This window comes from Solanum verrucosum, unplaced genomic scaffold (assembly GCF_900185275.1).
Source record: "Solanum verrucosum unplaced genomic scaffold, falcon-dt-bn FXZP01000060.1, whole genome shotgun sequence".
NCBI classification, from domain to species: domain Eukaryota; kingdom Viridiplantae; phylum Streptophyta; class Magnoliopsida; order Solanales; family Solanaceae; genus Solanum; species Solanum verrucosum.
In genome coordinates, this window is record NW_026020129.1 from 7,770,753 (window position 1) to 7,914,931 (window position 144,179).

The 144,179-nt window shown below is 31.0% G+C and overlaps 13 protein-coding genes and 1 non-coding gene across 17 annotated transcripts; 7 read left to right on the forward strand and 7 right to left on the reverse strand.

Moving 5' to 3' along the window:
- Positions 1–3,096: 3,096 nt before the first annotated feature.
- On the reverse strand, positions 3,097–3,928 carry LOC125826486 (probable lipid phosphate phosphatase beta). The gene has a single exon (XM_049505832.1). It carries the CDS (start codon positions 3,889–3,891, stop codon positions 3,244–3,246), a length of 648 nt encoding a protein of 215 aa, XP_049361789.1. The 5' UTR covers positions 3,892–3,928; the 3' UTR covers positions 3,097–3,243.
- Positions 3,929–14,563: 10,635 nt separating this feature from the next.
- On the forward strand, positions 14,564–15,527 carry LOC125826481 (uncharacterized). Its single transcript, XM_049505827.1, has one exon. The coding sequence runs from the start codon at positions 14,613–14,615 to the stop codon at positions 15,510–15,512; it is 900 nt and encodes a 299-aa protein (XP_049361784.1). The 5' UTR covers positions 14,564–14,612; the 3' UTR covers positions 15,513–15,527.
- Positions 15,528–18,441: 2,914 nt separating this feature from the next.
- LOC125826488 (adenine phosphoribosyltransferase 4) lies at positions 18,442–24,030 on the reverse strand. The gene is made up of 6 exons (XM_049505835.1): positions 23,771–24,030; positions 23,544–23,654; positions 20,528–20,620; positions 19,831–19,980; positions 18,963–19,021; positions 18,442–18,577 (listed from the first exon to the last, which is right to left on the reverse strand). Exons 1-6 carry the CDS (start codon positions 23,850–23,852, stop codon positions 18,524–18,526), a joined length of 549 nt encoding a protein of 182 aa, XP_049361792.1. The 5' UTR covers positions 23,853–24,030; the 3' UTR covers positions 18,442–18,523.
- An 11,454-nt stretch (positions 24,031–35,484) lies between these two features.
- LOC125826502 (uncharacterized) lies at positions 35,485–38,117 on the reverse strand. Its single transcript, XM_049505849.1, has 4 exons — positions 37,977–38,117; positions 37,579–37,758; positions 36,833–37,334; positions 35,485–36,728 (listed from the first exon to the last, which is right to left on the reverse strand). Exons 1-4 carry the CDS (start codon positions 38,085–38,087, stop codon positions 35,539–35,541), a joined length of 1,983 nt encoding a protein of 660 aa, XP_049361806.1. The 5' UTR covers positions 38,088–38,117; the 3' UTR covers positions 35,485–35,538.
- Positions 38,118–39,864: 1,747 nt separating this feature from the next.
- LOC125826477 (uncharacterized) lies at positions 39,865–77,707 on the forward strand. 2 transcript variants are annotated; one of them, XM_049505821.1, is made up of 14 exons: positions 39,865–39,876; positions 71,700–71,776; positions 71,858–71,972; positions 72,083–72,161; positions 72,256–72,331; positions 72,501–72,584; positions 72,671–72,775; positions 74,457–74,537; positions 74,683–74,747; positions 75,365–75,434; positions 75,516–75,593; positions 76,047–76,144; positions 76,236–76,371; positions 77,348–77,707. In XM_049505821.1, exons 2-14 carry the CDS (start codon positions 71,717–71,719, stop codon positions 77,492–77,494), a joined length of 1,194 nt encoding a protein of 397 aa, XP_049361778.1. In that variant the 5' UTR covers positions 39,865–39,876; positions 71,700–71,716; the 3' UTR covers positions 77,495–77,707. The 2 variants fall into 2 exon arrangements, with proteins under 2 accessions (XP_049361778.1, XP_049361776.1); XM_049505819.1 differs by having other exon boundaries at positions 39,865–39,872.
- On the reverse strand, positions 41,864–41,934 carry TRNAG-GCC (transfer RNA glycine (anticodon GCC)). Its single transcript has one exon. It is a non-coding gene; the product is annotated as a tRNA-Gly (tRNA).
- LOC125826475 (probable xyloglucan galactosyltransferase GT19) lies at positions 43,056–44,748 on the reverse strand. Its single transcript, XM_049505814.1, has one exon. It carries the CDS (start codon positions 44,460–44,462, stop codon positions 43,137–43,139), a length of 1,326 nt encoding a protein of 441 aa, XP_049361771.1. The 5' UTR covers positions 44,463–44,748; the 3' UTR covers positions 43,056–43,136.
- Positions 49,084–50,216, forward strand: LOC125826483 (protein INAPERTURATE POLLEN1). Its single transcript, XM_049505829.1, has 2 exons — positions 49,084–49,181; positions 49,273–50,216. Exons 1-2 carry the CDS (start codon positions 49,166–49,168, stop codon positions 50,043–50,045), a joined length of 789 nt encoding a protein of 262 aa, XP_049361786.1. The 5' UTR covers positions 49,084–49,165; the 3' UTR covers positions 50,046–50,216.
- Positions 63,217–70,006, forward strand: LOC125826479 (probable trehalose-phosphate phosphatase F). Of its 2 annotated transcripts, none has more exons than XM_049505822.1 (13): positions 63,217–63,290; positions 67,231–67,314; positions 67,399–67,878; positions 67,959–68,099; positions 68,171–68,242; positions 68,341–68,466; positions 68,581–68,637; positions 68,749–68,850; positions 68,950–69,027; positions 69,142–69,211; positions 69,366–69,436; positions 69,520–69,612; positions 69,706–70,006. In XM_049505822.1, the coding sequence occupies exons 3-13, from the start codon at positions 67,588–67,590 to the stop codon at positions 69,757–69,759; spliced, it is 1,155 nt and encodes a 384-aa protein (XP_049361779.1). In that variant the 5' UTR covers positions 63,217–63,290; positions 67,231–67,314; positions 67,399–67,587; the 3' UTR covers positions 69,760–70,006. The 2 variants fall into 2 exon arrangements, with proteins under 2 accessions (XP_049361779.1, XP_049361780.1); XM_049505823.1 differs by lacking the exon at positions 63,217–63,290 and adding an exon at positions 66,810–67,032.
- Positions 77,708–80,269: 2,562 nt separating the features above from the next.
- Positions 80,270–84,415, forward strand: LOC125826500 (acid beta-fructofuranosidase 2, vacuolar). Its single transcript, XM_049505848.1, has 7 exons — positions 80,270–80,693; positions 80,946–80,954; positions 81,862–82,718; positions 82,915–83,076; positions 83,166–83,401; positions 83,907–83,994; positions 84,071–84,415. The coding sequence occupies exons 1-7, from the start codon at positions 80,270–80,272 to the stop codon at positions 84,254–84,256; spliced, it is 1,962 nt and encodes a 653-aa protein (XP_049361805.1). The 3' UTR covers positions 84,257–84,415.
- Positions 84,416–91,206: 6,791 nt separating this feature from the next.
- On the forward strand, positions 91,207–95,006 carry LOC125826471 (monocopper oxidase-like protein SKU5). The gene is made up of 9 exons (XM_049505809.1): positions 91,207–91,727; positions 91,926–92,035; positions 92,217–92,487; positions 92,590–92,728; positions 93,098–93,464; positions 93,592–93,957; positions 94,055–94,133; positions 94,617–94,816; positions 94,897–95,006. The coding sequence occupies exons 1-9, from the start codon at positions 91,569–91,571 to the stop codon at positions 94,997–94,999; spliced, it is 1,794 nt and encodes a 597-aa protein (XP_049361766.1). The 5' UTR covers positions 91,207–91,568; the 3' UTR covers positions 95,000–95,006.
- Positions 95,007–99,459: 4,453 nt separating this feature from the next.
- Positions 99,460–102,586, reverse strand: LOC125826485 (protein YABBY 4-like). The gene is made up of 7 exons (XM_049505831.1): positions 102,264–102,586; positions 101,599–101,745; positions 101,201–101,327; positions 100,833–100,881; positions 100,359–100,434; positions 99,880–99,954; positions 99,460–99,713 (listed from the first exon to the last, which is right to left on the reverse strand). The coding sequence occupies exons 1-7, from the start codon at positions 102,375–102,377 to the stop codon at positions 99,642–99,644; spliced, it is 660 nt and encodes a 219-aa protein (XP_049361788.1). The 5' UTR covers positions 102,378–102,586; the 3' UTR covers positions 99,460–99,641.
- An 8,340-nt stretch (positions 102,587–110,926) lies between these two features.
- Positions 110,927–116,064, forward strand: LOC125826700 (thylakoid lumenal protein TL20.3, chloroplastic). The gene is made up of 6 exons (XM_049506050.1): positions 110,927–111,318; positions 111,410–111,439; positions 111,898–112,004; positions 114,922–114,956; positions 115,092–115,269; positions 115,639–116,064. The coding sequence occupies exons 1-6, from the start codon at positions 111,017–111,019 to the stop codon at positions 115,827–115,829; spliced, it is 843 nt and encodes a 280-aa protein (XP_049362007.1). The 5' UTR covers positions 110,927–111,016; the 3' UTR covers positions 115,830–116,064.
- Positions 116,065–123,053: 6,989 nt separating this feature from the next.
- LOC125826480 (NAC domain-containing protein 7-like) lies at positions 123,054–126,794 on the reverse strand. Of its 2 annotated transcripts, none has more exons than XM_049505824.1 (4): positions 126,607–126,794; positions 125,157–125,344; positions 124,441–124,715; positions 123,054–123,608 (listed from the first exon to the last, which is right to left on the reverse strand). In XM_049505824.1, the coding sequence occupies exons 2-4, from the start codon at positions 125,314–125,316 to the stop codon at positions 123,054–123,056; spliced, it is 990 nt and encodes a 329-aa protein (XP_049361781.1). In that variant the 5' UTR covers positions 125,317–125,344; positions 126,607–126,794. The 2 variants fall into 2 exon arrangements, with proteins under 2 accessions (XP_049361781.1, XP_049361783.1); XM_049505826.1 differs by having other exon boundaries at positions 123,054–123,604; positions 124,437–124,715.
- Between the last annotated feature and the right edge of the window lie 17,385 nt (positions 126,795–144,179).

A 144,179-nucleotide genomic window follows, 5' to 3' on the forward strand; every position in this document is an offset into this window, starting at 1 on the left:
AAAATATGTACTATATAAAATAAAAATTCCCTAAAATTTATAGGGAATCACTACATAGGTCATAGCCTATGGAATATTGTCATAGTTTATGTGTTTTATTATGATCATTGGAAAACAATTAGGTTAAATTTAATAAATATTATAAGGATAATTTTATTTGTATATTTGATTAACAGGTAGTAACACTAACACCATGTAATATTGTCTTGTTGATATTTATGATAATATTTTTAAATTATACTTTAATTTAAAAAATTATAAAAAAATATATTTTTAAGAAAAGAGGGCTGGCCCGGCAAAGCCCGTAGCCCACATACTTATGGGCTGGGCCGACCATTTTCTGGCCCACGTAAAAAATGGGCTTGCCCGGCCTGACCCGTCAAATTTCAAAGCCTGTATGGATTGGCCCAGATGGGGTGGGCCTGCCCATATTGACAGCTCTAATCCTGAGTTGATTATTTATAACCAAACATCTCCAATAATCAAGACAATTTGACATATCCATACAAGTGAATAGACAAATGTTTCATGTCTCGTAGCATAGCATCATAAACTTAAGTCCATTGATAATTGTCAATCAGAAATGACCTTCTGTCTCCATAAAACTCATTGCTATTGGGGCGATGACGTAGCTAGTGATGTTCTAATCAAGGGACGTCTATAGCTGGTTGAAAACTATTTCCAGTCTACATAAAGGTCAGACATCATTACTCTTTAATTCAAACATGTGAACCGTTGATCCTAATAGAGAATTTGGGGCCAACATAAGATAAAGTACTTGAGCTAAGAAAATTTCTGCATTCAAGGAGAAATATACTCCCTCTGTTCCAGTTTATATGACTGTATTTCCTTTTTAATTTGTTCCAAAAATTTGACTCTTTCTAAATTTGAAAATAATTTAACTTGAACTTCTTATTTTATCCTTAATGACAGGCTTTTATAGCCACACAAATGTTATGGTATGTTAATAACCACAAGTTTCAAATGTTTTATAGTCACACAAATGATATAGAGTTATAGACTTATGGTATGTTTAAATCCAAAGTTTCAAAAGTCTTCCTTTCTTTAGTAAAATCCTTCGCAGTCAAATAGGTTCACAGAGATTAAAATGTGGTTGTAATTTTTAATACGTAGGAAAAAAAAAATATTTACACCTTTCCTTGTCATCAGAGGATATGCAAATTCCATGAGCTTTAGGTCTATCTCATCCCTTTTCAGCACCTTCAATCAGCCTATATCATACCAACTGTCAATGGGGATCGAAACATTACCATGAAGCTAAGCTGACTTTCTATCACCCTTATAATTTCCTAAAGTCTTATGCTCTTATCACTTGTTCCGAAACTTTCATAATGTGATTTATATGTTTTATACCACAACATTTATTATTGATTATCTCCTTTATACTTACTTATATATCAGAACTAAATCACTCTTTTTCCAATGATTTATTGTACCACACCACCTCCTCCAATGAACTTTCAATTTGTTTTTACAGGAATACCAGCAGGCTTTTCTAACCATCATAATTTTGACAGCATTTCTTTACTTCAATAAGATTATCTGTAGTTTGAGCAGAAGTGCCCTTACTATACCACTTACATAATTTTTCACAATTGATTTAATAAAAAGAAGAGAAAAAATGATATGCCAGTAACTTAGCTTTTTTAAAAGAGAAAGGGAACTACTTGACTAATGGAAGTTCAGCTTTTTGTAACTCCTTCTTTGGGTATAAATGCAAGTGAAATTCCTTTCAGCAAAATTTGTTAGAATTGCCATAAGTCCACTCGGATCGACTTCAATCTGGGAACATAAGTCTAGACCTTTCTACTTGCTGCCTCTCCTTGAATGGACAACCTTCCATTCACCATTTCTCAATCAGAACGTACCACAAAATAGAGGCAAAACAGTTAACAATATAACTAGAAGATACCCCAGGATATAACAAAGTATTAAAGTGACAGGTTTAATAGGTTTATACAAGCCCTTACAATCTTACATTTTGTTTTAAGACTTTAAGTTGACAATAACTTGTCAATACCAACAGGCAAGCACAAATGAAAAAGGAAGAGAAGTTCCTTACTCCCGCTAATCAATATTTTTTTTTCAATGATAGCTAAAAGCCTAAAACCTACGAGAACTACATTTAGTTACTAGAACTTGTTTTCCTAACCTTAACCAGTCACAGAGTTTTATTAGATGGGCAGCTTAATTTGTTGATTAAGTTTCTTTTTTATAAGATAAACAATTTTAATGATGTGGGAGAAGTCCCGCACACAATCCATATACCAAAAAGTAGAGAAACTAATTTGGCACTGCTATCCAGAAAATATATGCATCACATACTCGCAGATAATAAATTTTCTGAAAGCATATTTCTAGAACATATTAATATCAGGTGGTGGAGTAATTAATTTGACAAAACAAACAAATCAAGAGATAAGCTATTACCAACTAGTTTATCATCTACAAATGTCAATCCAAAATCTTTCATCTTGTGCTTTCGTAAAACAAAAGTATAATGAAGTTATGTAGATATCAGCAAACTAAAAATAGAGAGCAATAACAATCATAATTCATGATTCATAAATAGATTCCAGCTCCTTTCATCCATATCTAGAATTCCGATAAGTTAGGATTGCAAGAACACATGCATGATGTGCACTATTTGAATGCAATTGCATTGATTCAAACAAGCATGAATAAATAACACTATTGAAGCTAATTGTCTTCATGATAGTTCCACACAACTCAGTAAAACTTAACATAACACGAAAAATGAAACAAATTGCTAAAATTTATCTTAATTTTTACGTCCAAAATCACGAACCAGAAAGGAATAAAGCTTACAACTTTGCCAACTCAAGAATGAGGTCAGTGTCATTGGTAGTTCTAGAAACCAGAGCAAAGCAATATACAACAAAATCCATTTCGCCTCAATCCCTAACTAGTCAGGGCCATCTATATTAATTCTCAACATCCATTTCAATCTTTGAATCTGTTTTATTCTAATACTCAATAATTTATCTTTTAACAAAGCAAAGCACAATAAGAGACACAAAAACTTGCTCCCGAAACTAATTAGAGCTGGCTATATGAATCCAAAGTATCATTTTATACTCAATAATTTGTCTTTTTTTAACACATTAAAGCATTAAAAGAGATAGATATCAAAACAAATTTCATTCATATCAATTCTACATCAACAATCACAACCAATAAGGAATAAAGCTTACAACTTTGTCATTTGAAGAATGAGGTCAGTGTCACATAATTGAAAATCTGAAACACAAATAATCCTTCGAGAATACCCAACAGTACACCAGCAATGACATCAAATACGAAATGCCGTCCAAGAAGTACCCTGGAACACGACGTGGTTGCGGCCCATCCGATCACAATAAGCATCAAATAATCCACAATTAAATCATATTGAAGCTGAATCAAAACATCCCGAATGAAATCGGATGATAGATAAAAGAGAGTAGCAATCATGGAAACTCTGGATGAATGTCCACTGGGAAAGGACCAATGGTCGACGGCAAAGGAGAGAAACATGTTTTTGTTGTAAACGGGTCGGGGCCTCCGAATAAGGTGTTTTAGGGGTCCGATTACGATAAGGTCAAGGATGCCACCGAGGAGTAAATTGATTAAGAAGATGTTGGAATTTTTGCTATCGGAGAAAGCGAGAGGGTAAAGGAGTAGTGAGAGGACTAAAGGGAAGAAGAGGAAACCGTCGCCGGAGATCTCTAGGGTTTTGAGGAAATAGTAAGGGAGAATAGGGTGAGTTAGAGTGTAAAGACGGAGGGAGATGGCGGTATCAAAATCGACTATGCGGCGGAGCAAAGACGGCGCCGGCGCCGGCGACGGAGGTGATGACTTGGATACCATTGTTCCAATTTGTGTGAGTAGAAACCAACTGATTTGTGGAAATGACAGAAATTCGTTAAAATTAAAGCCCAACAGTGAGTACTAACACAATGGAATAAGATTCACAAAATAGCCATTTTTCGATCTTTATAATTGTAAACCACTCTCTCTCCGTACATTTTTACTTACCTTATTTCGCTTTACGTAAATTTAACTAATTTTTAAAGTTATGTTATATTAGTTTAATTTAATATTTTAAATTTAAATATTTGAAAGCAATATAAAAAATATTATAGTATAAGTTGTAATTCCTCTCGTATTATTATAATGGAAAAATATATCCTATAATATAGGTCAAATCATACAATTTAACTCATGAAAAAACAAAATTACGAGAGTAGTCATTACTATAGAGTTTAACGATTGAAAGTGGTTATCCCATGCTATTACTACAAGAATAATAGAGTTTATAAGTAGGAAAATTAGTAAGTGTAGAATGGGTTTTATTTGGTGAGTATAAATATCTATTAAAAAGGTTGAAGTGGACATAAATCAACCAAATAGTTTGGGTTCATCTCATATCAACTCACAAGAGAGTTTCGTAAATTAAAAAGAAAAATGATTTTTTAATGCATGATATAATTTGCTTACTTTATATTGTTCAAAACTTTACTTTTTAGCAACTTATGTATATCACTAAATTGAGCTAGAAATTAAATAATTTTGAGTTGGACAAATTTGATTATAACTAATTCCTCAATTTATTTAAGATCAAAGCAATTCTAGCTCAAAATTTAGGTGGGATAGAATGGTTTGTTGGGTCTAAGATTGGGTCATGACCCAAACAACATGACCAAACCAGTCCATTTAACACTTGATATGAAGTTGGAACAATATGGGCTGATCCATAATCAGGCAAAGAAGTCATGGAAAGCCCAAAATTTTCCAAGAAAACTCATATATATATATAAGGATCAGATACAAATTCGATCGAACTCAATAGTTTGATTCAAATTATGTATTTATCTTCAATATCACTTGAAGTCTTGAATGTGTACAAAACTACAATTTATTTAATATAGAACCCAATAACTTAAGAATATTAGAATTCAGAACCCATAAACTTCAAATCCTGACTTCAACTCTGTTTAAAATGGTGAGTAAAATACTTACGCACTAACGGTGTAATACTTAAAACATTTTTTCAAAAGTTATATGAGCTTAAAATTCTCAGGTTTATGGTCAAAATCAAAATGATTAGAGATGATCATTAAGCTGTCCAAAAAAAACAAAGTTTAAATCTCCCACTAAGAGAAAAAATAAAATAGTTAAAGAAATTAAACCATAGTTATAATGATTGTTGACCATAAAATAAGAAACAAATACATCACACATGGTATCAATAATTCTTCTTATAACTTTAGAAGGTGGAAACATTTAATCGTGCCAACAAAAAGTTCCCAAAGATGGAAAAAATAAATATTCGAAACGGCTTAAGTGATGATTTGTTTCTGATTATAGGCAAATGACACTCACTTTTTCTTTGATCCAAAATGACCAAATCTAACAAATTCTGCAAAGTTTTCAAACTTGTAGATACTATAATCATATTGTTGAAAATAGTAATACTAGCATTATATTCTGAGATATCTTTATTTATTTTTGGACACGATTGTATAGCAAGTTTCCAAAGGTTTCAAACGTTTGGACACTATAATCATGTTGTCGAAAATAATTCCATAAATAGCTATAGTTTAGAGCGTAATTATAAAATGTTACTATAGTTATTGTATCTTTGTTAGGTAATGCTTGTCCAGTTGGATATGATGTTGTCTTTGTTAGGTAACGCTTGTCCAAATAATTTACCTTCAATGTGAGACTTTTTTATGCTAGTCCAGATTTAATTGGACCTCCGATATAACTATCATACACTAAGTCCGGAAAAAAAAGAAGTTTGAACTTTTTTTCACTATTCCTTTCTTGAAGATGATCAAAAAGTATTGGCAAGTTAGTAATGAGAAAATCAGGTAGCTAGCTAGCTGCTTTGATGTTGAGTTAATTTTTGTGACAGTGAAAATTAAATTTTTGCTGCCAATTAATTTTTTTTAAAATATAAGTTGTCTGGCATACTGCCCAATTTATTAATGAAGGCACAATTAAAATAATACAAGCATTTAATAGACAAAGATGGTAAGTATTTGGTAACATTTAAGTTCACATTTGAATAATAACTATTCCAAAAAAATGCAATGACAACACCGTGGCTCTTAGGTTGTCTACAAATTTGAATTTGAATTATATTAAATTATCATTAATAAACTAATCATAAGTCCATACACATATAATTAAATAAGTTATCAACAATTTGATCATCTTTTAAAATTTCAAGTAGCCCTTTTCTCAACCAAATAATATTGAACTGCATTCGATATTTATACTAAACTAAGTTAAAACTTAATGTGATGATATATATTATTGAACCATGATTAAACAATGAAATATGTATATGAAAGAAAAATATCATACATTCATTGAATTAGCGTAAACACCAGACAAATAATTAGGTTTTGGATTGGTGTTAAGATAAATTAGTATCATGTTCATACCACTAATTAACCATTAGGCTTCAACTACAAATAACTTTCCCACCTCGAAAACAATGCAAAATTTCAAAAGATATTGATATATTATCTTTGATATAATATGCACGTCCATTTAATTCAATTTGGACTGGTAATTATTTTTTATTATTTATATAAAAACAAGCTACACAGCTATCATTGTTCTGTACTTCTGTTATATACATTTGTCTCAAATAAATACTCTATATATAAAACAGAAATAATTAAATGAAGGACATAATTCACTAGTCACAAGTTACAAATCAGATAAATTTCTGCAATATACGATCAATAATTATTAATTATTAATTATTGCATGTGTCTGGATTATTTTTTATTTTTTTGAAAAAATAGGGACCATAAAAATGATGACTTTGTAACATTTTTTGTGATACTGCCAAGGAACAATTGATGTATTTTGCATGTTATTTAAAAACATGAAGAAGGAAACAAATATCATAATTAAGAAAATACTGGGTCAGGGAGGTGGGGGTAAAACTAAAAAAAAACAAAAGGGAGAAAATAAATGAAATAAATGCATTGTTCTTTATAAAATATATGCATTAATTTGTTGTACTGAACTATAGTTTTGGAAGTTGTTGTTTAGTCAATTTCAACATGAAGGCTGGTTGAGGCTTAAAAATATCATATGATTATTACTCTACTTCTAGCTAGTTATAACCCTAGCTAGATCTATGAATTTAATCTGTTTATCACCCCCAATTAATATTCTGTGGATATGGTTGTTGTATCATACTCGATTCCAGCAAAGTTTGAATTTAAAGTTTATGAACTCATATTAGTAATCATGCATATGTAGTTCTGGCTTGCTCGCCCCTATTTTGTAAGATGTAATTTTATTTGTGGCTCAACTTGATTCGATAAGTTTATACATGTGATGAATGTCTTTTTTACTAATAATATTTTTTCGAAAATGAAAATGCAATGAACTATAGTAATTTCACTGCATGTTATTATCCAATGTATATATGGATGCATTTAGTTTATTGTGCTGGCCTTGTATATATATAGAGGTAGATGAGATTTAGAGAGCTGGCAATATATATGTAGCATTTAGCATGCAAAATGCAATGGTTGAATAATATTCAAAGTACCATTATTTATTCACTAGTTGTGCTTGTGTAAAAAACCTGATAATCAAGAAGGAAAATAAAACATCAATTTATGTCGATTTGTCCCCTCCCTACCTCCCATATATACCCCTCCATGCTTTTTTCCCATCAATTTTACTACTCCCTTTATCCCAATTTATGTGACACTTTTCGAATTTTAAAATTCAAACAAGTCTATTTTTTATCATAATTTTTTCATATATCTTTTAAATATTTTGAATTGTCAATTATTGTGACTTATGGTACTTTTTACATAGTTAACAAATATATAAATTTCATTTCAAAAATTTGAAGATTCCGATGCATGAGCAAATTCCTAGTCAAACTTAAATTGTTTGACTCTCGAAAAATGAAAAGTACCACATAAATTGGGACAGGGGAATAGTATTTTACATTTGTTGTTTCCTCTCCGTCATAAGTAATGGGAAACGAGACAAATTTATTTTTGAACTTATCTCAAAAAGTCAGTTACACATTTAAACTATATATATATCATGACGACCTATTAAACATCTTTACCATTCAAAAGTAAATTTATTTGCCCACTTTCTTTACTCTCCTCGCATTTTTATTCCCCCACTTCCATTTTTACTAAATGTGTGAATAAAGTATCACATGAGGCAACAATATCGAATTTTAGGAAAATTTTGTTGATTTGGCTCAAAGCAAAAAAATATAACATATGATAAGAGTATTTTTAGGCTGATTTAACCAAAAAAATTTTAGATATCCCTGACTACGTACTCTGCCTCACCATATCGTATTTGCGTATGTTAAGCATAAATGCATTTGCAATACTTTCTACTTATTCGTCAAACAAACAAAAAAAGTAAGAAAATCAATTATTTTTCGAAACAATATCTTTCAAACCATATACACCCTTAAAAGTTTTTTCCATCCACTCTCTACACAACTTATCGCGTGTTTTCACTAATCTTATTTTATTTTATTGATTAAAGTGTCTACGTACGTTTAAATTTTGAATTAGGCTTGATCCTAGCATAACTTTAATAAATAAAAAAGGAAACTTTATCTTATATTCCTTCTACTTACTTTCTTGGTAAAAATGTTAGTCATTTGAACGTAATCATATATATGTACTACTAACTGCCTTTTGCTATTAAATAAAAACTATAGAATATACCCAACAAAGTTATGGGGGTTCCAAAAATAAATGCATTGGTGATTGAAGAGTACTCAGAAATGTTGAACAAAATGGGAAAAAAAGATGAAAGTAAAGGTTAAAAAAGGTAAAAAGTGAAAGTATAGGGGGTCGAAATTGAAGCACGCCAAGTTTCATTTTAGTAATTTAACACCATTCCCGGGGATCCAATGGATTCTACAGGCGTGAGTCCAAAGACCCTTATCTCAGATAGGGACGTCGGGGCGGATCTAGAGTATCGTCTATGTACTATAAATTCACGTAAATTTAATGTTCAAATTATAGCTTGAGATTGTTGTAGAAATTCATAAATTTTGAGAGAATATATGATTGAAGTTGAAGAAAGTAATATCTACGTATCAGCTACTCCCTCCGTCAACTATATATATTAAAAATAAACGTTTACTTGTACTTATTCAGTTTGGAAAATTAAGAGATAATTTACCACTTTATACACATTTTACCCTTATTATTAACTATAGTCATATTCAACACATTTTCTAAAAAATTGAATTTATTATATTTAAAGATAATATAGTGAAATTATTATTATATTTATTGCTCCTTAAAGTTGTACTATTAAGGCAATATTGAACCAGTAAAAATAGACGAAGGTGTTCCAATCGTTATGGACTATGTTAAAAATAAATGTCTTAAGTTGAAATCAGAAAAAATATATTTTCAAATATTTAATTTAGTTGAATTTGTATTTTGAGCATTATCAAGTTGAACCAATTTTGTTCCCAATGGGGAATCATTTTCTCCTATTCATCTTGAAAATTTTCTTCAAAGACAAGAAACTTTTCTTTTATGAAATATAAAAGAAAAGTTCAAGATTCCATAAATTATAAAGATATATATTCTAACTTTTCAGAAAATTGCAAGAAACATGAGAATAAGATACATATAGAAAGAAAAGTCGTCTAAATGGTGAAAAAGAGAACACGATGCATTTTCCAACAATAGATAATAGCAAAATTTTCAATTTTCTTGTGGTTGTCATATTATTCTGGTGATTTATATTCATATATAACTAGCTCTATATGGTGTGTGAATTTGTTATATACATTATCTATTAGGGAAAAAAATGGTTGATATTGGCATTTGAGGAATTGTATAAATCAATGTTGTCCCCTTTTAAGTGAAAATATGGACCACTCTCCCAATTATAAAACACCAAACTTCGCGTATAGTGACATGTTACCTTACTGTTACTACCTCATGATTTACCAACGAATCAACTGAATTCAGTAACTTTAATCGGAATTATATATATTTAAAATTTAAAACTTAAAAACTCAATATTATGAATTTGAAATTTAAAACTTAAAAACTCAATATTATGAATTTGACTTCGACAGACTATATGTGAAATAATAACATAATTAATATAATTTTTTCCAGAAAAAATAGTGTACGCAGACTTTATCCTTATCTTACGCTGATAGATAAAATGTGTGGTGAATAGTTTAAAATTCAGAGCTTTTTGGAGGCTTTCTTTGACAGCTTCCATTCTCTTTCTATTCTTCTATTTTATCCCTTCTCTCACATGTTTCACTTCAAACTTCCATAAAAAAAGATTCCACCCTGCTTAATTCCATTTTATTTATTTTTAAACAAAACCCTCTCTTGTAATTTGTGAATGTAATTCAAAATTAGAGATAATGTAAAGTCAAGTATACCCTCTATCCTGCAGGGCTATTACAAAAATCCCAGGAGGGTTAAAAATTATTTGAACCCGTCTTTATAATATGAGTCATCCTCGGTAATAATATTTATTATAATAATGAAGATTCTTTTCAAAAAAATTGGACATTCATATTATGTTATTTATATATTATATTTATATTTGCATCTTGTTATAATAATAGAAAAGAATAGTGGAGCAAACGACATTGTTATAGAGAAATTTGATTGTAAATACAATATCATCATATCATATGTGCATATTTTAGTAAATCGTGGTTAAGAATTTCATATTTTCACTTCATTATAACGGTAAGATGATGTAATAGTATATCGTAAATATTCGGTGTAGATAAGTTTCTATCATTAAAAAAAAAAAAATCAAAAAATTACGGTATGTAACTTTACTACCCTCTATCCAGCAGGGTTATTACAAAAATCCCAGGAGTGTGAAAAATTATTTGAACCCGTCTTTATAATATGAGTCATCCTCGATAATAATATTTCATTATAATAATCAAGATTTTTTTAAAAAAAAATGGACATTCATATTATGTTATTTATATATTATATCTATATTTGCATCTTGTTATAATAATAATAGAAAAGAATAGTGGAACAAATGACATTGCTATAGAGAAATTTGATTGTAAATACAGTATCATCATATCATATGTGCATATTTTAGTAAATCGTGGTTAAGAATTGCATATTTTCACTTCATTAAAACGGTAAGATGATGTAATAGTATATCGTAAATATTCAGTGTAGATAAGTTTCTATCATTAAACTTTTTTTTCTGAAAAATTACGGTATGTAACTTTACTATCCTCTATCCAGCAGGATTATTACAAAAATCCCAGGAGTGTGAAAAATTATTTGAACCCGTCTTTATAATATGAATCATCCTCGATAATAATATTTTATTATAATAATTAATTAAGATTTTTTTTTTTATAAAATGGACATTCATATTATGTTATTTATATATTATATCTATATTTGCATCTTGTTTTAATAATAAAAAGGAATATTGAAACAAGCAACAAGTATTATAGAGAAATTTGATTATAAATACATTTTATATGTGCATATTTTACTAAATCATGATTAAGAATTGCATATTTTCACTTCATTAAAATGGTAAGATAATGTCATATATTGTAAATATTCGGTGTAGATAAGTTTTTATCATTTAATCTTTTTTTTATCGAAAAATTACGCTATGTAAAATTATAGATAAGTTAAATTTCTTAATATTTATGTATACATATTATATGTTAAATTCCTTTGGGATATCTGTGCGTGTGCTTTCTTATATTGCCTATTTCAAATTCATATCGTAAAAGTTGACACTTTGCTCTAGTTTGACCGTTGATTTTGAAGTTGAAATTTGTAAATTTTGAGTTGTTATAGTTTGAGATTATATTGTATTTTACTTAACGTAACTTTTGTTAGTGAAAATAAAATTTCTTCCAAAATTGGTCAAAAACTTGAAAATGTTTTAAAGACAAATTTTCAAAATCTGATCCAAAATCTTTGATCAACGTTAGTTTCACAACCCTGCTCATCCCTATTAAAGTGGACCGTTTATAACAAACAAGTGGAAATAACACACCCCACAGAATCATATTCTAACTATATAAAAAACAAATTTTCTTGATGAAGTTATCTTCAAAAATGAATCGAACTTTTCTAAAATATTCCAGAGGAAGAAAATGAGTTATATTTCCATTTTTAGTGAATTAGTTTATAGTTGAAACTTCAGTCTTACCAAATACCACATGATCAATAACAGAAAAATTCCTTATTGTTATTTTGCTTTGTTTACAAGGGAGAATAAAGATGAAAGGTAAAGCATTTAAAAGTTAACTACATTAAGACAATAATAATTTGTTTAAATAACTGTCTGCCTACTTTAGGCAAAACCACCATTACCATGTGGAAATTATAACAATTTACTTAAAAAGGGCAGTGTGATGCACAATAAAAATTCCGTGTTAATAGGGTTCAGGGAAGGACCGCGGTATAAAGAGTGTGATGTATATTGTTTATCCTAATGCAGATATTAATAATTATTTCCACAACTCAATCATTGACCTATAGGTCACATAGAGACACTTTTCCTATTGTTCTAACTAAAAAACATACGATTATATTAAAAATAAAAATAAAAATGAGGATCGTAAAATTTAATCATCGACTTAACTTGGCAAGAACAAACGAAAAAAAATAACATTCCCATTGATGTGCACAATAGATACTAAAGCTAGAGTATGGATCAATAAAGAATCACAATTTTCAGTTATCGCGTTCAGATATTTATCTTTACTACACATTGAATAAAGAATAAAATAAGTTTTTTTATTTAACAGAATCCACAAATTACATAATAATTACTGTTATAAAATGATTATCTTTGCGATATTATTAAATTCTTTCGATATCCTATTTCATTTTATAGTTAGTACGTTTTATGAACCGTTACAATTTTTATTTTATTTTTTTTCTAGGTAGATATATATTTACGACATTTATATGGTATCTTTATGTTTTTAGTCGTTGAACATTGCAACTAGACCTATATATATCAGAGAAAACAAATTTTGAGTTAAAATTTTGATTTGGAAAAAGAGGACCCAAAATATGATTACATTACAAGTAGTTTGAGAACATCAAAATCAAATGGATTTGAAAGATATCATATGATTACATATTAATAATTACTATTGGTAAATTAGTGTACAATGTATCATGATGATTAATGCGTGATTTTCGTGGCTCAAAATCTTTAATTTGGCGGTTTCAACAAATCATTTCTACTAATTATATTTCTATAGTTAGAAAAAAAGAGATTATCATTGTATTTTCAAAATATTGTGTATTAAAAAGTAGGAACGTTTTAAAATTAATGTATCATTAAATGGATCAAATTATTTTTCTGCTATATTTGGTCAACTGTACTGTTCAAATTCAGTAAAGAGTCTTGATCGGGTATAAAATACGATCTTTTTTTATGTATATTAAATATTACAATAATATTTAGTATAGTTCCACAAATGAGTAGAATATAAAGTGTATCAAATTTTGTAAAATAAAAATATTATTTCGAAACATTCTCAACTCGATTATTTCGCGATGGATAAAACCAAAACATAAAAATCATACATAGTAACTCTGGGTTTTTTCAAAAACCCAATTTTCAAGTACATTCATGAATATGGGATAGCGTTTTGTACATTTGACAATTGACATCATTGAAATAGAAGAAAAAAAAATGCTTCCATTTCAAGAGTGTTTTATTTATTTTTTTAAATGTAATGATACCTTTACTTAAAAATCAACAAGAATTTTTCTTTTTAAACTTATAGCTCAATTATCATGAAAACAAAACCATACAAAATCTATTGGGATTTATGAAAATCTTAATTTTATATTAAAATCTTTTATTCGCAAGTAAAAAAGAAATAATCGTCTACAATAACAACAAAATCAATGTAATCTCATGAGTGAGGTACAAAAGAGAAGAAAGATAGAATATAAGTAAATCTTATTATAGTATTATTCAACAAGTCAAACAATTAAAAAAAAGGATAAAAAGTACAAATTTATTTATTTTTTCAAACCAAAAATATAAAATAAAAATAACCCGACCAAAGAAACAATTTGACCGTATGACAAATAACAGAATATTTTGATTTATACACAAAAGTAGGACCCTATAAAAAGTTGCTACTTTTTATCAAATCTTTCTCAATATCACTACTCATTTATTAATTTTGTTCTTTCTCTTCATCTACCTTTATGAAATATAATTATATACAGACACAAAAATGTATCCCATTTATGTAATTACCTCTCCCTCACAAGGGTATTACCGTCATTTCACACCTCTCCCCCCCTTGACCGTCTTCATCACTCTCTCCTCTGTCATTTTTATATCGCGCCATGTCCCTTCCATTTCCATTTTCCTTCTCAGAACTCACTCAAAAAGAGAAAGAAAAAAAATTAGTATAAATTTTTACTAAAAATGCATTTTTATTTACATTTATAATATAGTTTCAAGATTGAACAGTGGAGATTGAGAACAGAGAAGGTGAATTTTTGTTTTGTTTTTTGATTTGAGCTTTGTCGTCGTTAATGGCGACTGGTTGGGTGAAATCATGGCAATGTAAGTCAAGAGCTTTAGACGACGTCGTTAACAATCACCACCATCAATATCACATCTTACCCAACTCAGCTAGTTGCAAAAATGGAGTCAAAAGCCTCAAAGATGTAGTGGAAAACACCAAAAATGGAAAACCCAGAAAGAAAAAACCGTCGCGGCAGCCGGAGCAGCAGTTAACGAAACGACCCGGACCCGGTTCGAGAGGAGGATCCGAACCCGGTTTGAATAGGGAGAAATCTCGAGCGAGTACCTCCACGAGACTATCACGTGCGGCGACGACGGATTCGTTCTTCCCGGCGTTAACTGAGTTACCGGAAGGTCACCCATCGCGAAATGTAGTCGGGATAATTTTTCAGACGAGTTGGTCTCCGAAGGTTTTTTCGGGTCGGGTTGAAATGGTTTTCAAAGTTCAGAATCTGCCCCGGACTGTGACCCGGTTTGAGGAGTATAGAGAGGTTGTGAAGTCTAGAGCCGGAAACGGCGGTGAATCGGCGGCGGAAAAGGGTGGCGAGGACCATGCACGTTGCGTTGCGGATGGGAATGAGGTGATGAGGTTTTACTGCCTGGGACCCACTAACGGCGGCGCGTACGAAACTGGAAACAGCGCGTGGACGTTTTCAGCGGGGAAAGGAGCGGCGCTGTGTACGTATTCCGGCAGCGGCGCGGCCCATGAGAATGCCGGCGGAGGGAGAGGGAGACGGGCTATGCTGGTTTGTCGGGTCATTGCGGGTCGGGTCTGTAAACAACTCGGATTCGATTCGTTGATTGAAGGCCGAGTTGGATATGACTCCGTTAGTGGAGATAACGGCGAGTTATTAGTATTTGATTCACGTGCCGTTTTACCATGTTTTCTTATTATCTATAAATTGTAAAAAAAAAAAATTAAAAAAAGTATTGGCTTTAAAAAATCTCCAATTTTTATTTCATTTTTCTGGTTTTCCACTAGTAGTTATATCTTTTTTATTTATATTTTTGGGCTTTGTAATTATGCAATATTGGGTATAAATACTTTCTTTGATCTTTTATTGTGCATGTCATCATATATTTCACACTTCGGAATTTCATTTTTGTACTAAACCTGAATTTATTGTCACAGAGGTGTACTTTCCATTCAAATTTGAAAAAACTTTTGCATGTAGTATCAAGTACTTAATATGCTCAATACGTCATAAGATTTCAGGCTCGGTGTATAGTAAAAGGAGATGTCATATTTTATCTGATTATACTCTTGATAGTACCTGCAAAAGTTTTTTCAATATTTGAGTCGAAAATGTCTAATAGAAATTCTTCATATGTGTGTACTAAGCCAATTTATATATTTAAACATGTGCTTAATCATAATGATTAGGACTTGGGTTAAATGGGGTCTAGTGTTAATTACACATGATTCCTTCCAAAATATTGGGTATAGAAAAGACAGAACTAAAATCCACACTCAGAGCTGTCGTTCAATTTCAACTAACACCATATAAACTTTTAAATTCCAAAATTAATTTTTTTAATAAAAAGGCAAATTGTAACAAAGTTTATGGCTTCTATAACTAATAAAAAAAGAGATGAAAGCAAGTGGTTATGATGTCAAGTAATTTTCAAGGAAAAAAGTTTGCTTGTTGATCAAAGTTGTTAATATTAGGAAATTGATTTGATTGCTTCTAAGGATGTTTGTTTGGTGGCCTTAATGAAAACAATGTTCAAATTGCTATTAATTAGACATTTCAACTACAAATCGATATGATTAAGTAAATTTTCTTATAAAATTTCGTTCTTTAGGGATGGATTTTTTAAGACCTATTTTATTGCAGTAATATTTCATTTTTTTAATGATTAACGATCAAAGAAATATATATATATATATATATATATATATATATATATATGTACGTGATATAATGTGAGGAGATTAAATGATAGTAAAAAATTACTTAAAAGACAAATATTACTTAAAAAATTTCAATGCATGTGTTTTCCATTGAAATTTCTTTTTTTAAGGCATCAAATGTGAATTCTTTCTAACTTGGCTTTGCTCATATATAATATATGATTCTTTGAGTCAATTACTAATAATATATATGATACTTGGAGTTAGTTGTCAACAAAGTAGAGAAGCAAAATATAAGATGTTATCTTCTCTTTTTTCCAACATGATGTTACCTAAATTTATTACATATTGTTGAATACCAAAATTGAGGTCAAAGGGTAGTTCAGTTGGTTAAGGCATTCCGTAATCCATATTTTACAGTGACGGATTCAAGATTTTCATTAACTGAATTTAAAATATAAAAAGCACATACATGAAAAAGTCAGGGGACGTCCAACTTCACCTATACATATAAAATAATTCTAATCATACATTAAAAAACGTAATTTTCCGCCGAATGAGACCCCGTTAATCTTACCTAGCTTCACCCATGATCCTTCACATGTGGTTGAAGGACAGAATCTCATTCCCCTTCCTTCTACAAGTAAAGTTAACGGAGGATATTATGTACACAAATCTTACCCCTACAAATTCTCTGAACTAACGACATAATATATATATATATATATATATATATATATATATATATATATATATATATGTGTGTGTGTGTGTGTTGCGCCAGTTACGCCTTGATCATAACGGAGGCATGAAATGAAAGCTACAACTTAACTTAAGAATGGTCGTTTTCTCTCCTTCCTACTTTGACCAGTTTCCCAGTCTTTGTTTAATTTTCAAAATTTAAGAAAATAATAAAATAAATGTAGGCGGCATAAATTCTTAATTTGACTAATGTAATTGTTTAGTTGATAGTTTGCTCATTAAATTGCCTTATTATTTTAAAAAGTTTTTAAATTATATATATACCGTAGGCCGTAGCTATCAAATCATTCAAAAAAACATCTATATGTAAACTCTATTTACAGTGTGAAATTTGTAATCTTAAATAGTTACGTGCTACAATACCTCAAAATGACATGATGGTGTAAGACAGTTGTCGCATAATTTAAACATTTTGCAAGTGTTAAAATATGCACTTGTCTTCACTTGACAAAAGCATGCAACACAACTATTGGGGAACAAAATGGGTTCTAGGATTACCTAATCACAAAAACTTGCTTTTGTACCATTTTTTATTTGATTTCAAGATTCATCAATTGCCAAAATTCCAATTTCTCGTTTGATTATAAATTTTGGGAGTAGATTTTTCAAGAAAATAAACTAGAAAACATTATTTGTCAATGAAATTTGATTAATTTTTGAAAATCTATTCACCAGACCGGTTTGTGGGTGAATTTTCACTTCAACTCGCAAAGCTTTAAATTTTTTTCCTAGTAAAAAGCATGTCAACACAAGTACACAACTTCAAATTCTAAAAACTACTAGTTTTCAAAAGCTTTATTTTTTCAGAGTTTCAACTAAATCTAGCTTATGCATTTGCTTAAAGAGAACCAAATTGAAGAGAGAACAGAAAAAGGAATTTCAACAACAATTCTCAAATATAAACCATAGGCTCTACTTTTGTGCTTCCATTACTATCTAATAATTTCAATATTGAACGGAGGATCTATCGAAAGCCATCTCTCTGCGTCTAAAGGGGGTATGGTATGTGTACATTGTACCCTCCCCAAACCCCACTTTGTGCGATTACACGGGATATGTTGTTGAAACCAGAGGCTCTATTTCATAGAATAAGATGATAAATTTCTAATGAACAATCCGTTTTGCATAATTTTTCTTCACTTAAGCTCATGAATGAGTTCTCCACATAACCAAAAGGCCTTTTTTCAAAATTCACTACACATAATCAAGAATGAAAAGATAATAACCCAGACAAGTTGGCCAATAATAGCGCCCTCTAATGTACAGTTTGTTATGACAATAAACATAATTCGTCTGCAGATACTACCGATACTCCACCAGCACGTACAATGGCTTGCCATTCAACTTCTCCTTACCCTGCAACAACAACAAAGTTATCTTAGAGAAGAACACAAGGCAGAAATATGCTTCTTTAGCTTTCCAGGTATAAGAAAATGAGAGGACGAATCATTGCATCAGGAGGACGCTACCATAACTTTGGTTTTCCATGTGTAAAAAGATAGGTTTTGGTACTAAAGTTTAACTATTCACCAACTTGCTAAGGAATGTGGAAAGACGGGCAGTTAGTTCACGAGTAATTCTGATCAAGTCTTTGCCAAGATCTTTCCTTAAAAGCATTTTTGGCAAGAAAATTTATGTTTTAATTACATAGTCCTGAATATTTCACATTGTAACCTGATGACCAAGCAAGTTAACCATACATTGCGGATCAGAAGAAGAGCAGTAAGAGCGTAAGATGCACCTTTAATTCTGGTATTTCAATCACACATGCACATTCAACCACTTCTGCACCAGCACGCTCTGCGAAAGAACAATTTTATTCAACAAATTGCAAAAAAAAATGCAAGAAATAGGGCATTATTGGATGTGATGATATGAATTTCGGAGACTACTTATCATGAGAAGACAAACACATTATATGACATTGAACCATCAAAAGTGCGCTTGTGGTTTGGGGTTAGTAGACACATACCTATACCACAGGTTGTGCCAGAACAGCTAGTATTAAAATTTAAAGAGAAAGCGGAGCTGGGGATGTCATAGTGTAGTTATACAGAAGCTTGGGAGAAATTATTATATTATATAATGTCACATCCTAACATCAAAATCACATATTCCTCAATGCAAATCCTAACTGAAAATACAATCCTAAATTTGATATACAAAGTATTAAAACCAATGCCAAATTTCATAGGAATTTAAACTTATATTTCTACAACAGTTTTGAGACATGCTATGAGATATACCATCAACTACTTGCATACTCTATGCCTCTCTTAAGGAATACAGAACAAAAACTGACCACAAAGTTAACCTAGTGTCCTCCTAGCTATGATGCCATTAATTGATGCAAATTCCAGACCATAGTATAGGATGTTACTGTCACCTTACCCCACCCCGGAATTAAGCAACTGAAGCTCCTTTTAGATCCTATTGAAAATTGCCTAGCAATATCTTTGCTCTAGTGCTACAGCATTATTCAATTGCGTATTCCGCAGCATATGTACATGTTGTTCTATTGTGCACATTCATTCGAATTAGTTGAAAGCCATTGGAAGTTTCCTGGACTAGAGTTCTATCCACATGAAGAGAATCATAAAAATGTTTACCAAGTAAATTCATAGCTGCAGAAACAGTGCCACCAGTAGCAATCAGATCATCAACCACCAAAGCTCGCTCTCCAGCTTCTACTGCTTCAATATGCATCTCAAGACAATCACTTCCATATTCCAAGTCATACTCTTGTTTGAAAACTTTACCTGCAGTCATTTAAAGTCACAGTAACATTGAGAAAGTGAGATGATAATGAGTATTTAGTGGTGTCATAGAATGCACTCATACTAAACGAACATGATGAGCTCACAGTTTTCAAAAGCATTCCTCAGTATATATTTATATATATATATGAGAGAGAGAAAGAGGAACAATGGATTATCTACTTCAAGTTAAAATGTGTACTATGTCAAAATTGGAATTCTTCCTCCTTTTACCCCGTAGATGGGACATCATATGAATCAAACATCAGGATTTAAATACTTTCATAGCAGAATTCCAATTCTCAGAAATGTGTCGAGTAACATCGTTTACAGGGAAGGAAAATCAGATATCAATGTGTTTCCAGAAACTGGTCCTTCTGAGGAGCCATAGTAGACAAAAGGTCAACCTTTATAGTTTCACCCTAATGGACTGATCAATGTGACTAACACACTTGGCCATCCAACCCAACCAACTCATTTAACTAAAAAGGCGCATGTGACAAAGAGATGTCATTATTCCAAGAAGGTTGTTGCACGGATGAAAATATACCTGGCAATTTGTTTGGTTTTCTCAAAGGGACAAATTTTGCCCCTATCGCCAAAGCAATTGGTGGACCAAATATAAATCCTCGAGCCTCTATTCCTGGAGATATTGAAGCGATAAAGTTGAGATCAAGTCAGCTAAAAGATGATAAAGAAATAATATTTGCAAGTTACTCACTACAGCAGTATTGATTAAAAATTTATAATAGTATGGGAATACAACATGGAAAAGGGCTACAGCATTAGGCCACTCCAAGATAAACAACATATTAAAAGAAATGCTTCATATTGAGGAATAGAATCCCGCAAAGAGAGGACACAACAATAAATCAATAATATGACAAAAGCAATTAAACATATGAACGATAGTCAGAATCCTCTATGCAAGTTGAGAATAAACAACTGATAGACCTTTTAAGATAAGAAGTACAAAAGGTCATAAAGCAGGCATATGACCATTGCTAGTCGTTATCATCTCCAGATCTGATTTTATTTTCCCACGTGCTGGATAAAATTAAGGCACGTAAGATAACATCAGGACCTTACCAGCAAGACTCTCTTCAAAAAAACAAGGATCAAGCCACTAAAGAAGCTTTTTTGCATGGAAAGCCCTTACAGTAATTTGATTACTATATCCCTGGTGAGAAGAGAAAACCATCAGGATGATCTCTGTTCTATTGTCTCTAACCCCCTCACAGGATCCTACATACTTCAAACATTACAATAAGCGGTCTGCATACCACTCACTATTCACAGCTAGTACTTGAATAGATATGAAAAACTTGTATGGCAGAAACTGCAAGAGGGGATGCTCATGTAAGTCATGAGGCTTTTCGTGTCCATAGAACGTGAAGGTATAGTCTTTGTATACCTTATACCTTCAGATCATTTCCTTGTTTTGTGCCAGCGAAATCACCCATTCACATCCCTAGTCTTTTTGGAAACAACAACTTTTTTTTGATGCAAGATGCTGCTTTAAACTCCTGTAATTTTATAATGTATAGATGCATAATTTCGACTTATAGGTACCTACTGCTTTATCTATAATCCATCTCTCATACTTCTTTTCTTCTTTTTCCAAGGCACTATATTGTTCTGAATAGGACACCAGCAGTTTTTACAAATTGCAGTTGCAGTCCACTATTTGTATCCACATGGAACTCCTGCTGACTATAGGCTAACATGTTCCTATCTCTTCAGTCTCTTTTAATCCTCTCTCTCATATGGCCATACACAACCAGAAAAAAAGAAAAGAAGAATGATGTTTCGAAGAGAATCTTAATACATGTAGTGGCGAGAAAAAAACAGCAAATGCAGAAAAATCAAATGCCAGGTTTTGGTCCGACAGAAGAAAATGGCAGGTCACAGGTGGAACCAGAAACAAGCCAGAACAAAGATTTCAAACTAGATGAGTAATAAATAGAAATAAATATCATTGGCCAGACATAAGATCTTCAGTTTGGACTACCACAACTGAGACATGGTTTGGTCCGACTTAAAAATTCCAGGAAACATTGACATGGCTTTACCTTATAGCCTGATACACTTAGTGGGATATATAGTGTAGCCAATGGTTGATAAAACACAAAATCACCAGATGCTCATAAACTATCTAACATAGTAAGTTTTGTATCTAAAATCATTATATCTAAAGAAAAAGAGAAGGCAAAGAAAGATGGTAGAATGATAGACTACTCCCATATAGTAACAGTATACTATAGTTACTAATTAGGGTGTATGCATAAAAAAACACTACAGCTTCATTGATTGATCCACTGCCAACTCCCTTGAATATACTATTTAAATAAAACCATCATGTTTGGTGAATCTCCTCACATTTTGTTCACTAGTCAGCACTCAGCAACCTATTAACTTGTCCAACAACTCTGATATTACTTTACAGTCTCGGAATCATTCATCAGATATTTCATAAAAATCATTTTTTAATACTAGTATAGGACAAGGTAGCCTGGAAACATATGACAGCGGAAAGTTATGAACAAGGCGCACACTGCTCATTTCCCACTTTATAATGTCCAAGAAGTCTCCCAAGTCATAGTATAGCTCAAACCAGCCACCATACATCATGCACCAATCAAACTAAAAAGGACAAAGAACCTACTCATAGTAGTGGACTCTATCCTCAATAAACAATTCCATCAAGCATTATCTCTAGTCATAATCAATCACACACAAATGAGAAAGTGTTATTGCATCATCCATTGAGAGGGAAAAACAATTCAACTAGGAGTGAATATCTCTGTACAAACACAAGGGGTGAAGAAAAAGGAACAGGAAACACCAAAAGCTAATGGGTCCGCGCCTATATTTCACCAACATTATTATCCATTACCAACCACCACCACCACCTAGGCAACCCCTAAACCCAAAATCCAAATGGGACTCCAGCACATGCCCCCATTGAACGCTCTGAATGATTGACATTTTGCTCTTCACACAAAGTCATCAATAACATTACCCACTAGCTACCTTTCATAGTTAAATAACTCAAACACTCAAATGACTTCAATAAAGAAAAGATTAAACAGTAACTCCCACATTGCCCACAAAAGCATTTCAGAGGCCCCCACATCACTGTAAACACCACCACCCTCCACCCCACCCAGTACGGTAGCGACATGTAGTATCCAGTGGTTAGTCAAACACCCTTCATAAAAAAATTATACTATATATATATAAAAATTAAAAATTATTTTTCATATGCATATATTAATTCTTGAACACACTTGACTAAATTTCTAGCTTCACCACTACCCCACCCCACCACCACCTCCAGACACAAACAAGACTAACTAATAAAAAAGTAAACTTTGCAAAAGACAACATATATACATATATAAATACATGCATTACAAGTTCTTGAGTTATATGGGGGGTCACAAGAAATGCATATAATATATTTATTTTTTTTAAAAAGGATGGGGCTTTTTTTTTCCTATTTTTATAATCCCATTTTTCTGGTAGTTGGAAGCAGTCTGCAGCTAAGAATGCGGAGTGCTTACCAGCAACAACTGAGATGCTTTTGTCTTTGTACCGTTCCACAAATAAATCAATTGTATCTTTGAAGGCTTTTGGATCCAGTAACAGAGTAGTGATATCTTGAAACATTATCCCTGTATAAATTTCAAAACCCACAAAAGTTAACAACAAAGATTAAAACTTTACCTAATTTAGGGTCGACCCATGATCCCAACTCAGTTAAAGAAAAGGGAAAAGATAGAGAAAACACCTGGTTTGGGGAAATTAGGGACAACACGAATTCTAGACTGTATAGCATGGATACGTGGATCTTGATCTTTGCAAGCTGACATTGCCCTTTTGGATACAAATAAATTCACTGAAAAAAATGAAAAAGCTTTTCTCCTCTGTTTCTAGCTCCGGCAACTGAAGATTTTTTAGTTTTCGCCGAAAACAACAGTGAAAATGAAGTAAAGAGGACAGGGGAGGGGAATGAATAAAGAAGAAGGGTTTTTATAGGAGGTGCCTTTTCAGTTCTTTTGGGGGTTAAAAAGAATTGAAATAAAAAAGCTGGGTCTTTTTCCTTCTTCTTTTTTTTTTAAAAAAAATAAAAATCTATTTCTGCTACTTGTTTTTGGATTCGATTAATTCCACGTGTCGAACTCAGAAAAAACACTATTTTTGAGGATTTTTTTTGTTTGTTTTTGGAATAGCTTAATTGAGAATGAAGAACTTAAAATTTAAAAGTTTGGTTCTTTTCCTTTTCTTTTTTTTTAAATCCATTTTTGTTGCCTGTTTTTAGGTCCGACTAATTCCACTTTTCGAACCTAGAAAAACACTCTTTTTGAGGATTCTTTTTTGTTTGTTTTTGGATCAGACTAATTGCATGTCTCAAACCGCTAATCAAAAAGTACTCTTTTAAGGGACTTCTTTTTGTTTTTGGAAGATCTAGTTAAGGACAAAGAAATTAAAATAAAAAATATTTGGTTTTTTTCCTTTTTTTAAAAAAAAAAAATCAATTTCTGCTGCTTGTTTTTGAATCCGACTAATTCCACGTTTCGAACCAAGAAAAACACCCTTTTTGAGGATTCTTTTTTGTTTGTTTTTGGATCAGACTAATTTCATGTCTCGAACCGCTAATCAAAAAGTACTCGTTTAAGGAACTTCTTTTTGTTTTTGGAATATCTAGTTAAGGACGAAGAAATTAAAATAAAAAAGTTGGCTATTTTTCCTTCCTTCTTTTTTTTAATCCATTTCCACTATTTGTTTTTGGATCCGATTAATTTCACGTCTCGAACCACTTATAGGAAAACACTCTTTCTAAGGATTTTTTTTGTTTTTTCTTGGAATATCTAATTAAGGATGAAGGAATTAAAATAAAAATATTGGGTTTTCTTTATATTTATTTTCGATGCTTGTTTTTGAATTCGATTAATTCCACGTCTCGACTTGTTAATCAAAAAACACTCATTTTAATGATTTTTCTTATGTTTTTGAGATATCTTATTAAGGACAGTGGAATATTATTCATCTACTGAAATGTTTTTAAGGTAGAAAGTTAGGATTAATAATTTTATGTTAAACTAATTGATGATAATGTATAAAATGTATCAACAACTTTAATATCATACTACAATACTTTTTATTTATTTTTAAGCAATATTCAAACTTATGATATTGAGATTTTATTAATAATAATATAATGACAATTGAAGTGTCCCAATTGAAGACTTTGACACCACAATAATGATGATATTATTTGATTAGTTTGTAAATTAATTTAAGTAAACAAGTATAAGTTTTAATTTAATACAAAAAATTCTTTGTTTCATAGTAGAATTTCAACTATCATCTAATTTGTGTTGAAATTTGATTTTGAAGTCCCATTTCAAAATAAAATTTAGTGGAGATTTGACGAAAACTTATGAATTGACTTTGCATATTTCTTAAAAATATAATAAATAAAATAATAATTTTATTATATTATATTAAGTCATTACAAGTCATTTCTCACTCATTAGAGAATGAATTAGAAATAATTAGTACTTGGTAATAAAGATAAAATTAATAAATATAAAGTAATATAATTGTCTATTATTTTTCAATCTAAACAAGTAAATTTGGACGAAGGGAATAATTAATATACTTATTAGCTTGTGCATATATGAAGTTATTTGTGCAGAAATAGTAAGTATTTTGCATATATGGAAAAATCTTTTCATACCGATCGTTTGGATATATTTTGATTATTATAGCAAAATATTGTTATAATGTAATATGAACATTCGATTTCAATTTTTTGAGTTTTAAATATAGAATCAGTTTTATTAAAGAGCACTTAACTTATAATGTAGAACTTTACTGCGTGAATTCAAATTTAATAACGTGGAAACCAAAAAAAATAGTTACTCTTCAAGCAAGGGTAATTAAGAACATTTTCTAATGTATTTAATTTTAAAGAAATAATTGTATCCCACTTCCAATCCCTACTTAAATCTTATAAATTGAAAACAAGTAGACCCCTTAAGCAATAGTTTAGATAATAATAATAGTAATAATTCAATTTATAAGCGTAACTATCATTTTGGCACTCACAAGAGCAATCGACTAAATTTTAGGTTCACACTTAGGATATCTAAAATAATTGATGAATAATCATTGCACAAACTTGTAGTGGTAATACTATTTGTTTTGTTTAAGTAATTTTATAAATGTGAAATTAAGATGAAAGTACAAAAGCATCAATAAATTATTTAAAGTAATTCCTCGTATCACAAAAAAAAAAATAGAAGGATAAACACAAAACTTAAGCAAATACTAGATATCAACATTGGCAATTCTTTTAGATGATGTGAGGAATTTAAAAAATAAAATAAAATTGGTTAATGTTTTGTGGTTTTTTTTATGTTATCATTATCCTTGTCTTTTTAGATACAATATGCATAAAGAACCAAGAGGGATCCAATTTTGTGACATTAGATTTTGAAAGATCTACATCTTTGTATGTTATTGTCGAAACTAATTTTGTATGTCAATTTGCTCTACAAATTTTATAACTTTCTTTGTTAGAACATTATCATGATATTATTTACACTTGTAAACGAGGGGAAATTAATATATAAATTAGCACGGCTTATCCATTGTTATAATGATATATATGTAACGCTGATGATGGGTCAATGAGGAGGACTTGCAAGCTTTTAGTTTGGACAGTTTTTGAAGAAGGGGGCGCACATGTCAATTTATGTAAATTTAATATAGTTTGTTGAAAGGTGAAGAACTTTATTAGACGTAACACAAGCTCACATAGTGCACGAGCTTTTAAATTCGATGATAATGTAGCGCAAGAGACAAATATAGAGTCTATTTAGCTGAAATAGACAATACACATCATGGGTATAACAATTAAATATGATATCAAGCTGGACTCTCTCAGAAACAATTGTTGGGGAAATCTTAGTGAGAACAATGAGTCCTTAAAAAAGGATATATTTGACGACCGAGGACAGGCCAAGGGAGATTTTTAGGCGAAAAGTGCAGATGACATCTTAAGAGAAATCGAAAGAAAAATGAGAGGGAAGAATATTTTTTTATTATAATAAACACAAGTTCAGATAGTATACACGCTTTTAAATAATACTTTTAAGTAGTCTATACGTTTATAATTTTCTTTTCTCCTTTGGTTATCCAAAAAGCCGGTAGTAGAAACATTAGAAAAGACAAGAATTTGGCTAAGTTCAAATCCCATGATGTTCACTAAAAGATTTGTTAATATCATAATAATTACTTACAAAGACTTTAAAGATGAAAATAACCAGTAATAATAAGCCACTTGACTAGTTCCTAAAATCCCATGATGTCCTCCCACAAATAATTTATCACAATAATAATAAAAAGGAATTTAATAAAATTTGATTTATTAATATAATAATATATTTGATACGAGTATTTGAGTTGCAACCTTAATAGCATGTAAATCTAAGGTGGATAATTTAGGTGCGGTCACGATTCCTCACACAAATAGAAAAGAGTCAGAAATATCTCTTAATTTGTGATTTGTTTTATTCGATAATCTTTATTTTTGGTTTTAAATATATGTCTGAACAATTCAAAAAGTTCAAATATACCCTTTGTACTAATGATAAAAACCACGTAATTATGTATAATTGTTTAATAACGTAGGGGTAGTGATTGTAGTTAGGGAAATTCACTTTAAAATAAATTAAAACAAGAAAAGAGGACTGCACCATAACGTGTCTATCTCTTTCTTCATACATCATAAGTAGCTTTCAAATCTTTATAACTATATTCCGTGCACATGTTTTATTTTACAGCTTTTTTTTCCTTGTCAAAAATAAAATAAAATAATCCTACTTATGTATACAAATAATTAAAAATTAAAATAAATGTTCTAATGAAAAAGATTTAAGTAACTTCATCTTTAATCAGAAGTTTTGGGGCATGTAATCGCTTTTGTTAGAGAGCGTTGTACCCACAACATGGGACTTCCCGACGCAAATCTGAATTTAGTCAGCTCCAATGTGGATACCGAATATCCGATCTACCTAACATTTTATATGTAACTCTAATTAAGTGTATGATGCCTAACTCTTTTTACTTGCATAGTTGCATGGGCCTTTCAATTTGCCAAATCTATTGCAATTATTTAATTATTATAATTAAGGAAAAATTACACTTAAAAGGAAAGATTTGCTAATGCTTTAGCTTGGTTTTAAATAATAGCACCCATTTTATAGAAAGATTTAAAACATTTCTGATCCCTCATTAATTTCTTGTTTTCTTCTTGTTGTCTGTGATTATGATTCCAACTTTGCAACTTGTTGCTAAAGTACTTGGTGATATCCTGCCTAACTTTTAAATTTGTAATCTTAATCTAATTAATTAAAGCCGTTTAAGTGTTATACATTTCCAAAAAATAATTTAATTCTTGATTAGGAAATTAAGTGTGCACACACGAATTTAACCATTTGTAGATATGATCATCAATTTGAATTCATAAGATACGTGTATGTAATGGTTACTTTTTACCAAGTTTTAATTAATTTACTTCATAAAAATTATGTGTACGTAATATCCTGTGAGTAACGTAATTGTGTAAATATTAGTTATATTGACCGTGCACTAAACTTAATCCTAAACTTATTTTTGTAGATATGTTATATTAAAAGAAAGATTCTTATTGATCTTGTGTTCAAATTAGAGGACTATCCTTCTTAATTACTACTATAATTGTAGAGAACTCAGTATATATATATGTACGTGGTGATTTACATACCAAATGTGAGTGGAACACTTATTAAAATCTTGCTTTATTCTTCGTAAAGTTGTATGTTTTGTTTATCAAATGGATTGGTCGTTAATTTTTGCCCTATAACAATTAAATTTATGCATAGTAAGACATAAGTTTTTTAAAAATTGAAGTCACGTCATGACATTATAACTTGTAACTTGTAAGGGTATAATTATAATACATAAATATAAACTTATTTGTACGAAAAATTATTTATCATAAGAGACAAAAATTAAAGACCAATACATACAAGATAGAAGCAAAAGTGCAAATAACCCTGTATTTTCTCCTTGAAGCTGTTGCGTAGGCTTGATAAGGGAAATTGAGGAGTCCGGCACAAAAAAATGACACTTTTTGAACCCTAAACACCAAATGGACACTCTCTAAAAACACACATCAAAACGGACAGTTCACCCATTTATTACTGTCCATTTTGGTGTGTTTTTAGAGAGTGCGCATTTGATATTTAGGGTTTCAAAAATGTCTATTTTGATGTCGGGCATAAGGGAGTTGGCATGAGACATTGACAAATAATTGTGGGAATGAATAAGATCGATCTTTCTATCGATAACTAAGGTCTCAAATTTAAGCCTCGAGGTAAGGAAATTTTGAAAAGGTTAAATTAAAAGAAAGAAAGATTCTGATATAATTAAGGACCATAACTAATCAAATCTAATTGAGATATCCTAACTGTTTTTATTTGACCTTAACTTTACCCCCATCGTATTTGATAGAGATAGAACGTTTGTTTGTACGTCACCTCAAGCCAAAACACTATGCTAATTCATTTCAACAGTTAAAAAATCTTTAGAAAGCTACTTAAAAACCAACACTTTCCAAAGCCAAAATAAAGGTATGCTAGCTATATATTGTTTATGTTTTCTTTCCTTTTTACCATAATTATAATCAAGGTGATTCAATATAATTGATAACTAGAGCCACACCTTAATATCTAAGAGGCATTACATAGTATTTAATAGAATTAATGTGATGTGAGAGTTCTGATGAAAACATAAATGAGTTTTCGGATCTTATTTCAGTTTGATGTGATCGATATTAAATTATTATATTGAAAGATCACTTGATCGTGTCGATATGCTATTGGTGATGAAAAGTTAGATTAATACTTTCAATCTCAATCAATGTCTAACAAACTTGGAAGAATATATAATTATAGACAATCATGTCACCAAATTGAAACTAACTAAAAAAAAAACTCAACTAGTGTGAACGAGTAAAGGACAAGAGTCAAGTGGTATGACAAATTAAATAGAATCGTGTAGGATTGGAATTATATTAATTTACCACCAAAAAAAATAATAATATATATATATATATAGAGGAGGACCATAAATAAGGTGATGTGACACTTCTCTATGGCCTCCATTTGCATTTAGCTTTTTTCTTCTTTTTTTTTGGCTTTTTTAAAAAAATAAATTAATTATTATATTATAAAAATAAATTACTTATATTTATTACAAATAAATATTTTATTGATGGAGGAACATTTATAACAAAAACTCTTCATATTCTTTTTTTATTTATTTGTCTCACTTATAATAAAAGGAGAAACATAATTTATCTTTTTTTTAATTCAAATTAATTATTGTATTGTAAAAATATATTACTTAATTTATACAAATAAATATTTTATTAATGTAGGAACATTTACAACAAAAAACTCTCCACATTCTTTTTCCTATTTTTTTTTTTTATCTCACTTCAAATCATGAAATGATAATAATTTTTTTTACATTTTAAGTATTTTTATCTTTATTTTTTAATTTATACACAAGGAGTTATTACCCATGACTTGTCCCTCTTTAATTTTTACTTTTAATAATATTCATAACTCTCATAATTTTTATGTCCATAATCTCCAAACTTAAATTTGTAAGTTTATGATGTCTTATGGTATTCCTTTATTTTGCCTATAAATTCATATTAGTTTAATGAAGATTCACATTCACAATTATCCTTTCTCTTTTCATCATATTGGTTTGGTTTGTAACAAAAAAGAAGTACATGAAGGTAAGAAATATTTCATTGCAAATTTTTATTTTTTATTTTCTCTATTTTTGTCTATATAAATTCTTATTTGGTTTGTGAATGAAACTAACATGTAACCAAAAAAAAGTACATGAAGTTGATAAATATATCATTCTCAAGTCCTTATTTTTTCATTTCCTCTATTTTGTCTATATATTCATATTTATTTTCATGAAGATTCACATACAAAGTCATTCTCAAGTCTTTCTTTTTATTTTTATGTACTTAGACATGCTTTCTTAATATTTTTTAATGTTTGTATTATCATTCATCAAGCAAGTATGATTAAAAAGAATTTATGTAATTCTTAACAATGTTTTGTTTGTATGCAATTGCTCTTTCTAATAGTTAGTTTTCCGGATATAATATAGTTTGATTGTAATTTTTGTTGGATTTCAAGAAATAATTATTATTTAGTATTGTTAGTACTATTGAAAAGATAATACACATATACATTACATATAGTTTAAATTTCGTTCTTTCTTTTGACATAATTATTTTTAATTGGTATATAATATTTTTTTTTATTCAGTTGGTTGCATATAATGAAGAGTTTGACATATGGATCAAAACATGACGGCGGATCTACTTGCAAAGGAAGATGATAGAAGGAAAAAAAATGAAGCATAATTAGAAATTATTTTTTTACTTTGAATTGTATTAGCAACTTTGTTACTTTTGCTAGAATTTTCTAAATTTTGATTTGTATAAATAATTTAGTTAAATGTATTATATTGTCAATGCTAATCATTTGATCCTTTATTATTCTACTTTTTCTTTGTTATGAAGCAAAATTAATATAATTATCTAATTTTAACAACAACAAAAAAAATTATGATGATTAGGAGTTTCATTTTTATTATAATTATAAAAAAGTAATTGAAAAATAAAATATTATTTTCATGATGCCATTTTTTGCGTATGTAACAATCTGTTTTCGTCACCGTTCTTTTTGCTTTGAAATGTATTTATAATTAGTCACCAATTTTTATATTTTCTCTGTTCATTTTTTTGTATTTTCACCCCTTATTTTTATTTATTTATTTTACAAATAAAATCAATGCATAATTAGTAATACATTTAATGTCTAATAAAATTATACATTTGAATTATTTATAACTCATGTCTCTTCATCTTACTTGTAACTTTTAATATTAAATATTATTCATAACTTTTGTATGTTTCATTTTTCATAAATCTTATAAATATTTAATTAATGTTTAAAAAATTAGAATAAGCAAATATAATAATAAGGACATAATAAAAAAATCAATTTTGTTTTGACGAAATCAGAGTTTGAATAGAAAATTAGTACTCCTACAAAAGATAGAGAAAATTAAAACATATAAAATATTTTCAACGCAATACAATATATTGTTATTTTAACATATTATCTCTTATTCCATTTACTTCACCACGGTGAATATTTTGTTCTACTATATACATATATATACAAAAATTTTATATGTTTTAAAAAATGAAAAATCCTATGATATCGCAGATGAAGAGAAATATTAATATTATCTATATATTCGATACTAACCTAAATATTACATATTTCATATTATTATCTTATAAGTATTTTATATTGCCACGCGAAGCGCGGATAGTTTCACTAGTAGAAGATAAAGCAGGAATTAAGAAAGGGAAGTAATGTGTGAAGTAGAGGTGGATTTAGAGTTTTGGATCATGAATTGAACTTTGGATTTTATTTTTAAAAGTTATGGATTTCGAATTAGATATTGGATTTAGTACAATGGATTTTTGGATATATTTAAAATTTTGGAATTTTCATGTCTTATATTCAGCTTTGTCCATATCTCATGTGTCTAATATGAAATTATACAGTATGGGAGACACAATGACCTCAATCTTTATTAATAGTAGAAAGTTATTCAACAAACTATTAAATGAAGTGAGGTTGTTAATTATTATGATCTGTCTTAAAGGCTCAAAAGTTAAAATTAAAATTTTAAAATACCCAAACTAATAAATTCAAAATCGAACCTAAAAAATTCAATCCAAACATTATTTGAATTGAATTTAGATTACAATTTCTTCAACTTGTAAATAAAAAAATCTACACCAAAATTTTCATATTCAATTCAAACGTCAGAAGTGATAAAATAGAAGTGGCCGCCGTTGGCGAGTAAACATTGTCAATTTTTGAGTAAAATTAACTCTCCGTTTCCAAAATTATAAATCATAATTTTAACATTTTTTTAATAGTAACATAGAAAATATCTTCGATATAGTTCCTTGGACACATCTTGAGATTGAGATCAGATATCAATGACCACATTAAACTATTTATATGATTAAGACTCTTCATAACCTAAATATACTTTCTATTGTTTTACATGAAAAGTCAGTACAAATATAATCTACATCTTGAGACATGACTACAAACTATTGAATATTCACGCGCAATCAAGACTCCTTACATTCTAGACACAACAACACACAGAATTATCATATGGTTGGCCATTTGATTTAACCAAATTTGGCACGTTAATTATTTTATTTTGTAGAACAATATATTTTGGACACATAAATATCCATAATAGGCCTCCCTAACCCTAGGTGTACAAGCCATTCTTATTTGTCTTGTAGCAGCTAGCTAGTTTACACTAATAACTAGGGGACAAACAAATCTTTGATGTAAGATAACTACTTAGATTTTCTTTGTCCCCATCCATTTTTTGTACTCCTCGATCTTGTCATCAATTGTCCTTAGTTCATAGGGGCCTTCAATAGTGAAAAAAATCACAAGTAGTCAGTCACCTTTTACTCCTAGTAATTGAAAAAAAAGAAAAAAAAAAGTCATGGAGTTTCAAATTTCACGATTATCATGGATTCGAAACGTCATGACAAATGATAATGAGTGTTTTCAATTATAGAGATGAAAAGTAGCTAACGCATAATGTTACTATCTTTTAATTATATTGTATATCCTTTCTTAGAGTGATTGATTTTGGGAGTGAATGGATTTTCTTGAAACTTTGTATATCATATATGTGTTATATGGTTATCGTCAACTCATGTCATGAGATATTTGAATTCTAAGATCAAAATAGATGATTCTCTTTTTTCATTTTTGCTAAATTGTAGGACAAGGGTTGGTCCATGAACTACGTAGGGAAGGAGAAAAAAAGACCGGCCCAAGAAATTTAAACCGGTGCGAAGTAACACTGTATACATTTTTTCTAGCTAATATACATTGATTATACAATGTTATACACATATTATATAGACATTATATGTATGTTATACATCTGTTAGCTTTTGGTTTAGATGGTCTCGTGGGAAGCTATTTAGGTTAACTCTTTTATTTAATTAATTTATTAATTAATGACATTGAAATTCTGAATTTAAGTGATTGGTTTAAGTTGCAACCCTTAGGTAAAAATAAAAATAAGAAAATCGTCTACTAGTGTTTACCTACAAACTAATTTTTTGTAATTATTTTTGAAAATTACAAACACATCAATCATGACACACAAGTAAATTCAAGTAAATATTCAATAAAGAAATCATATCTTACTACATAAATAAATATAAAACAGTTAAAGAACTTGTATTAATATTTTTTTAAGGAACGTGTAAATAAAAAACACGACAAGCCACATTAAATGCTCTTTAAATCCAAAAATTTATCTCTAAAAGTACACAATCTCATAAAATATGGTATTTAATTTATAACTTAGTAAGATTATCCAAGTCTACTAATATATGGTATTAAGAGATTATAACTTTTTAAAACTATTTCATCAACCTTCTTTTATGAAGAAAAAATTCTAGAAATGATTATAAATTTTTTGCTAATGTTAAAGTAAATGCATGATTTCCAATTGAGTTGCTCACATCTTGAACTAAAATGATATGTTTAATTAATAATAGCGCGACATAATGATTTAATCTAGAAGGCAATCATCACTTGAGTCTTCCAATTAAAAAATCATCCAAGATTTCAATCCAATAAGCTATTTTTTTTTTACTCAAGTCATACGAAAATAAATTTTTTATATATATTACTTAGTGGTCTCGTAACAATCCAATTACCTAATTTTTCTCTCTCAAGCAATTAAGATATAACAGATAAATACTAAAAGCATCTAAGTAGTAAGCTCACTCCAAGATGAGTGTTCTCCTATTCTGACTAGACAACGTATAGTTGGTCCCTTGTAGGGTTGAGTGACAAAAGTTAACTTTTAGAATTCAAGAAAAGATTACGGTGAGACAACAGATTATTACAAGGATAGGAGTCCAGTAGTTGAGACATATCCCAACAGACAAAAATGTAATGATAAGGAACAAGTTGAATGATTGTTTAGCAAAACTAAGTGTGGAAATGAAAATGATCCACTGTTCTCTGTCTTAGATATTGCAAGCATGACAATCTTTTCATTTAACAAAATTATCCTCCTAGAAGCCTTAAGATTAAATAGTTGCTTAGGAGAATAAAGTTAGAGACAAAACATAGACAACAACTACGCCTCAGTCCCAAGCAAAACACAGACGCTGCACAAATTAAGTATGGTTTGAAATTGAACTCTTAACATAGATATCAAAAAGTAGTATCATGGTCAAGAGTCAAAACTTCCATAACAACTCTTTGATCCTATCTTCTTTGCTAAATTTGTCACAATTTCCTCAATATCAATGATGAAATCAACAATTCATGAAGAATACTTGCGGCCTACATAGTTGAGTCTGGATCTTCTATTTCTTACAGGATTGAACCACTTGTTTCCATCAGTCATTTTGGACCTATGTCTCTTGTATTCTCTTGATCTAAGTGCTGTCTCCATAATCTTTATATCCTCACAAATCTCATGCCTAGAAAGTGTTGCCAAGCTTGGCATAATATCCCTTTGGAAATCTTTCATTCTTCGTCCTCTCTTTAATGTTATTCCGTAGTCTTTTCTCTCTGTGGCATTGAATTCAAATGCATTTGAGGTCACACAACAGTCGTCAATGGAGGTTTCGGGTTGTTTGAGCACCATTTCTTCAAAAGTGTCTGAAGAACATTGTGGTTGTTCTGTATTTTGATCACCTTCAATCTTGTTCATGCTAGTAACAACGCTTGGTTCAGAACATTCCAATGCAAGATAGATGAGGGACACTGCTCCTCTTCTGATTTGATCATTGACTTCTGATGTTTCTCCCATCTGGTGATCACTGTTACTGGAAGAGTCGACATCCTCCTGACGTGGAGATATATTTGTTTGAAGTGTTTCAGATTTTTTAGAACCTGAATTTTTCAATTGAGTTCCGGCTTGCAATGTCTCTATGCCACTTGAGATGTCCTCAAAACAAGAAGATTTGCATGACGAGAGCGATCTATCAGGACCGCTATCCTTGACAAATTCTTGAGTCTTATAGTCAGGAGAAGACATTGGATCATGCTTGGCTTTCTTGCTTTTGTTTTCTGGTGTACTAGAAACTTGATCATCGTTGTCAGTAGTGAGACTGCCAGGATTTTCACTACTGTCTGAAAGAGGATGATTGAGGTTTATCAACTGTTCAACTCCAACAATTTTTGTTCTTTTATAACAGTTGCTGCCAGTCACAGGACTAAGAATTCTTTGGGGAACAATAGCAGAAGTCTCATTTGGATTGTCATCATCTTGCTCTCTCCTTTTACAAGCAGTGGGAAAGGTGCTTTCACGAGGCTCACCAGACAGTCCGTGTGACTCTCTTGAGGAAGATTTACTTGAAGAACATGCCAAGCTAGGATCATCAAAGTGTAAAGAATCATCAAATATGGATTTGTTAAGGTCCAAAAAAGCTCGTTCATCGGAAAAAAGAACTTTGCTCTTTCCTGATATATCTCTAGAAAGGAGAGTCTTCTCACATTGTTCAACTCCTGCAGAATTTGTAGAAATCAGATAAACACAAAATGACATAATACTGATAGTATTTGGCATTTAAAGTTTGTAGCTATGAGTGAAGGATAAAGAACTATCAGACCTTCAGCTAAAGGGTTCTGCTCAAGACAACTCGTGCTGTCATTTGGAACAAAATAATTTCCTGTAGTCCCATCAAACCAATTATCTGTAGTGTTGTTTGTGAAGCTATGAGTGCATTGGTAATCACGCTTATATCCAGAATAAGAAACACGAGTAGAATCCATAGGAGACTGGAGATCTAGTCCTGCATTAGAATCACTAGTATCATCTGATTCTTCTAAATCAATGATATGATCAAAGGTCTTTGTACTGACAGTTGTTTTCATATTGTTCCTGCCAATGCTCAACGAGAGATTAACCTCCTCAGAATGATGTGCTACACCACCATGGTAATAATGATTTTCCGTGATTGAATTCTCTAAACTATTGAAGAAACCATGTCTCTTATTCAAGTTCCCCCTATCAATATGATCAAGATAATGAGTGGGACAAATTTGAGGATTTGAATGTTGTTGCTGGAACCCTGGAAACATGACTTGCTTCTCTTGTAACCAGTTGAACACCTGAAGAAATATAACAATAACATGAACAAACCATCAAGTAAAGCGTTTAAGAGATCTTTTAAAGTCCAAAACAACATGTTATCTCTCTATATCAAAGTAACAACTACTTGATTTAGCTTCTCTTTGATTTCTTCTTAAGCATGACATTTCTCTTTAAGCGATTCGTCAAAAAGTAGGGAAGACCAAAAATGAGGAAAACCTAGAAAGACTCTTGACACGTTTAAAAAATTCCCTGTTCAGTTACCTTGGGGATGCTGCAAATTCTCTTCTGATCAACAGACATAGGTGATCTGGTAAAATTTCCAAATGCAACTGGATTTCCTTGTTGGCCTCCTTTGCTAAAATAAGCTCTATCCAACTCTTTCCAGCTCAAATCCATCATCGTATCCTCTTGTGTGTAGCACAGGTGATGAGGTTCATAAACCTAAAGAAATAATAAAAAGTGGGTGAGAAGAAAAGAACACGAACATATTGTCCACTATTAAGCACACATCTTCTTTTCATTTTCTTAGATATATATGCTGCTTAATTTGACCTGCAGTCCATATATGATATTTGCAGGTAGTATATTCACGCCATTTTAATTATGTCAAAAATATTCTTAAACTGTACGAAATTGAACTAGTTGGTATCATTAAGTACCTGTGTCTTGAATGTATGATCATGCCCGAATATTGTCTCCTTGAAAACGGCTTTGACAGGTTCCTTATACTTCAATGATAAACTCAGATCATAGTCGCCGGTAACAAACATTATGCTCTCTCAACAAATGAAATCTTAAATCAATTGTCCTATTGAGTTTGACAAATTTATGGACTGTCAACTGTTGCTAGGACCTTATACATTGCAACCCAAGTCCCGTAGTTCCATGCTTTCACTGCTTAAAAAACAACAAAAAAGTAAAAGATAAAGCAAAAGAAATAACAAGTGGTAAGACAGATTCTCATCTATAGAGCATACAAAGAATGATCACACTGTTCAATCTCATACCAACTACACACAATGTGAGAAATTCCAGCAATAAAGAAGCTCAAGCATATGTTGTTGTCAAAATGACAAGGAACATATTATTTTGTTGTACAACATCAAATTCTCAAGATTAATATCATAGATCTCAGTCTATTAACCTAAGAATTCCATGTGAATAGCACTGTATGATCCTAAACTAGACAATTCCTGTTGGTTGAGTAGCCATCTTAGTTCAAGATCAGATAAGCAACACTTGCTTTAATAAGTAAACTTTCTCACTACATTTTCTGTGATCTGCTTCACTTAAAGACCTAATATAGAGAGGCAACCCAAAATACAATATCATGCCAAAATTGCTAATTCTCAATGTAATTTTGTTTACTCTCAATCTATAAAAGGGAAGAATATATAAACCTACAGTAGTCAAGTGAAGACACCATTAAGAAAGAAGACATTTTTTTCAGCAGGCCAAACAGTTCAATAATCAGCTAATGTAAACAAGCAGAACAACTCAGATGAACCAATGCATTATTGACCTAGTCTTGTGAGCTCAATCATTGTTTTCTCCTTCTGTCCTTAGATAAGTATTTATTTTTTTGCAACTGTAAGAATAAAATCAAACAAAGAAAACTAATTTATGAGACACAGAAATAATCACACACTACAAAACAGAAACTGATGAATTTAAACCACAAAAAGATTTCTTTTTTCTCTCAGAAAAACTTGTACAACAGAACCCATGGAAATATACTACATTGGAGCTTAATGCCAATGAAAAGAGACAATCTTCTCGGTAAAGATGAACTCTTTCGCACCATCTTAAAAGAGCCTAGTTCCACAAGAGCGTTATCACGAGCCTTTACACGCTATATTGACAAGGCAAGGAGAAAGCAGCCTAATGAGTATACCATTAAGAAACTGCATGCAAGCAATACACATAAACAACAACAACAGCTACACCTCAATAGCCAATCCAAAGAAAAAAACACATAAACAAAAAAAAAAAATGAAACAAGAAGAGAATACCCATAAGAAATCAATCAAAAGAAAACAATGCTCACAACAACAAACATTTGAATCTCAAGAACTCAATAGTGGAAAAGAGATCTCTTTCTCTCTCTCTCACACACACATACATATATAAAGGAAGAACTTACAACAAGGGAATGGAAGAAGAAAGAGTCCATCATAACCCCATTGAACAAAAACAACTTCTTTTCTACTATCCTTAAATGTTTGCACTTTATGAGAAGGTGAAAGAACAAGACATGTTTTTGTGGATCCAAGAAGACCAAATTAAATATTGCTGGATATACAGATATTACACATTACCCACCCACCATTAATAAACACACACAGAACTATCAGAAGCACAAAAGAAGAAAAATCAAGATTACAATTTACAGATAGTGAAGAAAAGATGGTATCTTTGGAAGCTTAAAGGTTGTGTCTTTGCGTGGGATTTACCACAAGAGATAGTGTGGGATCATCTTTCTTCATCATCCATAAATACCCCTCTTCTCTTTCATCTTTTCTTTTCTGTTTGCTTTTTGGACACACACACTCTCTCTCTATGTTCTGCTTAACCACTCCCTTCCCTTCTTTGGGCCCTCTGTTTTTTCTCCAGCCGAAACAAAACTAAAATTTACAAGGACAATAATTCTGTATTGGAGTATAACGGGTATATATGCTCTAATTTTTGGACGGCAGAAGTATTAATATCCAAAAATATGATGAAAGATATTTTCATATCATTTACGATAGTTCGGAGATATATGTATTAACTTTCCCTTTATTTTATATTGAGGTTGGAATAATAATAAAAATGCTCTTTTCCGAGGCTCTTTCTTCAAAGTCCTTTAAAGAATTCCAAGCTTAAAATTGATATGCACAAGTAAAATAAAATATTTATTTTTGATTGAAACATCAAATAAATTAAATCGAAGAGGATAGTAAATAATAAGATTGAAATAGAAAGTAGTACTAATGACAAAAAAAAAAAATACTAATAGTAAAATTTAATTTATGAAGCTCAGACTTTATGATGCTAAATAAAACGCTCTAACTCATACCCGTAATTTAAAGGAATCATAGTAATAACAAAAAATATATATATTAGAGTATCTGTGGATGTCTGCAAACTGCAAAATATGCACTTGATAATGATTTCAGACCAACTTAGGGCCCTTCTGTCAAAAAGTGACCAATTGACTCACTGACTATATTATGTGATAGTGTTTGAGCAAAATAAGTTTAATAAAGTAATTAAGGAATTGAAATTGATAAATTAAATAAATTATAAATATTTGAATGATTATACATTATTTCATTTATTGAAAATAATCACTCTATCTCAAATACATAGGCATGTTATATGTTTTAATGACAAAAGTATATTATAGCTATAAAAGTTAGATTTGCGTATAACTTATCTTGTCGGATCTAACTTGTGGAATCATACTGATATATTATTATTGTTTTAGATTTGCGTATAACTTATCTTGTCGAATCTGACTATGAGAATATTGATATATTATTATTGTTGATTAAAATAAATAAATAAAAATGTTAGGGAATAACGGTAAATTGGTAATGTAGAACTTTGTATGCCAGTTGGTGCAATTATTAGTCTTCCTTCTATTATGCGATCTCCGTTTATTTGTCTATCTGTTATTTCAACAGTGTATCGAATAGTGTGCTTCTCATCTCCACATATTAATCTTCATCATATCGAATTGATATTACGAGATTGTGAAATAATAATTTTGGTATAACTTAAATTGAGATAATTAAAATGATAAAATATGTCCTCAGGCATTTCTTAATATCACTTTTCATATTCTTTACACAGACAAAGGGGACTTTTGTGAAACAAATAATTTGTCCTTAAAAATTATTCCGTGTTACTTATTATTTTTCAAATGCAACAAATTAAACATTCACTAAAATAATATCGTAATAAACTAATCTCGTCAAAACTTATCTTCGGAACAAACAAACCCTAAAATCTATTTTTCAAAATGACAAAATATGTACTGGTAATTAAAAGCATACATAAAGTTGGTAAGTCTTGCATTGGAATCCAATGCATTAAAAACCAGTGGTAGATATATAGTTTTTACACTTTTTTGATGCATATATATACAAGTTAAATAAATAAAATTAGCAATATAAGGTAAGTGGTCCTTAAAAAGTGTTAAAAGATATTCTTAAGTGAGAACTTTAATCAGTAACGCAATAATATATATAATCTTATTATATAGAAATGGTCCCCTAATAGTGTGGGGCTAGCTTTTTTCTTGGAGACCAAATGACCACGTAGGAAGTGGGAAAAAAATGAAATCCAAACTTAGGTTTAATTTGTATATGCCTAACAAATGACTAATGAAACATGACATTTTATTTGGTTGAAAATAAATGTTTCTCACTCCTTCAAGTTATATTATCCCTAAGATACTAACTAGTCATTTATAAAAAGAGTTATGGGATTTTTTAAAACAATTATTAATGACGTGTTTGATTTTAAAAAAATTGCGATTAAAATCTGAGAAAAAATATTATGCACCAGCCGGGAATCGAACCCGGGTCTGTACCGTGGCAGGGTACTATTCTACCACTAGACCACTGGTGCTTCATGTTAGTGAACGTTCCATAAAATTATATGTAGTTTTCAATATCATTTCACTAGGCTAGTCAAGGCTTGGCCTCTATCTCTTCTTGCTTCTACTTTTCATGTCACGAATACAAGTCTAGTTTAACTCAACAAAAGTAAAAATTCATCTAACTATGAAAGTCAAAGTCTTAATTTGATCTTCTGAGCCAATTGAATCCGCTAACCGTGAGGTCTTGTCTTACTAGTTGTTGAGAATATCATTAACTAATAAAAGTGTGCTCTCTCTAATAACTTAAGCTTTTAGATGAGATAACCACACACTTTAACATGACATCAGAGCAGATAGAGGTACTGAGATTGAATATCACTGCCACCCAAATTAAAAAAAGAATTTCCACGTGTTTGACCTCTTCCTCTAATGCCATTATGAGTAGAAATTTGTGTCTAGTTCACTTGATCTTCTAATTCTGAAAATGACTTACAATTCCCAGTTTCTGGTCTTCCTTAGTAAGTCTTTGTTGAGGAACTTCCAAGCCTTTCAGTTTGCATCTTTTATAAGCCCACTGTGTTATTTGGCCCAACTGTTACCATGAGTTAAGTGTCTTCATATGATGTTTTCTTTGAACTTTGAGTGTAAGCTTGGTGGAAATTACATTGAGGCAAATCTTACATCCACATGAGACTAGTTGAGCAGGTAGGCCAAGAGGTTCAGTTTGCAATAACACAGATTTATCAAAATGCTACTGAATCCCTTTTAGTATGGCCCAAAACTCTTGCTTCGTGGTGTACACAACCTACCCCTATATTGTGAAGGTAGATAGACTATTTTCAATAGACCCTCGACTCAAGTAAAGCATATAGTAGGTTGTTTCCTTTTTCATTAACATTTAGCTTTGTTCACTTAGTAGACCTCCTCTAAACCAGTTAGTTTCACCATTGTTAGATGGATTTTCTATTAGTACCTTCAGTTATATTCAGAATTCTGATGTTCATTTGCATGAAAAGCTAAGTTCTGGTACATGATCATTGTCTTACATCTTTTGGTTTTTGCTGTACAACTTAGCATTAGGGGTAAAGTAACCAAGAATTTCTGAATGATTGCCTGCCTTTACATTGATTCATTATCAGTGGAAATACTATCTCTACACCATTTGATGTGTTATAAATAATAGTAATAGTAATAGATAAACAAGAACAATAAGAGATAGAATAATAAATAATTATTGAGCTGCTACTTCTTGAAGCCTAGACTTGATTCTTTCCAAAGTGCCTTCAATTGCAATATCAAAGGCATCCTTTTTACTCCTCAAACCCAAAGAACTTCCCTGCTTTCTATACATAACTCTAGGCAACATTTCCAAAACCTTTTCTCTCATCCTTCTAACTTGAGCTCTTGGTATACTTGTTAAAACATCAACAATGCTCAACCCCTTAAACACAACGTCTTCTTTAGGTATCGACATTGAAAATTCTTCATACTTCTCCTCTGGTAAATGCCATCCATACTGTTTTTTCGCGGACAAATCTTCAAAGAACACAGGAATGCACCCTGCAAGAATCCCATCAAACGTGGAACGTCTAGTTGGTGTATCCCCTGGAGGCTGTAAACAAAAGCTAGCTTGCAACATTGGCTTCATAAACCTTATAGGATCATGTTGACAAATCCCATTAGAACAATCTACAAATTCGCACAATTTCTCGTACCCTGTGCCATTAGCACTCATACTAGTAGCATTCTCACACTCAAGTTTAATACTTCTCCTAACATTAGGATTAGCTGAAATTCCACCACCACCAGCAAACAACATCAATGTAGTCCTCCTAGACCTCCTCAACCTATTCACCCAAGATTCGAAAAAGGCTAAATTCGGAGGATGGAATGAAGTGGGATATGGAATAGCTTGTTCTTGCCAAGGATAAGCTCTACTTTCATGAGTCAATGCAGTCACATTGTAAAACTCAGGCAATTCAAGAAATGAAGTACCAAAATATAAAGGATCACTATTCAAAGGTTGATTAAAGTCCCAAGCAGGCCTTGCCATAACCATAAAATGATCATGACCATAATTTCTACTCCAAATATTAGGTGAATCAACATGGACAAGAAAATCATACAAATCTAAACCATGCTGAAAACTTGAATTAACTTCAGGACCATACAAGTACTTAAGACTATCAAGGCCACCATAATAAGGCACATAAATTGCATTGGCATGAGTAGGATCAGATGTAAGACAAGGGTATTCAAGCATTCTACGATGAAAAACAAGCTCAAGCATAAAAGGATCAGTACGATACCAGCTGTGTGATTTGTTGTGAGTCTTTTGACCAAGGCCATGGTTTGCTAAATAAGGACAGAAATTATCAAACAGAGGATATGCAGAGCAATTTGATAAAAGGTCAAGATTGAATTGAGGTGGTAGATGTCTGATATGGATCCATTTGTTTGAGCAATCAGATTCAAGATCGGAATCTTGACAAGTGGCAGAGAAGGTAAAGAGGAAAAACACAAGAAAGAAGAAATGAGTAATGAAATTTATCGCCATTAAAAGGGGGTCTGTGAAGAAACTGTCGGTGGAGGGTGAAATGAGTCAATCAAATCCAAAAAAAATCCAATCTTTACCCAAAAACTTCAAGAATTGAACACTGAATCTTGAATTAAAACGAAAAAAGAGAAGATGGGTTGAGTTCACATTCTCAAGAAACACCAAATCTAAATCAATAACCAAAACCAACCTTCTGCAGAACACAAAAATCTGCAAAAATGGTGAAATAGGAAATGGGGTTTTTGGAAGAATGAAGAAAATGGTGGCAAATACCCAAATGGCAGTTTGTTTAAGGAGGATAGACTGAGTCAGAGAAAATGGTGGACAGGACTCTGAGTGGGATACCGTTCTTTTTTTTTTTGCCTTCCTCTTTAACACTGCTGCGATAGAGTTGGAACAATCTGAACAGAAATAAATGGAATTTATCTCAAATGTAGAAAACTATTTGGCATGTAATATTGTAGAGCTAATATTGTACGTTCTTGTCCGTTCATTTTTACTTATCACTTGATATGAGTATCGATGGATAAGTAATTGAAGATTTTGGAAATACTAAATATCAAATTCTATGTATTTAATATTATGATAAGTTAGTTACAATCATGTCAATTATATTTTGGTAACGTGAGAGAATCGAAATGTCAAAACAAGGGCTTTTGGACTAGTTTTTTTTATTTCTTTTTAAGGATAGTTAGTATTTTTTTGAGTTTATTGGCTTTTGGATGTGCTACTTATAATTTTAAAAAAATGCAGTTTTGAATTGAGTAACCAATAATTTAGAGATTTGTTTATTGGTGACTTTATTTTTAGTGTAATTTCTTTTATGGAGTAACCACTTTATTTTAATAGGTAAATCTATAATGTTCACATGCATGGAGATTTTTTGACTCTCATCATGTTGTCGTTTTGTGAGTGTTACAAATTTAATTATTATTTTCTCAAAATTTCCACCGACAAGAGAATTTAATAGTTTGGGAAGTTTAGACATTTAACATGGGCTTCTTTTTTATGGATCCATTTTAGTTGACATTTAGTGCATTGAGTTGATTCTTTTTCTTCAAAATCCATGTAAACCTGAAATCAAGATTTAAGACATCGATTAATTTGGATTCGAATCGCTTAAGGTCAGTGACGGATTTAGAATTTTAAAGTTATGAGTTAGCTTAATAGTGGCGGAGAAAATAATCACAAAAGGAGTTCAAAAAATATATTTAAAAAAATGTTGAGATTGAGATTCAAACTCAGGCTCAACAACACTAAAACAACCTTAAGCTCCCACCATGAGCCGTACGGCTAATCAACCCACTTTTTTCTATTGGGTGCTCTATGTTAATTTTTTATACCAAAATTAATGGGTGCTCGAGCACCCAGCGAACTCTATGTGAATCCTCCCCTGCTTAAGTCATAAGTGCTCTGTAATAGAATGTCTTTTTATATTCAGAGTTTGAACCTAAAAAAAATTATTAAGAATTTAAATATCATATTCATTCCATTACCATCCTTATTGGTCTCTTATTTGTTACCTTTTTGTGCTTATAGTATTATATTAAAAAAAACCTTTAGAAAAATGAATTGGTAGAGTGCAATTTTGGAAGAGCAAAGGAGGAATTATTCATGATTTTCCTATTATAATATTCAATAAGTTGTAGCTGGATATGATTTCAGTATCTAAAAAATTTACGCCTCACTAAACATAAGTTCAATTACTAAAGGGTAAAAATATTTTTTAAAAAAAATTAGTTCATTTGAAAGACAAAAAACCAGTGACTTTAAAGGAAAAAAGACGTGCAATTTTAGGTTAAAATTTTCCTCTTTAATTTTATGTACAATAAGAATTAAGAAAGTTGTGTTCAATAATTTGGCGAGATTACTCCACCTTAATTAGAGGTCTCGGGGATTCGACCCTTGAGTATAAAGTAAGTTTTATTAGGAGTGCTACCCTCAGAATAGGTTGTGCAATGCACGATATGAAAGTTTATTCTGTTGATAGTCCTACCCTCAGAATAGGCAGTGCAATGCACGATATGAAAATTTATCTTGTTGGGAATCCTACCATCGGAAATTCGGTATAGACCTGCAATGCATGATATGAATTAGTTGGAGCTTCAATGTGGAGATCAAATGTCACGCCCCAAATTCGAGGGGCGCAACTGGCTCCTAATGCCAAAACTCAGGCCCGAGCCGACCCTGCTGAACCATTTGCTACTAGCGCATGGCAGCCACACGCAATCGAGAAAACAAACAAGTATATCTCGGTTTAAAACTAAGCCATCGGCCGGCAAGGCCCCTGTCAACTGATCTATAAAAGAAACGGCTACTCCAAAGAGATCATATAAATAAATAGCCAACTAGCACAGAAGTCCTAATTGGGCCTTCGAGACCACCATGATATATATACCAAAACAAAAAGCAAGTATATATCAATACAATATATCAAACAGCTCATAAGCTTCAACAAACCAACAACATAGGCCAGTATGGCCACAATGTAGCTATACACCCCACACACTAGTCTGCAAGCCTCTAAGAGTAGTAAAGATTAGTGGGACAGGGCCCCAGCCTACCCATAAAGATGTATACAACAAAAGGTAACAAACTTCCCAACTCTGGCAGCTCCGGAGGAAAAGGCTAACCAACCGGATAAAAGTCAATCATGCTGCTGAGGAAGTCTACTCGGTCGTCCGTCAGGACCTGCATGCATGAATGCAGCGCCTCCAAGTCAATGGGGCGTCAGTACAAAATAATATGAAAGACAATAGACTATGATGAGGTATCCTGATATATTGAAATAATTTGATAAATAAATGGATAAGATAAGTGTACTGACCTGCTCCTAAGTCTAAACTTATCAAAAATAATAAAACAACAACCTAACCAAGCCCCATAAGCTCGGTAGGTACAAATAACACACAAAACCACCTACTCAGGCCCCCATAAGCCCGGAAGGGGCCACTCAGCCTATATACCCCTATCGGTAGTCCCCTAGCCCCATAGGCAGTCACATAGCCCTCTTAGGCATTAATATAGCCCCGTAGGCAAAACATAACTCTCTTAGGCATTGACTTAGCTTATAGACAACTCATAGTCCTATTAGGCAACAACATGGCCCTGTAGGAAGCACATAGCCTTCTTAGGCATCAATATAGCCCTGTAGGCAACTCATAGCCTTTTTAGGCATCAATATAACCCCGTAGGTAACTCATAGCCCTTTTAGGCATCCATATAGCCTTGTAGGCAGAACATAGCCCTTCTAGGCATAAATCACATTCCTGCAACTAACCACAATAGCCCCAAAGGCAACAATAACAATCCAATCGCTAAAAGCAAGCAATTTAGTTATAAGCAACCTATACAAATAGCCTCTAAGTTGTGTCCAACATAGGGACGCTACTAACTGAATAAGAATCCCGACAAGGGATGATTATATCAACTCGAGCAGCCAACAATCAACAATCACGGCTACAAGTATATCAAGGATAACAACCCAAATACATTGCTTCTAAGCTTTAAGGAGCATGCCGTAAGTAGGGAATAGTCTTAACATACCTTTTTTGCTGAATTCACGTGTCCTAATAACTTTAATCACAACCCCCTTGATACTACAACAAGACAGGATCATAATCAACACAAAAGAATAGAGGATACAACGAAATTCCGATAAAAGATATGTATTTCCGTCGCAAATTGTTATTTGCGACTTATCAAAGCTAGAGTCGGTGAAAGAAGGGTCTTACCTTGATTATAAATTTGTAATACACTTCAAAACTTTAAAATATGCCCAAACCCCTGCTATCCACACACCAAAGTACAATATGCTAGAAAATCGATAAAACAAATTATACCATGTTGACGAGCTCAATGCGTAGAACAACTTTTGTCAAGGACTTAAGTCACGAAAATTAGTAACTTTGCTTGTCCTAGAAGTGGGTTTTGTAGGTTTTGTGAGTTTTCTAGTTCTTCACCAAGGAAAATGAAGGAAAAATAAAGAAAAGTCGAAGAAGATATATATAAAGTTTCACCGACCTAGAGGACCCACCTCACCTGCCGACTTGCGCAGTCTTGCAAAAACGTGAATATCTCTCCATTCTGAAGTCGTATGAACGAACGGGTTGATGCGTTGGAAACTAGACTCGTAGACCTTCGATTTCATAGGTCGCGGGGGACCATAACTTTTAAAAGATTGGGAGAAAACGTCCGAGACATTTGACCCAAATTTCAGATAAATCTTTAAAAAGGAATTTATGGTAACTTTCGCTAACTTTTATTTTGCCACTTACCTAACTTCAAAACTTGAGATACAACACTTGAACACTTAAAAATATCACATAACACATCATTCTTAATTTATTACCCACCCTCTTGGTCTTTCCACGAAGATACGAATCAATTTATACGTTTCAAAAAGTCGGGATGTTACATCAAATACCGACCGGAAACGAAAAAAATATACATTGGGCTCATTGTAAGCTTCGCAAACGTAATTGGCCCAATAGAATCCTCTTTTCTATAAAGTTGTAACTGGCCCAATAGAATCCTCTTTTCTATAAAGTTGTAATTGGCCCAATAGAATCCCATATAAAATCAGAGTAAATAAACCAATAATACTTCCCGCTAAGTTTGAACTCTGTTTCTTCTTCGCTTCATCATCTTCATTTTCTGCTAAAGAAGAAACGAAAACAGAGCCGATTCTTCTCTTTTCAAAGATGTTCAAAGCCATAGGTAACTACTTTTTTCTCTTCCATTAACACATAGTACACATTCAATCTCAAGAAACTAACAAGTGTTCGTTTTTTTTCTCATTTCAATTCAGCTCATTTTGGGTTCAAGAAATCTTCGAAGCCATTCAAAGATTACTACGATGGATGGTTCAAGACTCTCAAGAACGTTCTCCTCCCTCAGCTCCGTCACGCCATGTCATCATCCGCCACCTCCGGCCCAATTCTCCTAGCTTCGCACGTCGAGGTAATGCACCGTCACTTCCTTAAATACTACGAAGCCCTAGATCTTGCCGCCGCAAACGACGTCTCTCAGGTACTTTACCCAGATTGGCGAAACCCCTTTGAAAAACCCTTCCTCTGGGTCGGCGATCTTCACCCATACCTCTTCACAAATCTCCTCCGTTCATTTATCGGCGACTCGGAATCCGAAATTGACTCAGATATATTCGACAAACTGCAAAATTGGCATGTGGTAATGGCGTGGAAGAGCCCGTCGAGGAAATTAACTACTGGGGTCGATCAAATCGAGTGTGGATTGAGGCTAATGGTGCCTGCACTGGCGGCGCGTGCACGCGACGCGCAGGCGAAGTTCGTCGAAAAAATGGCGGTGGAATGGGGGAAATGTGAAGGGAGGAACCAGGAGATGAAAGGGGTTGTGGGAGAATCAGCGGCGGCGGAGATGGAAGAACTGGTCGGAGTATTTGTGGATGCGAACAGGCTACGGAGGAGTGTACTTTCCGATATACTGAACGTGACGGATGTTAATCAGGCGGCGGTTTTTCTCGAAGCTTTAGCTCAATTCCTTGTTGGGTTTCGAAATCGTGAATTGCTCAGTCAATTTGACAAGTGTTCTATGGAATTATAGTTGCAGAAGAAGAATCAGTGCACAGATTCTAATTTTGTGCACAGATTTCTAAATTAAGCCACTAATCTTTGACTAATCTCTACACAAATTAGTCACTAATTTGTGGTTCTTGAAAGGATTAAGACTGCAGTATTAACTAGCTAATGTTTCATTTCTGTATCTCTCTGTTTTTTCCCGCCAAATTTTTGTTCAGTTTGTAATGCAATTGTGTATGGAGATGAAATTTGTAGATTTTGAAATAATACAATGGAGTTTGTTTTGTTAGCCCTTTTAACATTAATAAGGTAGTTTTTAGCATTATCAATTTGAAAGCACTCTTCACAACTTCTTATGGTGTGCTTGTGTCAAATGGGTCAGGTCAAATTCAAATATATTTTTTCTTCAATAAAAGGAAAAAAATATTGATTCAGTTGACCCTCATGACAGAGGGCGGGTCAGAAGGGTGAGTTGAAGAGAATGAATGAGAGGTTTCTATGTTAGTAAACTTTGTAAGAAGGGTAAATTGTAGATTCGAATGATAGAGGATAATGAGAACTTTTAGGTTTGATGAAGGTGTAGCTCAAAGAATAAATCTGTAAATTGGTTAAGCACTAAGAGAACAATATATGTCATGGGCTTGGACTATAACACTCGGGTACGAACCAATCTCTCCTCTCTCAATATAGCATTTTTAACACCTTATTCATTAAAATGTCCATGGACACAACCAATTTGTGGGGTTGTTGATTAGGCCTTTTAGTAACTAGTTGTCCTAAACTAGTTATAAACTTTTAAGGGATAAATTGTAATTTTGTCTTAAAAGTATGTGATTTCTGTAATTTGTCCATTCCTCAATGTGTCCAAGGTCCATCACATGGTGTATACCCTTCAACTGTTAAGCCCAATCCATGGCCCATTGGGCTAATAATTAAATCCATAATTTACTATGAAAAGATTGTCCTCTCCTCAAGGTATTGTTACCCTGGGCCTAGAATCTCAGAAGCCCACATTGAAAGTGTAAATCGAAAATAGTATTTCTAACTTTACAAGATATCGGTAAAGTCGCACATACACCACCTTCTTTAGACTCTATCAGATATGTTGTTATTGTTATCGTAGCGTACTACAAAGTATGTATATTAAATGTACAACTTGTTGTAAACAAATATAGAAAGAAAAGAACAGAAGGGCACATGGGCAAATGGTGTGTATTTATTATGAATAGAAACTTTGCCTTATGTCAGTAAATATCTCTTGCAGCTATATTTCCATATTAGTCCACTACGCCAATATAATGCAAAAAGGACAGTATAACATATTTTTAGCATTAATTATGTAATTCAACAAATGGTTTATTATTAATTAATCAAACTTGTTATCCAAATGTTTAAATTTGCTTAATTTAGCAACAAATGGAATCTTTTTCACATTCAGGTGTTCCCTAATTCTTAAAGCTGCTTTATTTGTACATCTCTTTTATATTCCATGAAATTTTCCGAGTAAAAAAGGATCAACAAGCTGGTACTATATATTTTCTCATTTTGATATGCGTTTATTTGAGTTGAGAATCTATTGAAATTGATATTTTCAGTTCGTATATAATCTTAATTAATGAACAAATCATAGTTTATAAATAAGATATCAAAATATTTTAAGGCGCAACAGTAATTAATCACATGTCTCCTTGTGCCTTTTATAGATAAATATTTATGATTTCTAATTTTTTAAAGATTCACTAGTCAATAGTAGTAGTAACTAGTTATTATATAATATAATATTTCCACGTGGCACAAACAATTTTATCAAGCAAGCATGAATATTCCTTTTAGCAAAATTTAAAGTAGGATATATTTTTTTTTACCACATATAAACTTATGGATCAAATTTTACACCTAAAATATTTTGAAATCACAATTTGGAATCGGAAATCCTATTTTTTTGGAAAATTTGAAATCATAATCTCAAATCACACATATTGAAACGTTTATTTAAAATCATAATTTCAAATCGCATGCACAAATACCTACTAAGTTTAATTAACTACAACATGTATGGTTCACCATTTTTTTTTTTAAAGTTTGATAAATGTACCTGAAAAACGTTACGTGTAATAACAATTTTTTAAATTCTTTTTGTACCAAACAAAATCAGGCACAAATTAACGTGAACAGTTTGCAGCATAGTCAGGTCAACTTGGAATAGACAAAAACTTTAATTAGGAAATTAAATTATATGCATATGCACGTGTTTTTTGTTGTTGTTATTTTTAGCAGAAAGATCAGAATTAATGCTGCACAAAATTATATTTAGCCATCATTGTTCATATTTGGTAAGTAGTTACCTTACCAAAAATGGCCCTTTGTGACTTTGAAAACGTTTAAAATACTCGAAGGGTCATATTAGAGCTAGGCTGCTAGGGGTACGAAGCAACTAGTGAATTATCAAGACATTTTTTTCTGCTCCAATTCGATACTATACATGTGAAATTTTATCTATACTTTGCTATTAATATTATACACTTATCTATAAAAATCTAAATAATTGTACTTTAGAGATGATCGTGAACATGATTTTTTGATAGAGGAAGGAGTTTAAGACTTAGGGGTGCAAAATGTAATGGACTCGAATTATGATATATCACAAAAAAGATTGAAATAAATGCAAATGAGTAAATTAATAATTTAATAACTCTAGGTAGTGGTGAAATCAAAAATTTTATTAAGGAGTGTCAAATTAGACAACATAATCAGTTGTCTAAAAATGAAAAAAATAGAATGTTGAAGTAAAAAAATGAGTTGGGATGAAACACTAGACCGTTGAGAGTTTTTGCAACCCCTCAACTCATGTTGTGTTAACTCTTTACCGTATGTCAAGAGGCGTCAAGTATACAATCAAAATATTTGACCTATCTATTGCAACATAATTTTTCGACGATTTACCGCGTTATAGTAAAACTTAATTACCCATTTTGTTAAGAATTTTCATTAATTGAAGGAAGCTTAAACAAACAAAATTGAGAGAGAAATTCATTGATGTCTAATTAATTATTTGTGCGTGGTTGTTCTGTTTGTTAGGGAACAAGAACATGTTGCACGAGAGGCTTAAACTAATTTATAATAATTGTTAATGTCCGTGATACTCGCATGAGCAATTAACCAATTACTGAATCAACATGAATTTTGATAAGATGATTGAGATTGATATTCGGATTTGAGATACCACCGATAGAAAATTTATGTTGAGAGCGTTGTAGGATTCACCTCTAGAAATAAACGCTCCAATATATACAAATTTTAATTTAGTTAAACTCTAATACTAATATCAGATATCAAATAAAAAGAAAAGAAAATGACAAGTTGTAGAGTGGCGGACAAAAGAGAAACTAGAATCTATTAGTAGTTAAAAAGGTCACAACTAATTAAAAACCATGATCAACCACTTGTACTGTCTATATCAAATGTTTTTAAATTTATTTATTAATCATTTTATTTTTTTAGTCTTAATATTGAAGGATCAATTATGAGGCAAGTTAGTTAAAAAATACTTTTAACATAATAGGATATTATCGATTTTGCTAGAACAGATCCACACACTATAAAAAATGAGTAATTAATTAACAGTAATAACTTAATTATTTTTAATTATATTTTCATAGAGGCAATTAACATTTTTTGTAAATGTCCATAAAATCTTAATAATATTAAATCCGATGACATTTAATTGATATTGATAAATTTTAGCACTCTGTTAATGAACATATTTATTACCATAAAAATATATCACACTATTACCAATCTTCGATACTCAAATTAAAAAATTTCATCACAAATATATGTGATAGTGATATGATAAGTTTTGTAAGTGTTAGTTAAAGCAGTAAAGTGACTTTAAATTAAGAAGTGAGATTATTGAGAAGGATTAAAATAGTAACACTTTTATTCTCAAAAAATTAAATAAATGTGGCAACCAAACACCAAGAAATGACTTAGTTTCTAAAATGTTTTGTGAAAATATTTTTTTATCAGTTAAAACGTAAGGAGTTATTTGGTAGGATGTATTAGCTATAATATTATTTGATATTTTGTTAGGGTAGAATTTTGAGTTTATATATAATTAATACATATATTAGTTATATATCATATTCAAAATTATAAATGTATAATTAATATAAAATAAACCATGATATTACCATACTAGCAATGCATGGACAATTAATACATGAATAAATATGAGTAAATAATAGTCTCAACATAACTAACTCCAACATTATATTACTAATACATTTTCTTCAATACTATTTTTATACACTCTAGCAAACGACTCTAAATGCGTTAATTAAAGTTGTCCTTTTTATATTATAAAATACTCGATGAAGTGTAGTAGTGAGCAAGACATTTACCCGATTCAATGGAACAATGGAGAGTCAAGAAAACAAAACCTAAAAGAAGGAAAATTTCAAGTCCATTTAATCATCTTTATGTCAACTTTTTCCTTCATAAATAATTGATGAACTTAAAAACAACAGTACAATTATTCCCCTTGAAATGTTGAAAATCAAACCAACTTAATAAACAATATATGTGTAGTCTGTAGACTACTAATAAAAGGAGGATAAAGTCCATCTAATTAACCAAAATATTTACTACGCACCGATTAATTGACCTATTCTATTAGGAGTCGTTTGGTATGAGGTATAAGTTATAATAGTCTCCGGAATAAAATGTTGGATTATTTTATCCTATATTTGATTGGAGGTATTAGGTATATATTACTTACACTACAACAAAAATAATTTATAGCGGCAATTAATATACACATTAATAAAAAGGGCTAAAGTCTTTACCAGCATTAGTTAAGTGTCATTATATCCAATGTCGCTAAAACTTTTAGAGACATATACGAAGAGTGTTATGTTTTAGCGGCAATTAAGCTATTGCCGTTAATTATTAATTGCCACTAAATATCATTTTTGATTTAGTGTTATTAGGCTGTCCTAGATTATTTATCCCATTATTTATACCTTAAGGGTCGTTTGGCGTGAGGGATGAGAATAAAAAAAAATTGAGATAAAATTTTGGTGTCGCGTTTGGTTGCCATATTTGGGATAATTTATCCCGTCATTTATAACATAGTGATGGGATAAGTTATCTCATATACATGCTATCCCATGATAACCAATCTCATGATAATTAATTCTGAGATAACTTGTTTCCAACTAAACGACCCTTTATTGATGGGATAAATTATCTCATATACATATTGAAATAACTTATTTCAGTACTATAATTTATCCCTCGATAATCTATTCCTAACTAAACAATCCCTTAGCTAATAGGCATGCTTAACAGAAGGGTATTATTATATAAAATGACAACTAATTAAGTGACTTTCTCTCAAAAGCAACATGCTATAGGCATGTAGCCCAGAAAAGTATACATTTTCACATTAACAAGAAACAATAAAGCTTGGCTTGCAAGAACTGACTAATGAGATCATAGATAATTCATTTAATTTCTCTTTGTTCTATAAACTAGGGCTACTATACAAATACACCTGCCAAACACCCGCCAATTTCAGCAGCTTTATAATTATAGGAAAAATTATCTAAACACACAACTTATTTTATCATATTTATTAAAATTTACTATCATTTAAAAAATTTACAAAAAATTCTACTCTCTTATTCTCAAATATATCACTTTACGAGATGTATCGGGACATTGAGTGATGTATCCTAAATCAAGACGCGATGTATCAGTAATCATATTATATAAAATGTATATAATATATAAGTTGAAATAGAGATGTATCGCCAATAATCACCGCCTCAACGCCGACCAAGGGAGTAGTTATCTCTTCCGTTGCACCGTCGCGGGAAACGTCTTTTATGGCGGTTTGTTTCGCCGACAACCACCGCATCAGCAGTGAGTCAGTACACGGCGGGGATGTGTCACTGCCACGTCACTATCTTGGCAGTTTGTTGAAAACTTAAATGGGGTCCACTAAGTTGGGTTAGTCCACGTCAATCAATCAAAATGATTTTATTTTGTCCTACACACAAATGACAACGTTTTACATCGTGTATCCGAGGTGGCTAAAATGAACCGGAGTTTTTGTATTTTTATACCCAACGTGAACCGGAGTTGAAATAATATATTTCTTAGCCACCAAGAAATTAATAGTCCTTTTGTGTTAGGAAATGGTCCCAACTAACTAATAAATTTAATTGGATTTTAAAATGCACAACATGTGTTTCCTCTTGTTTGTGAATCTGCTTGATTGAATGTTTGATATCTTATTGTCTTTCGGTAATAATTATATTCATTAATGTAAGCATGCTTTTTGGATCGTTTTTCTTAAGATGAAAATATTTTTTCTGTCTCACTTATTAAAACTAAATTGAATGTATATTGTTTTTATTGGAAAGTGGAAACAAGCTTTCTGAATTGCTCATTGTGATCTCTATATCGATTTTTTCATACGACATTGATAGTCTAAGTAATCTAGAATATAGAGGGAGTTTTCGGTTGGCGGATTCCGCCAATCATACAACCATCGTTCATCCAAGAACTCTAATTAGGAAGGCGTCTTTGTAGACATTGAAATTTAATTTGAATTTATAAAATAAAGACGGTACAAGATGAGTACATATAGTCCATCTTCTAATTCTAAGGTCCTTTAGGGTTTCTAAGAGGCTCATTTACCCTTAAAGTACTCTAAAAGCTCACACTTATAAAAATGGACATATGTTTCCTTGAAGAAACATCTCAAATATTTATAATTAAATTATTAGGTAGTCACAAACAAATCAAAATCTTGAATATCTTATAACTTTGGATATTCATAAAGAGATCAAGATTTCAAATATTTCAATCATGTAACAATAGGTATCATAGATTTATTTAATTTTCTTATTTTCAAATGCGCGTCAAGCAGATCGATTAATTACAACCATATTGAGCTCGTGGCCAATCTTTTTTCTGTTTCTAAATATTTCAACATTTCGAGCTGGATTGGTGGTTGGCAAGTACTATTTTATGACAAACATGGAAAATGTTAACAAGTTGTTTAATTTACATCAAAATATAAATATGTTCTAGTATCTTTTCGGTTGTAGCTTGCAAGTCACAATCACATAAATACACTAGTTATATAAAAAAGAACAAATAAATAAATAAAAGTTGGTGTCTTTTTAACTACCAAAACGTCAAACTCACCACTATAAGAAAAATATAATAATTAAAGAAAAATAAGATTCAGAATGCGAAATTTAGAAATAAATTTAGGTAGGAATAAGCATTATTATGGTATCTATTAAACTTTCGTTGGTATGCTATTTACGTTAAATAATTGGTTGGTAGGCAACTGTTAAAACTTTAATAGATACAACAAATATCAAACTATTCGTACTGTAAAAGAGTCACATCGCCACAAAGTGACAATCTTCTCAAATAAATATCATCAAAACTTGAAAGGAAATGAATATAACTTACGATAAAATTTTCACAAGTGAGGTTTGGAGAGGATGATGCGTTAGTAGTTTTGTGAAGATAGAGAAATTGTTTCTATTAGACCCACGGCTCAAGTAAGCCATAATAAAATTACATATGAAAATGAAAGGACGAAAATACAATAATGTAGAAGAAAATAGTAACAAAAATACGTAATACGAGAAATTTGTGAGCAAGATAGTATGTCAGTAATGATAACAGATGAGACAGATCGGGTAGATAAGCTCGGCTACCTACTAACATTCTACCCTAATTTTCGACCTTCATATCTTTCTATTTAGGGTTGATAGTAATTAAAATTATATCATATCTTGTCTAATCACATTACCTCGATAGTTTTTCGACCTACCTCTACATGCATGACAGTCAACCTCTCAATCCTGATCACTGAATCAACACAACACATGGCTACAATTTTGTAATACACATATAGGCTTGCAAAATCGTTGTTAGTCGAGAAGTCAAAAAAAGTAATTTGAACGATTAGACAAGTGGTTGAAAAATTAATAAAAGTTGTGTGTTGCTTTGTGCCCTAAAGAGAGGTGGTCCAGGAACCAATCAATTAAACAAAATCAAATATAATACCAAAACAATCAGTTTGCAACTATTCATAATCATGTGTGAAGCTTTTAATTAGTCGTAAGTTGCTGTAAGGTTCCCAGTTTTCATACCTAAACCTCCTTTCTAATTATAATTTTGTTGTACCCCTTATTATTATTATTATTATTATTATTATTATTATTGTTATTATTATTATTATTATTATTATGTAACTAATTAAAGTACTAGTACTATTATATATGGTGGGGACCCCTCTAAACTTAATGAATTGGCAATTTAGGTTTTGGCCACCATTTTGGAAACTGGCAAGCCATACTGTACAGTACTAAACTCTTTTAAATTTTGTTGCATGTCACGATCAGTGGCAGATTCAGGATTTTCATTAAGGGGGTTTGAAAAGAAAAAGAGTATGTAGTGCTTAAGATTTGAGGTTTGAACCTCTCAATCACTAAGCCAACCTCTAATCTTATATTCAAGAGATTCAAAATCAATATATAAACATAAAAATTCTTAAAATACCTTAAATATAGAACGCAATTTTTTGCCGAGGGGATTCGGGTGAATCCCCTTGGCAAACTCTAGGTCCGCCCCTGGACTCACGATCTATTCTGACCAATCAAATGTTATATATGGTACAAATTAATTAGGTTTAAGTTACTAATGCTTGCCAATTTTCAAAGATAGTTGAAAAAGTCATTTATAAGAACATTGAGAAAATGACTTTTCACATCAAATAATGTAGCCTATGTTAGAATTCAGAGTCTACCTTTTCACATCTTAAAACCTCGTTGGATTCTAGTGACGGCTCTTAGGTTGTGTGGACCTATATCTAGTAAAAGTGATGGTCGATCTGTTGTCCCTATACATATCTTATCATGCATGGAACAGTATGTGTTATCTTATGCAACAATTAAGAAGTATGATGATAAACTGGCAATATTGTTGTTAACCATCCAAAAAAAAAAAAAGACATTAGTTATGTAAGTAACCTTATTGTTAGCTTATAAACTTAGGAATTAAGGGTTATTTGGTTCATATAATTGTTAAAAGAGACTATATATAATGCGGGAATCGCTTAGGTGGGAATTAACAATAAAGGATTTTGTTATATCGTAACTATTAATGAGAAAATTGTGATTACTTCCTCCGTTCAATAATAATTGTTCACACTACTATTTTGGAATGTCCAACAATACTTTTTCACTTTATGAAATCAATGAATAAATTTACATATAGTTCCTAATTTACTATTATCATTGATTATAGTCATTTCTTCATTACAATTTTCAAGACATTTTATTTATTGTATTCAAAATGTGATATAGTAAAATTATTCTTCTATTTATAGCTTTTAAATAAGTATGGTTGGACATAGAGTATATATATGAGTCGCTTGCTACTTTGAAACACAAATACGACAACATTCAACTACTTACTACTCCGTTAATCCTCGACTTTGAAACCTTTAATAAAAAGTGTATTTAATTTGATGAGTAACTGAAATTGATGGAACCAAAACTCCATAAAATTAAATAATGATAGCCCTCGTTTGTAACGTTTTTGACTTTTGCATGGGAAAAGTAAAAGAAGAAACGGCGTTAGAAACGGAGGCGGTATTGCTCCCCGCAAGTCAAGCATTCGCCGTTAAAAGCAAACTTCTTTCTGATCATAGAAGATTCCACGTGATTCTCGGTAAACTCGCTACCTTTATGGTCCCAATATCTACCTTTTAGACAATATACTTGTAATTTTATATACTCCCTCCGTTTATAAAATAAATAAGTATTGTTCGACATTCTAAAATAGTACTTCTTCTGTTTCAATTTATGTGAGATAGTTTGATTCGGCACGAAATTTCAGAAAGAAAGAAAAACTTGTGATCCAAAATGAATGATAGAAATTTGTGTAACTGTAAATCATTTCATTAAGGGTAAACTAGACATTTTATAGTTAAATTGTTATTTAATATAAAAATGTGTCATTCTTTTTTAAATTGACTAAAAAAAAATAAAATTACATAAATTGAGACAGAGAAAATATATAACTATCGTTTAACAAAGGAAGTAGTATTTAGTAGTTAAAACATGGCAAGAGGCTTTAGATGTTTGAATGGGGTAAAAACTAAAATCCGCTCATCCCATATATTGTCTATCGACTACGCCTTTCAAATAGATCTTAATTACTATTTTCATTATCAACACACTCATCAAAATATAATACCTGATTAAATTGAAATCAGAGATATAATAATCACTCCTTTTGTTTTAGATGAAAAAATTACAAACTTCATTCTTTGGGGTTTCGATGAACGAGGTCTATAAGTGGTCGTATGATTGTTGAGTTCAATTAAATATTTTTGTCCACAAAATAATGAAATTGATCAAAGACTATTCATGTACGAGGATCAAATAATTATTTCTTTATTTTAGTTAGACAATATACATTCATTTTAAGATACATAAAGAAAAAAATTGATAATTTCAAGTATAATTAAAACAAACTCAAAAGTAGGTAGACAACGGACTAGTTGCTACAAACATATAAAATAAAATTAATTAATGCTAAAAAGAAACATTAGCAACTTGGAAATATTTTAAAACAAAAATACACTAAAAAGAGACTTGAATTTGGATGACACGTGACAGTCACACGTGTAAAGTAGCATACCTTTTTCCTTCTTTTTTTAAAAAAAAATTCTAATTTTTTAATGTTTTTTTTTGTTGCTAATCAAGCCAAAATATGGGAAAAGAATATCAATTACTATTATCAAAAGTAGTGAAATCTGACGGAGCGCCACATCATCAATTACCACGTGTCATACGTGCAGTACTGGATTGCCACGTGTCGTTGACAACTGTCCACGTGGCACTGCGTCTCATTTGGCCATTCGCAAGCACGCTGTTGTTGTGATCGTATGTCGACGTAGTTGCATATGTATTAAAATTGTTTTCACTTTTTTAAAAATACATTCATTTATTTAACTACTTTTTTTTAATTAAAAAAACATCTTTTATTATTGTCTTTCTGTTTTTTCTTTTTCCAAAATGATTAAAAAAGAAGAAGTCACGTATGAATTACGTACGTTAGAGTTAATAATGTATAAGAAGCTACAAAGAAAATACGATTCTACAACATATTCAATATAATTTTATGAGCAATATGAAAAAACAGTTTAAAAATATTAGTAGTATATAGTAAATATTTATATTCAAGATATGAAATTTGTTTAACTGTCTATACTTTATGATTTTGTATTAGAAAATTTGCTAAATGTATTAAAATGTGAAAAATTCATTAGAGCTACGAGATTTGAAAACTAGGAGAGGATATTTGAGTCAAAATTTAACAAATTTCGATTAATATGCATTTTTTATATTCAAATCAAAACATAATATAAGTTCAGGAAGTTGACCCTTCAAAAAATAATATAGATCATTATTCTAGAAGGTAAAATTTCGTCAATAATTAATTCGACTTAATCAAGTTTATATATTTAATCATCTTATTAAACTAAAAATTAAATATAAGTTTAAGAACTCAGCCGTTCGATGAACAGCCGCATTCACTATCTTTACACGGTAATTTTGGAAAAATTCAACAAAACATTAAGCTAGATATTCATGACGCAATCCTCTAACTAACAATTATATTTGTATTTCTCGATGATAAAATCAAATAAGAATTAACAAAGATCGACCTAGATATTCATAACTTAATCCTCTAACGAATAACTGTATTTGTATCTCTTGATGATAAAAGTGAAAAAAGAAGTAACCAAAAATAAAACTACATATTCATGACTAAACCCTCTAACGAATAATTATATTTGGATCTTCGGACGATAAAAGTCTAATAAAAATTAATAAGAAATCAAACTAGATATTAATTGATTACTCAATCCTCTAACGAACAACTGTATCCGTATCTCTTGACGATAAAATTAAAATAGATTTTTAAGAAACCCTCAAAGTAGATATTCATGACTCAACCCTCTCATGAACAACTGTATTTGTATCTCTTGACGACAAAAGTCAAATAACAATTCAAATAATCAAATTAGTTATTCACGACCCAACCCTCTAGCGAACATCTATATTTGTAATTCTCAATTATAAAAGTAAACAAGAATATTTAACGATAATTATATTTGTAATTCTCAAACTAGATATTCATGGTTACACCTTCTAATAAACATTTGTATTTGTATCTTTCAACGATAAGAGTCAAATAAAATTAACAAAAAATTAAATTAAATATTCATGACTCAACGTCTCAACCCTCTAACGAGTAACTATATTTGTATTTCTCGACGATAAAGTCAAATTTATTTATTTTTAAAAGTTAACAAAAAGCTAAACTACATATTCTTTACTCAAACCTCTAACAAATAACTATATTCATGTATTTCGACTATAAAAGTCAAACAAAAATAAATAATTTTATTACATGATTCAACCTCTCCGACAAACGATCGTATTTATATCTCAGTCCCGCATTTTAACCATTCAACGAACAACTACATTCATTGTATATAGATTTTAAACTACAACAAAATCAAATCATCTTTAACTATAAGAAGGGATTAACTCATCAAATCACATTTTAAAGAGAAATAAGGGAATTTTTCAGTATCTCCTTATTCTTCGTATTATTGGCGAAAAAGTGAGCCAAATGTTTTACTCCGACAATTTTTCCCCCGTGTAAAACCTTTATAACTTGCTTATTCATCGTATTATTTTACAAGATCTAATACTAAATATTAGTTGATCCGATATTAATGTATTATCGTAAATAAAATTCAAGATAAAAAGTTACTTTATCTACTAATTGTGCTGAAAGAAAAAGGTTTTCTTGTTTGGCACGTCTTTTTTTGGGTTTATCAAATTCGAAACTCTATATATACTTAGGTTTCTCCACCTTAATTTTCCTTCTTCTTCTTTTCATTTCTTTTATTTTCTCTCTCTATTTTCTATTACATTTTATTTTCTTAGGGTTTTTCTCTTTTAATTTTCTCTTCACCTCCTGCTGCCGTTTCTTTTTAAAGGTAGAATCTTTTTCCCTTTTATTTTTCTCTTCTTTCTATATCTTTTCGAATCTGATGTGAACTGAATTGAACTCTCTTTTTTAGGCATCTGAGAATTGGATATTCAAGATTGGTTCTTTCTGATTCAAAGGGGCATGATATAATTAACAGGTATTTTATTACACCTTTTTTTACTTGTGGGGTTTATTTTCTTGGTTAAAGATTACATTTTTAACTTGTGGGGTTTATTTTCTTGATTCAAGATTACATTTTTACTTGTGGGGTTTATTTTCTTAATTAAAGTTTACATTTTTAACTTGTGGGGTTTATTTTCTTAATTCAAGATTACATTTTTTTTAGCTCATCATGCAATGCTGTTTGAATTTTATATGTTTTTAGTACTTTTTATGGGTACCCTGTTTGATTCTATGGATGTTTTCCATAGTTGGGCATGCAAAAACTTTAGCCATTTTTTATTGTGGCTTTTCTGCAAAAGGAAAAAAAACAAACTCTGTTTTTAACCTTTTTGGTGTAAAATTTTCTTTTGGCCATGAAAGGTGTTTTATTTCTGGCTTTCTGCAGAGTTCTCTCCTTTTTTTTTTTTTGAGTGATTTGATTCGCTGCACTTGAGCCGAGTTTCTTTGCGTAAACAAGTTCCACGTGTGAGATTTTACTGAGTATGTTATTGTTGTTTGAGTGATTTGTTTATGAGTTCTGTACAATCATAAATTTAGTTGTTTGCTTTTATGGGTTAATAATAATGGATTTGACAGCACCAAATAGTGAAGGTGGTGTACTTAATTTAGTTTTTTGTCGTGTAATTTAAATTATTTTATTTTTTGTCGGTTGCTGTATGATGTTGAAATATTGATTATGCGTCATTATCAGTTTTTTTTGTGGTTTACCCGCGGAAAATGGAATTAAGCAGTAATTAAGCATAACATTTTTTTATTATAAGTCAGCTTATGATTCTTTAGTTAAGTAATTAATACACAGCCTTGTTTGAATTACTAACTGGTCACTGCCTTTTACTGACATCTTTTTCTTCTTTTTTTTGATTCAAGTGAATATTGCTTTTTGAGGTCCTTTAGGCCAGCTTATGAACAGTCCGAAAAACTACTACTCCTTCGTCTCGATCTACGTGACACTTTTTGGTTATCGAGAGGCTACTTTTCGAATCTAAAGTAGATTAGATCGACTCATTATATTAAAATTAAAATTTAGATAGTCAAAAAGTATTAGAAGTTAAAGTGTTGCTACATAAATTGGGACGGAGGTTGGCATTTTTTTCCTTCTTTTATTTATAATTTCATTGTCTTGTGAGGTTAAACTTGCTCTCTGATCTAATGTTTATATAGTGTAATTGGGAGTTATTAGTTTTTGATCAAGAATTGGTTTAAATATGTCTTAACAGAGATTTAATTAAGTTCAATAGGCTCATTAGCATTGAAGTTTTCCTTTCTTTTTTTCACTTTAATGGTGGGGTTAAAGTAGGTTGTCTTGACATGTAGGTTGGGAAGTCATATCATTTCAAGTACAAAAATGGCATTACTTGAATCAATAGTAATGTTTTTTCCTTTTTACATTTAATTTTGGTTTGGCTTTCAGATCTGAGTTTTTAGTTGGAAAAAGTAAAAAATCATGTAGGGTAAGTTGAGATGTCAAGTCTTTCAGCTTGACATTGATTACTTTTGAATTGTACTGCTGCTGATAAAAGGCTTTTGTTCTTTTCTGCTTTGATGGCAACCAAAAAACAAAAGTTTGGTCGTATTCAATAAACTATTCACTGATTTCGTCACCTTTGTATCTTACTCCTTAGAAGTATTTACCTCTTCAACGACACTAGAAAAGTTAGAATTAAAGAGTTATGGAAATAGGATTGAGACATTGTTTTAAACGGACTTAAAAAGATAGTAATACAAAGAAATTAGAACGGAAGTAGTACTAGTATATCACATTATGACCAGAAGCAAAATTTTGAACCCCCCTTACTATTGTACTAGAATCTTCGATTATGTTGAGGCGATTTAACAGCTTATACATAGCAAAAAAATCATTTTTGCTTTATTTGCACTGTACAATTTTATGGTGAAGGGGATTCAATTGATGAGAAACGACTTTAAGCTTAGTGATGTCTTCATAATTAAACCAGACCATAGTATTGTTTCGTGGCGGGATTCCAAATATAGTCAGTGTGACAAGATCTGATCTTCTTGATGCGTTTTCTGTATATCTTAGCATTTATTTTGAACTGAATAGTGACAGGGAAGTAAAAGAAGTCCATCTTCTAGCTGATGGAAAAGAGTTAATTAATAACTTTGGTAGTTTTCATTCGGTCGCTTTCCTTGAGGTACAATAGGAAAGTTGGAAATTTTTGTTTGTTCTGTATGTGAGCTGTAAGCTTAAAAAGTTTAGTGCACCTGGTCCTCTTCTGTATTAACCTTAACTTAGGTTGAAACGAGGAAATGGAATCTCTTGCCCTCTTACAATTTGAATGGAACAAAATGACATTTTCAAATTTCTTACGTGTAAACATGAAGATAACTAGTAGAAAAGACATAACAATAATAAATTATGAAAGGCTAGGAAATCATTTCTCCCTGGTGAAGCAGTAGGTCCTTTAGTGTGTACTCCTATATTCTTCCTAGAGGAAAATATGGATCTTGATTTTGTATAATTATATACCCAAATGCGGTGGTCGATATGGGATTTTAAAGTTAGTAGATTGAGATTTCCACTTTCCCCACTATGCAAACTTAATCAAAAAGACAAATTTTGGAAATTTTCTACTACACGTGTTCATTTGTAACTACACTTGTACATTTTCAACTAGATGTGTTTATTTTCAACTATACGGGTACATTTTTATGTGTTAAAAATAACTGTGCACCCACACTGACTTGTCCCTACATATCCGTCTTTGGCTAAATGAATATGTGGGGATAAGTTGGTGTAGGTGCACATTGTCTTTAACTCATGAAAATGTACACGTATAGTTGAAAATGTACATGCATAGTTGAATAATGTACACATGTAATTGAATAATGTACATGTGTACATTTTCACGAGTTTAGCGTAGCTGCTCATCTTCCATATTAACCTTAACTTAGGCTGAAATGAGGAAATGAGATTTCTTGCCCTCTTACAATTTGATTAGAAGAAAATGACCTTTTTAGATTTCTTATGTGTAATAGTAAAGATCTCTGATAAAAGGACATAAAATTAATTTTTGTTTGTAAAGGGCTAGAAAACCATTTCTCCCAACTGAAACTGTAGGCCCTTTAATGTGTACTCCTATATCCTTCCAAGAGGAAGACATGGATCTTGATTTTGTACTATTAATGTGGATATTGGATTTTCAAGTTGATAGATATAGATTACCACTTTTCCCACTATACAAACTTGATAATTTAAAAAGACAAATTTGAAAATTCTCAACTACACGTGTACTTTTTCAACTATACGTGTACATTTTCATGAGTTGAAGACAATTGTGCATCCACACCGACTTATTCCCCCATATCCATCTCTGGCAAAATGGATACCTTCCTGTTCACAGTGGTTTTCACTGCTTTTTTCCAAAGCAACGTCGAGATTGAAAATGTACACACATAGTTGAAAATGTACACGTGTACATTTTCATCAGTTGAAGACAACTGTGCACTCAGCCACCCACACCGACTTATCCCCACATATTCGTTTCTAGCTAAATGGATACCTTTCTGTTCACGGTTGTTTTCACTGTTTTCTTCCAAAAGCATTGTCGAGATCAAGATACTTGGAGAGGAACTTCAAAGATGAGTCCTGGTTGATTTTGGTTTCTGCAAAAAAGAGAACAGCTTAATCTTTATGTAGAACAGCTATTGTCCAACATTTTAGCATGAAATGGATTGTTATACTAGAGCAGAATAAGGTGTTACCTCAGTTTTCGAGTCTTCTGTTTCTTCAAATGGAATTGCATTTAGTAAAGATTCAAGTTTCTTCTATTTTTTGCCTTTTTTCTTGTTAACATGAAATGATTCCATTTTCTTTGTTTGCTCTGTGATGGTGATAATTTTTATAAGAGGTCGTATAATGTTTGTTCAGACACATAGCTAACTTGTTTTTCCAGGTAGGAAGACACGGTAGACTCAACTAATTTCGAGCCAAAATGTCCTGTTTCGTAGTGTAAATGCAGTGTGGCTCAGGAGATGAGGTACTGCTCAATGAATTTCTGTCCGTCTAATATCAGACAACTAATTTCAGAGTCGCATTGCTTGACATTTTGTGATTTCTCCAGATTGCAGGAAGCCCGTACTTAATGGAATCCATTCCCAGCAGTAGTGACAAGAAAACTTTGAAGAGGTGGTTTTTCATTGATAAAAGGGTTGGTTAAAGATTCGCTACTCCCAAACATCCACTACTATAAAGTGTCAACTGCATACCTATCAATTGCATAGTCAAAATCTGCCGAATCCATAGTGTTGCAATGGACTTGAATTCGGCACAAGCTTCTCCAGTTCTTACTGATCCTTCACCATTGAACAAGTCCAGATTGGGAATCCATTCTAGTTTATTTCCTTATTCACAATCTGGGCCTTCATTCTCCACTAGCGTGCTATCAATTCCTAGAAAGAAGCCAGCGAAGCTTGATGATGTTCGATCCAATGGTTGGCTTGACGCAATGAAGTCGTCTTCACCTCCTAGGAAGAAGATTCTGAAGGATGTAAACATTGATGTTTCTTCTGATGATGCTGATGTTACTTACCTTTCTTGGATGGTATGTTAAGACTTTTACCAAATGCACACTTGGCCTATTTATTTCTGTTTTCACCAAAGCTTCGTACTTCCTTTTTCCAGATAAAGTATCCATCAGCTCTCAATTGCTTTCAGCAAATTATGAGGCAAGCAAGGAATAAACAGATAGTGATTTTCTTAGATTATGATGGGACTCTTTCTCCTATCGTTGATGACCCTGACCGTGCTTTTATGTCCAATGAGGTACATCGAACTTTCATATGCGAATACAATGCTTATCTGTAGATGTTCACATAAAAACATATATTCTGCAGATGCGCTCTGTTGTCAGTAATGTTGCAAAGTATTTCCCAACAACAATCATCAGTGGGAGAAGACGTGATAAGGTAACTTTTATCTTAATTAGTAATTCAACTTGTTATCAATGTACATTTTAGATCTCTCTCTTCATTTGCAGAAGTGACTTATGTTCTTATTGTTACAGGTTTATGAGCTGGTAGGTCTAACGGAACTCTATTATGCCGGAAGTCATGGTATGGACATCATGCTGCCAATCAAGAATACGTTATCTGCTAACGATTCAAATTGTATCAAAGATACTGACCAGCAGGTATTACACTAGCTGCCTGCTTTATGAGACTCTCCTTTCATTCATTATTTGTAAACGTTGTATCTTGGTCGACTTCTTATAACTATTTCTGTCAACCCTTTTTTTTGTGAGCAGGGCAAGGAAGTCAATCTGTTCCAGCCTGCTCGTAAATTTTTATCAATGATTGATGAGGTGCTTTAAAAGTTCTCTCTAAAAGCATTTTTAACCAGTAGATGACTTCTTGGTTTGGCTAGAAAAGGTTAAGTTATTTTGCAGATGTTAACTTGCTTGACTACTTTGCAGGTTTTTAAAACACTTGTCGAGAAAACTAAAGACATTAAGGGTGCAAAGGTTGAGCACCATAAGTTTTGTGCCTCTGTACATTACCGTAATGTAGATGAGAATGTGAGTGCCAGCTTTATCAGCTGTTGTTCTATATTGAATGCTGAGGTTGCCTATGTTAAAAACAGAACAAATATTTAATGATCTTCATTTTGATCACAGAATTGGTCTCTCATTGCACAATATGTCCATGATGTCTTGAAAGACTACCCTCAGCTACGGCTAACTCATGGGCGAAAGGTAACTAACTTGGTGTCCCTACTGAAGTCTCCGTTTCAAATCTTTGTGATTGCAACATTATGTTGATGATTAAATCGATGCTATACCACCTTATGTTTTTTCCTTCTTGAATAGGTTTTAGAGGTCCGTCCTGATATTGACTGGGACAAAGGAAAAGCAGTTGAATTTCTACTGAAATCACTAGGTATGTAGCTCCTTCCCTCTCATCCCTCACCGAACCCCTAGGAGACTAAAGTAAATAGCTGCGGTGAACATAGAATTAGCAAAGTCAGGGTGTTCTCAGACTGTCCTTTTCAGATTTGTGCATTTGTTAAACAAATTCATACGGAACGATGCAGGTTTTAGTAACCCCAGAGACGTGCTCCCGATATATATTGGAGATGATAGAACAGACGAAGACGCATTCAAGGTGATTATGTGCCTGAGTCCGATAACGAAGAAACTGCTTTTCTGTTTGTTATCATAGTTTGCTGACTATATTTTTTTCCCCAGGTATTGAGGGGGAAATATAAAGGGTATGGAATTCTTGTTTCAACTACCCCAAAAGAGAGTAACGCATCCTTTTCTCTCAAGGATACTTCACAGGTCTGGCCAACTTTTCGTTTTTGGATGTTAAAAAACGTCTTTTCTCTCTGATAAATCGTATAATCTAAAGTCATGAAACTCGAATATATGCAGGTGAAGAAGTTCTTGGAATGTCTTGCGAAAACGATGGAAGTTGATGATATATGAAAAGCATGAGGAGAGCTAAATGGAAATAGTGTTAGGTTTATAGAAAATGGGTACTAGGTTTCAAGAATTTTTTATTTTATGAATAAGCCAAAGTCATCTCTCAATCTTTGTTTACTGTTTTGTTGAAGGTTCAAATTTTGCAAAGTTCCATTCTTTTGTTACTTTGGTTTTATATTCTTTAGTTTTTATCCTATTTTGGAAATGGAAGGTTTTCAAAGGAGGACCTTCTTCTCTCTTGAGTTGGTAGTAGTAACTAGTTCAATAGGTTGCCCATTATGTATTTCTCATGAACACATTTTGTTATTTGTGTGACTTTCTATGTGATTTTTAGTGTGAATTTGCATTGACAAAGTGAAGTCCTCTCCCCTTCAAGTATATTTCTAAACAAAATTTTGAATTTCTCATGTTTGGTTGGTCAATATTTTTCAAAAACATCAAGTTCCTTATAAAAATGAGAAAAATAACTTCTCATTGACAGTCTTTTTCACTTTTCAACACACCTCATCTTCACCTCCACCCCATATTTCCCGTCCTCGTCACCTCACATCCTCTACCCTCCTCTTTTCGTTTTTATAATATTTGTCTATATTATATACAATGCTTATAGGATAAATTTTTTTGCTTTGATCCTGAACACAGAGAAATAAGTAAGAAATGAAAATATTTTCTATGAAATACAATTTCCATCATATCGAACACACCCTTGATTTAGTGTTTGGGCTGTTTTGTCAGTACTGATCCAGGCCCATTCACAACAATTGGTCTACTTTGTATCAGAGTCATATATTTGCTGCTTTAGTGAAATTTTGATAAGTATTAAAATTCAACAATACAAGTAGTGAAATAGCTAGGCGGAGAATGCAAGGAAAACCATCACTTTCATCATCATACTTGTCAGATAGTCTATATTATATTATCCTTTCGATGTTCACAATATATTCCTATTTCTATTTCAATATTTCAGTTAATTCTAATAAATAAATAAAAACGGAATAGTTTAGTTTCATGTTACGTAAGATTCATGTTTGAGAAACACTTTCTATACTATGATTTTCATAAACTCGAAATTGAGATAATTGATTTGGGGAATTGTATGGTGATGGTGCTTTGATTGCAACATTTGTTTGCAAAATAATTTCTTTAGTGTCTCGATATTTCATTTTCAATTTTTTCCAAATAAGAATGTCATATTTTCTTATTTAACAGTTATTTAATGACACCATCTTTAGTAAGGATAACTTATTAAACTAAAAGTTAGTACTAAAGTAATTTTAATAAAGATAAGTTGTTAGATATATCCAACTGTTATTTTATTTGATAAATTCTGTATCAAGTTATGATGAGATAAGTTATGCTAAAATTATTTTTTATTGAGTGTTTGATTTGTTGTATTCAAAATAATAAATCTTAAGAACAATATATAAGTTTACAAAATTACCCTTCATGGATGTGAAATGTAATGTATAAAAAGTGTTTAAAGATACATTTTTGTCATTTAGTCATTTTATCCCGGGATTACTATACCACCCATGGGAAGGGATAACTTATTCCGGTATTAATTATTAATCCCGGGATAAGTTATCCCGGACTTGTCAACCAAACAACAAATTAAGCGACACTATAATTTAATCCCAAGACTATTTTAAGTTATCCTTCACACCAAACAACCCCTAATAGTATAAATTAAGACAGAGTAAACATGTGTCCTAATATTATCCACGAATATATCATATTAAAATTCTAATGTGATTAATATTTCCTTTATGGCTTTATCCATTTCGTTGTACCGAGACATTAGTCATTTTCCCACATTGAACTATACGTTGCGCATAAACAGTTGTACATCCTCAGTTTCTCTCCATTTGGACATTCGCCATTTTCAATATATAAAGCTCGGATTGATTCACTTTCCCTCAACTCAATCATCACTCACTCACACACTCTCTCTCAGTTGAAAATGTCATCCTCTTTGCATTCTCCGCTATACTCCTCTCTCTCATCTTCCTCGGCTCTCCAGGTATCGCTCTCTCTTTCTCTCTCTATATGTGTGTAATGTTCATATTTGAATGTTCAATGATTTGTTTATGTAATCAAACAGGACAGAAAGCTGATAAATGCAGTTAATTTTGCGAAGCCGAATTTGATTTTCAAGCCTCGCCGGTCGCTTCCTCTAATCCGAGCTTCCGCTGGCTTCTCTTCATCTCTCGATACAGGTACTGCTGATTTTTCAATTTGTATAATCAAATTGGTGAATTTTTCAGTAAATTTATGTTGATTGGATGAGAAATCAGTGAAATCGGTGGGTTTTTTGTAATGATTTTAGGTTTGAGTACTGAATTGGATGCTGTAGCAAGTCATAGTGAGATCGTTCCAGATACAGTCATTTTCGATGATTTCGAGAAGTTAGTTGTGTGCTTTTTGAATTGCTTTGTTTAATCTTATTTGAGCGATATTCATTTGATGTGTTTATTTATTTGTTGGTTTTCGGATTTATAGATTTCCTCCAACTGCTGGTACTGTAAGCTCTTCTCTGCTCTTAGGCATATGCGGTCTTCCTGATACAAAATTTAAGGTAATTATTAGGAGTTGTAACTATTAGAAATAATACGAAGTGTACACTTTTTTATACTTATAAATCAAGTAGATATCATGCAAAGACAGTGAAAAATTAAGAATATGATCCGAATAGATGCTGATTTGATTTGATGTTGTGCTGACCGAAGTGCATCTATTGGATGTAGAGTGCTGTAGACAGAGCTTTATCAGATTCTGAGTGTTATGGATTGGAGAGTTCTGATCTTCAAATGTCTTGTTTCTTCAACAAGGTTGGAGCCTTTATTATGTTAGCTAAGTGAACTATAGTGTGTTTGTAGTCAATGATTGTTTTAACTATTGCTTGTTGTGATAATAGGCTTTAGCACACGTTGGTGGTGATCTAGCAAAGCTTGTGCCTGGTCGAGTTTCTACTGAAGTGGATGCTCGCCTCGCATACGACACACATGGCATTGTGCGAAAGGTAGTAGTGTGAAAATCAGTATCAGTAATTCAGTATTCATTAGGAGGGGCTGATGGAACCTATGTTCAATGGGTTCAAATGAACCTAATATGTTCAATATGAAAAAACCACTAAAATTTTCAACAAATTCTAAATTCTAAACACATAGTATCAAAATTCCAATGAGTTCAGTACTAAGAATATAAAAGCTTGAACCCATCAAGTATAAATTTTTGATCTGCCTCAGCATTAGGATTCATCTGTTTAGGGCTAGTCTTTTCCCTGGCATTGACCTCTTCAATATGCAATCAAATAATGAGAATTTTGTACATATTTAACACAGTATGTAATTATAACAGTTCATATTAGTGTTTCCTTTTGTCTGTATCATAATACAACGAATATATATCCATAAGACTCTTGAAAAAAGTTTCAGTTTCTGATTTTTGTTGACAAACTAATACAAACTTCTATATGAGGGATTTTTTTCAAAAGAAGCTCTCAGTTTTTGGGTTCTACGAGCATAAAATTGTGAAGTTGAAAGAGACGACTTGATCGAAACTGATGAATTAATGGAAGAAATGGCAAGGATCCTCAACCTTCAACTATTAGGTTGAGGGTACATGTCACCAAGGGAGCAAATGTGGGAGCAACCACTATTGGCTGCTTGTTAGAGGGGCTTTGCGGACAGGGGTGGACTTTACAGTAGCTGGAAAAATAATGAAAAACATTACTTGTTGGAAAATTTGTTAGCCATGATATGGCCCTTGATTCCACTTTGTTCGACTTAGTCATTGATATAGAATCAACTACGTTTTTATCAGACGTTGATCTATTTAATATTTATATCTATATCATTTGATGGTTTAGAAATTGGTAACTACTATTCTCTCCATCCCATTGATGGTGGTAGAATTTTATTCTACTTTTTACTGATGTAGAGTGCTTGGAATATCCGATACATAGATGATAAACATGAAAAATTGAATCAATCCTTTTACTGCTTGCTAACCTGCAAATTGGTGGTTGTTTGAGAAATATGATAACTCTTATTTTCCTCTCTTTAGCTTAGAACTTTCCTTGTTAGTGGGAAGTTGTAAAATATACTAAATCCTGGGGTAGTTCTCTCTCTCTCACTATCTATGTGTTGCAGTACTAGTGTCGTCTTATTTTTATTTTTTATGTTTTTTTTAATCCAGTAAATGTATCAAACTATCGATTTTAAGTTCCCTCTTTTAATTTGAGCACAGTTATTAACATAGTAGTTAAAGTTTGTTGTGTTTGATATAAATGGTTCCTCAATAAAGTTGACCTTTTCAATTTTCTTTTTTTCTTAAGGAAACTGCGGCTTCTGAATTTTTCTCTCTTTTTTTTTTGCAAAAGATATTGAAGAGTGTAGTGAAAAAAGCTTCCTTTTCAAGAAAAATCAACCCAATTTTCAGACAATCAGAATTAGAGCCACTCTTATTCAGCTTTAACCTCGGCTTGAGGTTTTAATCCTAAAATACCACAAGATCAGAATCACCCAATGGCTGCATATACATTCCCGTTTGTGGGGAATTGTCTAAATGGTTAGCTATAAAAATGTTTTTGAAATGTAAAATCTCATCCTGTCACCACCATATCACATTCTTTATCTTTCTTGTGGCATAGCCTATTTTTTTTTGGGATAGTATTTGAGCGTTTCAACTTAACTTTGCAGGTGCATGACCTTTTGAAAGCCTATACCGAAATTGAAGTGCCTCCAGAAAGATTGTTGTTCAAAATTCCTGCAACTTGGCAAGTGAGTGCCATAAGATAATTATAATTGTTTCAGTCTCATGTTGAACAACTCATGTTGAATCTAACTGTGCCTCTGAAATTTCTGAATTCCGATTCTTCTGAAGGGTTATCCTTTCTCATTTGTCAGTGTTTTATCTTTCTTTTAGGGAATTGAGGCATCAAGGGTGCTCGAAGATGAGGGTATACAGACACATTTGACTTTTGTTTACAGGTATAAACTTTCACACGCGGATTGACAAGAGCTCATGTTCATATTCCGTGTATGGCACTAATATTTCATCACTTTCTTCCCCTGCCACCTCCTGCTTCCATAGCATGTCTATCAAATCAGACCATACATTATTCTTTATGGACAGTGAAAACCTATAATTATTTTGGTTTGCATTGTGCATACTCCTTTGTTAGCATGTCATTTAATTCATTATTGATGATAGTTTTGTGCTGGTCATTAATTCTATAGAGCTGTGAATTGAGATAATTCTCATGTGTGCTCTATATACTCTTCCAGTTATTTAGATTTTATTTTTAGACAAACTCTTTATAATTGTTGTTTTCCACTTTGTTCTGGTTCATGTAGCATATACTTTGTTGTGATCTTGAGTTTACATGAGAAAAAGGATAATTGGTTCAAGTGCTGATGCATGCCTAAGCTTTACCAAGTATATTGTTTTGATATACTGCTCCCTCATTCTTTCTTTAATATAGACATAGATCTTAAAATAGTTTCTCCTCCATTCAAAGTCAACATGCAATATATAATGTAGGTGAGTGCTTGGAATTTGCTTTTCTTATCTAAATCTATAAGAAACTTTTGTCATGACTTCTCAGCTTTTGTCAAGCTGCTGCTGCTGCTCAAGCTGGTGCTTCTGTCATTCAGATTTTTGTTGGTCGCCTGAGGGTAAATTTTTTTGTCTTATAAGAAGTTGTGTTGTTTGGATTTCTTTAATACTGTAGGCATAATATTTATCTCTATTTTCAGGATTGGTCTCGCAATCACACTGGTGACTCTGAAGTTGAAAGTGCTCTTAGAAGAGGAGAAGACCCAGGGTTGGCTTTGGTCAGTTTTACCACCGTCTTCCTCTTATTTTTTTCCTAAATGCATGATTATTCCTCTCGGATTTAAATATTACAGGGGGCTTGGACGCTTTTACTAAATTTGATTAGTTTTCAAATCTAGATGGTTTGAGAGTAACATATTTGTAGATAAAACCTAGGAGCTCGTAACCATCACAAAATATGGATGTGTATGTTCTTTTACCATAGCAACTGTAGAACCCAAGCTAGATATATCTCTGTTTTGCTCCTCATGGATATCTGAATGCCTCCTTGGATTTTGTTTTGTATTGATCAATTGTATTTTTGACGTTATTATGCCAAGTTGTCATTGGATTCCCATCTTTGAACGAAAATCCTGGAACTGAGATATTATGAGCTTTTCCTTGTATGACTTTTCCGCGGACATCTTGCAGCCAAATCATGTAAGTGCTGAGTGTTCTTTGCACCTTTTCAGGTAACAAAAGCTTATAACTACATCCACAAGTATGGGCACAAAACAAAGCTGATGGCTGCAGCAGTACGGAACAAGCAGGATGTCTTCAACCTTTTGGGGTAATTTTTTACTATACTTCGAACCTGTAAATGCTTTGTTGTGTCTGATCTGGTCCATATGTGGTGCTTATAACTTTTTTAACAACTTCAGGGTTGATTACATTATCACCCCACTGAAGGTATTGCAATCTCTTAAAGAATCTGTGACCCTACCTGATGAGAAGTACTCATTTACAAGAAGATTATCCCCACAGTCAGCGGCTGCCTTCAATTTCACTCAAGATGAGGTATGGTATTAAATCCATCTCTCATCTTTCATTCTCATGAGCCTTTTTCCAATTGACAAAAGGAAATTATGGGACATTATTTGATGGGAAAGCAAATGGTTCTGATACAAATCATGTTATGAAACTTGTTGAGGTTATAACTTATATCCCAAAGAGAAATAAGCTGCAGAATGGTCTTTGCTGCCTGTGAAATTTAAGAATTACTCCATCTATTTCATTTTATCTTTTTATGTGTCAAATTTGGCTGAGCACGAAGTTTAAGAATTTAAAGAAAACTTTAGTCTAATTTGAAGGTGTCCTACCAAATTTGAATCTTGTGGTTTAACATGACATGTTCTTATAAGGGAGTATCATTAACAGTAAAATGAGAATATTGGAATAAAAAACTTACAATGTGATTATTGTGTTTTGAAAGAAACTAAAGAAAGAAAGAAAGATACATAAATTAAAACGGAGGAGGTACATTTCTTTCACTCAGTCAAATTACAAATATGTTTGGTTGGTGTCATCGTGTTCATTTATAATATTATAAGAAAAACATGGAAGGATGTGATATTAAGATTTGAAGGAAAATTTAAATCAAGATAGGTGAAAAGAAGAGAAAGAGAAAGAAGAAGTTGGGGATTGAGGCAAGAGGCAGGAAAGGGCCTTAGTGCACGTTGGAAATGATGCTTTCATTGGGGTTGGGGGTTGGAGGGGCAAATATTGTGGTTACAAGGAGAGGTTACCAAACATAACTCTCTTGCCCTATAGCTTAAAATAAAAACAGAAAGGTTGAGGAGGAGGAATGTTTCTCCTCGTAAGTATTTTGAGGTGTTAACATTGTTTTATTTGAATTTGTATCTGCTTCTTCTCTGCAACTTCTTAGAAATGCTAAATTCTCAGTACATAGTTTGAATACAATCAGTTTCAAAAAAATTCGATTGAATAGAATCATGATATGATCTTCAGTAGCTGATAGCTTATTCTGTTTCAGCTTCAAAAGTGGGATCAGTATAGCTTTTCCTCGGCTATGGGTCCTGCATCGGTGGAGCTCCTCACTATTGGAATGGATGGGTATATTAATCAGGCTAAGCGGGTTGAGGAATTGTTTGGAAAGATATGGCCACCACCAAATGTATGAAAAGCACAACATGCAACTGCAGGATGTTTGTGTTTTCGTGAACTGATATATGTTAGCTTTTCTTAGTTTTAAATCTTGAACTCGGAGTCTTGAACCCACCTAGCATCAAGGCTTAAGTGAGAGTTTCATACACAATATGTGGGTTTACCTCTCACTGCCCTTCCGGCATCTTCACTGATTCCCTAATGTAATAAAAATAATTTTTTAAGAACTCATCTAGCTTTTCGGGTTCCTTTTCTTGTTTCTCTTCCAATATTAATGTTTGAATAGTGGCCAAGTACTACTTTGATGTTTAATAGTTTTGGCATTTTCATACATTCATTGGAAAATCACCTTATTTTTGCAACAGTCTTCCAAGTATTCATGTAATTAGTTCCCAAAATACCCAGTTTCCAATTTCTACTTAGCAACAGGAAAACAAGTATTGGAGGAATGGTTATCCACACGGATTACCCGAGATCGATCCTCCCTCAATGCCTTCTGAGTCGAGCTTGTCGCATAGGGCTTGCCTAGTGCGGTTTATATTTCCTGTGTGGTTTGTAGGCTATTACACAATGGGGGGTTTACCTAGTGCGCACAAAGTGCTCACCCGAAGGGCAGAGACTGTGGCAGAGGTTGTAGCGGCTATGGGTTATCCTAGGGTTCCAAAAAAAAGTATTGGAGGAATCTTGGTTTATGCTTACATTGAAGGGCAAAGACGTGACTACAAGAAATTGGGTAAAACTTTTACCCTCATCGGATGTTTACATCAAATCAATCATGGTTGCGTAAATTAACTAGAGGATTTAACTAACTTAATTATTTTGAGAAGGATGAACCTAGAGCTTCACCTTGGTGAAATCTAAATCCAACAACAGTAAAAGTGCAGGAGTGAAATTGTAACCATGAGCCACAACCTTCAACTCCCATAATCCAACTACAGTTGTTTCCATAATGATTGATACCATATGGATCAATGTCCATAATAATTGAGATTCCAAACTATGATCATAATTCATATCATATCACTAAAAAGCCCATATGGAAGTGTCCTAATAACAAGAAGATCAAATAATTTTTTTAAATCGAAAATCTATATCGATAGAAAAAAGAACTACATATAAAGAAAGATTGAAGGAATGCAAGAAAGCAGGTTGATTGCAGATTTTGCTTTTGGTGAAATTTGAACCCAGACATTCTCACAAATATAATAATTAATTGAGTTAATTATATCCATTTTACAAATTCGGTATCAATCTCATGAGTAAAACAAATCATAGAAAATACAAAAGAAAAATTAAAATAATTATCATCCACTGGAATATTGATCTAAATTAAGAACCAGACACCAAATCGATGTGGATTCAATTTTATTGCAGTAAATGCATGTGAAAAATCTCATTGTCACCATGTGAACTTGGTAAATAATTCCAAATTGGTTTCATGTGGAAGCATAGACAATTACATTATTATAATTAATCAATTCAATGTACCCAATGTATTGAAATTTTCATGTTTTTATTTCATCTCTCCTATAGCTATAGGCCAACACACACAAATATGATTGATTTTAAGATATGGTCCATCAGACAAAACAGCATTATTAACATTAGCCTATGGAATCTTGTTGCAACTCATTACATGTGGTCAAGCACATGTTTTTTTTCTGATTTTTGTTGTTGTTCCAGGATGTATTTTTTGTACACTTGGCCCAATTTCATTAGGAGAAGATGCAATTGGATCCTTTTATTTTTTAATTGTTGTTGTATTATTTCACAATGTGGAGATATGCTTGATACCAATGTAAGAAAAATGATTTTTTTTAAAAAAAGAATGAATTGCCTATGGGTTTGTAGTCCAATAACACCCTGATGGAAGTTTGAATCTTGAAGCATCATTATGTCGCCATTGTTAATTAGGTATTCTCTCTGTTCAGTTTTACGTGTTCACTATCTAAAAATAAATATTTATTTTTACTTGTTCAGTATGACTAATTTTACCCTTATTGTTAGTTAGTTGCACAGTATTTAGAGTATGCTTGATTGATTTTGATTATTTAGATGACTTATAATAATTAGAGATGATATAGTAAAAATTGTCATTTTATTTACTATTTTTTAAGAGCGTACCAAATGACAATGAGCGACTTGAAATCTAAATGAACAACAAGTAATAGTTTTTCTCAATCATTTTCATTTAAATTAAAAGTATAACATAATTGTTCTAGAGTTATGAATTATTATATTCATCAACTTAATATTAAAAAACTCCTTTTTAATCATAGTTTGTTTAATAATCATTATATTAAAGGTCTTGGTATTCCTATAGAAAACAAAGATAATTACGGAAACTCGATAATTAGCGTTTTTTGAACGTTGAAATTTCCAAAATTAAGAGCAGTCATTAAATATCTATGACGACGGCTCTTTGAAATTTTCAACTCATTTTAAAACACCAATATATTAAAGTAAATCATTTGAAATTTTATCTTTTAAAGAAACCTCCTATATTAAAAAAAATCATTTTTAATAATTTTATTTCCTAAATTACCTTGTCAACCTTTTAACCAAACCACTCCTATTCTTAGTAGCAAAAAAGGAAACCCAATATTACAACAAAATTAAGCAAATCTTAAAAAAGAAAAAACTTTAAAAACAGATTTTATTTCCCACCGTCAATTTTTCCGAAGTAAATTATTATTTTTTTTAAAAAGAAGGAAAATAGGGTTAGTTTTTTGTAGTGCTATAAAAGGTCGTAAAAGTAGATAGCGTCTACCATGCAAAATCAAAACTAAAAATGTCGATCCCTAATTCAGAAACAAACAACGGAGTTCCGTACACTCAATTACCGGAGTCGGATAACAACTCCGGTAATACTCCGGCATCATCTTGCCGGAGACCCAAAAAATCGACGTTCATGATATTAACCGGTTTAGTGGCATTTTTGTTATTTTTTGTCGCGGTGAAATACGGGAACAACGACGATAGTGATGATGTAAATCCGGGACCGGTACCACCGGAAGAGACGGTGTGCAACATGCTCGGTTCGAATCTAATGCCGTTAACCACCATGAGGACGTTGGCGCGTGGGGTGGCGAAAGGTGTTTCCGCCAAGTCACGCGGACATTTTTTGGGTGCACGGCCGTTTCCGTGGACCCAAAAAATGTTGGCTTGGCAAAGAACTTCGTTTCATTTTCAACCTAAGAAGAATTGGATGAATGGTTAGTAATCATTCTAGATTATTGTAAATAATGAATCGCGATCCTGATTTTTTGAGCTTGTTCTTTTCATGACCGAAAGGTGGACAGAGGATAGTTTTGTACCAATTCAAGCATCTTAGGCCTTTCTCCCCATTTAAAGAATTATAGGACAATATTATTTCTTTATTAATGATTTGTTCTTATTTTGTCATGTTTTGGATTCTTTGACTTGGATTGCGTTGATCACGGAAATTGCTTGATTTTGTTCCTCAGATCCCAATGGTAAGCTCATATTTTACTACTACTTATTTATGTCTGCCTTTACGAAATAGTAATAACGTCTGTATACATTGTATTCTCTTCAAACCTTTCTTTATCTTTATGGAGTTTTACGAAATATATTCTTCATGTTTTGATATATTGAAAATTATTGATGAAATCATGATCTGATTAGAATATAATACAGTAGTAATGTTTAAGTAGACGAATTTTGTCAAAATGATGAAAGACAGTTGTCTTTAGACAATTGCATGTGAATTTTCTAGGAGCAAAACACAAACTTCCCATCATGTCTGTCCATTTACAACCTTTTCTTGTTTTGATCCATGAAATCTTTTTTTTTTTTTTTGCTTCAATCAAGGGTGGATAACTTATTTAATTATATTTGACCTTAGTTTATTCATACATTTTTATATTAAAAACGCCTATAAAAAATGTAATGCCTTTTATTAGTTCTTTCGAGTTGAGATGGAACATTTATAAAAAGTTGTCACTCTTTATATAAGATGTAAAATATCTTAATTCTCTATTTCAAATTTGAAATTGATATAATGAATCAGAGAATACAACAAATACATAAATAGAGGCAGACTCATATGTATAGGTGAGTGCATTGGTTAACTTTGAAAAAAAAACAAGTATATTATGTATATCTATCATGAGAAACTGACAAAAATTAGCATATAATTAACAGTGCACCCCATGAGAAACATAGGAGTACCCTGTGCCACTGATACAAGCTAAAACAACCACCCGACAGACTAGGATTTGATTTTAGCTAGAGCCTTATTTCACCTAATACTACATTATCCGTTAATTGTATTTGCTATGATATATTCCATTTGAATGAAACAAAATATGTATTTTTCTACATTGTTCTAACTCCAATTTTTTTTAAAAATCTTTTTAGGTCCATTATACTACAAAGGATGGTATCATTTGTTCTATCAATATAATCCAGAGGCAGCTGTATGGGGAAATATTGTATGGGGCCATGCAGTCTCAAAAGACCTAATCCACTGGCAGCATCTGCCAGTGGCTATGGTAGCGGATCAATGGTATGACATTAATGGTGTATGGACTGGATCCGCTACTTTTTTACCTAATGGTGACCTTATCATGTTATATACCGGGTCAACCAATGAATTGGCCCAGGTCCAAAATCTCGCGTACCCGGCCGACCCATCGGACCCTCTATTAAGAAAATGGATCAAGTATGAGGGCAACCCGGTTCTCATCCCACCACCCGGAATTGGGCTCAAGGACTTCCGTGACCCCACCACCGCGTGGACCACACCGGAAGGCAAATGGCGTATTACTATTGGTTCAAAGATTAATAAAACCGGAATCTCATTGGTCTATGACACAATTGATTTTAAAAAATTTGAATTATTGAAGGGTGTGTTACATGGTGTACCGGGTACGGGTATGTGGGAATGTGTGGATTTTTACCCGGTTTCGAAAATTGTTGAAAATGGGCTTGACACTTCAGAAAATGGGCCTGCAGTAAAACATGTTTTGAAGTCCAGTCTTGACGATGATCGAAATGACTATTATGCCCTTGGAACTTATGATGCAGGGGCAGGAAAATGGGTACCTGATAATCCAATAATTGATGTTGGTATTGGGTTAAGATATGATTATGGTAATTTTTATGCATCAAAAACATTTTATGATCAAGAAAAAAAGAGAAGAGTTCTTTGGGCTTGGATTAAAGAAACTGATAGTGAAGCTGCTGATATTTGCAGGGGTTGGGCCTCACTTCAGGTACAAATTCATTGCGTATCATTTAGATTTTGTCCTTATTTTTAAAAATCGTGCAAATAGATACATAATTTAAAAGTATGACAAGTAATCAAAAATCAGACAATGACAGAACGACCTATGATTGAGTGATAGAACTTTTTCTATTCATTGAACATTTGGTAACGTGTGATTTTTTATTATTTTATTTTGAAAACAGTCAATTCCAAGAACTATAAAGTATGATAAGAAGACAGGTAGCAACATAATTACATGGCCAGTGGCTGAGGTAGAGAATTTGAGATCAAACAACAATGAATTCAACAAGGTTGTAGTTAAACCAGGTTCAATTGTCCCACTAGAAGTTGGTTCTGCCACTCAGGTTAGTACATTTTGCCGATTAAATTCAACTTATATACATTGACAGTATATATACTTATATCGTTGAATTATTATTAATTATTGTTACAGTTGGACATAATGGCTGAATTTGAAGTAGACCAAAATGTGTTGAAGAAAGTAGATGGAAGTAATGCTACATATGATTGTATAAAGAGTGGTGGATCTGCTGAACGTGGTGCATTAGGACCATTTGGTTTATTAGTTCTAACAGATAATAGCTTATCAGAACAAACTCCAATTTATTTCTACATTGCTAAAGATCTTACTGGCAATTTCAACACATTTTTCTGCAATGATCTCACAAGGTACTACTTATTTTCTCTCCCTCTTGCTTCATCATCTAAAAAACAAATCGCGATTTTTTCTTATTAGTCCAAAATTACTCTCTTTGTTTCAAAAAGTATGACGTCCTGCCCATTTTAGTCTGTTACAAAAAGAATGACCTCTTTCCTTTTTTTGTAACATTTTAATTTCAACTTTCCACGTGACATGTTAAATGCCACAAGATAAAATGACAGTTTAGAATATTTGACATAATTTTAATTTAGGACCACAAGATTTAAAAGTTTTTTTTATTTTCTAAAACTTTGTGTCAAGTCAAACTAGGTCACTCTTTTTGAAACGAAGAGAGTACTTGAACTTCCTATAAATGTTATGGTCCGCAAATACCCCTTTCTAACTCCAATAATATGTTTTTCTTACCTTGTGACGTGTCAAACCATGTCATAAAAATTGAGACGGTGAAATTATTGTTAATTAAGTAAAATAATGACGATTCTAATATTTTTTTATTTTTTTTTATGTTTATAGGTCATCTGAAGCAACAGATGTACGCAAATTAATCTATGGAAGCACAGTTCCAGTTCTCCAAGGAGAAAAACTTTCTCTAAGAGCACTGGTAATATTAATTTTCCTTAATCATTTTCTTAATTATTTTTTTGTAAAGAATAATTAATCAATTGCGTAATTAACAGGTTGATCATTCGATAGTAGAAAGTTTTGCACAAAATGGAAGGACAGCAATAACATCAAGGGTATATCCGACAAAAGCAATATATGAAAATGCTAAGATCTATTTATTCAATAATGCAACAGATATTAGCGTTACTGCAACAATCAAGATTTGGCAAATGAATTCTGCAAATATAAAATCTAATTAAATTTAATGTACCTAGATTACATTTTTTGATTTATAAGCATGTATTGTTTTGTGTCATTCTTTTATTTTTTGTAATTTTTATTTTCCCCCAATTTTCCTATTCTTCTCTCCATTTATGTAATGGAAATAATGAAGAAATCAGTGAAGAGTATGTTTTCTGTATTCGTCTATGTTTTATTTTGTGCAAACTCAAAGGTCAGTGAAATTTATAGTAATAATTAATAATATTGTTGTGAAAATAATAACTCCATAAAAAAATGTAACTGGATAAATGCATTGTGCAATTAATGACAATTATTCCATAAAAAAATGTAACTAACTATATACTTTGGACTCGTATGTAATATGAGTGGTTGGATCATATAATTTTTTTAGTATCTAGTAAAATTATTTTTTTACTATGCATAAATATTACATATGAAAAAAAAATTAAAAATATTTTTTGACAAAATTTCTCGTGTGTCAATCTGAATAATATATCAACTTAACTTTTATAGATTGAGCTTATAAATAAGTGGATCAATAGTCGACTCAAATTTAAACGAGTTGAACATATCAAATTTTCGTCAGCTCATTTTGTCACCCCTAATATAAACAAAATTAAAATCCCAGGTTAACAGTGGACCACTACACTATACAATGTGCATCATGGTCTAACTTTTATCCGTTGGGTTTCATGTATGGTCAATTTCTGCATTACAATACAGTATTTTAAATCCCACTATCCAATTTTTTACTACTACAATCCTTCTGTTTTTTTTTCTATTTTTGGGAGGCTGTGTGATGGGTTGGAGGATTGACGGAGTCAGAAATTTAAGCAAAAGACGTTAAAATCTCTTTTTAAAATGTGTTAAAAGAATATACAAAATTAAAATACACTTACAATAGTTATTGTTTAACATTAATACATTACATAATTTTTTAGCGAAGAATGTGCATTAAACCACGTCCCTTCACCTAATCATGGGGTGGAGGAGTTAAACATAAATTAGTGTTTTTCTTGAGGATGAAACTGTTTGTTTGAAGCATGTTCCCACAAGTTCATTGACTTTGACTATTATCTGCTGCATGCCCTCACATGCACAAATCACTATTGGATTGTTAAGCTTATAATATAAGTTATTAGTGTAATTTATCTACTATAGTTAGTGAATGAACAGAGTAATACTTAATAATAAGAATAAAATATGTATAAATTAATAAATTATCTCTTAAGTACTAAGTCGAATAAGTAAAACTAACATCGATTATAGCATTTTGAATAAAAAAAAGGACAAATTACTTAACTACACTCCTTTACTTACATTAATATCCATTTATCCCTATTTATTTAAAAAAATTCAAAAATCCTTTATTTTACCTATGTATCCCATGCACAACGCTATGTATTCCGCTATGTGGAATGTATCAAACGCTATGCATCCCGTGTACAATGCTATGTATCCCGCATGTATCCCGTGCACAATGATATGTATCCCGCTATGTAGAATGTATCAAACCTAATATATCCCGTGCACAACGCTATGTATCCCGCTATGTGGAATGTATCAAACCTAATGTATCCCGTGCACAACGCTATGTATCCCGCAAACATCATTTTTAAGAGATTTTTGATAAATAAAAAACTAGAAGGGATAAGATGTTATTTAGTACTTATAATATGTGATTCCTATAATTTATACTAAAAAAAATGGACAAGAGAGTGTTGGAATTTATTAGTTAAAACATAGGAGAACGAAAGTTGAATTTTTAATTTATAAAGCACTTCTAGTTGGTAAGTCCCTTTTTTCTATTTTTTTTATTTTTACGTGTAACCTAAAATAGAATTGAGCGGCACAATTACCGTAACTAGCCATTTAGTATAACATTATTGGACTGTCTAGAGACTTGTTTATTACAGTAGTAATAGCTTCTACTTTTTCTTTGTCTCTTTTTCATTAACTAATAAAATGTCCTCACTTTAATTCACCAGAAATTTCTGAGTCTACGTAAAATAAATAAAATATACTTTCGATGTTCATTTTTATTTGTTATTTATTTATAAAATAAATTTTCATTTTTTCTTGTAATTTTTGATATATTAAGAAAAGATAATAATTTTTTTTCCATGTTTTATCCTCAACATTAAATTCTTATTTTCCAAGACATAATTTAATAGTTGATAAATTTGATAAAATATTTATATCAATAATTATTTTTTAATGGATGTGCTAAGTCAAAATATGACAAGTCAAAGTGAACGAAGGGAGTATTCTGGACTCCTAGTTTTCAGTAGTAAAAGCTATGTTGGCAAATGGCAAATGTGTCCTTAGATCAACTAATTAATCATTTCTTATACACATTAACATAGTAGTAACTTGTTTCTTAATGATGATGAGCCGTTCAAGTTAAAATGACTTCCTCATTTTTTAATAATAATTTAATGGAATACCCTATTGTAATGTCGTTTTGTCACAAAAACTTTTTCTTTAAATCATAATTATATATATATATATATATATATAAAAAGAACTTTCCAAATAAGAAATAAATCATTTCGTGGGAGCAATGGGCTATGGATTCCTTTTTTTTAAAAAAAAAAACAAAAAACAAAAATATCACATGGGTTTGACTAAGAGCTGATGATTACATTCTAGAAATCATAGTGGTGAGAAGATAATATACGCCGCATCAAAAATAAATTTTAGCAATCGTTAAATATTTATTTGTTATAATAATTTTTTTTTAAATTCCGTGAAAAAAATTAAAGAAAAAATTATCTGATTTGATCATCTACGTAAGCCATAGCGCTAACATATATACTTTTTCTTTACGAGCCAAAGTTAATCCAAATTATATAAAACAATTATAAATTAATTAAAATTTCAATACGAATAATCGATTACGGTGAGAAAGTAGAAAATAGAAAGAGCCGCAAATAGGACCAACTATAGTCATTAATGGCTGAATCCACCGAAAAAATCCCCACACGTTGCCTCGATAACCTGCTGGCAATGATGTGGACATTTTTATTATATTGACATTTTTTTCTTTTTGAAATTATTTTATTTTTCACAAATGGAAATTTATTACTTTGTTTTAATCTAAATCCAATATCATTTTTAGTAATCTTATTTAAAATAGAGCCGTAGTTTTTCAAGAAAATAAAATAATAGTATTGCTTCTCTACAAGTTGTCATTCATGTTGGTATATATAATGTTTTCGATTGAATACAAACTTGAAAATATCAATTTTATTTGTACTGTACTATATTAGTATATTAGTATGATATATAAAATACCTAAATACTTAATTAGTTTAATCCGAAAATTTGAAAGAAATGAAGGTGGTTAGAATATTTAAATGGGGTAAATCATCTGGAGAGTTCGAATAGAAAATAGTATTAATACAAATTAAAACGGAAAGAGTATACTTTACGATTGTTCTAAAAACTTTTGTTTTTATTGAAATTAAGTAATGTTTGATTATCAGGAGAAGTAATAAAGAATCAACTAATTAAAGACGCAATCTAATTATATATAGAAGAAAAGAAAAAGGGAAAAGGTATACTCCCTCCGTTTCACAAAGAATGACCTGGTTTGACTTGACACGGAGTTTAAGTAAATAAAGAAGACTTTTGAATCTTGTGGTCCTAAATTAAAGTTATGTCAAATGTACAAAATTGCCCTTAATCTTGTGGTCTTAAACATGACACGTGGAAAGCAAAAAGTAAAATGTTACCAAAAAAGGAAAGAAGTCATTTTTTTTTTAAACTGACTAAAAACGAAAGGAGGTCATTCTTTGTGAAACGAAGGGAGTACTAGCTAGCTAATTACTAAAATTAATTTCAATACTAATGAAAAATATAAGAAGTTGGTAGCATTTCATTTACTTGATATCGAAGGAATTTAGGCGCGGAGCCATAATGATAATTACAAATTCAACAAAATCATGTAAATTGTAATTTTAGTTCAGACTTTATAAATTTTATCAAATATTTTATTTAAAATATAAAAAAATATATAATAATCATGATTCAAAACTCATAGACTTAATTTTTTTTTTGCTTTAAAGTATTTATATTATTGCTAGTAGACAAAGCACAATGTGAACTTTTTCTGGACAAATTTATAGTTTGAGATACGATAATTTGAAGTTAAGCTATAGTTGTAATTTATTACAACTGTCCTACAAATAGAAGCAAGCAATTAAGAGCTGTTATTTTGGATTCATTTAGAATTAACAACAAAAATAAGTGCTTATTTAGAAGTAGATTAATCATAAATGTAGTACTAATTAATAATAGGCTCTAGAAGGATCTAAAATATCCCCCCCGTAAAAATAATAACACAAGACATGATACAAATAAGGTACAACAGTTGGGCCAGCTGCTTCTTCTTTAAGTAAAATTCTCGAATTTGAGTCTTAAATATGTGAATTTTTTTAGGGTAGGGAGTACTTTCCCTGAATGAAATTCTATATAATACGAATTTAAATTAATTGGACTTTAATAAAACTATCGAACACCAAATAGGAAAAAAATGGAGGACCAAAATTGGTTATCAATTTTAAAGGATGAGTAGGCGTGATGCTACTATATGCCTCACTCTGAACTGTCCATTGGCTGTCAAACAACCCCCTTACCCCACCTCAAAAAAAAAAATCACATTTTTTAATTATGTTTTTGAAAAATTACTCAATAGGGTACAATTTTTGCAAATATAATATGTTGGGGCACATAAATCTAGATATACCAAATAGATAGCGCATAATGGTAAGACGAAATATTTTACAAGGTTATTGTGTTAGTAGAAGATTAATGATTGAAGCACGACTGAAATCACTAATTTGTAACGGTCTTTATGATGTATCAGTTGAGCCTCCTATACCACGAGCAAAATTCAAGTTAATTAATGTAGTTGAGAAAAAAATATGAATAATTGTTGAATCATTTTTCACATTTTCACTTTGTTTTTATGATAGTTGAGTCTGAATCCATGTGAAAGTTTAAAAGTACTTTCAAATATTATCTCCACATAGATTGATTGTTTCTATCGTGTCTTGATTGTCAAAAGGAGCACGAACAACTTAAAAGTAGTGTTTCATGTTCTAAAGGTCTTCAGGGTGACATTTTGAATCCAATTGAATGATTGTGGTTTCGAAGCTCAAGTCCATAGTCGCCAGGTGAGATATTCAGTTCACAAATAAAAAAATAACCTATCTCGATATCACGCTCCTCAATTTAACCTAATCCATCACACTTTGTACATTATCTTTCCAAATCGTATACTATATATACATACAATAAATATAAAGTAGAATTGACCATAAAAACAAAAAGTATTATATTTACCCTAATAATTTTTAGAACTCTCTTTATGAAATAACTTTTATTTCCAATAGGACATGCTAGACAGTAGACACTAAAATGTTAACTAAACTGAAAATATTTAATTTAATGCTAATCAATTAGACCTTTCCTCCTTTTTGAAAAATATATATACGTTATTAGACAAAAGTGATGATATTATTAAGGAAATGTTTAAATAATTTGTGGTACATCCATATTACTGTAAATTGTTGGGTTCTAGCTAGTACCTTTAATCCGTATTGTTTTTCTTTTTGGTCCATATTTTTTTTGGGTCCAAACTTTAATCCGTATTTCTTTCTCTTCTAAAGACAACTTTTTGTATTGTTTTAGTATTTTCATTTATAGGAGGAAAAATCACAAGTCATCGTTTACAAGTGTTTGTGTTGGACGGAGCTACTCTTAAGCCTAAAGATTTCGAGTTCAAATTCTGTATATGAAAAAATCTTTGGTAGGAAACACTTTTTTTCGAGGTCCTACACGATGCGAATCTGAAATAATTGGGCTTTAATACGAATATTGAATATCGAATGCGAATAAAAAAAATAATTTATTTGTATTATTGATTGGTACGTATGTGTTGAGGTACACTAACAAGTATATCAAGCTGAAATTAATGACTGAGCTAGAGCTTCCATAGGATCCAAAGTACATAAAATAAATAAACATTATCAAAAAATTAGAGAAATTTAACATATAATACGAAATATATAATATATGATTCTTTTACTTATATATAACAAAATATTTTTCTAATAAAAATTTAAAATTAACACCCTTCGATTGTCGAACCGAGGAGGCTCCGCCACTAGTTGAAAAAATTCATTATGGTGCATTCCACGTATAAATCAAACAAGGTTATAATATCCTTTTACTTTCTTCAAATAAAACCAATGACATATATATTTAAACTTTTTTTTTCTAATAATAAATTTATTATAATGATCATCAAATTTTTGAAACTAATTATCATATTATAGTAAGAGTTTTTGACTGATGCACATGCACCCTATATTTTCATTTTAGTAATTTCATTCCCTTGTGAAAGTTTTTTTTTTTATATATATATTTTAATATTTTTCTCCAATATATCTTATCTGTCATTGGCTAATTTCTGGTCTATCATCTCTCTCTCACACACATTACACACGAATACACGCTTTCCTTTTCTTGAATACACTCTGTTTTTCCCTCAATCCAAAGCTCTCCATGCACTGCTCTTGTTCATGTGCACCCTAATAATTATGCTACCTTTTATATTTATTATTTAGTTTGCCCATATTTGACTCGACACCTTCTTTAAAAATAATAATAATTTATTATATTACCTTTATTATTAGTATAAGGGCCTGACGGATTGATTTTTGGCTTATGACTATAAGTTAGGATTTCTAACTTATAGCTTTTGACTTATTTTTGTTATTTTGGCTTTAAAATAAGTGTTTATAAGCATTTTTTTTTAACTTTATCTAAACACTTTAAAACTGATTAAAAACTATTTAACTTAAAAATACCTAAAATAAGTCAATTCAATGAACACTAAATCATCTAATATTTCAAAAATAATTTATTTGTCTCCACGAAATAGTGTGTGTTAACCATTTGAACCGACAAAACTTTGATCTAAGCACCCTCTAAATTCCAAGCTAGCACCACCATTCCTTTTCTTTCTCTCTCACCACCATAGTCTATGGCCAACAAATCAGTACCCCAAATAAAGTAAATTGAACCGTTGCCCACTTTCCTATTATACTATTAATATGTAAAATAAACTACTAGAACTACTACTTGCATCTTTCTCTGTAAGCTGCTTTCTCTGTTTTTTGCTTTCTTGCTCTCTTTTCACCTCATTTTTTTCTTTGTTCTATCCATATAATGTAATTGCACACAAAAAAAGAACATTTTCTTGAATCTTTATTGTAAAAACATCTTCAAAGTTTTGATCTTTACTTACTTTGAACTTCAATGGCTTCTTCTTCTTCTTCTACTACTACTTGGTCTTTCTTAATTACCCTTATCTGCATTTTCTTGTTTATGGGGTTAAGTTATGCTGGAGATCCATTTAAGTTTTTTAACTTTGAGGTCTCTTACATTGATGCTTCTCCACTTGGGGTGTCTCAACAGGTATGTTTCTTCAGATCTCTTTGTTTTTTACCTTACATTGTTGCTTCCTAAGTAGCAGGGCAAGTGTTTGATGTTTTGTATAGTGTTTGGTTTCAGATCTATGGGATATTGATGTTAAAGTTTTGAACTTTAAGCTTATAGTGTTAGTGTATTTGTGGTTTCTTGAGTTACATTTTTAGCTTATAAATCTTTTTTCAGGTTATTGCTATTAATGGAAAGTTTCCTGGACCAACTATGAATGTAACTACTAATGACAATGTTGTTGTTAATGTGAGGAACAAATTAGATGAAGAACTTCTCTTACATTGGTAAGATACTTCCTGTTGAGCTAAGTTGTGCGGACTCTTCACTTTCGATGTCATACTCTACTAGAAATCTGACACGCATTGACATTTTTGAAGAGTCTGAGCAACAAAGCTGCTGAGTACATAATGGGTTTTTGTTCTTTCTATTTTTGGTGCATTTGAGCTGATTTTTGTGGTAAAATAGGTCTGGGGTTCAGCAGAAGAGGAGTACCTGGCAAGATGGTTTACCAGGAACAAACTGTCCTATTCCTTCAAAGTGGAACTGGACTTACCAATTTCAGGTCAAGGACCAAATTGGAAGTTTCTTTTATTTCCCTTCTCTGCATTTTCAGAGAGCATCAGGGGGTTTTGGTGGAATTACTATTAATAACAGGGAGGAAATCCCAATTCCTTTTGATTTACCATATGATGATATAACTATTATGATTGGTGATTGGTACACCAGAAATCACACGGTTAGTCTCTATGCTCGATGACATGATGAGTATATTGTTTAAAGCTTTTGCTCAAGTTTAAGTGTGTAATGTGTACCTTTGCTTGCTTGTTGTTGGATGTAGTCTTTGAGGAGCACTCTTCTTGCTGGCAAAGATCTAGGAAAACCAGATGGTGTTTTAATCAATGGAAAAGGTCCTTACAGATATAATGATACTATTGTGCCTGATGGCATTGACTATGAAACAATCACTGTCCATCCAGGTAAACTACATTGTGCTAGAAGTGGACTCATTGTTTGAAAGGAGTAAGATTTATGTAGTCATTAGCGATTAGATTAATTCATGCTATTTGTTGCACTTTCTCTAATCAAACAACACAAATCTTATGAAAATTCCCATTATTGCTGTTTAGACATCTATAAAACTTTCTCTAGAAACTTTAGAGTTTGATTCCACCTTCTTGTGAATGTTTATGCTTTTGTGTTTCATTAGTATCGAGAAGGAAAAAGATTCTCCAAAATAATGCATCCAAAGTTCTCATTAAGGCTGTTACTTTGTCTTGCTAATTATCTAAAATGTGATACACTTCTCTTCTTGGTTGTTTTATAATGTTAAAATTATGATTCTGCAGGCAAAACCTATCGAATTCGTGTAAGCAATGTAGGAATATCAACTAGCTTGAACTTCAGAATTCAGAATCATAACTTACTTTTGGCAGAAGCAGAGGGATCATACACTGTGCAGCAAAATTATACTAGCTTAGATATACATGTTGGACAATCTTACTCTTTTTTGGTATCCATGGATCAGAATGCAAGTTCTGATTACTACATTGTGGCAAGTGCCAGATTTGTGAACCAATCACAATGGCAAAGAGTCACTGGTGTAGGCATTTTGAAATATACAAACTCGAAAGGAAAGGCACACGGCCCTCTTCCTGAACCACCACAAGATGAATTCGACAAAACTTTCTCCATGAACCAGGCGAGATCTATTAGGTTTGTTTCTCTCCCCAATGCACTTATCAAATTGTATCAGAAAGATGTAGGTAGTTGGGAACAAATTTATCAGACTCTAAAGTTTTTCTGCCTCTTATCATTTGGTGTTATGGTGTATGCTATGTAGGTGGAATGTAACTGCCAGCGGAGCTCGCCCAAATCCTCAAGGTTCTTTCAGATATGGCTCAATTAATGTGACAGAGATATACGTGGTCCAAAATACGCCACCACAGATGGTAGATGGAAAAAGGAGAACAACACTTAATGGGATTTCATTTGTTAATCCTAAAACACCAATCAGACTTGCTGACCAGTACAAATTAAAGGGTGTGTATAAGCTAGATTTCCCTACGGCACCACTAACCGGACCTCCTAAGATGGAAACCTCTATTATCAATGGTACCTACAGGGGATTTATGGAAATAATATTACAGAACAATGATACCAAAATGCACACATACCATATGAGTGGATATGCCTTTTTTGTGGTCGGGTATGATCTGGCTTCCTCTCAATGTTCATCATATTCAAACATGAAACTGAAAACTTATTTCTCTGAACCTGACGTTTTCACTAATGCAAACTTGCAGGATGGATTTTGGCGTGTGGTCAAATAATAGTAGGGGTACTTACAACAAATGGGATGGAATAGCTCGCACCACAACACAGGTAATCCTTTTTCTATCTTGTGAATTTCTCAAGATTCGTGACTAGTACATGCTTATAATCCTTTATTCAACATAGCCATTAGTCTGCGATATTGCTCCAAAACCAAGCCAGTATGGACTTCCCCCCTTTCATTTTTGTGCCAAGAAAGTAATGAGTCTATTATAACGGTGAAATAAGGTTGATAGCAAGCATATGAAGTATGTATCAATGACACCACTTACAACTCGATGAGTTCAATTCTGTTCATACTTGTATATGCCAGTCATAAGTTGTTTGCCTTACATAATATCCCTGCTTACCTTAAACAAGAACTCAAAACTCAGTTTGCTTGTAGTTTGCCTCTCAAATGTAAACTATTGAACGCGTACTAAGCTTGTTCGACATGTTATATATGCCAATGAACAAATTCCTTTTACCAACTTTATTCGAAATGATGATTGAGAAACATTTTCTGTTGCCTAATATTTCCTATGCTGCTCGCAGGTTTTCCCCGGGGCATGGACAGCAATCTTGGTCTCCCTTGACAATGTTGGAGTTTGGAACCTGAGGACAGAAAACCTCGACTCGTGGTTTCTAGGACAAGAAACATACATCAGGGTTGTTAACTCTGAGCCTACTAACAAGACAGAGTTGCCAATGCCAGACAATGCTCTCTTCTGTGGCCAACTTGGCAAACTACAAAAGTAAGTAAACAACAAATATCTTTACACCTAAGTGTTTAAAAATTGTTGCTATTTTTCTAACATAGTTCATTACTATTCAGGCCACAAGATATATCATATGCAACATCCATGAGAGGCAACGAGTCGAAATTCTCTTTCATGATTATCATGCTGGTATCTGCGATATTCGTTGTGTTCCAGTAGAAACCTTTTCCAGTGAATGCTTTGTTTTTGTGTTAAAAATTGCGGGAGCCTGACTTTGTGACCGTCTGTTGATTTAGGTTGTCTTAGTTGTAGTTATGTTGATATCAAGAAGAAGAAGGCCATTAGTATTATTATTATTACTCCATTGTTTTTGACTTGTAATTTTCATTATTATTCCGGTTGTGTTATAAATGCTCCCCCGGATATGATGCTTGTTTAATTTATTGGTAATTCTACACATTCTTTCTATAATTCTATGTAATGGCTACTATTCATTCATTTTATTTCTACATTCCATTTTGTACCTTTCATTTACTTAATTACAAAATAAATGATTGTTTTTGTTGTTAAGAATGATTTATAATCTACTTAAGAGGTCTAATTTCATCGGTTTCGCATTTTTGGGAATGTTATTGATTGAACAATAATGGAGGTTGAGAATACAATTAAATAATAAAATGTGTTCTTTTTAATAACTTTTAGATGAAATGGTTGCACACACTTCAATATGATATCAGAGCGGGTAGAGGTCTTGAGATCGAATTTCATCGCCACCTATATCAAAAAGATTTTTCACATGCTTGATCCATGAAAAAAGAATCAGACTTGCACGTGAGAATAGAAGTTTGTTGAGATGGTAACACACAAGATAAAATTGGTTATTTTTCATTTGAGTTGGAGTAAACGTTAGTGGAGAGTGGAGACTAAAGATGGTATTTTTGAGCTACTCGAAGGTATTTTTGTGTCAAATCATGAAATGATAAACAAAGTTATCGCGTTGTAGAAACAAAGAAGCTACCTAACTAAGAAAGGTGCTTGTTGAATTTTTTTCAAAATTTCCTTTTAAAAAGGTTTGGCAATTGTTAATCCATACTTAGCAGGGTTACATTTAAAACATTTTGCCAATTATATTCTGAATTGAGCTAAATTACTTTCACAAGAAAAGATATTGGGGAAACAAAACCAGCCAAATACTTGAGAAATTTTGTCTTGAGACTAAAATGTAAGAAAAAGTTTGGATTTATTATAAGGCAGCATATATGCTTCTCTGGATAATAATAAGTGGTCCAAAATTCAGAATATTTGATTTCAAAGTACCAGCCTGGACTTATTTTGCAGTCACGAATCAAATCAAATTTGCATTGATTCTTTGCAGATAATTAAGCAATATAAAATGCATCTCCTTTCTTGTTATTTTTACTCCTATAACCCTGCTGATTACTTTGGGTTGATAAATGTACTCTTCGATCATCTAGTTTATCAACATGGATGAAACATACATCATCAGATATATTTTGGTTGTATATGTAGTGTATAAACTATGTATGCATTTGTTAAAGTAGATTTTCGAATAGTATCTGACGATAATTTTTTCTTATTTTTCTACTTACATTTACTCAGAAATATATTTTTTGGTCTTCCACTCGACGGAGGATATTCACCCGTGCGCAAAAGGCTCGTTCACAAAGAAAAAGTTCCTACTAATTTATTTTGGTAAATTTTATCCATCCCATCACAATCTTATAATCGGAAAAGAGTTGAATTCCCTTTTGATGCAAATGCACATTCAGCCTTTGAATTTTTGTACCCAAAAAAAGGTAAAATAATAATAATAATAATAATAATAATAATAAAATAAAAAAAAAAAAAATACTCTTTGTCTAATCGTAGTCAAACTTGGGGCCAAAACCGTCACATGAATTCACGTGAGCTGCCTAGGTTGTCATAACTCATAAATGAAATACAAATAATATAGTCCTCCATCCATTTTATCAAATTAACGTTATAAATAAAGTCTTGAAATTCTAAATTTAACTATGTAATTATTCAATCTTAAGGTTTAAGGCTAGGATAAAAATATAATAATCTAAAATAGATAGGTAAAATAAAAATATCTATTTTGATATAATTGCAAACTAAAATAAAATGAAGGAAAGAACTTACAAGTTACTACTCTCTTTGGTTCATAAAGGTTTTTGTACTCTCAATAAGACTTAATATTCAATAATTTTAATTAAATACTAATATTTATCTAAATTACCTTTTCCTTCTCTAAACATTGTCACTTAATTAACACTCAACGAACACGAAGCTTTTTCGAAACATCGAATATTTTAAAATTAGAGAGAGTAAAATCAAGAGCCATATTTATCAAAGATCGTTAATTATACGTTGAATTGTCTTGACTTATTTATATATTTTGTTATATGTATATTGACTTCACTATCGAATACAATGTGGCATGATTAAAAGTTCAAACTTCATTCCTTACTATAAAGATAAATTTGGTATAATATTATTACTATTATTATTATTATTATTCTTAGGATTTGTTTTTCTTATGGCACATTATTTTGTTGTGGGGATCAGCTCCTTCTTTTTCCATTTCTATTAAGGCAACAACCAACAGAATCATAAACCAGTCACTTCTATGACACAATGAAAAGATATATTGAACAGTAAAGAGAATAAGTTGAACTAATTAATAGCAAATCACATGACTTTTGAACATTATATTATAATAATTGTTGAAATGAATAACACAATCATATAAATGGTCCACATTTCTTTTCTTCTTCTTCATGTCTCCTGAATGTCATTATGAAGCTAACTAATGAAAGGAAAATGTAAAAGAGGCATTAAATACTTCATGTTTAGGAGAGAACTTATAACTTAAAAAGCTCTAATGGCATGTTCAAACAAAATTTCAATTTCAAATCAATGCCTAGTTTCAATTCATGATTTGATGTCCAAACAGGCTCTTAGACTGCTTTGGGCCCAGAGATTTGGTCCTACAATGTAGTGGATTTACTCAAAATTTGGTAAAAGATTGACTTGGGCTTGCCAAACACTTGGGCCAATATTTAATTTAGAGGAAATTTCACAAATAGCCAGTAAAAATAACTTAATTAGACTCCATAGCTATAGTTTGCTAATTACGATTCGTAATTACATGTTAGAGGGAGGAGAGAGGCGAGCGAGAGAGGGCAGAGAGTGGAGAGAAGTGAATTGTATTTGTATATATATATATATATATATCTGGCGAGCGAGATTGGGAGAGGGAAGAGAAAGGGCAGAGAGGCAAATTGTATTTGTATATTTGTCATATAATTGTATATGTATATGTATAATTTGTATTTGTATATGTATGAGAGATGAGAGAGGCGAGAGAAAGGAAGAGAGGCACGCGTAATTATAGCTAAAAAGAGGTTGTGAGTAACAATTAATTCAAACTATAGCTATGTTTGCTTATTAACTAGTATATATTTATTTATCCGCGTCATTTTCCCTTTAATTTATAAACCACTATTTGAATATACTTGAAAAATTATGACTTTAATAACACATTAATATAAGCGTGAAAGGACTTTTCTTTGTTGAGAATACGATTAACAAATTACGTGTGCTTTCTCTAATAGTTTAAGCACGTGTTGGGGCATGTTGGGACTACAATTAACTAATAAAGTGTATTATTTCTAACTACTTAAGATTTTAGATGAGATTAAAACTAAGTTCAATATTCTTCCCTTTGATAAAAATAATCACTTCCTCTCAATTTTTGAGTTGTATTTGCATATTGATATCATGATTCAATTGTATAGCGGAAGTTTATCAGATTAGGAAATTCATATTGTTTTTAAATGCTATTATAATTTTATAGCCCCCCCACACCCACCTACCCACCCCACACACGCACAAGCACACACCAAATCCAAAATGTAATGTTTAATTTTGCCTTAGTGTTTTTACCTCTGTCAAATAGTAAAACTTCAGATATTGTGCTGAAATTTTAAATGTAGATGTTTCAAATCCTATGACATTGTCTTGGAATCTTACTGATAAAAGTTGACTTGTGGTCAGTAGCGGTGGAGCCAAATTTTTTATTTAGGGGTTTAAAATATGAAGAAGCAAACACATGAAAAAGTTAAAAAAAAAAGGTTTAACATTTAATGTATATATGTGTAAAAAACAATATTACTATATATAAATATTATAATTAATTTTCCGCCAAAGGAGATTTGAATGAAACCTTGGGCGTACCTTGCCAGTAGGATAGTACTTGTGAAGTCTCGAACTGATCTAGTACATTGTCTATTCGTCTTAGAGTTTCACTTGCAAAGTCTTTTACTTAAATTGAAGAGTTTTTGTAATATTGTTGTAATTAACTTAAGATATCAACCTATAGATAGGGTTTCAAATAATCATGGTGTCAAGGTGAACCTTACACGCACCCACCTTGATTAATTCCACATAATTCTTGTTACCTCCCACCAACAACATATATATTGACGTTAAGGGTAATTCTATATAACCACTAGTATTTACCTATCTTTGTTGTTTCATCTGTGGTTAACTTTTAATACAACACAATATATAGTAGTAGTAGTAGTAGTAGTACAAAACTACAAATTATAGGCCATGAAAATGTAGTGCTAAAATGCAAAAAGTGAATATTGTTCAAGCAAAAGTTGAAACATTGAAGCCAAAAGTACACTTCAACACAAAGATAAAAAGAAAGAAAATTACACATTCAACATGCTAGAAAGAGTCACATTAATTGGTTAGACACTTAGACATTTAGCTACTAATATAGCTTCTGCATCCATCTAAAACTTGTTCACTTTTGATTCTCATCCCATCATCAGTAAGGAGACACACTAACATTGGCTGATGTATTAAACAAACCATCTTTCATAAGAACATCTTCTCCATCCTACCAACAAAACAAAAACATCTTAAATGTGTGATCATCTTATCAAAAAATTTAAACTGTTGAGCACACATCAAAATGTCCCTCACATGCCGACTTGATTTCTATTCAACGGTTTAACACATGATTTTCTTTTTTAATAATGGATAACAGTGAGACTCGAATGTACCTGCTGACGCACATTAGTCCTCTTAACAGTCTGATCAGGCATGAGACCAAATTGAATGTGTGGAAAGTGGGCCCACTGTGTCATCAACAAAAAGAAAAAAAGTATCACGTACGAAACTTAGCTTTAAATAAAAACATATGGTATAAACCCTAGTTCTCAGTTATCAAGATTTTGTAGTGGCACACAGAAATATTTCAGTTGTTTAGTTCGTGGGATAAGATGAAATATCTCATGATTAAGTTTTTGAAATAAATTTATATTTTAAACCAAATAAAGCATAATTTAATTTCAAACTTAATCCTGAACATTCCAGCTTATCCCATCAAGTTATTTTATCGCATCTCTCAGGAGGAATAAATTAGTCCAAAAATTATAATTTCATAACTATAATTCCGAGATAACTTAGTCTGCGAACCAAATAACCCCTATACGCTCTAAATGAAAGTTAAACGAAACCCTAATTAAGATAATACTCATACATTTTTTGCAGCGGCGCTGAAGGCTTCTCTGTGGCTAATATCAGGATTCCCTGCTTTTATGCGTTGGATTTCTTCCCTGCACAAAATTGTAAACACTAATATATAGTCTAATTTCATATAAAAATATAAATATATACTTACTAAATACCTTCATAAGATATTTGTAATTGTATTTTAATTATAGAAAAAGATGTCTGAATGTGTGCATTATACTCCCTTCATTTCAAGATTTTCAATTTGTTTGTCCAACTTTTTTTTTTTAATCCGTATTAAAAAGAAAATCTTTTTCCTTTTTAGCAACTCTTTAGTTCTAATTTTTTTACATGACATGTTTAAAAGTTAAAGTGCATTTTAGTACATTTGATATATCTTTAATATAAGACCACAAAATTCAAAATTTTCTTCACTCTCTTAAATTCATATCAAATCAAAATAAGACAAACAAATTGAAAGACAGTAACTTATAAGTCTTACTTGATGAATCGGTTGTAAGCAGAAGGGACTCGCTGTCTCTTCTCAGGAGCTGTACATACAAGAGAGCCAAAATTAAAAAAATAACTTCAGTTACGTTTATCGCAAACAATCTTTCTACTTACATACACAAAATACTTGATATCTTTTAGTTTCATCTTTCATCACAAAGTAAAGTCAGGGAAATTTAGAAAAAAACTCAGAGTTTGTATATGTTAAAGAAAAAAAAGATGTAGTACTACTTTATTTAATAAGAAGCATCACAAAAAATCAGTCTTTCTTTGAATTTAGAGTTAAATTTTTAGTATTTTATCGTGTCAGTACATATAACTTAAACTCTTAATATAAGATAATTTGTTAAGATTTCTCACGTCTGTTAATAACGGGTGGCGGTCTAGGAAGATCATCAAATCCAGGTCGAGCAGGCAGCTGCATAAATTCATGAGCTGAGTTACTCTGATTCATCAAGAAATTTGGGGTTGCATTGCTTATTTCTTCCTGCAAATTAAAAACAATTGTAATTTATCAAAATTTTCTGACAAATTAAAAAAAAGTATACTCTTATCTAGGGTTTGACCATAGATTTTGAAAATGTATTCTTCAAATATTTTCAAGTTCTCAAAAACTCGCTCACACTAAATCAACTGTGAGCCAGTTTTTGGGACTTCTACTCACACAACTTTAAAAACTTACATTTTCAAATTATAACTTCAAAATTTGTAGCCAAACGAGAGCGATGTATACATATAGCGAGAGAGTTAGTACATACCAGAAGATTGTGGGAAGGAGAGAAGTAAGTGTGACCAAAATGATGATGATGATTAGTGGAAGGCAAAAGCCATCCAGGCAAAAGATTAGTGCAGTGTCCACATCGAACCGTCACAGTTTTGAACAAACTTGTGCACGGTACACTTACCTAAAAATACAATCATAAACAAAAAAAAAAAAAAAAAAATTGTTAAAACCACAACTTTTTTGTTGGCTAATATAGATTAATTTCATATTTGAGGGGTTTAGTTTGTAGATATTAATCTCCTAACCCTCCTTTTATCGAGTTATTTATCCTCTTGTTGTATTTCGAGATAAGGTCAAACCCCCTTCTTGTATTCTTTCTTTTGGAATTTAACTCCTTTGATAATCCGGGAAATTTTTTCTTAAAAAAAAAAAAAAGAGTAAAAAACCACTCTAGGAAATTATTAACTAATAAAAACTATGATAAAGCTTACACAAATCCATCATGGGATTATTATTATAATATAGAAGATGAGATTATCAATCCTGATAAAATCAAGATTATAATCTTGGGATAACCTTGTTTTGAACCAAACGACCTAAAAGAAAAACTTAAGTTGGAAATCATCACAAGAAACCCTAATATATATTCTTGATTAAAAAACTAGTAAATATATATATGTATGTATATAGTGTATATACCGCGAGGACGGTGTCACAAACGTTGCAATGGACATAGCAGAGCTGCTCGGAAGGAGGTGGAGGCGGAGGAGGAGGAGGAAGGTGGTCCAATGACAAGCTATTTGAAGAGGACATTATATTATTTCTCTTATTCTTTTCCAAACTGATTGGTTCCTCCTGCTTTTGTGATTGATTTGATTTGATTTGATTTGATTGATGCCTTTTGACACTTCCTTGTATCTTATGATGATATGAGTTTGAGGAAAGAAGATAGAGTCAGAGAGGGCAAAACCCCTTTTTTTTTCTCCCTCACTATTAGCACTCTACTTAATGTCTTGGTCTTGTTTATTATAGATTGGTGATGGATGTTATGTATGAATGTATGGATGTTATGCATAGTGGACAATGCACATGCATGGATGTGTATGTATATTTTGTTTTTATAATATGGTTTTTAAAATTTATGAATTAATTAAGAGAGAAAAGATGAAACATATGTTGTGTGGTTGGCATTCCCAATGTTGTGTGTATGAATTGAAAGGCAGAATGCGGCAGATGTGGGGGAGAGGAGCTAGAAAATGACCTTTGCATGGGGCGTTATAAAGCTCCCAAATACACCCATTCACTTGTTATTTTCATTGTTTGTAGTTTTAGATTGTATGCTTTAACCTTTTTCATCGCAATTACTCTTAGTTTATGTGATACTCTTTTTTTTTTAGTCTGATCTAAAAAAAGAATATCAAAATTTTATTTTATCCTTAACGAAATGATTTATAGACACACTTCTTTTTTTCTAAAATTTAGTGTTAAGTCAAATGGTGTCAGATAAATTGAGATGAAGAGAGTAGTATATTCTTAGAAACACTCAACACATAATAGTAAGTAAATGAGTAAAACTAATGTCGAAGTGTATGATCATTTTATTTTAAAAGTTTTATTATAATTTGTTAGAGAAATCACACTTTTAGGTACTTAATTATTCTCAACACCTATCATCAAAAATGAATTTCAGATATGAATAAAGATAAATAAGACTCACATGTTATCGGATTGTATCAAATGCATAATTAAATAAATAAGAATATGTTTGATCTAACAACTAAAACATGTCAAAATACATTCATGTTGTAATACTTTACCACCCATAACCTTATACAAGTAATAACTATTGAAAAGATAAAAATAGAAAAACACAAAACCCTAGAAAAAGCCTTTTGAAGAACTTTCTTGTGACCCCAGGACAATAAGCCATATCCACATTAATTCCAAATTCCAAATATTAATATATCCATCCAAGAACCCTACTACCCCCTTTCGTCTCCGCCTCCCTAGGGTTTTGAAAATATAAATAATTGAATAATGATGGTGTTTTTTTAATACTCTAATAAACATACTAATTATATAGCCATGATTATGTGATAATATGTAAACAGTACAAAGGACTAGCTAAAACATTACTTTTGATGATTTGACCATTCATTCTCTTCTCACTTTGCAGAAAAAATGAATTCAAGTCAGTGAAAAATTAAAACATCTCAGTTGTGTCAATACTTTTACCGTCCTATTTTGTCCTTTCCTTTATTTTTTTTACTTTCTTTTTTGTCTAACCTTTTTTTATATCCATTCACTTATTTTGCACAAATCCCCACACACTTCTTTTTCACATATTTTCCCTATTATTAGATGAAATTTTAGAAATAGCCATTTGAGTTCTAATTAACAATCATATCGATAGATTGATCGATAACCAAACGTTATAATAGTTTAATTACAAAAACTCGTGACACATTGTGTTGATTTGCTAGCTCTATATTTGTATTGATTCACTTTATATTTGTTCGGTCTGTGTCAATGTATCACATTTCCGCTGCATCAAAGAGTACCTATGCACTATGATCCGGTTCACTGATAAGGAAGATAGTGTTGGGATAGGGGTCTACGATGTGATACTAAAGTATGACCGGGTCAATGTATCAGAGAGAATAGAAACAAAGCAAATTGATATAATGATACAAAGCAAATCGATGTAAAATTCTAATTTGAATAAATACAAGACATATATTTGATCGGGAAATAATTTTTCCTACTTATTTATATTCACTTAGAAGAACCCTAATGTTGCTTCGAAAAGATACTTGCTATTTCTTGCATTGTTGACTGATTTTCCCATTTTAAGGATCATCCATTTCCGTCATTCTTATTTTTAAGTTTTCTTCAATCATTGTTAGGAATTATTAAATGCTTATTAATTAAGTGAAAATAAAAGAAGTCTAAATACAATCAACTGGTTAGGAATTAGGTGTAACGTTTTTTATTTTTAGTCAAAACAACTCTTATTTAAGTGGAAATAAATAATCATTAGAGTGGTTATATGCTAAAGAGTTAGACAGTGTTAGCTAAATTTATTAGTTGGACAATCTGATGTAGAAGCATTTTAAATGTTTGGTAAACATCAAATTGTTTATAAGTAAATTGAAGTCAAAATCAGCTAAAACTCATGTCATTCAAAATTTGATCAACTATTTTACGTACTATTCTATCTTTCATGTTTTTTTCTAACATTAAATATCATTTTTTTTAAAAACATCTAACTTCCTAAATCCATAATCATCATTTCCTCTCTTGCTTACACGGATATTACGAATTTATAAAAAAAATAATCACAAATTTAAGGGCAATTTAGTCATTTTAACAAATGAAAAACTTATCAGATATATTTCACTGAACATCAACTATTTATTAAGCAATTTCAATACTTTTATTCAAATAGATAACTACAATATAACCTCACTAAATTAATATAAGTGGGACAATGAAATATTATTATTCTGTAGAGGTATTATTTAATGGATAAATTAATATCAAATTAATTAAAATAATATTTTGAGATTCATGTTCAGAGGTCTAGATTTTAGAAGAAATTGTAGATAACACCAAAAAACCAATGTTGATGATGCAGTTGAAGACAATACAATACCTTTGAAACCAGTTACATGCTCTATCTCTTTGCAATTTTATGGTGCAGTTCTAAAAGACAACACCATAACTTTAGGATGCAGTAAAAAAGTTAGAGATGAACTTTAATTAGATTTAAATTTTAACAAAAAAAAAACAATAGAATCACATTTCACTAAATTGTCTTAGATATATTTGTAATTTTAAAGAATTATTAATTTATAATATTAATAGGACCATATATTTATGTAGGGATCTTCTAAAAATATATTATCTTATTATATTATAGAAATAAATGATTTTTTCCATTGACCCAAGTTGAGATCAGAGAAAAATATTATCTTAAATAAATTATTATTTTATTGAATATTAATTTAGTGAGATTTTACTGTATTTAATTTTTATTTTTTCACTTAATATCTAATATTCGAATTGAAACCGACTTGCAAATGTTTATATCTATAATTAAAAAAAAACACCACTTAAAGCTTATTCACTATATGTCATCAACAAATTAAGACGTGCTCTAAGTCATAAAATTGATGGTACAATAACAATAACATATCTAGTATTGTAATTTTATAAATAATATTTAAAAAAAATAAAATATACGTAAATTTTATAACTCTATTTTTAATCGACTCTCGACTCAAATTAAATATATTGAATTGATCATATAACCCAAAAAGAGAAGATTCTAAGAGGTATCACTGACTAGCTTCCTCCACTCTACAATATCTATTATAGTAGCTCCCAAGATCCGTCAAATCATCCATGTGATCTATCATAGATATAATTTCTCCATTTTAAAAAAGAATAATTTCATTTAATGTGGCAAAAGATTTTTTAATATCGTAATTTTAAATTAAAGTTATATTAAATTTATTAAAATATCATTTAATTTTATAGCTTTTAATATGTCATGTGAAAAATTGAAATGAAAATATTGTTAAAAAAATATCATGCTTTTTAAAATGAATGGAGTATATTATTTTGCGTTAGTTTAGTTGGTTATAAAATTTAAGGATGTAAAGAAAATTCTTAATAAAACGAGTATTTTTCTAAAAAAACTAATATCCTACTCTTTTTTTTCTTCCTTGAATGCGTGACTATTTTTTATTTATTTTTTGGTTAGTGCCCTTAGAGTAAGTAGAATTTTATGAATAACCATAGCATAAATAGAGGAGGGGCTGTCGATATTCGAGCCTAACACAAAAGACAATTGCAAGAATGTGTAGGGGACTAGTCTAGAGGTTGAAAGAATTAATGCATAAAAGTGTGATATTTTCATATTCAGTTCCTCTAAAGTTTAGTTAAATATATAGTTTAAATTAATTAAAAAATTATTAAAATATTTGTTGTATTTTACTATTTGATGTGTTATATATCATAATAATTTCTTTTATATGAACTAGTTTTGTTTGATAGTTACACAAAAAAAATTAAATTTAATAACAGATTTTACGAATTGGACTATTACTCATCATTTTATCTTATCTTGACCCAACTAAATTTTGGTGGATATGGCCCTATTTATTAACCGGAGCTGTATTTGGACATAATTCATGAGATATTATAATATTCAAATATAAATTTATGCTACATGAAAAAATTATTGGTTATAAAGAGCATAAATATATTAGCAAGTGACCCGTTTATTTGACGATCTTTTTTTCATTTTTATATGTAATTAAGTTCTGAAAAAACAGTGAGGCTTCTCTTCCCATTGTTTTTTGCTTTCCACATCCATAAATATCGCTCTATATACTGTTTTTGAGGTGATTGATTTAGTGGCGAAGTGAGAAATGCTGTTAAAGATATCTAAATTTGAATATATATATATATATATATATATAAATAAATGAAAAATTATTTGTAACCTATATATTTTGTATGATTTTCTATATACATATTTATAGTTTTTCAACGAAGGATATCCAATTAACTATCTACGTTATACATAGCTACGCCACCGGATAGATTGTGTTTAAAAATTAGAATAGTGTTATAAAAAAGAGAAAACCCCACAAAGGATATCCATTGAGTTGTGTTTGTGTGGACAAATACAAAGAGACATTGGAGAGCCCCACAAAAGGTACGTTTTTTTTTTCTTATATAAAGATGGCACTTGATTGTTGGCCTATGCTTTAAAATCATAAGCTATAAATTGACTTCTTCAACGATTAACATACTCAGAATAATAAATATGATACAAATAGATGAAATGTACTCAGATTTTATCTTTATTTTTTATAATGTGTATTAGAAATAAATATGATTTAAATAGATAAAATGTATATAGATTTTATATTTATCTTATTTATAACGTGTATTAGAAAAATATATTGACCTTTTAGGGGTCGTTTTGTAAAGTTCATTAAAATAAAATAATGCACTCATTAACTTTGTATATCAATATCTTGTTTGACATACTTTTTAAACCTATGTATTAGTTATACAATATATTGAATTTGATATTAAGATATAAATATAACTAATACATGAAAATTCATAATATTAGGAATGCGAGGAGTTTTGATTAGCGCATTGCATTAGCATGATCAAAGTCACAACAACCTCTCAAAACCTTTTCCACCGACTTGCGAAGGGTACATCTGTAAAAATAAAAAGATAAAAATTCTGCAATACGTATTATTTTTAAGCACAATCATAAATATACTCTTTGACTTTGTTGTAGTTGGTATCTACACCCTCCAATGCTGAGTGTGCATAACTAAACACTTAAACTTGTATAAAATTAAACAAATAGACACATTCATTTTACTTGACAATTTTGTGTCCTATGTGGTGTCCTGTATATATTATGTCACATATAACATTTGTGTCTACTTGTTTGATTTTATACAAATTTAAGTATCTACTTGTACATATCCAAAACTAAAAAATATAGATATCAGCTAAAGTCAAGTTAAAAAATATATATATCTTCATTAGTTTTTAATACACCAAACGCTAGTATTATAGACCCTACCAAACGACCTCTTAATGAGATATTTGAAGGATGAATTAATGAGACAAAGGTTAGGCTGGTGAGAGGACTAAAGTATGGTGGTAGTGTACTAATTAGTTGTTGTACACAGCTAGGGTCCATTTCTCTTTACATTGATTCGTCCTTTTTAAACAGTAAAACACCTCTCTTTTATGTTTCAGAATCTTTATATAAGTTACTGTGCCTCTGTGGGCTATTAGTAAAACCATCATTTCAAGATTACTTTATATGGATAGTAATTAAATTTTATAGCCAGAGCCGTTAATATGGACTTAGCCTGTCAGCCTAACATCTTTGAAGCTCGTTTCAAAACGAGGTTTTTATGTAGTTCCTAAGGATGACAATTGAGACGGTGTGGGTGTGGTATGCTGGATTTAACCTTATGTAAGGTGACAAGATTTAATCTAATGCAATACAAAAGCTTTATTTTTTTTTAAATAAAGGGAAATGGGGAAGGGATTACAATGTGGGGAATCAAACCCTCACCAATAAGGTGAAAGTTCATATAACCAACCAACTAAGCTATTAAGATTCTCCAACAAAAGCTTTATTAGGTCTTTAATAAAAATCTATAATACTGTCAGTCCATATCAATACATGAAGTGATTCAGACTCATTTTATGAAGGGCAATAATTAAGTTAATATTGCTTTAACTTTTAATAAAAATTCCAACATTCGACTAATTGAACAATCATTATATATGCAAGAATGACACCACAAGGCTTACACCCGTTGTGCAAATACTACATTCTCCCTTGCACATCACATAAATGATCCATTTCATTAATGAGTATACCTACTTAGCTTGTGCAAAAATAAATGCTCTCTCTCCACTTCAAATACGATTTTCACCCAAAATTCAACATCCATTATATATGTACTTAAAAAAAACTTCTTTACATATTGTAATTTTTTTGTGAAGAAGATTCGTATGAACTTCTCCTGCCCCTTCTAACTCTGCCCACTCCTATCAATTTTCGGTATGTAGAAGAAAATCTTTCAATCAACTTTCAATTGTATCGATTACACTTGATAATATAGCCCTTTTTCTTATTTTTAGAGTAGACTATAAACTTTGGTCAAAAGGGGAAATTGAATCAATATCTCTCATTTTATATTAGGATCCATGAAGTAACAAAATGGATTTTTAGGTCTGGAAGCAAGTCCAACAGATTATGTTATATGGGCCTGCCTGTTAGGGATAAGATTGGCTCATTGGCCTATTTATGTTGTCCGATATCGGCCCATTTCAACTGCTAAATGTGAAAAACAGGCCCATCTTTATGTTTGTTTTAAGAGCAACTTTCACATATAACAAACAAAAAAAATCATATTTGTATGCTATAGCAAAGTTTGCATAATTGCGCTCCATAGCAAACATATATATGTATAATTCGCTATACATATACAATTGAAAGCTATGTCTATTTCGCTATACACATATACAAAAAGAAGCAATTGTATAATTCGTTGTCTCCTCTTCAGATTTGTATAATTTCGCTGGCAGGCCATTTGTATAAATTGTTGTTAGCCTCTTGTTTGTATAAATCGTTGACAAAAATATTTGTATATAAAAAATCGCTCTCTCTTTCGCTTAATACAAACATAAATTATACATTATATTTGTATAATCTGTGTTTGTATAAAACGAGAAAGAGAGAAAGGCAAAAGAAAACTGGACAGGGGAATATTTGTATTGTATAATTATAAGTGTATAAGATGAATATATATGTATTTGCATGTGTATATACAATTTTCTTTCGCTTTATACAAACAGAAACACAATTTATACAATTCTGTTGTATAAAGCGAGAGAGGCGAGCACAGAGGGAGCGAGCGAGAAAGGGAGAGAGGCGACTGACAAACGTTTGCTACGGGGTGCAATTAAATCAAATAGTAGCTACTCCATTTATTTTAGATTATAAGTTTGCCATTGTGTACAATTATCCCTTGTTTTAAAGTCAATTTTATTTGTACTCCCTCCTCTTAATTTAGACGTCTTAAATTAAATTTAGAATCACAATAACCTACTTGAGCGTGATATTTTATCTATTTGTTGAGAAATTGTGAAATAGTAAGGTACTTTTGATAATTTAGGATGAAGTTGCTCTCAAATAATTAAATATTGCTTACTAGGATAGTATAAAATGTAATTTAAATCTTAGGATTTAAAAAAATATCAAGTCATTCTACGAGAGAGTAATAAATCAATTTTCTTCTATCAAAACTAACTTAAATAATTGTCTATCCACTTCTTAAACTAAAAAAATCATCTTGTTTATAATTTGTGTGTAATAACTAGTGGATTCTGATTGTTATTTGGGTAAAAGATCCCAAAAATAAGTATACTTTTTGGTTTTTCATCTAGTGTCCGAACATTGGAGCTCACTATTTTGGATTTGCACTGCATAGGGCCCTATTCGGAGGTAAGCGTTTTTCATATTCAAAACTCGAACCTAAAACTTCTGATTAAAGAAGGAACAACTTCATCCACTGCACCACATCTCATGCCGGTCCAAAAATCTCTTATGTGAACCTCCCCTACAGTATTTAATGTCTAAAATTTGTGTAACAACAATGACCCCCTGTCATTGGATTCACAGCAGCTAACTATTCCTCACAATATAGAAATGTAAAAAAAAAAAAAAAAAAAAAAAAAAACTGGAGAGAGTACATGTGTACACTTTACAAAGCCTATCCAATTTGTTCAAAGAATTGGGGTTGAAAGAAGTGGACAAAAGGAAAAAAAAAAAAAATCCATCTAGAAATCTCTTTGTTCTTGACAGAAACAAATCAAAAAAAATAAAAATGGCACTCAATTCCATCTCATTACTTCCCATAAAATCCATTAACATCTCTTCCTCATCTACTTGTTATTATAAAATTTTTATTCCTAAAAAATCTTCCAAAATTGTTTGTCAAATGGAAAAGTCAAATTCAAATAGAGAAGTAAAGAAGTGGAAGGCCATAGTTTCCACTGCATTAGCAGCTGCAGTGATTACATTTAGCTCAAACATGACTGCTATGGCTGACTTGAATAAGTTTGAGGCAGAAACAAGGGGTGAATTTGGTATTGGTTCTGCTGCTCAATTTGGTTCTGCAGACCTAAAGTTAGTTCTTTTTTTAAATTGCAAGCTTTAATTTTTATGTTTTTATGAGGTGTCTGAAACAGTATTTTTGTTTGTTTCTTTTGATTTGCAGGAAGACAGTTCATACAAATGAGAACTTCAGGTAACCTTTCCTCTGCTCTAGCATGATACTGTTTTTTTCTTGTGTAGATAAGATGTTTGTTCGATAACAACAACATACCTAGTGTAATCCCATGAGTGTAGTCTGGAGAGGGTAGAGTGTGCTTAGACCTTACCCCTACCTCGTAGAGATAGAGAGACTGTTTCCGATAGGGTGAATCACTCTGATAAAGAACATAATTTCATTACTAATGATTTTGAATTCCCAAATAAGTAAATTGACATGGTAAATGTTATAGTATTTTGTCAAATAACCTGTAAGTTGGAATGAGGGAGCATTTTTTCTATTTTGTTGGAGTCGGTTTTACATAACCAGTAGTTTAGCTTGAAATATTGAAACCAGAAAATGTAAATTGTAAAGTCATTCAACAAGAACTGCAGAACAAGAAGTTTTGTCAGTGCAGACTAGTATTCATGTTCCCATTGGACTTGCTGATACAGAAGAGCCAATTTCACATCTGCTGATATGAGAGAATCGGATTTCAGTGGTTCAACGTTCAATGGTGCATACCTAGAGAAAGCTGTTGCGTATAAAGCGAACTTCTCAGGTACTTTTCCATAGCTAAAACATCACAATATACAAGATAGAACTCTAGATATATGAACAAACAAGTGTTATTTGTTGATGGGCAAACGTTTTATTCATTGTCAAAGAACGTCATATGAAGATACTGATAAATTCCCTTTAGCTGTTTTACCTCTTCCGCTCCATCAGAAAACTGTGCCAAGATTACACATTAGTTGCTGTAGCTTTTACTCTAGTAGGAGCCATCAATGCCAGAATAACAGTTATTGGCGCTGATCCTTTATTCTGTTTTCTCTTTAGAACTTTGCCTTTGCCTTTGCTTTGATTAGTTTTACTGTCTGATCGGTAACGTTGGGTTGGCATGCTGGGACATCTTGGTGTAGCCATTGAATCCTTGACAATAGTTTTGTTTTCGCATTTTACTCCTATTTTCTTTCCTCCAATCCGCTTGTTAAAGTTCGTAACTTCTGAACTACTCTGTGTGCTTAACGGCGTAGAATTAGCTCCACAATTTGACAGTTCTTGTTTATCTGCACCAGTACCATCATGCGCTACGCTTGTCAGTTTGTGAACAGTATTTGCACCAAAATTTAGAGTGTCTTCCTTAGGAGTGAGTAATGTCCTCAAACTGCGAGATAAGCCCTTCTCAGTAGGAGCTGAACTTTCTTGAGACTCAATCTCAGTTTCAATGTGTTCTACATCATCTTGGGAATCACATGTTGTTTCGTTTGCCCCGGCCAATTTGTTCGCTTCTCTGTGTTTCAGGTTTTTCTCTGATGCCTTGTTATGTGCTTTCAAGATCTTAAATGCATCCGGAAAATCACGAACTGCAGACACTTTACGTCTTTTTGGAAACCGACAAGGGTACACCAACGAACATAGCTTGTTTAGCAAATGAGGATTTTCCGCATCTTCTAATGCATTCTCTACAATTGGAACATTTTCAACCATTGGAAAACTGTTATTATCATGCTCCCCACATTCAAACTCGCCAATGGCTTCTTTATCCTTGTTAGCCTCATCATGGAACTCCAAATCTACATCAGATTGTAATACTGCCACTAGTTTGACCGTCACCACAGGCTCTTGTTTCTCAAATTCTTCTCCACTCGAGAATGCACCTACCACGGGATCAACTAAACCTCCTTGAGACATAAAATCAACCTTCAAATGTTCGTGACATTCATCATTTGTTTCTACATCACCAGATTTCCCCGTGCAATGCTCTTGATATTTTTTGTCAACAACTCCATAACTCTTAAGATCCTTTGGAAAATCACGAAGTGAGGAAACCATACGCCTCTTCGGCTTAATCCTATCACATTCTCTTGTTTTTAACTCATTTACCATATCAACACAATCTCCATCACCCACCTGAAAATTCCGTTTAAGCGTATCTACAACATTCATCATATCTATATGCTCAGTACTTCCACACTCATCAACACTTCCAATCTGAACAATTTGTTCACCATCCTTCTTATCCCTTGAAATCTCATAACCTAATGTCGAATCTGCATTTCGTTCACAAACGACAACCGGCTCACCATATACTAACTTTTCTCCAACTGCAACATTATCAAATCGCGTAAAACTCTCTGGAAAACTGCGTACCGCTGCTATCTTTAATCTCTTAAACTTGGACATAAAACAATTGGGAGAAATTTTAGCATCTCCTACTACTGATTTCAAATTCTCCATCTTCAGCTGCTTATTTCAAAACTCAATTAATTAATGCAAAAAATTATTACTACAACAAAAAAAAACAGCAAGACAAAATTATCAGCGTAATCCATGAGTCTAGAGAAGAACAATAATCAACAAAGGAGAACCCTAGAAAACACTCAGAAAAAATAGTAAATTAAAGAGGGAAAAAGAGATACAAAGTAATTAGTCCAAAACAAATTAGAATTTATCTGAAACCTAAAGAAAATCAAATTAATTATACGATAGTACCAATTTTTTTTAAAAAAATTAAAGAAAGAGCGTTACCTGTTCTTAGAAGGTTTTGTGGAAATTGTAATTTGGGATTTTGTAGCATTGAGGATTTTATGGTGAGCTCACCGATTTTTTCTGAGGTATCACTATATCCTGAATAAAATCCTTCAATTTTAATTATTTACTAATATTTTAGTAGCTCCAAATTGCACATAATTTAGCTACTATTGGGGTACGTTTTTGTAATATTCACATTTTGATAGTAAATTTGAATTGAAAAAGTAGATATTTTTTAATCTAATTGAAAATCCATTGGGGTACAAATATTATTTTGTGCAATGCTGCCTCGTCTCCCACCTGTTACACCAAATCCGTCCACCCAAGCTTTCAATTTCTGTGGTGATGGGAATTTGGCATATGCTCCTGCAATGTTTATTATAAAATACAGAAGTACAATGTCGCGGGATATGAACCAAAACCAAAACCTCCATGATGAAGAGAAGATTACAATTTACGACTAACATCCTTGAACTCGGTGAATAATAGTGAGTGAAAAAAGAGATCGATGTTAGAAAACTAACAAGAATCTTCTAGGAGGTGCTCTACTTAATTACACTTATAGGGATTTACCCTTAGCGAAAAATCTACAAAAACATGAGACTTTAAAGTGCAAGCCATGCTACCCGGACTCTTAATAAATGTCGACAGGTCCATGTCGGATACTCCAAAAGTATACTTCTACACGGGTGCAACAATAGTTTTGAAGAGTCTAAGCAACATAGTGTGCAAAGACTCTCATGTTCATTAAATTCATTCATTTGAACCAACATTTTGGGAGGTTTAATATACTATATTATCTCCTTGATGATTGAATGCTGAATCCGATTCAATTGATGCAGATCTGTTACTATTACTTGCAAAATTTTCTGTTTTTGATTAAAAAATGAAGGGTTGTTCAGACCGTAGATATTGCTAATTCCTATTTGCTTTGGTCTTTATAGGTGCAGATTTGAGTGACACATTGATGGATCGGATGGTATGCACATTGTAGCGTATGATTTAAGTCCAAGTCGATTTTTAATCATGACAATTACATCGGCTAAAGATTCTTGCGAAATGATGAGTTCACTTTCAGAATGTGAAGATAACTTTGTTTTTTCATTTAATGCAGGTACTTAATGAAGCTAATCTCACTAATGCTGTTCTTGTTCGATCTGTTTTGACTCGGAGTGACCTTGGGGGTGCCATCATTGAAGGTGCTGATTTCAGTGATGCTGTTATAGACCTCCTGCAGAAACAGGTAATCCTTGTAGCCGCTTCAGATGTAACTTGTCTCGGAGAAATGTGTCTTAATTAACGAGCAGAGATTCTCAGTTCCATATTAAACCACTCAATACTAACGAAAAGCCAAGAGTTAGCTGAAAGTTCACACCAAGGAAAATCCCTGGTTAATAGTTGCCCATTGATAGCTTTTGCGACTGTTGGGACATCGGCTAATATTTAAGAGTTTTACAATTTCCTAGACAGAGGAAATCGCATTTGGTGAGCTAAATTCCTAAAAATACACCGAGCATGTTGCTAGATAGTCTAACTCGATCTTGTGTCTTATATATTGTGATAAACAGGAGTTTCTTTTGTTATTTACTTCCACAACGTCTCGCTATTAGTTATAGTTGTCTCAATCCCACATGTTATGTATATGTCATGCTTATTTTCAGGCACTTGCAAGTATGCTAGTGGGACTAACCCTGTGACAGGGGTTAGCACCAGAAAGAGTCTAGGCTGTGGGAATAGCAGACGAAATGCATATGGAAGTCCATCGTCTCCTCTTCTTAGCGCTCCACCTCAGCAGTTGCTCGATCGTGATGGATTTTGTGATCCAGCCACTGGCCTCTGTGAAGCAAGCTGAAAAAAGCATCCATGTACATAAATATATGAAGAAAGCAAAGAGTTCTGGCATCTCCTTCAAATTATGTGCGCATAGTTTAACTCAGGCAGAAAACATAAGCTACATCTTGAGCATTGTTGGTTCAATTATGTTTCATGTGTGCAAAAATCTGAATACAAATTCTTGAAACATCAATATTTGTTGATGTCTTGATGATATATTTGTTTTGAACAATCTTATTAGTTTTTCTTGCAGCCATCAGTTTGTTCTTGTTAATTGTTTTTTTGTGTTAGGGCAGAGGAATTGGAACATTATTAAAACATGTTACCTTGATTATGTAGATGTGGTCCCAATTGTTTGGATGAAAATGAACATGAAATATTACAAAAAAGATACAATGTGACACTGATGATAACATTGAAGGAAGTAATGATTGTTCATCTTGCACTCTTCACATTTTGAATCTTTTGAAAGTTGTTATAGAAGGCTGTATATTTTGTTCGAACTTTTTTAAAATACCCACATGTATGTTTTGAATCTTTTGAAAGTAGTGCATTTTGGAGGATCCAACATCAGTGGTCTTTTTAACTGAGTCACTAAGATTATTCTCCGAGTGGTCTTAATTTTCAAGTTGTTGGTCAAGTCTTGTTCAATGATTGAGAAAAGATCAAATGACTTGCTTGTTTTTTACTTAATTCCTTGTTTGATTAGTGCATTAGCATGCCTTTTGTCAAATTAAAGGAATGTTAAAGTGAAACATTAATCACCAAGTAGAAAATTGATGTTTCCTTTTTGGGCATCACTTGCTCATCATTTTGACTGCCTCTATTTCTTGTCTTAATAATGAGGCAAAATGAATGGTCCATTCTCTACAATCAAAGGTTGAATGAATACAAAAGGCTTACAACAAAGGCAACAATACCAATGAATAGTATAATAGTCAATAGATGAATTGTAATTAAGTTATGTATTCTTCGACAAATTAAAATGAACTGAGTTAATAAATAAGAAATGTTATTCAGAACTCTACACTTTATATAGGACAAGATTTAAAGTATATGGGATTCATGTAAAGAAATACGAGTAATCAACGAAAGCATGCTCCAAGATCCTATGAATGCATCAAATAAACAGAGGATAAGCAGTAATTGTATTATAAATTAGTATAATTAATTAACAGAAATAAAATGTTAGTTGTTGTTAATTAAGTGAAAATTACAAAAGTATATTATTTAAGACTTTAATTAACAACATATACACATACTTATATTTAATTACAAATGAAGTTTCTAAATTACAGACATACATATTTAATTAATTTTTTTTTAATTATTATTTATTTTCGATTTTAGTATATCATTTTTTGGGGATTCTGTGCCTATTTTTGGGGAATGATTATCATGTATTAAATTTATCTCACCAATTAATGGTTATTACTAAGTTTTTAAATATTTTTTTTTATCTTTCCACCTCTTCATTTTCCAAGAAATTATTACTTCCTATGTTTTTTATTTTTTTGAAAATTTAAAAACTTCTCTCTTCCTTTTCTTCTTCATTCTTCTTTGTTCTATTCTCTCTCTCTGAATTATGTTCATCTGGATTTCACATTGTTATCTTTTACCTTTAAATTTTCAAACGTGAAAGCTGCTCAATAGATGCTGGAACAGTGCTAGAGATCATATAGACTAAGAATCAAAAGGTTTACGTAAGAAAGATTAAGATACTTCAAAGAATCCAAATCGTAAACCAATTAAAATCTTTGATCCAATTTCTTTCAACAGTATCGTACTCTAAATCCAATCTACCTTTGGGCAGCTGATCGTTCCTCAACTGGCGCTACTTCCTTTTCTATTAGAGAGCAGTTTCTATCGTATATGACCTTTTAAATGTATTTTGACCTGTAAAAGATGATACAATCGACTTCCATCTCTCAAAAAGGACTCAACAAGCAAATGACACAAAGCAAGTTAACAATATTGTATTGACCAAAATGATTGATAATGATATGTACTAACATCCATATGGAAGGTAGCAAGAGCAGTGCAGTATGCATTAGATTTCACAATTTTGATAGTATATATCGTAAGGATAGAATTACACACCAACCTTACAACGATAATTACACCAATATCATATTATAGATAATAACTTTTGAATACTACACCAATATTATAGAAATCATAGATTGTTAAAATTTACAATTATTTCATAACCATTTACGCAAATAGATTTGTGCATAAAAAGATAAGTTAATATCAAAAACTCGCAAACATGAATGTTTATGTCATTCCATACACCAATAATATGATTCATCCTACCAACATAAAACTAAAAGTTTCAACTACATAATGTTTTAAGTAAAAATAAAATAAAAACAACACACTACTGTTAAGCTTGAAAGTCTTCTTGTTATGCTTGGGTGTACCACATTTACTACAAGTGACTTTACTTCTCTTGCATCTTCCTTCATTGAATCCCTTCTTACGATCATTATTTGGTGATCTGCCTGGTTGCTTTCTTGCAATTGGTGGTTACATTACCGCTTCCAAAACATACGATGGAATATCCCAGTTTGGTACTCAATGGCTTCCATAGCGCTATCCACACATGTTACACATAAGAGATACTTTGAAAAGAAATCAGAATTGCATAACTTGGACACCCATAACTTTATGAATCTTCATTGATGGAGATGGACCACTCACGACATATTTGAGTTCTAAATGAAAATTGGTCGTGTACGTACACACTCAATTGAGAAGATATAGTATTAATTAAGTCTTCGTATTTGGTGTTTGCATCATACATCACTTCTTCAAAATTGTAATCCACGTAATTTCCTGTAAAATTACAAATTATTAATCAATTTCCAAAATTAGCAGAATAGTGCTCCTAAAGTAATTAAATTACCATCACAAATCAATAAGCTTTATAACCAATTTAATAATTCTTCAATTTTGTTAGCTATACCAAATCAGGCAACTTATGACACCAATAAATGTACCAAAATATTTACTGTTAATCATGTTGGTATTCAAAACGGCTGAAGACACATAAATTAGTGGTCTAGACAAACATTTTCACCAAACCAGTTATCAAAATATATACCATAATTTCGTTGTATAAACGTCAATTTAACATTTCTTCAATTTGTCATCTATACCAAGTCAGACACTAAAATATACCAATAGATGTACCAAAATAATAACTTGCAGTTGGTGTTTCTACAAGGTCTACAAGATACTAATTACACCAAATCACATACCATAAGTAATTTGAGAATTATGGTATAAAATTTGTTATCTATACCAACTCAGACAACTAAATACGCCAATAGATGTACCAGAATACTAACTTGAAGTTGTTCTTTGTATAAGGTCTAAAAAAATACCAATAACAACATATCACACACCAAAACAAATTATTGATTTATGGTGTTTATATAAGGAATGCAACATATCAATTACATTTTCACCAAATCAGTTACCAAAAAACATATCATAATTTCGTTGTATTTAAACAACACAAAACAAATTTTGTAATACAGTTTGCTATGACCTATGGTGTTTATAAAAACACAATAAATAATATCTATTACACCAAACTATCTACAGTATCAATATCACATAATAATCTATCATCACTTGCACAAAAAAAAACGATGATTAATGGTGTTTCTAAAAACATACTACAGAATACCACTAAGCCACATCATATCCACCATGTTCACTATCAATTAAACCTAATAACATACTAAAAACGATTAATAATTTTTACTGTTTATTAAAAAAATAAATCCAGCCAATCGTTGCACCAGACTATTTCCAAAGCATATCAATTTTATACTAAACCACAATAACATAGAATTTAAACCAACGACTAAATACATATTGTGAGAAAAAACACCAAATCAATCGTAAGTTGTTCAAATACCTGATGCGTCCCATCGTTCGTTGTGTTGTATTAGAATTTGAAAAATTATTGGTGTCCATCTTTGAACGGTAAATCAGAGTAGAAAGAGAGTTTTATTTTTGTTAAAGACCTTTCTTCATGGAGAGAATATATAACAAATCTGAGTAAATTAGGGAAGGTAAAATAATTGAAGAAAATCAAGGAAATAAACGTGGTTGACTATTTCTACGTTTTAAAAAAAAAATATAAATTCTAATTTTGAAATAAAACTATTGCTATATAAGTGGAAAAAAAATATTGCTATATAGGAGTAATTAAGGCACTTAAGTTGTATACTTAAAGTTTTTTACCCTTAATTAATTAAGACAACAGCTAGAATGAGGGCCAAATTTGTTTTTATTGGGACAGTGATGGTCTGGGATCTAGGGTGTGAAAAGATGAAGACCAATGATGGGACATCACATGGAATTTTAATAATTGGGTCAATGCTAATTTTGTTATTAATATTCCTTAGTCCTCAAAACAACACAAGTAGAGTGCAAAAATATTCCTAATAATAGATTCACACATGACTTGCATGAATGCGCATGGGCTCCTTAATTCCCTTCTAATTTCTAGTACTAAACAAATGGTGAATTAGTTTATTTTCCATCCCTACCCATTCAAGAAAGAAGAAAAAAAAGAAAAAAGAGGACTAAGGTCACCGAGTATATGACTTTAGATAAAAAGATTTTGGAGGTCACAAATTATATATGGTAGAATGTTAGTAGTTAGGGCGTAGGAGAGTGTTGTCTCACTTTTCAACGGGTTAGGCTTGGGGTAGTATATCATGCTCGTAAATGTTTCTCTTTTAGGATCAGTAGTAATATTATTCCTTCTGCCCCAATTTATATAGTACAATTTGAATTTTGAAAGTCAAATAGTTTAAGTTTGACCGTAAATTTGGGATATGGAATCTTCAAGATAAAATTTATATATTTGAAAACTACATGAAAAATACTATAGGTCGTAATATTGACGAATCAAATTAAACTACATAAATTGAAACAAATAAGGACAGTAGTTTTTGCAAAATTTCATGTATTGTGATTTATGTTGCTACCATTTGTGTCTTGTGTTTTAGTTATCACATGCCTTTGTTGTTACTAATCAAACATGGGTCATCACCCCCCCCCCCTAAAATTAAACATGAGTCATATTTTTATGAGCTAATTTTATCATCGTGTCCTGTAACTCTTTCTATCGGAGTGCTTTAGAATGGTTAATTATGAGAGCAACAAAGCACGCTCAATAATGATGTCTACTCTAAAATTGAGCATTGCTTGAAAGCGACTGTCAAGTTTGAGTTCAATTTCAACCACATCAAAGTAAAAAACCATGATTATTACTACTAAGTTCTATAATAATTAACTGCCTCAAAAAGTAAACAAGAAAAAAAACACTTTTTAGTTTCTTCTTATTGTTATTGCATAATTATGTTATCAAATTGTTCCGTCCTTTTTTCCCTCACTTATCCGCTAAGTTCTTTGAGTATTTAACACCAACTAAAATTTGAATTTCTACATATAAAAACTCCTACATATATATCACTTTATGTACAACTACCATCTTCTTCCATCTTATATATAGCCTATAGAATATACAAATTAAAACTCCTCTAGGTATTGAGCTTCTACGTACACGACAACAACATATATCCAGTGTAGTCCCACGTATTGAGGTCTGAGGAGGGTGGAGTGTAGGCTAGACCTTACCTCTACCTCAAAGCAACAAAATGGCTTTCAATATTATTCGAAGATAAATTAAGGTGAGCTGAATTATGAATCTTGAAGCGATGACTTACTGGGAATTTAAGTTTTAAATATAGTTATTTAGATTCATTATTCATTTGTATTAATTTATTTATTTAATATGAGGTATTCTTGAACTTCAAGGTAGGGCAAACAAGAAGGTTTGAGTGGTTTTGGTTAATCTAGTGGATTTGTTTTAACTACTTAGTTTTAATTATGCTTGCAGTTGGAAACTTTCTTATTAATTCACGATCCTGGTAATTAAAAACAATAGCAATGGTGCACTACTCTTTTACTTGGTGTGTAAATTTCTTTTTATAATATGTCGTAAGTCTAAAATATTCTCTGCTTTGATAACATATTGAATTGTGTGATCATCTGATGTACAAATAAATTTTTAAAAAATGTTAGAAAGTATATTTAAATAATTGTCTTTATCGTAATTTGGAAGTGTTAAGCAGTTTTGCTTCTTATTAAAGTGGAATTAACCGCGCATTATTGATATCTTCCATGAGAAGGCTATTCTTTGCATAATAATCATGTTTGCAACTCCATTACATTTATGATTTATTTACTTTATTGATATCTTCCATGAGAAGGCTATTATTTACGTTCAAAAAGTTCTCTCAAAAACCAATTTTTCTATCTTTATGAGATAGAATTAAGGTTGGTGTATACTTTACTGTTGTGTTGTATATAGTATATGACTAGCTAGCACAAGGGTAATTTAATATGCACACATACTAGTACATGTCAAATTAAATGCTTCTCTTTAATTAGTTGACACTTGACACTAACAATAGTTTTGCATTTTTAGATTTACAAGTTTGGATATAAAATTTAAATGTGATTATGAGACTTAAGTGCAGATAAGAGGCAGATACATAATTTAAATTTGATAAATTCAATTATATTATTGTTGAACCTAATCTGAATTGTATGAGTATTATAGGCCTAACCCCTAGCTTCCTACGACTTTTTTTTTCGCAATCAGTTTAATAAATTTTAAACTTCTTTTTAGTCTAATTAATTGGTTTCTTTTTGTTAAAAAAAGTTTCAACCTTTAGTTTAAAAAAAAAATGGAAAGTCAACTTATAAAAACATTTTGTAATTAGAGATCGAGAAGGCAGACTTAATTAATTACTTAAAAATTTATTTAGGTCACTCAAGGGAGATTCATAAGTAGTTTAATGTAGTCTCTTCAGAACATCGATAAATTGGAAAGATATCACAAATTAATAAATAAGACGTCATGCATGCACAAATCGAGAAATGATCCAAATAATTGTTTCTAAAATGTTAGATCTTTAGCCTTGAATAGTACTATATACATATATTAGAGCTCCTCCATATGTTTTTTTTTTGGATCCTTTTTTCTTTAAATATTAGTTTCATTCATTCTTATAGATGAATACAAATTTTTTAAACCTCTAATACATCACGTACCATATTTGAGTTTTATTATGTACATAAACTGAAACAATTTATAAGTACATATATCAAATCCAATCATCATCATATATTTTCTATATATGATTATATATTACTTCCATAAATTGTCAAATTGTGAACTTGAAGCAGATAATGAGGCAATTTCTGAACTCATTTCTTGTCCCTTAGTATCAGTTTGAAGCTGCATGTTCATTTTTTCAGATGCTGGGGAACTAGAGCAAGCAGCATTGTAGCCATCTTGTTGAGTACTTAATTGAGATGCAACAAATTTATCGAGTACTCGCCAATCGGTCACTTGATCATAGTTGTTGTTGTTATTGTAAATTGAGTTGTTGTTGATTGATCCATAGGATGGAGGGATTTTTGGAGACTCTAATTGAGGGAGTTGAAGAAATAATGCATCATTATTATGAGGGTGTTGATGCATATTGTTGTAGGGTAATTGATGATGGTATGAAGGTGTAACATTATATGGATTTGGAAAACTGTTACGTTGTGGAGAGTCAAAATTAGGCGTGAAATTGGAGACTAATTGGTCATCGTTATACCAACATAGTGACTCGTGTTGGTATAATTGATCTCCTTCTCTCCTTATTGATGTTGGTAGTTTTTTCTTGAATACCCTACACACTGCCCAACCTTCTTCCTGCTAGATCGATTTGAATAATGTTAGGATATACATAAAATTTATAATGTTTTATGCATTGACAGTATAAATTACGACTTATTAATGTATGTACTATTAGGTTAAGTTGATCTAGAATGTCGAGCTTAGTAATTTTCTGTATCAACATTGATATGGTAATAACCTCATCAAATTGCAAACAATAAAATAACATTTGACTAAACTTGTATATATGTTGGTCAAACTATTTTGTAATCACTTGTTAAGAACACAATCAGTTGGTCAAGCATCTTTTATAAGTCAGAATCAGTCAAAAGTAATAACTTGGTCAATCCTAACTAATGATTTTGCAGCTTATAAATATTTTTGATTTGATCAATTTTATTCCTAAATATCTTTTCGTGATATATATGCTTTTAAACAATTTATTTTAGAAAGCTCTAGGGATATTTCAGTTATTTCAACATAAAAAGTGTTTATCAACACATTTTTATAAAATGTACTGACTAGTTATAATCCGTTCCAGAACTTCTATCTAAACACATAACTTACTCAACAATTATCTACTATATATCAACAAATCAAGATAATTAGGAGCTAGGTTTATCAGACTTGGATAAAGTTAGATTTTTTTCTTCTATGCAATGGTAATTGATAACTACACATTTCTGTAATTACTCCAAGGAAAATATATTAAGGTATAGAAATCTTCACATGAAAAAGAATGTTTTAATTTGAGATAGTTCTTAATTATCGATTATAACTACAATCTTTACGATAACAACATAGCTCAATCAACTATAACAGATAACTCGTCTTATTTATTCAGATTATTTAAGTTTAGAAGACTTGCCTGAATAGTATTGGCATTCTCATTGGTTTCAAGTCTGTACTCATGCATTATATAATCTGATTTTTGTCCATTTGGTGCTCGACCTTTATAAAAAACCAATGTCTTTCTCATTCCAACTAAACATTGCTTACGATAAATAGCCTTATCTCTTCCAGTTGCTTTCCAAAATCCTGCTTTTGTAGCTCTATTTGTTCTAGTCCCTGTTGGATACTTCTTGTCTTTATGACTAAAAAAGTACCATTCACTTTGCTCCTCACTTCCAATCCTGCACAATTCTGAAAAATATAAACAAACAAAAAATCAGTACAATCACATCTCTCTATAACAATCATCATCTATAACAATATTTCACTATAACAATCAAGTTACATCTCTCTATAACAGTCATCATCTATAACAATATTTCACTATAACAATTAAGTTTGTTTTTGAAAACCGATTTTACATGTTGTGTTATATTATATGCTTTCTCTAACAACATCTAGCTATAACAACATGATGTCGTTATAGATGGTACTAATTAGTAGAAGATCATCTCTTTTCCTGGCTCTATCGGAAATAGCTTCTCTACATCCAATCCTTCCTAAATCCCACACGTGAAATTACACTGGATACATTGTTGTATTGAAGTTTTGTATATTTTCACATCTAGAATTAACATATACTACAACATATGTCATTGAAAATTAATGATGTTATAAATCAAAGCTATGTACCTTGAAGATCCCATGGCTCAATTTTATAAAGATCAATTTCCTTAATGACATCAAGGTCAATTCTTTTTGAAGCAATCTTTTTTCTGAGGTAATAATCAACTAATTCTTCATCCGTAGGGTGGAATCTAAAACCTGGAGGAACATGTGTAAAAGAATTCATGTCTTTTGTTGATCCACAAAATCAAAACCTGCATTCCAATTATCAAAAACATTAGTTATTAAAAACAAAAAGATTATAATATATAATTATGTCACATACTATAAGTTTCAAGAACATACAAATGTAAGGAAATTAGAGAACATTTCACCAATTTTCTTTAGTGATTTTTTTTTTGATATTGTACATGTGATCACATACTTTTAATCTGTACAAGTGATTAAAAATGTTAAACATCAGTTCACTTCATTGTTCAGAAAACATATATATCATGTTTCCTTTCTAAACTAAACCACTTGTCAAATTATTAATAATAATATTGAAAATAAGACTGGTTACCTGCTATAACTAATCAGACATGATTTAACATGAACATACACACTATTTTTGTATAATCTATGTAACACCTCAATTCAAAACCCTAATAAATAAAAAAGAAAATCAAATTCAACACTAGCTAGTTCAAATCATAAGGAAGAATTTATAATTCAGAATTAATTACCTAAATAAAAAAAAAAAAAAACCATGTATATATGTTAAAACAAATTAAAACACTAAAAGTAAATAATGTGTGTAGAATTTGTTTTGTCAACTTTGTGGGGATAAAAGCATGAGAGCCCTAATCACTTGAAGATATGGCTAAAAAAAACACTACTCAAGTTTGCTTTAGCCTTAGGCATGAAACTTGAATGAAACAAGTACGATAAGTATAATGTCTCCTCCACTCATAAAAAGTATAATAATATAATGTGTAATCAAAATTATATACTTTTACTTTAATTTGTTTAGATATAGCCAACATAATACATATTAAATTATCAAACAATTAAGTTCAAGAAGCATGCACCTAAATTAATATCTCACAAATGCATATAGTACACTCAAAATAAATTTAATTTGATATCACAAAAGAGGAAGGAGGAGGAGGAAGGTTACATATTCTATACTCATCCTTTAAGAAAATAAGATCTAAGTAGAGTGAATAAATTTATGATGAAAATTAACAAGAATATTCTAAATAATTTTGTAAAACATTTTGCAAGACCTTGAAAACACTTTCTTCATCCAATTAACTTATATTTTTCTTTGTCTAGGGTGATGACACATAAAATTCGAGATAGCAAGCTACCTTGATGGACTTTCTCGTTAAAAAAATGAATTAATATTTTCCAAAAAAATGACGACTCACATATCAGATATTAACGAACAGATACTACACTTGATCTTCTTCATCAAATTATCTAAAAATGAAATAAGAAAGAAGAGGAAGATACCTAGCTATATCAAGACAACCTTTGATGATAATTGTAATGATCCTCTAGAGTTTGTTGTTGATCCACAGATCTGCTTCTCTCTTGTAAAATATTCAGATCAATCAAAGCCACTGTGTAAAAAGATATATAGAATTATAAAACTCTCATTCAACTTTACAAAGCTAGCAGACAAAAAGAGAAGCTACCAATTCCTCCTCGGGAATCGAACTCTTTTAACTCACACCCAAAAAAAAAAAAAAAAAAAACTTGTCTCATGGTCCTCTCCACCCAAAAAAATAAAAAACTATGATCAGATCCCAAAGTATATATGAAAAGTAGAGAAGAAATTAATTTTCTTCCTTAAGAGGAAAAAAAATGAGGAGCTAGAAAAACATAGGGTTTCAAAAAAAATGCAAACTAGAATGTGTAACAAATTAAAACATTCTTTTTTTTCTTCTATAGAAAACAACTATGAGTACTATATATATATATATTGTCACCTTATCACTTGAGGAAGAAGATAAAGATCATTGTAAAAAAGATTTGGAGGCAGAAAAAATGGTGGCTGAGGGTGAAGCACACAAGTTAATTATTCCACCACCACCACCCCCACCAATTTTTGATGGAGACCTAAGTTGACGGTTTTTTTGTATATGAAAAAAAAATGTGATTTTAGTGTTTTTGTATGTTTTGTTTGATTAAAGAGATAGAGAACGAAGGTCAAGAAAAATGAGGGCACATATTAGCTAGGCCTTCTTAAAGAGGCAAACAACATCCATACATTATACGACAACACACCCGACCAAAAAGAGAATGTATTTGTTAATTATTAACTTGTTTGTTAGCTTATTAAATTGTTGTTGTTGGTGACATAATCATTTAATCAAATATTTAACATTTTCTTGGATCCATAATTTAAATATTATGAAGTTCGGATCGATGTCAATGGAGGAGGGTTGTCCAGACCTTATAATTAGTTTAATGCATATTTATGGAAGGGGTATTCCCAAACCTTTCAATCGGTAGTCTAATTCAACTACAAAAACTAGTTCAGAAAAAGGAGGATTATTCAAGTCTTATAAGTATTCCAAGGATCTCATCCCTTAACCAATATGGGCCCGGTTCGATTGTCCAGTCTAGTGTGTGCACATTTATGAACTAAGGTCCCTTTCAATAGGTTTGGGACCAAGGGTATTTCCACCCTCTTCCCTTCAACCGGTCCTTCGAGGGGCCCATATTGAAAGAGTCTGACTCTGATACTATGTCAAATTAGGCTTTGGACCTAACTTACATTTTTAGAAGATGGCTCAAGATAAATAGAAGAGAATCATCCGAGCCTTATAAGTAGTTCAGGGATCTCATTCTTTATAGAAAATTGAAGATTAAGCATGTGTGATTGGGATCCCTCCATCTTTCAATTAAAAGTTTTGAGTTCGGGACCCTAAATATGATAACTCTTATTCAGAGCGTCACCCTCCAAAATAGATATTGTAATACACACTCCAAATTTAGTTGGACTCTAATGAATATAAATCAACTACCGAAGGTGAAAAAAATAACTCAATCTGTGCGTATGCGACAACATTGGTAATGACATTGGACTTTCTCTTTTCCTTTTGGTACAATTGTAATCATTTGAAAGCTCTAGAGTTTTTTTTATTGTCTTCTTCTGTATAAATTTTACATGTTACTGTATTACCTACTGGAAATTAAATGATATTTTTATTTGGGTAGTTTCCTCTTGTTTTGATTTATACAAACAGTTTCTTGAGTATTTACACCATTACATAACTTAAAACATAACGAAAGGTAAATTATACTATATACAAATATTAGTTTGTAACCTTAAAAAATGAAAAACAATTTTCTATAGTGTCAATAAGAACACTGTTAGTGTAAAATATCTGTAGACATAACTCCTTTATTTCTTAGTTACACTACTAAAAATCGCTATTTTTCGATAAAACTGTTACTGATTATTTTCATAGATATTTGATTGAATTATCGAGAAAAGAAAAAATATTGAGTGTCACAACAATCGGAATTTGACCTCCTGTGAGAATATTTCAGTGAAAATTTGTTTCTTACCATGCATTTTTGCAGTGAGTTAATTCAATAAAAATAAAATAGAAAAATTAAGTTTTATATTATACAAAAAATTTTATTAATTCGCGATGGTAAAAATCTCTATTTCTAAATAGTGTTAGTTTACACAGCTAGCTTTTTGTAATGGTCTCCCATTACGGGCTCTATATTGTTCATTTCTCCTTAAGATAAACAAAAGGTGAACTAATCTTAACCAAAACAAAATATTTGAAGAAAAAAAAAACTCACTGAATTACAATATTCAGAACTTTTTCAGTGCCACAATAATTTAAACAGCATATGACAAAATTTATAAAAATAAATATATGAACAATTAAGCTTTTTGTGGGAATTCAGTATAATAAAATATTAAAACGTGAAATACTCATAAGTCAGCAGCAACCTCACGCGGCCTCTGGTTGGTTGGGTCTACAATTTAATAATATTTCTTTTTTTTTATTTACACAAAGGGATATACCCTACAAAAACCGACCCAATACATATTTGAAAATGACTCTTCTCCAAATAATATAAAAAGAAAATACTTTGTTTCCTCTAGTTCAATTTGTTTGACCTATTTTTCTTTATATAATCCATTTTCAAAAGAATTATTTTTTTCCTTTTTAGCAACTCTTTTATTCTAACTTTCTACCTGATTTATTTAAAACCATAAAATTAAAGGACATTTTAGTACATTTGACACATATTTAATTTAAGACTATATAGATTTAAAAATTTTCTTTATTTTCTTAAATTTTGTGCCTAGTCAAATTAAATAGATCAAACAAATGGAAACGAAGAGAGTACTAAATACGACTCTCTCTGTTCCTTTTTAGTTGTCATGTTGCATTTCTCGAGAATCAATTTGACTATTCTTCAAACTTAAATTAAATTACATTACTTCTATATTTTAAAATTAAATTTTAGATATTCAAAAACTATACGGGAATTTCTATAAATCGCAATTTTTTTTATATTAATATGACAAAAAATACATCTTTAAATGTTAGGTCAAAATTCATATCGTTTGACTCCAAAAAAAAAAACTAAGACAACTAAAAAGCCCCCCTCCCCCCCCACACCCCCACCACACACACATACACATACTTTTTATTTTTCAAAATTCAAACTACATAAATAATATTAATATATTACGGAGAAGCGAAAAGTGTTCCATAAATTAGAACGGATCAAATTACAATTTTTTTGTTAAATAAAAAAATAAAAAGAAGTTATACATCCAGTTAGGCTGAAAGAGCTTTAGGGAATGCGTGGGAAAAAAGGGTCCGTGGTAACGGTGGAGAGTGGGTCCCGTTGTAACGGAATGATGGCTACATAATAAAACTTACGTGGTGGCTGTTATTGTTAATGGCTCGGCGTGGCTTAATCCTTTATCATTAACCTCACAAACCTCCCTTTGTTTTTGTCCAACAATAACCCACAATCCCTTATCTTTCCACCACTATTTATTTATTGGATCGCAATGTTACGAGTTTGAATTTTATAATAAAAAATTATTAATTTTGATGAATTTTATTGAAAATTAGCTTGACTATAACATTTTTTATCATATTCTCGTCAAAAATACTTACTGACAAGCCAAATTTTATTAGAATGTTAGTAGAACACTAGTGATTTTCTTGGAGTGCGATTAATTTGTTTGTGCTTCTTTCTTAATTAAGTAAGTTTTAATTTGTTAATTTTTAATTATAATGAGTGTAGTTGGAGTTTTAGTTATAGGTTTGGTTATTACTCTGGTAAAACTATGGGCTTGTGTTTAGATATTCACTTTAACATATATACATAGCTTATAAGAATGCAGTAAGCTTCCTTTTTTCGAATTCAGACTCATATATAAATTCGAAAAGCCTCTAGTTTTTGCAATATAAACTTAAATCGACCTACAATGACAAGTAATTATTCATCTGCTATAACACGTTATATCACATCAATATATATAACTTAAATTCATTAGATAATTATAATGCTGCAATCTATCTGTTAACTTTGTGACAAGTGTACATATACATATTATGTTTTAAAAAGTTATGTAATGACAAGTGTAGTGCTTGTGCGTGCCGATTAGGTAACCCAAGCCTTCACTTTTGCAGAGAAAAATGCCTCTTCTCCGCCTATGGTTGTGGAGAAAAGGTCATTTTATTCATTTAAAAAATAACCCTTTTCCCTATACTTTGCTGCTGATGAGTCTCAATTAAAATAAGGTTTAAGTATAGAACCAACATGGTTGTGGTGCAGTGAGACTGGTTCATCCTTAATCAGAGGTGTCGGATTGGAGCCTTAAATATGGAGAAAATTCGGTTGAAAGTGTCACCTTCAAATGTGCCCTCTAATACGTGATTCGAATTTAATCAGAGTTTTAACGTGAGCTCCAAACACCGGGGTGAAAAAAAAAAGGTTAAGTATAGAAGTGAAGCAAAAGTTATAGACGTTATACAATGGTCACCAATCTGGCCCACTTACTATGCTTATGTGGCTGCCAAATTCCCAGGTTTAACTTCTACACTTGTAATGCCTTTCTCTCTCTACCTTTTTTATTTTTTATTTTTATTTTTTATGTTAGCTCGGATTTTTCAAAAAAGATAATGAATGTGTATTAGATTTAATAGTGTATATTTGAAGAATTTGATACAGATACAACATCAAAAGTGAAGAGTATGAGTAACTTGTCGTATAAGTGTGTCGAATGAGCGAATTAAGTTTAGTTTGACAAATTAAAACAAGTTGAACTAATAAATATGAGTATTGTTAATTCATTCAAAGATTATTTGAGCTTGGGTCATGTTGATATAAATAATGGATCAATGTCCAACTCGCGCAATTCTTACATATTTTTATAAAAAAATATTCTTATTGCAACTATTTATAACATGTCGAACGAAAAAAAAAAGGTATTTTTGAAAATATTTGAACAAGGTTTTCGATGGGTCACAAATCAGTCCAGCTTTTGGATTGACTGAATTGGGTTAGTCAAAATGAGCTAAATTAATAACTATGTAAATCATTTACTTGCCCATATTTAAATAGATTAAACAATCATACTTTTATAGGCTAATTTTTCATCCTAACAATAGAGATGATAGTGTCATTCGCACTTTGGCTCTCATTTTGTGTTAATCTTTAATCTTTGTCCCTCAAGAAAAACAACATTTTTGTAGAGCATAAATTTATATTTTTACATCAAAATTTCGTAAGTTATGTCCACTAATGGCGGAGTCAGAATTTTGACTAAGGTGTGTCAGAATATAAAGAAGTAAAATCGCGTAGAAGTCAAGGAATGTCAATATGTAATATATATACATTAAAAAATATTTTACCAAGCTACCCTGTGTATTTTTTTACGAAAGAATATCGCCGTGTCAATCAACACCCCTTGAATATATATGACTCTGCCACTAATTATGCCCTATTTCTTAAAAACTATATCCTGCTAGACATAAGTTCGATCGTGAAGAATAAACTATAAAGACTAAAAATCAGCTCAAAATAGGGGATATGAATAAGTTAGGCAGATTGATTTTCACTATATCATTTCTCCCCATGTAAAGTTAAAAAGTACCAGTAAATATATAGATAGCATTTGCCATGAAATGAAACAATGATTTTTACTTTTATGGGCACCACATACAAAGTATATATAATATATCCTCCCTTTTAATATATTTCTACTTTTTACTTTTGTAAGCAACCTGCATTATAATTTAAAGTATCCCTTTTTATTCTACTTTTTACGCCTTTTAATTAAATAGTGCAAATTGTTGTTAACTAGTATGAAGTAATTGTCTTAGATTGATTTATTTTTTCTTGACTATATCACACGTACATGCAGTAGTAAAATTATTGAACATCATTGTATTTATGTCATGGTGCACTATATGATCAAATAACACCATTTTGGCAAACTTTATTTGTTCTTCATGAAGAAAAAAGATGATAAGTGCATTTCACAAAGAGCTATTTTTAGTTTTTTTACTTTAATCATATTCTTGATTTCTATCATTGTATGTAATACGTAGTCATGTAACTTTAGCACCATGAAGATTGAAAAATGAATTTGATTATGTAAATATTGACTCTTTTCTTCTTTGGTACTATCATGAAACTCTATTTTTCAACACAAGCTAAATTATAAATATGCAGCAGCACATCATTTGAGGAGCATAAAATAACTAGGTGTATGATGCAAAAAGAGACAAAGAGTGAAGAGTCAAATGATATCATGGGCTAGCTAAAATGTAGCTATTCAAATCTCATTTGTATGGTAAATTAATTAAATGGCAGTATTTCATCAGGATGTTAAGTATGGTTAATAAATACGCGATTTGAGTTGAATTTGGACGAATCAAAATAGGTTAAATTAATACTATGAACAATTATATGTACAAGATGGATCAGAATAAACTAAACAACCAGATCATATGACATTTCAATTTGTTCTACTTTAACGAAGTTAAATTTTCTTTTTCGCTTGTTTTCTTGTAATTTGTTTAAAATTTAAATATCAAACAAAAAAATTTAATTTTAAACATTTTGAAAAAAAAAAGAATCTTATGCTGGATTAAGATGAATTTAGTTAATAAATGGGAGATAAGATCAGGGGGCATTAACTCACCCAAACTTAAACAGATTAATCAAGTAAATCATAATTTCATGGACTAATTTAGTCTCCCTAGTGAATAATTACTGTGAAAATACAAGTTTATTACCTCATGACTAATGTAACTTAATCTATCTTTTTTCCCCTTTTCTTTCATAAAAGTTTAATTAGCCTTTAATTAAGAACACTTCAAGGTGGAAAGGGAAGGGTTTAAAGTTAAGGCATGCTTCAAACTAACTAAGTAATCAGAATGATTTAATTGAGAAACATAGGGTTACTTGTGCAAATTTATCTAAAACAATAAACTTAAAATTACTTTTCCTTTTTTTAAACATTGTTATTGCGCACCTTGATTTTCAATCATCAAGATTATATATCTTGGTAAAAATAATGATGTAATGGGCATAATTGGATTACAAATTACTTAATAAGTTAATACAAATAATCTTAATTAATTAGAGGAAAGTGACGTGTCTAAAATGGTAGAGCTAGTGGAGCCATCTTTAATGATTGCATAAATAGACACATTATTGTTTTGGCTCCCCACGTTTCGACTTGGAAGAGACAAGTACAAATGTGCCAAAAAACAAAATACAAATTGCAAAGCAAAAAAGACTTTAAAAGTTCATTTTAATTTCGAACTATGCTTCACTTTTACTCTTTTCGACATAACAAAGTTTACACAAAATTTCGTTAGTTATTCCTTTTTAGGATAGTTGTTGTTTAATAAATATATTAAGTGGAACTAATTTGTCTTTCGTTAACCTCAATTATTAAGCAGATGACAAATTTATTTCATTTCGCATCATTCATAGCTAAATAGACTTTTTAAATTACAGTGTAAAAATCTCGCATGAGCTAATAAAAAGTTTTATTAGAAAACATTAGACCCTGGTCTAAAATTTCATAGATGTAAGATGTCAATCTAATATTTTGTTAATTTCAAAGGCTATATTTAGTCTTCTTCAAAACTTTAAAAAAATTAGAGGCAAGATCTAAATGGTTAACTAAAAAAGTTTAAATCGGCTAAACATTTATTATGATCATCGACAGGTAAAAACTTACACATATGTTAGGTGTTTACATCAAGCCAATAAATATATATATATATATATATATATCATGTATATGAATATAGTGTTCTTTTACTTAATCAAATTAATTAATTAACGAGTGTTTTTGTTTCATTAAATAACATAGTCATGATACATTACATTAATTTGATATAAACACCCTATAAAAGTAAGTTTTTACCCCATATACAAATAAAAAAGTTACATCGATAAGAGGTCATTGTAAATAAAGAACGACTTGCCCATGGTTTAAAATTGAACTATAATTATTATATCTATAGCATCTAATTACAAATATAATTGATGAATAAGAAGTCAAAAAGTAGAAAAAAAAGTGGAAAATGTGGTTAGTTACCTGCAAATAGTATAAGGACATACTATGGAGTAAAGCTTAGGCAATGTGGAGACACAAGTAGACCATACGTTTCCAAATATATTCTACGAATTAATTTTCTCATCTTATAATTATTTTAGGGCCAATGACTCGACTCTCTACCAGCTTTTTTCTATTAATAGGTCTCCCCACCCCCCTTATTTTCCTTTTGTATATCTTGGGAAATTGTGTGTGTAGTGGGGGTGGGGTGGGGGGTAGTATTTTATAAGTAGGTCACAAAAAATCTTAACATAAGGTTAGAATATATAGTATATGAAAAATTAATCAATGAAAATGTGAAAAATAAAATAAAAAGTGTATAGACTAAAAAGAACAAGAAGAAAAAGAGACTTATCAATTTTCTTTGGTAGTTAAAATTATTTTTAAAATATAATCAAAACTCAGAAATTTTAGTTTATCTTGATCCAACACATCTTAATTCAATTGTTCATAGTGTAAAATTTTGACGAGGTATCATATCTGGACTATGATATTAAAATTGTACCCATTTTTATTAGAATTTTGCACGTATATTTATTTCGAAATAATTTCAAACAATGTCATAGTTTATTTATTTTTGTTTGACGTTGGGCAGAAATAACTGAACTTCAGGAACACATACCTAAATTTCAAGCAAAATGGCTGAAGTTTATGCAAAAATAGCATCATCTTAAAATCGTTGGACATAATTAAACCAACACAAAATATTTGGTGTAATTAAAAAAATTAAAAATAGAAGATACTTTAACAAAATGGGTAAGTATTAGTACATGATAAAAGAAGCTATAAAATACATTTATAAGTATCATTTATTTGCCCCATATACTGTTCAAGAAATAATGAAACATATAATAAAGAATGAGATCTAAGACTTAGTCATTCCTTTCCCACTCCTTTGGGACTAAAATATTTCATCTATAACCTTTGCAATCAAACTTTTTATATTTCGTTGAGTGTGAACATTAATCAAACATGAAATAAGATATAAAAACCAAATAATAATTAGTATTCATTATGGCAGTTTTAAGTGTATAAATTTTATTTTTATACACAAGAATTTCAAACTTATAATAAGTACTCATACTGGTATTTTGAAAGCCCACCAATATAATACTAAATTCAAGAAATATCGTCAAGTCAATTTTTTTTTTTTATATATATATCCCGCTTGATGTCCGGAGCTCACATTGGAGCCTCGACTAAGTTCGGACCACACTTTGCAGGGCCACCCATTCGGGGGTGGCGCTCCCAACATGATATTTTTCATATCTAGGACTCGAACTCGAGGCCTCTAGTTAATTAAGGGTGAAGCAGTCCCACCACTGCACCATAACCCGGTATATATTTTTGTTGTAGCTAGCTACATCATAAAATTGACTATACATTTGTGAAGAATAGCTAGGATTACACATTGCTGCCTTTTCTATTCTCTGGTCAATTTCATGCTTCAAACTTTTGACCTAATGATGTTATGTATCAACTATAATCTCTTATCTTGTACTATATTTTATATATATATACATCATTCAATTAAAGTTACTAGCAATTCTTAATTAAAGGATAATTATAAAACACTAAAATAGTTCAAGATTTTTCAACATTAATCATTTGGTTGGTATTTGTACTCGGTGTCACACCCCTTTTCGCGTACGGCGGCGGGAAGATAGGGTTTTTCCAATTTAAGCGACGGTATTGATTAAGGGACTATTTTATTGTTTCAGAGTCGCCACTTGGAATTGAGTTATGGTGTTCCAAGTCACCTTTTCGAATCCCTAATCAATAGGAAATGACTCATTTAGTTTTGGTCTACGAACTAGAAATTCGGGTAAGGAATTCTATTGACCGAGGGGAAGGTATTAGGCATCCCTCGATTCCGTGGTTCTAGCACGGTCGCTTTTATTGACTTATACTTATTTTAATATGTTTTTGGATAATTTGTGTCTAAGGCCCTGGTTCACTTATTTTTTTAATTGTTGAATTTTATTAGTCTTAAACCGGATGCATAACTGCATTCTCGATCTTGACATTTTAGAGACATAAATGTCTTCTTTGCATCACACTTAATAACCTTATTTTTATAAGTCACTACCTTAAATTAATAAAACTAATTATATTAGTGGACAAGGTGCGTCACCGCATCATTGAGTTTATTTTAATATCTCAAAAAAGATGTGTAACCACATTCTTAATTGGAACAAATATTTTTTAATTTATTTAAGTGTTTGATCTAACATTAAAAGAAAATATGTACTCCTAAAAAAAACAAATAAAGTAAAATACTAAACTTCTAGAATAATTTTTTTTGATTATTTTACATATGTTTTTATTTTTTGCAATTTCTTAAAGTTGATGTCAAAATTAAGTGTACACTTTCTAATCAAAGAAAACAATATCGAATTGCAAAAAATAAATCTCATTTTTTGTTTGATAAAATAAAACAACAATAATTTATTTATATTTATTTTTTAGCCTAACTTTACCTACTTTATCATTATTATCTAAATCAAGACAAGAACAATGTTATGACCTGCTCATTTTTAAGAGATCACAACTAACAAATAAAAATAAATAAATAAATAAAAATCATCAATTAAAGCTACCTTCATTCATGAAATAGAGATATAACAACTAACAAATGAATCATTTCTATCAAATTTATGAATGAAACAAAATATAATAAAATTTGTCATAAAATTACATCAAATTCCATGAATAAATTAAATAAATAAGGCAAAGTTGAACCTTAAATAAAGAGAATAAGTACCGCAAAATCTTGATCGAACCTCTATTAGAATACCCACGAACCTTTTTATAGATTGTATGTAGTGGTATATGTGTTGTATTTATATGAAAGAAATGACAAAGAAAACAAAGATCTGGATGAATTGATGTATTTTTAAAAGAAAATAAAAGAGATGTGAAGGTTTTTTTTTTTTTGTTTGCTCGTGTGTTTTTGTTTTTGGGATGAAAAAATGTTTTTTTTCTTGTTTTCTTTTCCTTCCGTATGTCTATGTATCTGTGGCCAGTGTAGGTAGTATATAAATGTATGTATATATGGGTGTTGTAGTACGTAGGTGTGTAGTGTGTGGATGTGGGGAGGGAAGAGTGGGGTAGTGGAGGAGTATGTGGGGTGAGGGTAGGTGTAGTGGGGGTAGTGAGGTAGTGTGGGTAATTTAGGTTATTATATTTATTAAATTAAATATATATATTAAAAAAAAACCATAATAATAAAAATATTAATTAATTATTTTGGATTAATAAAATATGAGAAAAGTCAAATAGCTAGTCTAAAAATATAATTAAGAAATACTAGCTTATTTATTAAAATTAAAAGAAAGCATATATTTTTTATAGTTTTTCAATCTTTTAAAATAAACTTACTAAAATACGATGAAAAATAAAATATTTAATTTATATATAAAAGAAATATTTATGTACTAAAAATGGTGTAATACCTTAAATTCAATCAAAAATTACGTGTCTACACTCGGTCATTGAAACGTATTTTAATCCATGATTACCATAGTCAACAAACCTAGTCCAAAGACACTCCTACTCCAATAAAATTCACAAATAGTCATTTTTCAACATGATGTCCGATAGAGTGGCTATTTTTTAAATTTACATAAATCTCACTAGTTTAGTAGATAATTATTTAATAAAATACACTCTAGTTTGTAATATTACGTATCTTATCAAATTTGAATGTGTTTAGATACGTTCAGATACATCCAGATATATACATGTATCTTAGGATACATGGGTCAATTTTTTTCTAGATACATTGTATCCAAGTGGATTTGCATGTATATGGGATAAAATCTCGCTCGCCTCCTTCCTATGTATCTATCTCAAATATATGTGAATCATACTAGATACATACAAATACATGTATCTAGTGTGTATCTAGTGTAATTCACATGTATCTGAGATACATAACAAATCTCACCCACCTCCCTCCCCATCTTGTTGGCCTCTCCCCCTATCATAGTTTATCTAATAGCAAAAATACATGTATCTAAGTGTATCTTTCTCAATATATTGTAGGAAACTCTTAATTAGTGATAAGATACGTAATATTTTGAAAATATATAAGCAATCATAGTATATATGATAGTGAAGTATGTCTAATTATATAGTTTCTCATTTCTTAAACATAATATTAAGACTTTGTCACTCATTGCTATTTTTAATTAACTTCTATATGATGTGATATTATCTATTTTACGAGTAACTATTTTTTTTCTTTTTAACTAACAATGAGGAATTTTTGTTTTCATACTCAACCATACGCAGCACAAAATAAATTAAAGCATGCGTGATACAGTAGAGAGGACAAGTGTTCATCAGAGATTTGCCAAATTATATAAGTAAATTATCATTGTCTCATAAACACCATCATTTAACTCTTGTCCAATTTTATATATTTTGTCACGTGATTATTTCTTTTTATGGTATTCTAGAAAAATTACACACACATCTCACGCCAAGAGACGATCCTTGCTTTTTTATGTGTCAAAAGATGTTTTTTTTTTTCCTTCTTTTTGGCTCATTTGGCTTTTCGAACTGGTTTGCGTTCTTCATATAGATTGATCTTTAATATTTGTCCTTCAAAACTGAATTTATGCCTAACAGAACATAAATTTTTAAGGACATGAGACATAACTTATGGAGTATCTATTATAAATTTCAAATTCTGAATTCTGTAATATATATATTGGTATTGGTTATATATATGTCTGTGTCTGTATAATGCAAATTATTATGGTAGTAATAATAAGATAATGAAATTAAATGAGAACAAATAGAGGGTTGGATGAGTGTAACTTTGGTATCATTACAATCACATTCAATTCTATCCTAACAGCGTGGCTACATATGTTAGCTATTAAAATATATTTACAACAGTAAAAAGAGTCTACAAATCTTACTTTAATTTTATTCAAGGAAAAAAAAATGAACCTTTCTTCACCCAACTCCAAATCTGGAATCATTTTCTAGATCCAAGAAAACACTTTATATTAAATCAATAATTTGGAATAATTAAGTGTCTATCTCTGGCGAGGCTTACTCAACCAATAATAAGCTAACGTGTCAAAATTGAGGGGACCTAGTCTCCTAGAAGTATCCGTTGTACGTTTTATTTTATGTGATACTAATAACAAAATGACATTTTCTATATTAGAAAATGATTTAATGTTCAACTTCTCATTTATCTTTAATATCATGTTTTAAGTCACAAAAATTCTTATTTCTCATTTCCCTATAAAAATATTATTATTTGTTTTATTTTTAGGGGTTGGCTTGTTGGAAAGGTAGTTAATGTGCTATATATAATTGGTTAAAGTGGTCGTAATATAAGTGATTGGAACAAAATTATGTATTCATTATTAGCAATTATTTCTTTAAAAATGTTTTACTACTGTTTTGCATGATCAATTCTATATGCTAAAGGATATCATTGAAGGTAACAAACTAATATCAACCAAAGTAATAAAGCACTAAAAAGCTTTTTAAGTCAAGATGAGCTTCTAGAATAAGGCAATTGAAATTGTATATTCAAATAATGTAACGACCAATAACGAGTCAAATAATAAAAAAATTTATAACGACCAAGGTTTTAAAAGTAATTTTTCATGTTATTTTATATCATATGTTTTCTATAACATTATTTGTTTTATATAGCATCCAAAAAAGTATTCAAACGAACAATGTTGTTACGAAGAGGTTTAACTTTATATGCTACATTATAACATGAAATGGTATTTGTGACTTTTCTTTATCATATTTATATTGCATTACCTCAAAATGATTAAAAAATAAAAACTTGTAGTGGCATATGATTTTGATGGACAGTGGCATATGATATTGATGTCCATCAATGTTGCACCAATAAAAAGGGATAGAAGCATCAAGTCAAATTTTAAGAATTTGTTTGGTAGGGTAGTATTGAAACTTATTTTATTCTATTTTTATGACTATTAAACATACAGCGTCGTAAGCTAAAGTTTTTTTATCGTTGCCATACTAGAAAATGTATCATTTGTTGACATAATTAGAAATAAATTGCAAGTAAAATCCGACAATGATTGATGAATAAAGTGATTATGAGGTGTGGAAGTGGAATTTGGTAGGATATTTGTTTTTAAAAAAATAATAGGAGTCAACTGTATTGATTATGGTACCCTTCATCGTTTTATTTATTTATTTTATACTTTAATTTTTATTTTAACAAAAAAAAAAAATGAAATTTCTTGGCAATTTAATAGCTCTTCACCACCAAGGCCCATGGTTATACCAATGTATGCAATTCCTAACTTGCCCTTGAGTTGTTAGTATTGAAGTTGGACTTCTCAAGCCCAAGGCCCATTAAATTACAACAAAAAGGGATGAAAAACAAGATTTTAAAGAATTTATTAGCAACTTTTTATATCAAGTTAATATCTCAGATGGTCACTCAACTATGCAATATTTTCTCGTAAAGTCACTCAACTTTGGTTTTTAACTCAAAAATCACTCAACTATGAGTTCTTTTCTCTGAAAGTCACTCAACCTTAATTTTTAACTCAAAAGTCACTTAACTATGAGTGTTTCACTTACAAAGTCACTCAACTATGAATGTTTTACTTACAAACTCACCCAATCTATTTAATTATTATTTTTTCATTAAAACTTACAAACATAAAAATTGTATTTTTTTACTTTAAAAAATAAAAGATATTCATTTAAACCATTTAATAACCTGATACGCTAAAAATATAATATATTACCTTTTATTTTACCCTTTTTCTCCAATTGTGTGTGAATACAGCGATCTCCATGCATTGTTCATAAAATATAGAAATTACAAAATTACCTTTTTAATAATTTCAAAATTTTAGTAACAACGATACATAATGAAGGAACAAAAAGAAGTGATTAAAAAAAAACTGACTTGAATTTGTTACTAATGTTTCTCCTACCGTTAAGTTAATTAAGATTTGGTCTTTACATGTTTTTTTTTGTAAAATGGTCTTTACATGTTGATTTTAGAGTGCTAGAGTTAAGTTAATTAAATGGTTTAAATGAATATCCTTTTATTTTTTTAAGATTTAGTTAAAAGTAAAAATTTCATGTTAGTAAATTCAGTTGAAAATAATAATTAAATCATTAAAATAATATATTTTTAACTGATCAGGTTATTAAATGGTTTAAATGAGTATCTTTTTATTTTTTATAATTTTAGTTGGTAACAAAAATTCCATGTTTGTAAGTTTTAATGAAAAAATCAATTAAATAGATTGAGTGACTTTGTAAGTAAAACACTCATAGTTGAGTGACTTTTGAAATAAAAACCAAAGTTGAGTGACTTTCTGAAAAAAGAACTCATAGTTGAGTGACTTTTGAGTTAAAAACCAAAATTGAGTGACTTTTTGAGAAAATAGTGCATAATTGAGTGACCATATGCGATATTAACTCCAGTTCGGACAACTAGTGATATTGTTCTCTCTGAGTTAAATCCACATGCCTTTAAATTAGGTCACTATTGTGTAAGTTTTGTTTAATTATATACACAACAACTCTCTTGTGTTTTATAGATGTGAAACTTCTTATCCTATTGGGATGTCGCATAAAGTAAAGTGTAAACTCAGACATTCCAACATCGATTTCTATAAATTATTTTATAGATTTAAACCATTATCTTGATTATTATTTTTAACAGTCAATAGCTTATTACACTTTATAGTAATCAATCGATGCAATGATGCGAACTTAATTCCTAGTGGAAAATTGATGATGGATTGGTATACTACCTGCCCTAATCAATATAGTCAAAATTGGGAAAGGAAAAAATATGTCTATTAATATTGAGTATTTGTTATAAAATAGCCAAAAGTACAATAAAACAATCACATAAAATCACCGACCAATAGATATGATGTAAGGAATGAGGCAGTTTTTTTTAATCAAAGGTGTCAGGTTCAAGCCATATGAAATTTTTTTTGATATGGAACGCTCCCACCAAATAAGACTTGCACAGTGCGAATCCAGATTAGTTGGTCCACCGAATGAAAAAAAAAAATATCAATTACCAAATCAAGTATTAATTATCATATTATAAGTAATTATGCTTTATCTCTACTATGACACCATAATTTTGCATGTCCTAGAAGCTTGCAGGTACAATGAATGAGTTAGAGGCCAAAAAATATTAGGGATCACATGACGTGTCCCATTGATTAGCTAAAGTTTTTAGCCAAAAACATTGAAACGAAATGTTGTACCTAAACTATACCCAATAAAATATATTGGACAAAATGTAGGGGAAAAAAATATATTATACTTTTATGAATTAATCTGTTACATCATTCAATTAAAAAATTGAAAGGATTTTGTAGTACATGAGAGTAAAAAATAGCAAAAAATCCAAATGTATCTTTGTCGTGTTCTTCGATTTTTCACTTGATGATTACGCTAAGTACTGAAATAGATCGAATCACTTCACTTTACTAGTAGATTAGGGAGCTAATATTCTGATACGAGTTTGATAGAGTTCAGTAATTTTAAAGTAAATAGTATATTCATATTAAAATTTCACTTGAAATTATTAATACGTAATATTCAAATTTAAATAAACTGTCTTTTTTAAAATCTAAAATTTATAAATTTAAAAATCTAGCTTCCAATATAATATTATCAATTGATATGTTAAAAAAATGAAAAATGGGAGTGATGCGAATATGTCTATAAAATTGCATGGAAGTGGGCACATAATTTGGAAAATTGACATAATTTAATAAGGAAAAATTGTATATAATAGCAAACTATTAATTCAAATTAAATGCTATAAATATAGTTTGATTTAATTGTACTTCATAGCAAACTGTTGTTATTTCACTTCTCTCCTGATGAATCTCGCTCGCCACTCTCGTTCTCTCCCTCACCTCTCCCAGATCTCGCTCGCCACTCTCCCAGATCTCGCTCTCTCACTTGCCTCTCTCACTTTATACAAAAAACACAAAATGTATAAAATGCGTTTGTGTTTGTATAAAGCGAGAGAAAATTGTATATATAGATATATTTTCGTTCCCCTCTCCCAAATCTCGATCGTCACTCTCCCAGATCTCGCTCTCTCACTCGCCTCTCTCACTTTATACAAAAAACGCAAATTGTATAAAATGCGTTTGTGTTTGTATAAAGTGAGAGAAATTTGTATATATACATATATTTTCGTTCCCCTCTCTCCCCTCTCCCAGATCTCGCTCGCCACTCTCCCAGATCTCTCTCTCACTCGCCTCTCTCACTTTATATAAAAACGCAAATGTATAAAATGCGTGAAAATTGTATATATACATATATTTTCGTTCCCCTCTCTCCCCTCTCCCAGATCTCGCTTGCCATTCTCCCAGATCTCGCTCGCTCACTCGCCTCTCTCACTTTATATTTTTGTATATGTATATCAAAACAGATTATACAACTGCTTTCTT

Bases quoted from the DNA above. Each gene is read 5' to 3' on its own strand.
- LOC125826475 (XM_049505814.1), bottom strand. From the start codon at position 44,462: ATGGCGATAAATTTCATTACTCATTTCTTCTTTCTTGTGTTTTTCCTC.
- LOC125826477 (XM_049505821.1), top strand. From the start codon at position 71,717: ATGTCATCCTCTTTGCATTCTCCGCTATACTCCTCTCTCTCATCTTCC. The intron at 75,594-76,046 runs GTCAGTTTTACC...GCACCTTTTCAG, and splicing joins AAGACCCAGGGTTGGCTTTG to GTAACAAAAGCTTATAACTA. The intron at 76,372-77,347 runs GTATGGTATTAA...ATTCTGTTTCAG, and splicing joins TCAATTTCACTCAAGATGAG to CTTCAAAAGTGGGATCAGTA.
- LOC125826488 (XM_049505835.1), bottom strand. From the start codon at position 23,852: ATGTCAGCTTGCAAAGATCAAGATCCACGTATCCATGCTATACAGTCT. The intron at 19,981-20,527 runs GTATATTTTCAT...AAATGACTGCAG, and splicing joins AAAACCAAACAAATTGCCAG to GTAAAGTTTTCAAACAAGAG. The intron at 19,022-19,830 runs GTAAACATTTTT...GTTCTTTCGCAG, and splicing joins TGCAGCTATGAATTTACTTG to AGCGTGCTGGTGCAGAAGTG.
- LOC125826502 (XM_049505849.1), bottom strand. From the start codon at position 38,087: ATGTTTGTTACCGGCGACTATGATCTGAGTTTATCATTGAAGTATAAG. The intron at 37,759-37,976 runs GTACTTAATGAT...TTATTTCTTTAG, and splicing joins ATCATACATTCAAGACACAG to GTTTATGAACCTCATCACCT. The intron at 36,729-36,832 runs GTCTGATAGTTC...CAAATTCTGCAG, and splicing joins GCAGAACCCTTTAGCTGAAG to GAGTTGAACAATGTGAGAAG.
- LOC125826486 (XM_049505832.1), bottom strand. From the start codon at position 3,891: ATGGTATCCAAGTCATCACCTCCGTCGCCGGCGCCGGCGCCGTCTTTG.
- LOC125826500 (XM_049505848.1), top strand. From the start codon at position 80,270: ATGTCGATCCCTAATTCAGAAACAAACAACGGAGTTCCGTACACTCAA. The intron at 82,719-82,914 runs GTACAAATTCAT...TTTTGAAAACAG, and splicing joins GGGGTTGGGCCTCACTTCAG to TCAATTCCAAGAACTATAAA. The intron at 83,995-84,070 runs GTAATATTAATT...CGTAATTAACAG, and splicing joins AACTTTCTCTAAGAGCACTG to GTTGATCATTCGATAGTAGA.
- LOC125826700 (XM_049506050.1), top strand. From the start codon at position 111,017: ATGGCACTCAATTCCATCTCATTACTTCCCATAAAATCCATTAACATC. The intron at 111,440-111,897 runs GTAACCTTTCCT...TTGCTGATACAG, and splicing joins CATACAAATGAGAACTTCAG to AAGAGCCAATTTCACATCTG. The intron at 112,005-114,921 runs GTACTTTTCCAT...TGGTCTTTATAG, and splicing joins GTATAAAGCGAACTTCTCAG to GTGCAGATTTGAGTGACACA.
- LOC125826485 (XM_049505831.1), bottom strand. From the start codon at position 102,377: ATGTCCTCTTCAAATAGCTTGTCATTGGACCACCTTCCTCCTCCTCCT. The intron at 100,435-100,832 runs GTAAGACTTATA...AATTTTGTGCAG, and splicing joins GCTTACAACCGATTCATCAA to GGAAGAAATCCAACGCATAA. The intron at 99,955-100,358 runs GTATGAGTATTA...TTGATGACACAG, and splicing joins TCAGCGCCGCTGCAAAAAAT to TGGGCCCACTTTCCACACAT.
- LOC125826480 (XM_049505824.1), bottom strand. From the start codon at position 125,316: ATGAATTCTTTTACACATGTTCCTCCAGGTTTTAGATTCCACCCTACG. The intron at 124,716-125,156 runs GTACATAGCTTT...TATATTTTTCAG, and splicing joins TGAGCCATGGGATCTTCAAG to AATTGTGCAGGATTGGAAGT. The intron at 123,609-124,440 runs GCAAGTCTTCTA...TCGATCTAGCAG, and splicing joins AGAATGCCAATACTATTCAG to GAAGAAGGTTGGGCAGTGTG.
- LOC125826471 (XM_049505809.1), top strand. From the start codon at position 91,569: ATGGCTTCTTCTTCTTCTTCTACTACTACTTGGTCTTTCTTAATTACC. The intron at 91,728-91,925 runs GTATGTTTCTTC...ATCTTTTTTCAG, and splicing joins CACTTGGGGTGTCTCAACAG to GTTATTGCTATTAATGGAAA. The intron at 94,134-94,616 runs GTAATCCTTTTT...TGCTGCTCGCAG, and splicing joins TAGCTCGCACCACAACACAG to GTTTTCCCCGGGGCATGGAC.
- LOC125826479 (XM_049505822.1), top strand. From the start codon at position 67,588: ATGGACTTGAATTCGGCACAAGCTTCTCCAGTTCTTACTGATCCTTCA. The intron at 68,851-68,949 runs GTGAGTGCCAGC...TTTTGATCACAG, and splicing joins ACCGTAATGTAGATGAGAAT to AATTGGTCTCTCATTGCACA. The intron at 69,613-69,705 runs GTCTGGCCAACT...GAATATATGCAG, and splicing joins CTCTCAAGGATACTTCACAG to GTGAAGAAGTTCTTGGAATG.
- LOC125826481 (XM_049505827.1), top strand. From the start codon at position 14,613: ATGGCGACTGGTTGGGTGAAATCATGGCAATGTAAGTCAAGAGCTTTA.